At 34.1% G+C, this 144,179-nt stretch overlaps 4 protein-coding genes across 6 annotated transcripts; 2 read left to right on the top strand and 2 right to left on the bottom strand.

Moving 5' to 3' along the window:
- The first annotated feature begins 11,146 nt into the window (after positions 1–11,146).
- On the top strand, positions 11,147–13,907 carry LOC100854679 (putative F-box protein At4g10190). 2 transcript variants are annotated; one of them, XM_003634866.4, is made up of 4 exons: positions 11,149–11,530; positions 12,152–12,820; positions 13,109–13,340; positions 13,551–13,907. In XM_003634866.4, the coding sequence occupies exons 2-4, from the start codon at positions 12,293–12,295 to the stop codon at positions 13,571–13,573; spliced, it is 783 nt and encodes a 260-aa protein (XP_003634914.2). In that variant the 5' UTR covers positions 11,149–11,530; positions 12,152–12,292; the 3' UTR covers positions 13,574–13,907. The 2 variants fall into 2 exon arrangements, with proteins under 2 accessions (XP_010645770.1, XP_003634914.2); XM_010647468.3 differs by having other exon boundaries at positions 11,147–11,530; positions 12,152–13,340.
- Positions 13,908–34,347: 20,440 nt separating this feature from the next.
- On the top strand, positions 34,348–85,949 carry LOC100243690 (uncharacterized). 2 transcript variants are annotated; one of them, XM_002262987.5, is made up of 13 exons: positions 34,348–34,475; positions 34,547–34,631; positions 34,710–34,797; positions 35,452–35,601; positions 35,922–36,053; positions 59,161–59,311; positions 59,383–59,421; positions 59,501–59,575; positions 81,264–81,323; positions 81,886–81,950; positions 84,034–84,124; positions 84,694–84,795; positions 85,623–85,949. In XM_002262987.5, the coding sequence occupies exons 1-12, from the start codon at positions 34,407–34,409 to the stop codon at positions 84,751–84,753; spliced, it is 1,065 nt and encodes a 354-aa protein (XP_002263023.2). In that variant the 5' UTR covers positions 34,348–34,406; the 3' UTR covers positions 84,754–84,795; positions 85,623–85,949. The 2 variants fall into 2 exon arrangements, with proteins under 2 accessions (XP_002263023.2, XP_059590134.1); XM_059734151.1 differs by lacking the exon at positions 85,623–85,949 and adding an exon at positions 84,500–84,581.
- A 797-nt stretch (positions 85,950–86,746) lies between these two features.
- Positions 86,747–91,349, bottom strand: LOC100265999 (glutamate decarboxylase). The gene is made up of 5 exons (XM_002263045.5): positions 90,978–91,349; positions 90,697–90,901; positions 87,921–88,590; positions 87,475–87,527; positions 86,747–87,394 (listed from the first exon to the last, which is right to left on the bottom strand). Exons 1-5 carry the CDS (start codon positions 91,061–91,063, stop codon positions 86,891–86,893), a joined length of 1,518 nt encoding a protein of 505 aa, XP_002263081.1. The 5' UTR covers positions 91,064–91,349; the 3' UTR covers positions 86,747–86,890.
- A 6,878-nt stretch (positions 91,350–98,227) lies between these two features.
- On the bottom strand, positions 98,228–125,507 carry LOC100259161 (putative D-cysteine desulfhydrase 1, mitochondrial). Its single transcript, XM_002263322.4, has 10 exons — positions 125,206–125,507; positions 125,018–125,083; positions 122,146–122,340; positions 121,926–122,036; positions 121,142–121,233; positions 114,982–115,074; positions 111,390–111,447; positions 111,192–111,305; positions 109,878–109,975; positions 98,228–98,771 (listed from the first exon to the last, which is right to left on the bottom strand). Exons 1-10 carry the CDS (start codon positions 125,419–125,421, stop codon positions 98,567–98,569), a joined length of 1,248 nt encoding a protein of 415 aa, XP_002263358.2. The 5' UTR covers positions 125,422–125,507; the 3' UTR covers positions 98,228–98,566.
- Positions 125,508–144,179: the final 18,672 nt, after the last annotated feature.

The raw sequence follows: 144,179 nt of genomic DNA, 5'->3' as shown, positions 1-144,179 counted from the left end.
CTTGCTGGTCATTGATGCTCAGCTTTCACCTGTTGGCACACCAAACACTGAGCCACAAATCTTGCAATATCCCGCTTCATACCTGGCCACCAATAATTTTGCTTCAAATCTCTATACATCTTCGTTTTTCCTAGGTGGATCGCAAACTTAGAATAATAAGCTTCCTCCAATAGCTCTCTCCTTAAATCTCCATCATCTGGGACACAAAGTCTAGTCTCGAATCTCAAAATCCCATCATCTAATAAGACAAAGTCAGGCTTACTACCCCTCTTAACTTCCTCCATAAGCTACACTAATTGCATATGATTCTTTTGTAGGGTCTTAATTCTCCCAACCAAGTCTGGTTGCACTCTAAAGTTCGCCACAAGAACTCCCGAGTCCAAAACTCTTATATGGACTTGTAAACTCCTCACATATTCCAATAATTGCCTTTCACAACCTCTAATAGCTGCTAAGGAACCAATAGATTTACTGCTCAAGGCGTCAACCACAACATTCGCCTTCCTTGGGTGATACTGAATAATGCAGTCATAGTCTTTTAGTAGTTCAAACCACCTCCTCTGTCTCATGTTCAATTCCTTTTTGGGAAAATAAATACTTCAAACTCTTATGATCTGTGAATATCTCATAAGTTTCACCAAAAAGAAAATGTCTCCAGATCTTAAGTGCAAAAACCTCTATAGCTAACTCCAAATCATGAGTAGGATAATTTCATTCATAAGGCTTCAATTGTCTAGAAGCATAAGCTACAACTTTCCCATGTTGCATAAGAACACAAACCAAACCCTGAAGAGAGGCATCACTATACACCACAAACCCTCTTGAGCCTAAAGGGATAGTTAAAATAGGAGTTGTCACTAATTTGTTCTTTAACTCTTGAAAACTACGTTCACAATCATTAGACCACTCAAACTTAACCCCTTTCTAAGTCAACTTGGTTAGAGGTAGGGCGATCTTAGAGAACCCCTCAATAAACCGCCTATAATAACTAGCCAGTCCTAAGAAACTTCGAATCTCAGTCACAGTATTAGCTCTCCTCCAATTTGACACAACATCTACATTTCCAGGGTCAACAGAGATGTCATCCTTGGTCACCATATGCCCAAGGAAAGAGACTTTGTCTAACCAGAACTCACACTTCTTCAGTTTAGCATACAATTGCTTATCTTTGAGAGTATGCAATACAATACTCAAATGGCGCTCATGCTCTTCCCTACTCTTTGATTATACCAAAATATCATATATAAAAACCACCACAAACTGATCTAGATAGGGGTTGAATACCCTATTTATTAAGTTTATAAAAGCAGCAGGTGCATTAGTCAAACCAAAAGGCATAACCAAAAACTCATAATGCCCATATCTAGTTCGAAAAGCAGTCTTGGGTACATCTTCACTTCTAACCCTTAACTGATGATAACCAAACCGAAGATCAATCTTAGGGAACACACATGCACCCTGAAGTTGATCAAACAAATCATCAATCTGAGGAAGGGGATACTTATTCCTCACCCTCCTCTTATTCAACTCTCTATAATCAATGCAGAGTCTCATAGATCCATCATTCTTCTTTACAAATAAAATAGGAGCTCCCCAAGGTGAAACACTAGGCCAAATGAAGCCCTTATCTAACAACTCCTGAAGTTGAATCTTCAACTCCTTAAGCTCCATAGGTGCCATTTTGTAAGGGGCCTTAGAGATAGGAGCTATCCCTGGTGCCAAATCAATGGTGAACTCCACCTCTCTCTCTAGTGGCAAGCCACGTAGATCCTCTGGAAAGACATTAGGATAGTCCCTTACAATGGGTATCCAACTTTAAATCATTTTTCTCATTCACAACATAAGCCTAAAAGCCTTGACAACATTTCTTGAGCAAAGAACTAGCTCGCAAGGCTGAGATCATACATAGTGGTTTGTCCACATGCTTCCCCTCAAAACTAAAATCAGGTTGACTAGGAATGCTAAACGTCACTCTTTTCCTAAAACAATCAACAGATGCATGGTATGAAGCTAACCAATCCATCCTCAAAATCACATCAAAACCTAGAGGTCAAGAAGTACTAAGTTAACTGTCATCTCTCTATACCCAATCATCACACAACAATCTTTAAGTATTTTATTAACCACAACAAAATCTCCTAAAGGAGTAGCAATAAATAAATCAAAGTCCATGTTATCAATCGACATACCCAACAAACCAACAAAAGATACGAAAACAAAAAAGTGCGTTGAACTAGGATCAATTAAGGCTCTAGCAAATAAGGTGTGAATTCGAAGAGTACCTGTCACCACATCAGAAGTAGCCTGAGCATCTCTATGAGTCATAGCAAATACCCGCCCTTAAGCCCTGGGTTTTTGTCTATCCTCTTTATTCTCCTCTTTAGGCTTCCCAAATACAAACTTCTTATTCTCTGGACAATCTCGAACCATATGTTCCTATTTTCCACAACCAAAGCAAGCTCCTGTCTCTTTATAGCATGGCCTACCCCCATGCTTCTTGCCACAAGTAGGACAAATCCCATCTAAATTTTGTGTTGCTTTTCCTTTATTCTGATTTCTACTTGGACCAGACTTTTTCTGTGCTTGGTTACCATGAGCACCATCATTTCTATTCCTCTTCCTTTGTTTTTCCCTATACTAGTAAAACTTTTCATTATCCTTCTCTGCAATAAGGGCTCTGTCTACCACCTTTGAATAAACACTAAGCTTCAGAATTGATATCTTATTCTTCATATAAGGCTTCAATCCATCCTGAAACTTTAATGTTTTTTCCTTCTTTGTAGCAATCAACTGTGGGGCAAAATGTGATAGTTTGGTAAACTTAGCCTTATACTGGGCCATAGTCAAATTCCCTTGTTCCAAATGGACAAACTCTCCTATCTTTTGTCGTCGAACACTGTCAGGAAAGTACTTTTTATAAAAAGCCTCCTTAAACTAACTCTTTTATTGTTAAGAATTATATTCTAAGAACAACAGAAGCTTGTCAAAATCGAAGCATATTAACTTGAAGTTTCTAGTTGTTAAAGAGAGAGTTTAGAGTTTTCAGGTGTCTATTGAACATACTAGTACAAACTACATGATTACAGATCTACTTACCAAAGGTGTACCACCTAAAGTGTTTCATGAGCATGTGGCTCGTATGGGTGTGGTTCCTCTTGGTGATATGTTTGTGTAGTGAGAGTTTGTTCATTGATGTTCATTAGTTAATGACATGTTTTTATGATCAGACTTAAGTATTATTCTTGTTTTGCTTATTGAAAACTCTGAAATAAAGTTATATTCTTTCAATTGTAGTTTTGCATAAAGTTTGAAAGTGTGTTGAACTCTTTTGAGTTATAAAGTTAGACCAGTTGGAAATAGGCATGATATGGGATCACAATACATGAAATTTACATGCTACACATCCATACTTTATCTATGTCATTGATTGTATTAATGTGGTGATCAATGATGGATTTAGTTTTTCACTTTAATCAAAAGTGAGTCTTGTCGTTTTGTGTGGAAACGCATCGTGAAAAATGTGGGTCCACAATATGATATCCATTTATGCGAATATCTTTAAAACTGAGCAAATTTCTTTTAGATTTTCTAGAATATAAAGCATCATTTATATGGAATCTAGTTCCATTTAGTAGCATTATGTTTGCTCTTCTAAAGTCTTCAACTAAGTTTGTAGTACCAGATATGGTACTTACATTAGGTTTTATCAATGTCAATTCAAGGGAATATCTTTTATCTCAAAGAATTGTGTGCATGGTTGCACAGTCTACGAGACATACATCATTCTTGAGACCAAATAACACATGGATTTTGGATATAAATAATATTTAAAAAAACAAGGCCTAATGAAAATAACAATATAAAAGAAAATGTAATAATCAAATATAAATATAAGACATAATAATATATTATTTTATATATAAAGTAACATCAATCAATGTTAACATTCTCATCATTTATTAAATGGTCAATTTTTTCACTAGGACCTCCAAAGAAATCAATATCATAGTCAGTTAGGTCAAATTCATCACCATCGGTAAAGTTCATTTCTATTTCTTTTCGTTTTGTTGTTATTGATGTTTGGTAAAGGTTGACCAAATGTTTGGGCATACAACAGGTACGCAACCAATGCCCCTTCATACCACATTTGTAACAATTATTCTCATGGTTCTTGGGAGGTTTATCTTGTAAACACTTCCCATTTTCTTGTTTTGCCTCAATATTACTCCACTTCTGGTGGAGCATTGAGGCTTTCCTTTTCTGAGAATTTAATGAATTATTGCCATGATAAATGGTATCGGGTTCTTTCCACAACCATGTCACCGTCCAAGTCCACGAGTTTGGGACGATATTGCATTCACTTTAGAGAATGGTTAAAATCTAGTTGGACGAGACTGTTGATTTCTCATCAAAAGCTCATTATTTTGTTTAACAACAAAAAGACATGATATTAATTCAAAATATTTTGTAAATCTACGCTCTCGATATTGCTATTGTAGGAGCACATTTGAGGCATGAAACGTAGTAAAAGTTTTTTCTAACTTGTCTTCTTCTGTGATATTTTCTCCACACAGCTTTAATTGATCGTTGATTTTAAAAAGTGTGGAGTTACATTCATTAACAGTTTTAAAATCCTACAACCTCAAGTGCATCCAATCATATCAAGCTTTTGGGAGAATCACAAGTTTCTAGTGGTCATACATTTCCTTCAAATTACTCCATAGAGTAAAAGGGTCCTTTACCGTAAGATACTCATTTTTTAAACCTTCATGGAGATGATGAGAAAGGAAAATCAACGCTTTTGCACAATCCTGTAGGGATGATTGATTTCCTTCTTTGATCGTAACTCCAAGATTCATTACATCAAGATGTATTTCAACATCAAGGATCCAAGATAGATAGTTCTTTCCTGAAATGTTAAGTGCCAAAAATTTGAGTTTTGTGAGATTTGACATTGTCAAATAACTTCAGATATATGACAAAACAATATTATTAGAATCAGTTATAATAAATTGATAACATTGGTATAACTTTTTATTATAAACAAAATCAAATAATTTGGTTATAACTTTTAATAATATATAATAAAACAAAATCAACAATAATATAAATATGTAAAATTTTATCCTATATGACAATTTCAAGTTTAAGATATAAGAATTACCTTCAAAGCAATTCGTGTTGATAACGTGTTGTGAAACGGGGATAAATGCAACACAAATCAAAGTAGAGATAAAATATATATTACTTTAACAATATATAATGGGAGAAATGACTCAAAGAAGAGAGTTGAGAGAATGAAAAACAGAGAGAATGAGAGAAATGGAGAAATTTCTTTCTTGCTTGGGGATACGTATTATAGGGGATGGGAAGCCTTTTTATAGGCTTTCCAAATGGCTTCCATTAATGAATATTAATGGAAGTCATAAATAATAATTAATGGTTTCCATTAATGAGTATTAATGGAAATCATAAATAATAATTAATTAATATTTATTATAATTAATAATGTGGTGGCATTCATTACTTCAGTTATAACATAAATTTAATTTTAAGCATCTTCATAAAAGTTTTTTAAATTTAAAATAATAAAAATAAATGTTCATAATCATTAATTACCTTTTGAAGTATTATCTCTTCCAATCTAATAGACTTTACCTATGCGACCATTAAAATTCATATTAAAAAAAAAATTAATTCTTGGGAATGATAAAGAATAGGATATGATACACATCACTAGTAAATATTAAAAATTAATTTTACAATGTGAAGGGATATAATATAAATAATTTCTATTTACTAAATAATAATAACTAAAATTAATTTTTTAAAATTAAATTATTGATATTTTACATATCTAGAATTATCATAATAATTTTGGTTTAAATTCTTTAAATGAAATGGTGGGAACTAAAAGTTTTAGATGATTTAAAAAAATTACATGACCTATAAAATATGTATAAAAACTAAGTTAATCACTTAATTATAAAATATATATATATATATATAAGTATGTTATAAAATATGAGACTTTATCAGATTATGAGAACTTGTGGATGATCATCCATATTGATGTATATCTCTTTGTAACTCCCTACAAAAGGGAGATACCTCTAATGAAAATTCATCTCGTTATCTTCCTACATTCTATTATGCTTTTCTTTGAATATCTTTGTTTATTCTCTCATCTTTTCTTCTCCTTATTCTTTTATTTTACAACACATTATCAACACAAATAGTCTCTACAAAGGAAATAGAAAGAATTTTCTCTATTCAGAGAAATAGAAAGACATTCTTCTCTTCAAAGAAATAGAAAGACTCTTTGCTCTTCTTTCTCACAAAAAAGTATGTGATAAACTTATGTCATGATTTTCTACTTTATTATCCTTTGACTTTCTATTTTCACTTATTTTATTTGAATGCATAAATATGTATAATGTCGATAACCAGAAGTTATGGGAAAATTAAAAATACATGACCAGAAGTTATGTATATGATCCTTAATTATTTATTTTTAATTGTACGGTATAACTAGAAGTTACACCAAACAATATTATATAACCAAAAGTTATAAAATAAATAAATAAATAAATGTTTATAGCCTGAAGCTATGTACAAATATATATATATATATATATATATATATATATATATATATATATATATGTATGTATGTATGTATACATATTAGATTTTAATTCATATGTCATATTTATATATTTTTACCATATTTATAATTGATAAATTTTAGGTTATTATATTTTTAGATATTATTTACTTGAAATATTGTTAAAGCATTTTATTAACAGTTTATTATAATAATTGAAATTATTTTTTATTAATATTATTCTATATATATAGTTTTTAGATAATATCAAACCTTGCAAAGCTTGAATTTGTTGCTCTCATTGCTTTTACAAAACTTATTAAGTTAAGTCATCATTGATGACTAATATTTTTTTCATTGACTTTAACTCTTTCTCTATGATAATATTTCTTCAACTCTATAAAGGAAAGGTCTTTATGACAATGTTTTATGACTTGTTATTTTGATGAAACTATTGTCTCATTAATTGCACAACATTGATGACAGATAATGTTAATAACATATCAGGTGATAGAAATCTAATTAAAGGCTCCAGAAAAGCTTATACTATGTCACTAGTAGTATTTGATTCCATGTGAATGACACTTTATATGATGCTAGATCCAGAAGAATCTTGTAAGACCAACTTGGTCCCTCAAGGTAAAAGGTCGTATGGATATACATTATAAAACCAGAAGTTTTTATTTAGTGACTAGTCTACCTATACACTTAAAAGGTAGAATGACATGTTGTGCAAATTATCATTTTAATGAGAATTTTCTTGCCGTTTGAGGTAAAAGAGCCAGTTCTAAAAGAATGACGTGAAATTATTTGGAATGAATTGACTTTGACTTATCTTGATCCTCGTACTAATCAATCTTAACTGGAAGTTTAAAAGATTATTTATTTGCAAGAACTTGCAAATCAACTACCAAATGCTTTCATTGATGCAAAGAAAGTGACAAAATCATTTTCACTAACCTAGAATATTCCAATACAAATTGATGTCCCTGAAGGACAATTAAATAATGTGTTGATGTCCTTGAAGGACAATTAAATAATGAGTTAATGTCCCTGAAGGACAATTAAATAATGATTCTAAGGCACACTTGAAGCGTGGTAGATCCTGAAAAGGCAAACACATTCCTTAGAAGAGGAAAACACAAGGAAAAATATATGAAATGTGGCACTCTTGAAGAAGTTGCATATAAAGTGAATTATTAAAATGACTGATCAGTCTCAAGCAGCCCCTGAAGAGGCATAATTTAAACAAGTAGCCCTATGAGAGGCATATGTTTTACAATTAACTCCTGAAAAGGTACAAGTTTTTAATATTGGTGAGATCTCAATTATTTACTTATATATGGAGAAAAATGGGATTAAAATACTCTTTTCATTGACAATATATTTTCTTTCCAAATAGCTATTGACATCATAAGAAATGATGAGGATCCCAAAGTAGAAACTATGAATGAATGTCAACATAGAAAAGATTGGCCAAAATGGAAAGAATACATCCCGAAAAAATTAAACTCATTAGAAAAATGATAAGTATGGACCTATAGTCAAGATGCCTAAAGTTGTCAAACTTGTTGAATATAAATGAGTATTTATAAGAAGTGTAATGAGAAAAATGAAATCACGAGGTATAAAACGTGACTCATAGCTCAAGGTTTCCCGTAGAAACCTAGTATTGACTACAAGGAAACATATTCTCCCATGATGGACGCAACCATATTTAGATATCTAATTTTTTTAACAGTCTTAGAAGGATTGGATTTGCTTCTCATGGATGTCGTTATTGCATATTTACATGGATCTTTAGATAATGGCATACATATATGAAAATCCTTGAAGGATTTTAAATGCCTGAAGCAACTAATTCAAAACATTGTAGCATATACTCAATTAAGCTACAAAGATCCTTGTATCGATTAAGCAATCCAAATACATGTGGTACAATCACTTCAATGAATATTTGAAGTGAGAAGTATGTATGCATTATCTTATTTGTCTATGCATATTCATTATGTTGAATATTTGCAATTATTATAGTATATGTGGAACATTGAATTTTGTTGGAACTCCTAAAGAGCTTACAAAAATAGTTGACTATTTGAAAAGTATATTTGAAATGAAAGATCTTGTAAAACAATTTTTTTTCCTTGGCCTGCAGATCAAGTACTTTTCAAACAAAATATTAGTTTATTAGTCAACATATATAAAGAAAGTCTTAAAGAACTTTCATATGGATAAATCATATCCATTAAGTTCTTTGATGATAGTTCATTTACATGAAGTGAAAAATGACCTTTTTTGTCCTAAAGAAGATAATGTAGAACTACTTGGTCTAGAAGTATCATATTACAGTGTTAAGGGTGTGCTGATGAACTTGCAAATTATACATGACCAGATATTGAACTCCTTGTTAGTTTACTTGTGAGATATAACTCTACACCAACTCAGAGACATTGGAATAAAGTCAATCATGTACTACAATAACATGGGTCTATGTTATTCCAAAGGATCAGAATCTTAATTGCTTGAATATGTAGATGTTGACTATCTTTCAGACCCAAACAAAGCTCGATCTCAAATGAGGTATGTATTTATATATGGTGGTACAACAATATCGTGGAGATCAATCAAGAAAATAATGGAAACATGCAGACTACCCTCCATCAGAGGTAATGTTACCAAGTTAATAATGTTGCATGCATTGCACAGATTAAAGAATGATGCATTAAGGGTGATAGAATTAAGCATATATTGCCTAAGTCTTTTACTTTCATTAACTCCAGAAGAGTGATGAAACTGTTATTCGACGAATAAAATCAAGTAGCAATTTAGTAGATATATTCACAAAGACATTGTCAATTGCAATACTCAAGAAGCTCATTGGAATATGCCGACTCAAAGATCTCTATGTTGTGCTACTAGAGAAAATATAATCATGTCAAATTGAAGGGGAGCTAATTGATAAGAATATCACTACACTACACTCTTTTTTTCTTTGTCTAGGTTTTGTCCCATTGGGTTTTACTGGTAAGGTTTTTAACGAGCCAGTTATAGTAATCCAAAAGAATATTGTACTCTTTTTCCTTCACTAGGGTTTTTCCCATAGGGTTTTTCCTAATTAGGTTTTAATAAGGTATATTCTTATATCATCCAAAGGGGAGTGTTATAAAATATGAGAATTTATCGGATTATGGAAACTTATGGATGATCATTCATATTGATGTATATCTCTTTGTAACTCCCTATAAAAGGGAGATACCTTTTATGAAAATTCTTCTCATTCTCTTCCTACATTTTATTATATTTTTCTTTGAATATCTTTATTTATTCTCTTGTCTTTTCTTCTCCTTATTCTTTTATTTTACAACAAAGTATAAATAATTTAAAGAAACATAAAAGATAATTTTATATTATTATAATATATTATCTATTACTATAATATATTTGATTTATATATTTATAAATATTATTTATTAGTTAATATTGTATTTTTAATTTATCATTTTATATTTATTTTAATTAACTTTACGTGATTTATAAATTATTTAAAACAAATAGTTTATTGTTAAACTACTGTTTTTTTTTTTATTTTTAATAATGAATATATATATAGACAACTACTAAGTTTAATTTTAATTATTTCATTGATAAAAAATAATTCACTCATTAATTACCTTTAGAAATGCTTTTTTTTTTTTTCCAGTTGAGGGGTTTGCCTATACAACTTATAAATTGAAAAAAGTCATCATTAGGAATGATTAAGAAATATGATACTAATCATTATTAATTATTATAAATTAATTTTTAAATATTATTAATATTTAAAATTTTGATTTTTAGAATTACCATAATAAATTTGATTGATTAGTAAAAAGTTATAAGTAAGATAAGAATGAACAACAAATTCACATGTAAGATTTTATCAAACATAATGAAAATAAATATATATTATTCCAAAAAAAAATCTTTTTCAAATATTAAATGATATTTTATAAATTTATTAGAGTTAAAACAATTTATTTGAAATAATAATAGATAAAAAAAATTCTAGATCATTATAAAAAATAAAAATAATAAATTGAAATATGGTTTCAATTTTTTATCTAATATTATAAACTTAAAAGGAAAAAAAAGTTTTTTAAAATATTAAATTATTCAAATATTAAATCATTGATATTCTATGAATTCTCTAGGGTTATGATGAATAAGTGAAAACTAAAAAAGTTTTATATGATTATAAAAAAAAAATAGGGATAGCATTTCAATAAGATATTAAATTACGAAAGCAGCATTATCCAATACGTGTTCAACTACTTGTACTAATAATATAATAATTGAAACATGACTTAATAAACATTATGAATTTCAAAATGAATTTAATTTAATTTCACCAAAAATTCAAACATGAGCAAATGAATTAAAACATTTTAAGAAAAGAAAACTTAACTATTAAGACAACTTAAAGGTGGTCATCGAGACTACTTTCGTTTCCAACACATAGTCAACGCGTCTCCTCTTTACCTCAAAGGATTATATGAATTGATTTGTTTTATTTAGCCCGTTAATATCAAAGTCTTTGCTTGACTCGTCTATAGGTTGGAAGATCACACTGCGTGAGCAAAAAGGTGAGCCGCCATTTGTTCAAAACACGCCAATATGCAAGTCTTTGCTCGACTTTTTCTAAGTCCCGAATTATTTTTGGGAAGGAATAGCATCATAATAGCTGTTCCCGGTACAACTGTGCCATGATACAACCTTATTCTTAATCCACCTTTCATTTGTCGGTATGCTGTTCCCGATGGCTATAAAGACACAGGCTGCGGAAGAATCAATGTTGGCCTCCTTTTCATTCCCTCAAGAAACAATTTCCATCTGCTATTTTCCTGGCTTGGTCTGAGGGTGAGGGCAAGGTTGATGACATATTTGGTGAGTTCCGAAGCTCTGTTGTATCTATTCTTATTCTTCTGTGTACTGATCAAGATTTTGCTTTCAATTTACATTAATTTTGAATAAAGTGTGTCTTCCCTTTTGACTTTCATGTTTCGGTTTTAATCTTTTGTCTATTGGTAATTGACTGGGTAATTCTACCATACCCATGAACCCCGACCTTGATGAAGATGGTGGTTGTTTTCTAGAGGGTTTCAGGTTCGAGAGCTAGATTTTGGACCACCCAGAGTCAGTCTAGTAGAACCATAGTTTAGAAGTCTGTAATAAATTTCTACAAAAGTACTCTAAATGAGGCTTTGTAAAATGCATCGGACTTTCTAATGTTATCTGATTTGCATAACTTTATCAAAATTAATACCAGATTTGTGTCAAAGTTACCTCAAAATCTGGTTCTACTCTCCTTTGGACCTTAGGAGAATAGGGCGAGTATTCAGAGTCCTTTTGCTCTGGGCTATATATGAGTCATGCATACTGATACTCTGGCATAGCAAACCTACAATACAGTAACCAAAGAATATATCACTTCAGATGTTGATTTATGATAGCATACTATAAATGAAACAATTAAAGTATGCTTTATGAATATGTGTTTATTTACAGATATTGCACAAGAAGAAAGCATGAATGCAGGGTATTGTTACAGATTTTATTCTGCTTCATTGAAATTCAGAACAAAGATGTGACGCACTTCTATGCAGCAAATCCTCAGAGTGGTAATCCGGTGAATTGGAAACTGGAAAAATGGACAATGTACGCTGCACGTCGATCTGTACTTGGACTGAGAATTGGGTTGAAGAGGAAGACATCACTACCAATATTCTCTCAAGGCTTCCTGTTAAGTCCCTTTTGATGTGCAAGTCTGTCTCTAAACGCTGGCGGAGGTTGATATGCAGTCCTGATTTTGTTCTGTCTCAGTTAAGGTGGTCCAGAGAAAACCCCAGTTTGATATTCTTTCTTCGTTACGAGAACGAGTTGATAAAAATTAGTGGAGAAGTTTTTGAAAGGATCCCTCTTCCGTTTGGCCAAAGGCCAAACAATTGTGACATGATTTGTTCCTTCAATGGCTTTATCTGTTTGACTAACTATATTGGGCGGAACCACAATATCCTTATCTGGAATCCTGCTACTCAAGAAGTCCAGCTACTTCCCACAACCACTCTATCTAAAAAGCCACCCAAAATTGGAGTTGCTTATGGACCTGGAACATATAAACTATTTCGGATTTTCTATCCAGCAAGCAAATCTCAACCTGGATATTGTGAATGTGAGGTATATTCATCAATCACTAGGTCCTGGAAAGGCATAGGAAGTGTTACATATTGGCCCATGAGTTCAAAACATGTATCAATTAATGAAACAGTGTACTGGTTCATCAGTGCAGAAAAAGATAGAACAGTAGCTGGATCCATCCTTGCAGTTGATTTGGAGGAGAATTTTAGAAAAATTAGCCTTCCAGAGGAAGTCTCAAGAAACTTGTCTCTGGTTGATCTTGAAGGTTGCTTATCTCTGATATCTATACATGTTGAAGCTAATAGGTTTGATCTTTGGGTTTTACAGGACTACAAAAATGAGGCAATTTGGTTCAGGAAATGCAGTGAAGATATGCCCATCTTAGAAATTGGATATGTTTTCTCAGTAGTGGCACAAAAGAATGAAATCTTGTTCATGCTTGTGGAAAGGTATTTCCTCTATAATATCGGCAGCAGGACTTGGAGGGAACTTGACTGGGGTGATGTTTTGAGGAGGAAGTATCCCACTGCATTTGCATTCACAGAAAGCCTCCTCCCTTGTAAGTCCCAAAACTGGTTTTAAACCATGTAATTCAGCAAATTAAGCTGGTTCTACCTTCTCCTAGCAGTCCCTAATATTACATTTTTCAGTTTCAGTAATTTTAATCAAGCACATTTGTAAATGGTTAGATGCAATTAGGTTTATAGTTTGGACTTTTAAGTTAAGAAACGAAGAGTTTCTGACATTTCCCTTTAATGTCTTCTAACAGGTACAGGAACCATTGGTACATAGAGCTTTAGGAAGGCATGCAGGTCTCCATATGGTTGAGAACAGAGTAATTATTATTGGAGTTCTTGACAACTCAATGCCAACCCACCTTCTCTCTTGTTGGTATAAAAATAAGGCTGATGGAGAAATCAAAATTGATCACTTTCTTCCACCATTAAAGAGACAAATTGCACATGATGTTTTCTATGCTTGGCCCTATTAATATAATGGAGGACATGACAATCCCTAGCTGTGTTATAGCTGTTAAAAATTTCCTTTTCTTTTTGCACCCTTCACTAATCTTGGTTAATTAAAGATTGATTATACTTTATATATAAGGAATATTTTTGTTAGTTGATAATTTTGTTTCATTTATATATTGATTCCATCACTGCTTACTTCTTTTGGTCTTTACTGTCACCATCAAATTTAAGTTGTTCAAAAATTGATATCAATGTAATAAAGTACTTGTTTGGGGTGTTATAACCATTGTTTTAAAAATTAGACCGGACCGGCCGGTCCAACCGGTCGAACTATCAACCGGTGAACTTTAATTTTACATAATATATAAATTATATATTTATTACATCATCGGTTCAACCGTGATTCGACTGTTGATCCGACCAATGAACTGTGAATCAATAATTTTTTCGATTCAATGATCGGTCCGATTCTGAAAACATTGGTTATAATATTGCAATGAATAGTAAAAAAGAAAAGTAAATGAAAATTGAAGTAAAAATATATGAAAAATAACAAGATATGAGAAATCACTCAGAGGTAAAATTGAATCCCCTATTGAAGCCGTTCAAATATCCTTTAGGATTTGAACATTGCCCAAGAGAACATCCAAAATTCCACTAGCATTTAAACGCCCCATATGGGTGGTTCGAATGCCCGACAATCTTATGCGAAATTCACCTTTTTTTTTTTAATATTTTAAATTGTATATTTTGATGATTTTTTACTTTCAAAATCTATTTCGATTAAGAGTGTTTTTAACAATAATTATAGGAAGTGTTTCTAACATTTTTAATACTTAAAAGATGAAAATTTTCAAGTCTTATGAAAATTAGAAACACTTTTAAGAATCATTACCAAAACACACTCTAATTCTTCTAGGTTTTCCTATAAAATCCTAGGTTTTGAATTTATAATTGATGATGACTATGTTGAGGATATGGTCATTATTGTACCATAAATTCTATACGCCTAAACCTTTTAAGAATTCATCTTGGAAGTCCTTTTTTGGAAAGGCATAGTGGTACGTTAATATAACAAGTCTTAGCACAAAGTTGAGGTGATCAACTTAGGAACATGGGGTATTAGGTTGAGGATGTGAAAGAAATGTGTAGGTATTAATAAACGCAAAATATTTAAGAATAGGCATGTCTTAATCATGTACATGAATACAATTTTCACTTCATATTTATGTTTTTCCCTGCAAAATAAAAAGCAGTATGTTAATTTTTTTTAATGGATTTAAGAAGAAAAAAAAAGTCAATCTACTAAGAAATAAAAGGCTCTAAAAACAAAATCTTTTGGATCTCATTTGAAAAGTGTATTTTAATCTTTTAATATTTGGTTAGAGACAAATTCCCATGAGGCTAACTGTGTATTCCTAAACAGAGGAGTGATACGCATAATGAGATTTAACCTCGAGATAGTCCTAGAATTTTCTATTTCTTGTGTGGAAATTGGAATGAAATGGAAAAAAAAATAAAGGAAAAAAATATGGAAATTTAGGTGGTGTTTGGTTTTTTTTTTACTCAATTCTATATAGAACTTAAAATTAAATAATGCTTAATAATGTTAAGTATTAAATTATTTATTTTGTAATATTTTATTTTTATTAAGTATTAAAAAGTAAAAAAAAAAAAAACTAACATGTAACTTTTTCTATTCAATAAAAATATTATAATAAATCATAAAAAAAAAGTGGAAAAACAAACAATGTAAAATCCAAAAGCAAATTGTTTTCAGTAAAAAGATAAAAATAAATAAATAAATAAACACGTTCTTAGTTTTCTACAAAGTGATTCTATGATAAAATAATTTTTTATAGGATTTGGAAATGTATAAAGTGAAATAATAAGAAGTTGAATTAGTTTAAATTTATGAAACTTGAGAATTAAAGGCTTCAATCAATTTTGGTTTATGCATGAGATTTCATGACTAAAGATTTGGGGATTTATTTAAAGTTACTTTAAGGATTTGGAGCTTACCGAGGATAAAGACAAGAATTTAATTTAGGGTTTTAGAGGTTAAATTTAGCAGTTACCTCTCATTAATTAAAATCAATTGAAGGATTTGAAATATTTGTAAGATTTGATGATTGATTTGAGTTATGAAGATTCAAGGTTTTTTTAATTAATGAACACGAGAACGAAGATTAGGAATTTAATTTATAATTCCAACAATTAAATAAAATTAATTTTATAAACATTAAATAAGATTTAAAATAAAAACAAAAAAATTATAACATTTACTCAGTGTGGATATTTCTCACATAAAATCATTTTAAAATTTTGAGTGGACACTCTGTGGTGGCCCACCGACTATTATCTATATATATGGGCATAGATCACCTATATATATATATCCATCATTATGTAAGTCCTAAGTATGAAAATAAAATAAAATTGAAAAAATAAAATTGAAACCCATTATTTTGTATGTATCTCCTTTTAGTGGGGGTGCTGATAAGATGGTGAGTGGGTCTCGTGACAACGCATTGCATGGAGGTGTCTAAAGGGACAGAGCTATCAATGGTGGTGGTGGAGGATGAGGAAGAGAGATAGTAAGGATAGGAGGGACCTAGGTGGAAATAGTGTTAGGTTGAGAACAAGGTAAATGACTTTGAAGAAATGCGAAGGGAAACATAGACTCAACAAACTTGACATGTTGAGAGACAAAAATTTTGGAAGTGGAAAGATCAAGGCAAAGATAAGCACTTTGAGGAAGAGAGTGTCCTATGAAAACACATGGTTTAAAGCGAAAGACAAGCTTGTGGGCAGAATAGGGACGAAGCTAGGGATAGCAAAGACACAGTTTGGAGTAATTAGAAAAAGTGCCAAAGATTTTCTCAAAAGGAGAAGAGAGATTAAGGGTGGGAGTGGGCATGTGGTTTATAAGATAGGTAGTAGTGGCAAAAGCATGAGACAAAAAGTAAGGGGAAGAAAGGCCTGAGAAAGAAAGGAGAGGCTGGTTTCAATAATATGACAATGATGTCTTTCAGAATAGTCATTGTGTTCAAGGGTGTGGGGGAGAGTGGTGAGATGAGAGATACCTTGAGTTACAAGAAACTTTGCAAGATCTTAGTATTCATCTCCATTATCAGAGTAAAGGGTGATGATTTTGCGATCAAAGTATTTTTCCACAAGAGCCTTAAATCAAATAAATACATCATGAATTTGGGATTTTTGCTTAAGCGGATAAAACTAAACATACTTTGTAAAGTGATCAACAAAGATAACATAGTATTTCAAATCATTTTAAGAGATAACAAAAGAAGTCCACACATTAGAGAAAAGAATTTCAAGTGGTTGGGTAGAGATAAGAGGTGAAGTATTGAAAGATAATTTGTGGCTTTTATTGCAATTGCAAGCATGATATAACGAACTTGATGATATAGAAGATGACAAATCTAAATTGTAACTAGAAACAATGTGCTTCAAAATTGGAAAAGTTGGGTGGCCTAATCGATGATGCCACTTGGATAAGGTAATCTTGACACTAGAGAAAACAAGTAAAGGTGATGACTTAAGAGGGGAGACCGACCACTTGTACACTCCATCCTTAGTTTGACCCTTCAAAAAGGATTGCCCTCATGCAAAGTTCCTTCACAAGAAAAGAAGAATGTAATAATTCAATTGAATCATGATTTGATGTGCAAAATTGAGAGATTGAAATCAAATTCTTTTTCATGCTAGGTATGCAAAGAATGTTATTTAAAGAAAAGGTAGTACTGGGAATGGTAAGAGAGGTGAAACTAGTATGGGTGATAAGAAGCCCTATGACATTGCTAATCATGATATTGTTGGTGCTAGTGTACGGGGAATGGAGGGATAGATTGCTCAAGTTGGCGGTAGCATGATGTGAAGCACCACCATCAAAAGGCCATGATAAAGGGTTCAGAAGTGTTGACAGCAAGATGAGCACAAGATTGCCATGGTGTCTATAGATGCAATGCTTGAACTAGTATGAAGCGAAAGGAAGGACACCTTTTAGTAGTATGACCTTAGATGCCATAAATTTGAAAAAAACATTGGTAAAGGCATGGAGGTGGGCGTTCACCCAATGATGGTATTGAATTTAGCTCGATGTTGGAGGTTGCGAGGGAGTGATTGTTAGAGTGAGAATATGGATGTCAACCCCTGTTATGGCTAAGGGAGTGAGATGGGAGCCAATTTGTGTTTCAATGAGTTAGATTAGCATTAGCAAGTGATCCAAGACGGCTTGCTTGGTATGAAGAGAAGCTTCAAAATTTAGGAGCTTTTCACAAGGCTCATCAAATGTGATTAGGGTGTCATGTGCTTAAATGACATAAACTAGTTCTTTGCATTCGTCACTGAGACCATCAAGGATTTACTCCGTGAGATCCTCTTCAACCATTGGGGCACCAAGGAGAGTAAGTTCATCAACAAGAGCTTTGACGATTTGTAAAGAATAAATTTAGAAAGGAACTTTAGCTCTCGTATTCAAAATTCCTCATAAATTTAATTTCGTTATCCCTACAACTTTCTAATTTAATAAATATTCTTAAATATGAAATTTAATTTCCATATTTCCAATAAAACTACCAAAAATAAAATTTTTAGTGATTCCCTTAATAATAATTATTCATCTTGAAAATTTCCAAAAAAAAATATTTACTCTCCAAATTAAGGATTAGTGTAATAAGAAAGTTTCCAAAAACTTAAAAAATAAAAACTAGAGAGCACTTTATCTAAGAAAGTTTCCAAAAACTTAAAAAATAAAAACTAGAGAGCACTTTATCCAAAAGGTAAACTTTTACTCTATAAGGATTCTTATCAAAATAATTTTAAAGAAAATAATTTAGAATCCTTTGGAATAATTTAGAAAATAAAACTTTGCTCTATAATTTATTTTCACAAGTTCTATTTTCTTAATCTACACTATTCCAAACTTAAGTAAATAACATGATTTGGAATCTAATTTTCAAGAAAATATATATCCATTAAAACTACCAAGAGTTTCATACCTTTTTCATAAGAAACTTTCAATAATTTCAATGACCTTCTTAAAAAATATTATTTATCATGAGAATTTCCAAAAACTTTACTTATTCACTAAATTGGAATTCTTGTGCTTATAAGGGATATCCAATTTTATAAAGATTTTAGAATAAGAGAATCTCCCCTTAATATGGAAACTCAAGTCCTTGAAGATTTCAAAATTAGAAACTTTGAGAAAAGGGATCTCCTAAGGATTTTTAGAAAAGGAAACTAGATTCACTCATAATTTTTTTTAAAAAAAAAAAATCTTTCAATATAAAAATTCCTTAATAGTATCATCATTCCAATTTTGAATAAAACTTAATTTGGGAATAACTTTCTCATGAAAATTTATTTTCCATAAGAAAATCTAAAATTAGTAACTTTGAAAGCACTTCTCATCACATGCACTATAAACAATATGCATAAAAAAGGAAATATTCAAAAAGAGATCCTATGGCCAAGGGATAATTTTCACAACTTTCCAATTGTGAATCAAAGTCAATTGTCTTCAACTTGACACCAATATTTGGCATCAAAACTTGCCAAAAAAGCTCCTATATAGCAGCCACAATTTAGCAACTTTTAAGCCCAAAAGTGGCCCAAAAGATGAACCCAAACAAGCAAAAAGAATTGGACCTGTATGCAATCCCGTAACAGCATACCCTCTACGCAGCTTTACTTCAAATGACCATATCTCCTTCGTTTCAACTCCAAATTGCAAACCGTTTAAGGAGTTGGATTCCTGACTTCCTAAGATTCAAAATCATATGTAGCTTGCCCCAAAAAACTCATAGGAAGTAGCCTCGATTTTGAGTCAAAGAAAACATTTCTTCCTTTTTTTCTTATCAAACAAAGGAAGGATTTAACCTTTCTTCCACAACCATTAAAATCCTTGAATCTTCATAGATGATGCTCCAATAAAGATCCAATCTTTATTGAAATCAATTAGGAGATCTTCTCTTGTAGTCCTCCTTAAATGATAAAAAACAAAACTTTACATCATAAAATAAAATCCTATGCTCCTATAATGGAGCTTACAACCCAATCTATGGAAAAGATTAAAACTTTACAAGAGAAAAAGAAAACCTATGTTCCTTTAACGGAGCTTACAACTAAATCTATGAAGAAACAAAGAAAAAAAAAAACAAATTATCCCATTCAATCATCACAAGCAATAATAAAAAGGAACATACATGTGTCTCTTGGCCATGGGATAATATCAAGGCTACAAAAAAAAATCTTAGCACACCCTAAATAAAGATCTAAGCATGCATATAACTTTAAGATTTGATACCAGTTCTTGTCATCTTAGATCTAAGCCATGAAAGCAATACCAATTTTTTTTAAAATTGGTTTTTTAGGGTTAAAGTATTAACCTTTAAGTTTGGATGTTCCCAAACCTTAAATTCCAATTGTTGAAGATGGCCTTGAAGTTGTTGGAAGTCTCATAAGCCCATGATCTTTTTCCCGATGACTGGACCTTGTTCTTGGCACACTTCCGATGGGGAGGAAATAAGAGTGGAGGTTATGACTCTCTTTCTCTTTGGATGGTGGAAGACAAAGTTATGGAAACCCTAACTCCTAAGGGGTATTGATACGGTTCCCAATTGGGCTTAAGAGACTTAATCCCACATGAGCTTGAGTCACTTAATCTAGCACAAAATGGGTCCTAATTGATACCCAATAGGTGATTAAAGCCAAAATATATGCTCTAACGACACATATTTAATATGATTTGTGCACCAAAGGACACTCAAATCACATAACTTGACCTAAATCGATGCCAAGGCCTTCAACATGAGTTTAACTTGTATTTTGGAGATTTATCTCAGGTTTAAGGGAAGAAAGGGGGCAAGTTGAATCATTTTAGATTTTGAAAGATCAAGAAAGGCTTAAATGAGGAATAAGTGAGTCAAGACTCATAGATCATGAGGAAAGGAAACACGAGGATATCATGAGTTTGGGAGATGAGAAATGACCATTATGAAGTAAGAAATAAGGCAATAAAACATAGGAAATGAGGCATGAATCAAGATTCAACTGCATGAAAATTTAGAACTCAAAATCTGGTGGCAACATATACTTTGAATTTGAGGACAAATTTGGAGTAATTTCCAAATTCAATTTTAGTAATACTATATATCCTTTTGAAGCTCAATAATTCAGGAGTCCAATACTTTAAACGGTGTACAAATCGGATCCGAAATGAAGAAGTTATGATCATTTGAAGACAACTGCGCAAAGTTGAAGGACCATTTGAAATGATTTCAAAATCCAACTTATGAATTCTTAATCCAATTTGAAATTACCCCAATTTAGAATTCACCCATTGCCACTTTGATGTTTCGCCTCCTCTACCTTGAGAATTTCATCTAAGGCACTCCATTCACCCTAAGTGGGCCCCATATTACTAGAAATCACTATTTTATTTATTTTTAGTCATTTTGAGGTTATTATTTTGTAATAAGTGGCCAATGAGAGTGTGCTACATGTTAGTTAATTGATGATATTATATAAACCCTCTTAGTCCTAGGGTTTAAAAATCTTGGATCTTTTTTTGCAAAGTTGGACATTGGAGATGGAAGAAGACGAGAACTTTTGTTTGTTTTCTTTTTTTTTCTTTATTAAATATATTGTTTTTAGTTTCTTTTGATTCAAATTATAGATTTTTGTCCTATTATAGATTGTGAATGTGACATCACCCCCATTAGAGGTTAAAAATCCAACTTGGGGCTTGAATCCTGAAAACCTAAGGGCTAGAAACTAATAAGAATAATGGGTAAATTGTTGTAACAATGAGATTGATTATTGGTTGGATTATAATTTATCAATTTTTATCCTATCCTTGTGAGTTAGTTTAGGGAATGATACGCTAGGTTATTATTCGATACTAGTGATTCTTGGTAACTCTTGATCATTCGCTATCATGATCTTCTCTATTGTTATTTACTCCAAAACAAAGCTATAAGGAGTAAAAAGGGTTAAAAATCCAAATCTTAATCCAGTAATCAATCTCATTCATTTAATGGTTCTAGGAATTTGTTTTAAAAAGGAAACATTAGGCTTCAGTTGCAATTTTGAGTTATAGAATTCAAGTTGACCACGAGTGGCCAAGGATCTTGAAACCTTAATCATATTACTTAAAAGACTCTTGTTTTCTCTAATTTCTATACCTTAAGTTGGATTCTGGAAAGCCCCAAACTTGAATCAATAGAATTCAAAATCAATATTCATTTTGTTATTAATTTGATTTCTTTTACTTGATTTTACTTTATTCACATATCTTTTCCCACTTTAGGATTCAAATAAAAGCAATTCATTTACCTTAGTATTGACAAATCCCATAAGTCAATCCCTAAGGACGATACCCAGAATACAACCAAAGTCGTAGTAGTTTTTTCTCTGATTTTTCTTGGCCAGAGCTACTACGTATTAGGATTAAGTATTTTGGACAATGGAGAAGATCAATCAATATGGCCTACTAATTAATCAATTAACCCAATCTAGAGACCTTATTCACTTACCCTTGTGCAACCTTGTGTAATTATCAAAATACCCTCATGCACAAAAGTAAACCTAGAGTCAATCCAACCCTTATAATCCATGCCAACAAGGTATATGAGCTTAGAGCAAGGACCACTGGGAACCATAAGAGTACTGGCTCCCTCATAATCCAATTCTAAAGTTGATTCAATATCTCATCATAGAAAATCAACTAAACTCCAATATCCTATGTAAATAACAATAAGACACTACGTGCTTGGGTCCGTGACCTACTATCCATTGTGTTCAATCTCCCCATGGATTGGTGTCCATAGTCTAACAAGGTGAAAGCTATTAGCCTTTCAAGAATACCTCTACTATCCTTCCGTTACAAATCCTCCTATTGTGTATTCAACTGACATGTCTTAACTTTCAAAGAGCCTATGTCAAGTTCCACTTAAAGAACTACTATGACCATAGTTGCCATGAACACACCTCCTTAGGATTACCCAAGAAGACACATTGTTTCAATCCCATGAGATATCATGGTGCCTCTATTGGGAACACCTATTGCTATCGGCTTCCATCAACAATGACCCAATCCATAGGGAATATATGATCAACTTACGATCTTACCTGTAGGTCAGAGCCATTGCTAACTTTAGCAGAAGCTCAATATTCTCTCAAGGTTGAGACACAACACAATGAAGCAACTTGGTGAGGTCATGACTACTTGACAGCCTTAAGTCATGACTTACCGTAGGTCATGTCTAATATGTAACCATACACACTAGTACACTCACCATGGGAAACTCATCCCAATATCCAAGACCAATCATCCCTCTAACTAGGAGGTAGTGCATTACAACCTCTAACGGGTTGCCTAGACCCATGAATTGGTTGTGAACAAGTCATCTATTTATAAGGAACCCATGACTTAGATCTTTGGTACAACTCCTAATGCACCTAAGTCACGTACAATGCAAAAGGTGTAGATAAGAATGCTCACAAAGTATTGATTACTACTAAAAAAGAACATACTATAGATAATAATTCTCATTAGTTTCACATCTTTTGAGTAGTAATTATGCCTAAAACACTCAATTAACATGTTGTTGCCCTTGCAAGAGTTACTAACAAGTTTTATGAAGTTTTGGAGTCATTTTAAGGTATGATTTTGATAAATTGGTGACAAAAGAGATGAATCAAATTGAAGAAAACAAATAAAGTTGATGAAGATCCAAATGCATAATGAAAGAAGTAATGCAATTGGTTTGGACCGAGATTTGGAGTTGATTTGGAGGTGATTGAAGTGGATTCAAAAGAAAGAAATGAAAGAAATGACAAAAAAGAGTTGAAAAATTATGTATTTCCATTTCGCATATTCATGCGAAATGGACTAGAAGGCTTTTTTTTTGCTGCAACTCAAAGGAAAATCTCAAATTGATTTTGCATGACCATGAAAAAATTTCGAACAATCATGCGAAATGCTCCAGGAAGGCGAAATTGGTGCTAATGCATTTTTGACTTCACACAATCATGCGAAATTGTTGGAGCTCGTGTGAAATTTTTGGATCTCGTGCGAAATGGTCATTTAATTACTAAACTCCAGATTTCTTGGTGAAGAAGCCTCCGAAAGACGTCTTAGATGATGACAAGTGTCCACTTGACCTTGGCCTATAAATAGAAATTTGATTTTCTCATTTAAGACATGTAGTTTGAGAGCACTACATTTTTTGCTAAATTAATTACCAATTGCCTTGGATGTTCAATTATGTCTTATGCATGGTCATTTTCTTTGTTACAGATATCATGTCAAAAGGAAAAGTCTTCTCCTCCTTTTATAGTTACATAATTTTCAGAACAAAATCTTGTTTTAAATACTATGTCTTAATTAATCACTAATTACATAGAAATTAAGAATGATTTTATCAATCAAACCAATTCTTTAATGACTCAAAAAGATCCCAAAAAAAAAAAAAAAATTCTAAATTAAGTTGCTTTAAGTTAAAAAAAACTCTACCTTTTCTGTTTTTTCAATCATCAAATCATAAATTAAAAAAACCCCACAACATATTTGCTAAATAATTCAATAAAATCTCAATGATCTCAACTAAATACCAAGTACAGAAACAAACTCAAATCTCATAACCAAGTAAGTAAGCAAGCTTTACCTCCAATTATATCACTATCACAACCCACTATCAAGTGGGTTAGGTGTTTTCTAGAGCATAAAAGAACAAGAAAACATCTTAATTCTTATAACTAGAACAAGTCAACCCATCCAAGGAAATGTATAAATAAAAAATTTACACAAAACATGACCACATCATGTTAGCTCTTAGGGGGCCTATAAAGGAAGAATATATAGACTTCCATTAAGTTATCTTATACTTTTTTCATAACAACCTAGCTTGTATTGGAGTTAAATGTTATCTTTCCTATATTAAAAAATAATACTAAGTTAAAAATTACATTTTCCTTAGTAGGACTGTAGCCAACAAAATGTGCAAGTTTCACAAGTTTTATCATAATACAAACTACCAGTAATTCAAGTATCTTCTTTATAGGACCTTGAATTCATTTCTAATGATTGATAAGCAGCACTGCTAACTCCATAGTCTCCTTAAACCCACTTTTATGATGATACACCAACCTTGATGAGAAAGAAAGAGGTCTCACAAAACCTCATTTCCAACAATACTAGCATTGTTAGTCCATAGACATGTGGCTCTTTCCTGGATTCTAATCCACATACTCATAGAAAATACCAACATATCCAAAATCAAAACATTTAGACAAACCCTCTATCATGTACAGAACACTTAGACAGACCCACTATTATGTATTAATATGAAATAAAAATTTCTTTCAATTATCAACAAAAACACAAAATTTATGCCCAATCATAAACACAAGAAATAAATTCCCTTACATTAAAGACACTTACTTTGAGAAAGTTTGAGAGAGTCGGAAGCCTTCATGAACTTAATCTCCAGTTCACTCATGGTGGGAGCCTATCTGGACTGAATAACCAACACCAAACTGCGAATTATTGCCACTACCTTGGCCAAATTAGGCGGTTCTACCAACTATTGTACTCATAGATGAAGTTATAAGCTTTTCACAATCTTCCACCTTAGAGGGCTAGAAATCGTTGACATTGGAGTGACGACTGATAGTAGCCTAAGCTTGGGCAAGCCAATCGTTAATGACAATGTCGTGATGAGCCATTCTAGTCTAATAGTAGGTTGAAATCTTAAGGTTAGGGTTTTGGAGAGTGTCACCCATGGAGGCATTGGGGTTTGAGTGTGGGTATCAAGCAGTGAATGTGGAGTTTCTAAGGTCTAATTATGGGAGTATTGGTATTTTTTTAATAAGAAAATAAGGGACAATTATATAATAAACAGAATATGGAACTTTTAAAGAGTGCCAAGATTAAGTTGCTCGGTAATGACACTTGAAAAAACGCCATTATTTAACATTTAGGTACAATAATGCTTTTATAAGAGCCATTGTTTAAAAGTGTCATTGCTTCTCCTTATAAAACGCCAAGAATGTGCGATCACCAATAATTATTAATTTTAAGGATAAATAATGACGCTTTTAATGAGCGCCAAGAAATAAAACGTCATTAATTCAAATTTTTGTAGTAGTGTTCCCTCACCTCTCATGGTGCGTGTTTATGCTTCGAAGATCATTTAGATAGTTGCCCTCTTCATCCTACCTTGAATTCCTTCCCTCTCCATTATTATGCAAGTTGTGTACCTTTTCCAAAAAAATCTTGTTTTGTCTATTCTTCAGTTGGATCCCCTTTCTCTAGAAAACTCCTTACTCTCATAAAGGATCACCAACCTGTCTCTTCTCCATAAACGTGTTTTCCCTCACTTTTCTCTTCCTCAATTTAAAACTTAATTTCAAACTTATCCCATTCTTTTAGATAAACAATTTTAGTTTCTAATTAAAAAGAAAATCTAATTTTCCAATTTAAAAACTAATTCTTCTTTTTTTTTAAAAAAAAAAAAAAAAAAACTATTCTAGTTTTCAAATTAAAAAAAACTAATTCTCCTTTTAAAAAAAATTGATTTTCTGATTTAAAACTTAATTTATCCCTTTAAAAAAAACTAATTTTCCTATATATATATATATATAATTCTCTTTTTTTTTAAAAAAGATATATGTTTTTTCTGATTAAAAAAACTAATTCTCCTTTTCAAAGATATTCAAGTGTCAACCTTTCCTTTTCCATTGGTAAGTTTCCCCACAAAAGCATCAAATTATTAAATTAAATGATTGAATAAATAAAAAATTTAGAAAATGATAACAATAGTAAATAAATTAATTAATTAAAAAATAAAGATAAAAACCAAATAAAAAATAAAAATAAACAAGTGATTGATAATAATAAAAATAAATAAATAAATAATAATAATAATAATAAAGTGAGCCATGCAACCATGCAAGTCATACAAGTCAAGAAAAAAATGCCTAAAAAGTGATCTAAGTGGGTTGAGGTGTGCCTTAGTGAATCTAAGTGGGTCAAGATGTGCCTAGATAAATCTAAGTGGGCCTAGGTGAACCTAAGTGGACCAAGTATGCCTAGGTGAATCTAAGTGGGCCAATATGTGCCTAGATAGGCCTAAGGTGGTGCCTAAGAAGTGTCTAAGTGACCTATAGTGATAAAAAAGGTGCCTAAGTGACCTAAGGTGAGTGTGTGTAAGCTAGAAGGTGTCTCAGTGTGCTTGAGAAGTGTCTAAGTGAACCTAAGTGATGTAAGATGAATCTAAGTGACCTAAAAAGTGTGCTTAAACATGCCCAAGTATGTTATCCTAAAAGTGTACCTAAATGAGCTATTCTAAAAAAGGAAGGAAAATCCTAAGTCTAATTTGGGGTTGCCAAGGGTCACAATGGGGGGTCATATAAAACCCTCAACTAGAGTCTCCAAGGTGACTTAAAAAGATAAGTTGTGTGAGTAGCAATTCTTAACATCTTAGATCTAAGCAATGGAAGCAATATCAATTTTTTTTAAAAAAAAATTGATCTTTTAGGGTTAAAGTACTAACTTTTAGGTTTGGATGTTCCCAAACCTCAAAATCAAAGTGTTAAAGACAACCTTGAAGTTGTTGGAAGTCTCGTAAACCCACGATCTCTCACTCGATGACTCAATCTTGTTCTTGGAGCACTTCCGACGGGGAAGAAAGAAGGGTGGAGGTTATGACACTCTCTCTTTAGATGGTGGAAGACAAAAGCTATGGAAACCCTAACCTCTATGAGGTATTTATAGGGTTCCTAATTGGGCTTAAGTGACTTGAGTCCACATGGGCTTAGGTCACTTAATCTAACCCAAAATGAGTCATAATTGATTAATTAACAAATAGGGCCTACTATATAATCAATTAGCCCAATCTAGAAACTTTGTTCACTTATCCTTGTGCAACCTTGCATAATTACCAAAATATCCTTATGCACAAAAGTGAACCTATAGCTAACCCTCATAATCCATGCCAACAAGGTATATGAGCTCAAAACGGAGACCACTAAGACCCATAGGAGTATTGGCTCCCTCAGAATCCAATTCTGAAGTTGATTCAACATCCCACTATAGAGAATCAATTGAACTTCAGTAGCCTATGTAATAACAATGAGACACTACATGCTCAGGTCCATGATCTACTATCAATTGTGTTCAATCTCCTTAAGAACTGGTGTCCATAGTCTAACAAGGTGAAAGCTACCAACTTTTCAAGACTACCTTTACTATCCTTCAATTACAAATCCTTTTATTATTTATTCAATTGACATGTTTTAGCTCTCAAAAAGCCTATATCAAGTTCCACTTAAGGAACTACTATGGTCATAGGTTCCATGAACACACCTCCTTAGGATCACCTAAGAGAACACACTATCTTAATCCTATGAGATATCAAGGTGCCTCTATTGAGAATACCTATTGCTACCAGCTTCCATCAACAGTGACCCAATTCATTGGGAATATATGATCAACTTATGATCTCACCCGTAGGTTAAAACCATTACTAACTTTAGCACAAGCTCAATATTATCTCAAGGTTGAGAAACAACATAATGAAGCATATTGGTGAGGTCATGACTACTTGATAGCCTTAAGTCATGACTCACTGTAGGTCCTGTCCAATGTCTAACCATACGCACTAGTGCACTCATCATGGGAAACCCATCCCGATAGCCAAGATCAACCATCCCTCCAATTAGGAGCTGGTGCTCTACAACCTTTAATGGGTTTCTTAGAGTCATCTATTTGCAAGGAACCCATGACTTAAATCTTTTATGCAATTCCTAATACATCTAAGTCATGTGCAATGCAAAAAATGTAGATAAAAATGTTCATAAAGTATAATACATGGAATAAGGATAGATAAAAGTGAAACTGGAACATTATTAAATAAATAACGAATTCCAAATTTATTAAATCATGTTATGCTTTTAAGGGCTTTATCATAAGAGTAATGGCCACTAGGGAACTGCTATAAAGTACTGAAAGAACACCTAAGGCATGTGTTATGGGATAAAATAGGGGGTCTACAATATTGTTTTTGAATACCTAAATATTCGTTATGATAGATTTGCATGCACCTTACACAACCCAAGGCATTAGAACGGAGTAATCCAAGGTTCCCAAAAGCCTCTATTAAGAATACCTATTGCTACCGGCTTCCATTAACAGTGACCCAATCTATAGGAAATATATGATTAGCTTACAATCTCACCTATAGGTCAAAGGCACTGCTAACTTCAATAAAACTCAATATTTTCTCAAGGTTGAGAGATAACACAATGTAGCAGCTTGGTGAAGTCATGACTACTTGATAACCTTAAGTCAAAACTCATCATAAGTCTTGTCCAATATGTAACCATACACATGTACACTCATCATAGGAAACCTATCCCAATAGCCAAGACGAACCATCCCTCTAATTAGGAGGTGGTGCACTACAACCTATAATGGGTTGCCTTGACTCATGAACTGATTGTGAACAAGTTATTTATTTGCAAGAAACCCTTGACTTAGATCTTTCATGCAACTCCTAATGCACTCAAGTCACATGCAATGCAAAAGATGTAGGTCAAAGTGTTTACAAGATATAATGCATGAAAATATTATAGATAACAGTGAATTGAAAATTTATTAAATAAATAATCAAATCCAAGAGTTTATTACATCATATCATGCTTTTAAGGGCTCTATCCTAACATCTAATACCAGTTGAAGGGAAAATCCCGGACCTTTCCATTTTCGAAGTCAAGATCATGTTAGGAACATGCAAAACTATCTAAGGTTTTTCTAAATCCTATGCACAATGGAGAAAAAAAAACATTTTTAAACTTTATAAGGTTTAGAAAGTGTTAATGAAAAACATATCTTAAATTCAGATGTTCTCAAATCAAGTTCGTGTGATAAAGATGAAGAACAAAATCACAGAAGTCTCGTAAACTTGGAGTCTTCTACTTGATGATTCAAACCTTAATCTTGACACACTTCCGATGATGATGGAAGGGAGGGTGGAGGCTATGGGAGCTCTCTATCTGAAAGTGGAAAACATCTCTCTAGAAAAAGCTATGGAAGCCCTAACCCTTAAGGGGATATTTATAGGGTTCACCACTAAAATTAAGTGATTTGAGTCCACTAAGGGTTTGGGTCACTTAATTCAGCCCAAAATGAGTCCTAATTGATTAGTTAACCCAACATGTCCTACTAATTAATCAATTAACCTAATCCAGAGATCTTGTTCACTTATTCCTATGCAACCTTGTGTAATTACCAAAATGTCTTTATGCATAAAAGTGAACCTAGAGCTAATCCAACTCTCATAGCTCATGCTAGTAAGGTATATGAACTCATAGTGGGACCATTAGAACCCATAGGAGTACTAGCTCCCTCATAATCCAATTTTAAAGTTGATTCAACATTTCACCATAGAGAATCAACTAAACTCCAATATCCCATGTAAATAAAAATGAAACATTATGTGCTCAAGTCCATGCCCTGCTATCCATTGTGTTTAGTCTCCCCATGAACTGGTGTCTATAGTATAATAAAGTGGAAGTTATCAGCCTTTTAAGACTACCTCTACTATTCTTGAGTTAGAGATCCTCCTATTGTGTTCAATTGACATATTGTAACTCTCCAAGACCATAATATCAAGTTCCACTTAAGGAACTACTATGACCATAGTTTTCATGAACACACCTCCTTATGATCACCTATGAGGACACTGTCTTAATCCCATGAGATATCATGATGCCTCTATTGAGAATACTTATTATTCTCGACTTCCATTAACAATGACCCAATCCATAAGAAATATATGAACAACTTATGATCTCACCCGTAGTTCAAAGTCACTATGAACTTCAATATAAGCTCAATATCCTCTCAAAGTTGAGAAACAATACAATAAAGCAGCTTGGTGAAGTCATGACTACTTGATAACTTTAAATTATGACTTATCACTATAAGTGTTGTCCAATGTGTAACCATACACACTAGTGCACATGCCATAGGAAACCTATCTCGATAGCCAAAAGATGTCATTCCTTTAATTAGGAGGTGGTGCATTATAACCTCTAATGGGTTGCCTTGACCCATAAATTGGTTGTGAACAAGTCATCTATTTGTAAGGAACCAGTTATTTGAATCTTCCATGCAACTCCTAATGCACCCAAGTCACGTACAATGCAAAATATGCAAGTTAGAGTTCTTATAAGGTTTAATGCATGGAAATAGGATAAATAAAGTGAATTGAAACTTTATTAGTAAACAATTTCTTCTCTTCTCTACGCTTTCCTTTTTGTTCAAAATCAATGTAAAAAGCGGTGTTAGTGTAAAACAAGGAAGTCAAGTCCTTAAGCGAAGAGACTATGACTGCAATATCCAATAAGGATTTGAGTTCCAATCATTTTTTTCGTAGGGTTGGCAACTTACCAAGTCTGTATTTTTAATAGAAAGCCCAAAGTGTAAAGGATGGGAGATGGATTATGCTTTTTTATTGTATTAATAGTGGGTTTATTCATTGACTGAAAAATAAATAAGGCGTTTAAACATCCAAATAAAAAAATAATAACTCATAGCATTAAATAATCATTAACAATAAATAAACGCAAGTTGTAGAGGACATAATTAAAGGTTAGTATTACCTAGGTGAGTCTCCATGCATGTGATCCAGACCATATCTTGAATAGGCATTGCACCTACTAGTCCTCACTTCTCTAGTCGATCAAGGTTATGCTACAAGAGGCTCTATTCATGACTCACTCCATTGCTGATTCTCATTTGAGGTGTTTCAGGTAACAAGAAACCATGATGACACCATGCTAAGAATTAATCCTTGCCTCATCAACCTTGGTTTAACTAGAAGAGGGGAGCAAAATGAGTTCCTATACAAGCAGTGGTAAGGCAACCTCAATTCTTACCTTGGAACTTAAAAAGTATTTGAAGAACTAAAACTTAAAAGAAATCAATGGAAAAAACAAACTAACATTAAATTGAAATTGCATAGAAATGAAATTGAAACTTTTGAATTCAAACTTAGACTAAAAATAACAACTTGCAAAAAAAAAAAAAAAATTAGGTGGAAAACTTGATACATTAAACATGACTTAGAAACTGCACTAACTAAGCTAATCCTATTGAAAAGCTTTTGAAAAGCTTCCAAGATTTCTTCTCACTTGTCCATTGTTGTTTTTGAATTTCTATGGTAGAAGTCAACTCTCCTCTCATTAGTGGCATTGCTTCCAAACTCTTGTAATGTTTTGGTGGCATCTATGTAATCTTAATTGGTAGATCTTTGTAAAATCCAAAAAAAGGTGAATTGTTGGTGGATAATGGCTTGTGAAGGTAGCTTGACTGGCATGGGTAGAGCCTTTTGTGAGAGTTTGAATGCACTACCATGGAGGGAAGGATAGTTTTTCGCTTGTTGCTAAAGAACTAGCAACAAGCTATTGGAGGATTGTTATGAAAACTCAAACTCAATATTTACATGACTCTAAAGAGCCTATTTTAGTGTGTTTGAAGCACTCGTGACAACCTTAATGCTTTATTTTGATGCTAGTACCTTAGAAAAATTCTTTCAATGAGTTTAGTGATGTTTTTGTAGGTTTAAGGCATGTTAGGTATATCCCTAGCCTTCTTAACAATTCTAAACTCGTTTGAAATAATGGAGTCATTTTAAACCAATTTTTTATCCATAAATTTCTAACATAAATTGGATCATTATTTGAGTTTCAAGTTTTTTTTTTTAAAAAAAAAACTACTAAACTTGTTAATGAATCCAACGTCTTAAGTCTTGTTTGATTAGGAGTTTACTTGCCTAGTGGAATATATATATATAGAAACTAGTAAAATCATTCAAAATGAATTTTGATTTTTGATTTTCTAATGTTATTGAGTTTATGACTTTCTAGTACTTAAATCGGTTTTTGAGTTTCAAAAAAGTTTAAAAAATTAATACATTTTATGAGTCAAGTTTTTCATTACATATACACATCGTTTTTAACATGTAAATGAGTTAAGTTTTTTATTACATGCACATATTTAGTACTCAATTATAAATACAAGATTTTAGAATGATTTGATTTAATTTGCAATTAATTGGATCACTTTTTAATTCCAAATTATTCTTAGAAATTAAAAGATTAAGTAAAAAAAATTAAATTATTAATTATACCCCAATTTAAAAACTATTTACCGAGTGAAAAAATTCAAAAAATATAATTGTATATATATGAGAAACAATATAAGCTCATGACTTAGTTTATTGATTTTGGTCTATTATTTTTTGTAGTGATTAGATCTATTTTTTTTTTAGTTTCAAATTATTTTTAAAAATGATTAAACTCATTAATAAATTTAATTCAAAATGTCATTTGATTTTGAATTTTTTTTTTTGGTAATAAAAAACATATTAAAATATAATTATGTGCAACAAAGATATAATAGAGTCATTATGGACCAATTTTTATCCATAAGTTTTAAATCATTTTTAAAAATGACTAGACTTGTTAATAAATTTTATATATCAAGTCTTGTTTAATTTGAAGTTTATTTGTTTAGTGAAAAAATCTAAAAAATATGGTTCTATATAAAGGATAAAGAATAGATTCATTCTAAACTAATTTTTATCTATAATTTTCTAATATTAGTTGGTTCATCATTTGAGAAGTTATTTTTAAAAATCGCTAATTTCGTTAATGAATTCAATGTGTTAAGTCTTACTTGATTTTAAATTTATTTACCTAAAGAAAAAATTTATGAAAATAAAAGTATATGTAAAGAAGAAATTATCCAAGTCATTCAAAATAAATTTTGGTTTATTACTTTTTAATATTATTGAGTTTCATGACTTTCTAGTTAGTTAAATTAGTTTTTAAGTTTCAAATTATTTTTAAAGATTAGTCATTTTATATATCAAGTATAATTTGATGTGAAATTTATTTACTTAATGAAAAAATTTGGAAAAGTTAAAAGAAATTAAAAAAAAAACATGTAATTCAAAGGAGGATGATATTTGAATATTTTTTATATTAGTATTGGACTAGAGAGAAGAAAAATGACATTATAGTTGAATTTTATTTGATTATTAAAATGATATTATGATTCAATTTTATTTGATTTTTATGATTTTTTTTAAATTTTTTTCTTTTATTTTTAAAAATTAATGAAAATAACTCCTACATATTCTATATAAATTGTTTTCTATTTAATTTAATTTTTTAAAAATAGAAAACAAATAACAACTGTCAAACAATACAATGAATTTTTTAATATTTAAAAATAATTCTTTATATTTTCTTTTTCTTGTTTTTAAAAATTAGTTGTTCTTTATTTCATTTTATTTTCAAAAATTAAAAACAAGAAAGGATGCGTGGGTTTTTATTTTTTTTTAAAATAGATTTTTTGAAATTGTAAATACTTTAAATTTTATATTCTTTATTTTTTTAATTTTAAAAATAAAGAATATTTTTTATTTTTATTATTGGACATTAGAAAAAGAAAAATATTTATTTGGTAAATAATTTGAGGAGTGGAGAGAAAATATTTTAACTATAGAGAAAATAGTTGGAGTAGAAATCGCACACTTCAACTGGGAGCCGGGAAGATGTCAGCAGTGGCTGTCCACCTCTCCTTCACCCTCCTCCATCCGCATTCCACAAAACCCAATTATCCGGTAAGCTTCTCCTTCTCAATTCCAAAATCTTCATTCCCTTTTCTCTACTTATCGTTTTTTTCCCTGTACAGATTTTCAGGTCTCGTTCTCCTTCAACCAAAATCACTCTGGGCCTTGTGTTTTCCTCTCATTCTTCAATTTCAAGAAATGGACAAGGTTTGTGGTTCTCTTTCTCTCTTTTTCATCTGGGTTTTCTGTTTCATAGGTGTCTGCATCTTGAAATTTGATTGGCAGGTGCTTTTGATCCCGAGCTTAGGCCAGTGCTTGAACTGGCAACTGACTCTGAGTTGTTTGAACTTGAGAGGATCCTTTTTGGCCCCAGGTATAATTTCTTTTAATCAACCTGTTTTATTTGGTCTCTGAAAGGGAAAAAGGAGGGAAAAAAATTGAGTAAATTAAATGGTGTTAGGCATGGTGATTTTCCAAATTGCTTCGGTGAATGGGCATTGCAGTACCTGGAATCCAGGAGACTTAATGACTTGTGTTGTAATTTTTTTTTCTTATATATATTTGGAAAAATAAGGGCACTTATGCTTTCTTTCCATTAGGAGGGGCACTTTTTTGGAAAATGCATAAATTTTCTGAATGAGGGAAAGTGAAAATGGCCGAGGAAATATGTTTGGCAACATATTTTCAAAAGCTATTTTGAAACAATGTCCTGGAAATGGGTCATTTTCAAGAAATTTCAAAATATTATTTTTGGAGTTAAAAATAACAATGCAAGTAATTTAGAAGTAAAAATGACGTGAAAATGATTTCTGAATCTGTTCATTGTTTTCATTTAATAAAAAAGAAATTACATTTTACAAAAATCTCTTTTTCATTTCTGCTACCAAACTGGTACTTGCCAGTTGAAGTTCAATTTCTCTGCTTTCCATATCAAATGGTGGTGCAACAGTCTTGAACAGTAGTTCTAAGGTGATTTTGAAGTGTTATTTAATCTTTCAATGTGATGTTGAATTGTGCTCTTGTTCAGCTACTTCAGTCCTTTGTTAAAATCAATATCAAGGAGAGCTGATGTTGACTATGCCATGATTGAAGAAGACCTTGAAGAGCGAGAAGATTTTATTTCTAGTCTCGAGTCGAGGTTCTTATTCCTTGCAGCTGATGCTCGGTCTACATTAAGGTTGTTGAATTACTTAGCCAATGATTGGCAGTTTTATTTTTCTTGCTTCAGTCTTGGCTTTGACTAAGTCAATGAGTGGGTATTAAGTTTAGCATAAAATTTAGATGGGTAGAAGACTTTTGTTTTTTTTTTTCCTTAAGCAAATATTCCTATGTATTGTTAACATCTAAGTTCCAAGGCGAAAACTGATTCATGATTGTTTATTATGGTGCAAACTGGTAATCATATCTGTTTAAGTTTATTTTTTAAATGGATACTATGATCATAGTGTAAATTCATTTGACAACTTTCTGATTAGTTGCTTTCTACGTTCTCTGTAGGGGTTGGAGGCCTTCTTATAGAAATGTCCTGCTTGGTGTGCGAAAAAAATTAAATGTCCCTTGTTCAAGCAAATTGTCAACTGAAGACCTAGAAGTAGAGATTTTTCTTCATCTATTGCAGGACTACTCAAGGTACTTTTTATAATAAATTCTCTCAATTTTACAAGGTTCTTTGTATTATAATTGTTAAACTAGTGGTTTTAAAGGTGATAACATAACACAAGTTGATTGACCCTTGGTTAAGGCCATTTGCAAGGCTTAAGGGATGGGTGAAAGCCTTTCAATTATTTATTTTTATTAAAAGAGTTTTTAATTAGTTAAATATAGGATCTAAATTACAGTTATATCTAAGCAGCCTATTTATTGAAAGCTGAAAATAATAGGTCAACTATTCCAACACTCCTCTCAAAGTTGGTGCAAAGATATTTTGTGTACCAAACTTATAAATAATCTGAAGAAAAATTGTACTCTAAATCTTTTAGTGAGCATATTAGCTAGCTGTTTAGAGGATGAAATATATGGAGTGCAAACTTGTCTCAAGTCCAAGTTTTGCTTGATGAAATGTCTATCCACTTCCACATATTTGGTCCAGTCATGATATTCTAGATTATGGGCTATATTTATAGCTACTTTATTATTATACTATAACATCATTGGATTCTTCACTTCCACCTTCAAATCTGAGGGTGCTATTTCAGCCAAAGTAGGTCACCATTGATCCATGGCTTTGAATTTTGCCTTTGCATGAGAGCAAACAACCATTGGTTGTTTCTTACTTCTCTAGGTAACTAAATAGTAGTTGGCCACTTATCTACCATGGATCCAACTCAATTGACATTAGTATAAGCTTCCAACTTTAGCTCCTTGTCTTTATGAAATCAAAGTCCCATGCCTGGTGTCCCTTTCAAGTATTTGATGATTCTATAAAGTGCATCAAGGTATGATCGAAGTGGGGCATGCATGAACTGACTCACTACACTAACTGCATAGGCTATGTCTGGCCTTGCATGTGACAAGTAGATCAGTTTTCTGACCATTCATTGGTACATCACACAGTCAACCATTAGTTCTTCCCTTTTTTAATCCCAACTTGTAGTTGGGCTCTATTGGAGTATTAACGGGCTTGCAGTCAAGCATACCTGCCTGTTGGAGAAGATCTAGGGTTTATTTTTATTAAGAAATGAAGATCCTCAGCTTAGATCTAGTAACTTCAATTCCAAGAAAATCTTAAGTTCCCCAAGTTTTTGATTTCAAATTCTTTTGCTAATTAAATTTTTAATCCCATCATTTCTTCAATGTCATTTGCGTATACAATTAGGGCAGTGACTCTTCCAATAGAGGACCTTTTTATGAATAAGGTGTGATTTATGCTCATACACTGTTGGAACATCCATGTGGTATTCTTCAAAGTCTCCATGGAGGAAAGCATTCTTCACATCAAATTGATATAAAGACCAATCCTTATTTTCTGTCAAGGATAAAAGAATTCTGATCGTGTACATTTTAGCCATTGGTTCAAATGTTTCATATACGATTGAGTGTACCCATTTGCCCCTAGCAGGATTTGTCCAAAACGCCATCAGCTTTGTACTTGACTGTAAAAGTCTATTTGCAGTCCACAGTCCTTCCTTCAATAAATCAACAACTTCCTAAGTCTGATATTTTTCCAGCGCTCTGATCTCCTTGTTCATGGTCTGCCTCCATGGTTTTGAGGTTAAAGCTTCTTGGACTAGATTCTCAACACTTCTCCTCAAGTTGGTGCATGGATATCTATCATGCCCAAGTTGCTTGTTAGATGTTCAAAAACTAGTTTATGAAGTCCCTTGATTAGGATGTCAGCTAGTTGTTGGGTAGTTGGAACAAATGGCGTACATATGATATCAACTTCAAGTTTTTCCTTTAAGAAATGTTTATCAATCTCCACATGTTTAGTCCTATCATGCTGAACTAGATTATTTGTAATATTAATTGCAACTTTATTATCGCAATAAAGCTTCAAAGGGTCTAACAACAGGTTATCTCAGCTCTTTCAGGACTTGCTTTAGCTACAACACTTCATAAACCCCATGTGCCATCGCTCTAAATTCTACCTTTGCACTTATCCAGACCACCACACTATTTTTTACTCCTCCAAGTAACCAAATTTCCCCATATAAATGTGCAATACCCTGAGGTTGATCTCTTATTAGTTACTGAACAAGCCCAGTTTGCATTTGTGTATACTTCAACTCCTTGCTACTCATTCTTCTTAAAAAATAGTCTTTTTCCTAGTGTATTCTTCAAGTACCTTAAAATTCTATAAACTACTTCAAGATGTGCTTCAAAAGGTGAATGCATATATTGACTTACCATACTAACTGCAAAGAATATCCGGTCGAGTGTGAGATAGGTAAATCAACTTACCAACCAATTTTTGGTACCTTGTAGTCTCCACCGAAACCCTAATTTCTAGCTTTCCGAGCTTTTCATTAGGATTTATAGGGGTATCTAAAGGTCTACAACCACTCATTCCTATTTCCTATAGGAGATCAACTCAAGGCTCCAAGACCTTTAATTTCAAATTCAGTAGTTAGACACTTCTTCAAATGATTCATCCCAACCATATTATCTCTGCTTAGAATAATGTCATCCACATAGACTATTAAAATTGTAACTTTACCTCCTAGAGAGTATTTTAGAAATAGGGTATGATCTGTTTGTCTCTGATAAAAACCTATTTTATTCATAAAGTAGGTGAGTCTCTCAAACCAAGTCCAAGGAGATTGCTTAAGGTCATATAAAGACTTCTATAGTTTACAAACCTTTGGGCCAACCCTTTTATCAAAGCCAGGAGTAGATCCATATACACTTCCTCCTTTAGGTCTCTATTGAGGAAAACATTTTTAACATCCAGTTGTTGTAGTGGCTAATCCGGATTTGTAGCAATTGATAAAAGAACTCTGATTGTATTTAATTTTGCAATGAGAAAAAAGGTTTTTGAGTAGTCAATCCCATATGTATGTGTAAATCCCTTGGCAACAAGGTGCGCCTTGTTGTACCTTTGTAGAGAGCCATCAAAATTATATTTGATAGTGAACACCCACTTGGAGCAAACAATAGTCTTCCTTTTAGGTCGAGCTACCACCTCCCAAGTCTTATTCTTCTCAAGGGTCCTCATTTCCTAAAAAACAGCCTCCTTCCACTCTGGAATTTTTAGAGCATCCTTTACATTCTTTGGAATTTCTACACTAGAAAGTTGAGAGGTAAATGCGACCATGGAAGATGACAAATTCTTATAAGACACAAAATTGGACATAGGATGTTGACTAAGACTTAACACCTTTTTGAAATGCAATAGGGACATCCAGATCACTAAGAGACTCTTCATGTTTAATATTGGAAGAAGAACATGGTTTAGATGAAGCCTTACCTTTCTCAAGTGGTGAGATTGGATCTGTTCTCGAGACAGATTCATGGCCTTGTTGTAAAGTAGGTTCCACCATTTTTTGAATATGGTTTCTCCTTGAGTAGACACGAAGCTCTTGATTGTTTTTATTTGTATTTTCATTGAATTCAATAGTTTCATGATCTTGATCATGTGTTGGCATTAAGGTAGTTTGTCCAACATTTTCAATAGTTAAATCATTTGTTCCCAAAGTTTGTCTACTACCAATAAACTCATCAAGCACAGGTGGTTGTTTTTCTATTTTTTCTAGAGATTTTTCTAGAAATTTTCCTGGAGTTTCTCATCACTATTGAACTAAGGTGGGTTGGAATAGTGGTTGGTCTAACTCAGACACCTCACTAGGAATGAAATCTACACTTTTATTCTCCCCCTGAGGATGATCATTTAAAATAGGGTCTAGTTTAAAAGAAAGTGACGTTCATTGTTATAAACATTCTTTTGGTATGTGGATCAAAGCATTTCTATCCTTTTTGTGTTGAAGAATATCCAACAAATATGCATTTGGATGCTCTAGGATCAAATTTTCCACGATTATGATTATGGACATGAATAAATGTAGTGCAACAAAAATTTTCGAAGATAAATTCATTGAAATCTGTGAAGTAAGAAAACACATGTTGAAAAAACCAAGTGGAGTTTGATATTTTGAAACCCTAGTAGGCATCCTATTGATCAAATAGGTGGTGGTTAAAATAGCTTAACTCTAAAGATATTTGAGAACTTTTGTTGAAAAGATGAGTGATCTAGCAACTTCCAACAACTTCTAAAAGATGTCTATTCTTTCTTTCTGCCACTCCATTTTTTTTAGGTGTATCAACACAAAAACTTTGATGCATTATACCATTTTCTGGAAAGTTGTTTCCCAACAATTGATTAAAGTATTCTGTTTCATTACCAGTTCTGAAAATTTGAATATTTTTGTATGAAATTGTGTTTTGACCATTTTCTAAAAAATTTTAAACACTTGTACTACTTCTGATTTTTCTTTTAGCAAATACACCAAAGAAACCCTTATATGATCATTTATAAATGTGATAAACCACTTTTTTTTTTCCTGAAGAAGTGCTGACCCTAGAAGGTCCCTAAACATCATCATGTATTACAAAAAAGGGTTTAGACCCTTTATAGGGTTGTAAAGGAAAAAATGCACGATGATGCTTTGCAAGTTCACAAATTTCACAATGGAATGAAGATGGATCTTTATTAATAAACGCCTTTTGAAATAAATGTTTCAAATATTGAAAATTGGGATGTCCTAACTTAAAATTCCATAACAACATTTTATTCTCACTAGTTACTAAAATAGATTCAAACAAGTACTCTGAGCTTGTCTACCTAGTTTGATTCGATCTTCAAAGAAATAAAGTCCTCCACTTTGTCTAGCATCGCCAATCATCTTCCTCAAGTTTAAATCTTGGAATTCACATTGAGATGAGAAAAAATTAGCTTGACACTTTAAATGAGAGGTTAATTTACTGACAAACAATAAATTGCAAGACAAATTAAGAACATAAAGAACATTATGGAGTGTAAGAAGTAAGGAAAATTTGGTAGATCCTTTTCTAGCAATAGTCGAAAGAGATCCATCTACTATTTTTATCTTTTTGTTTCCTACACAGGGACTATAAGAAAACAAATTTGAAGATTTGGTCATATGATCGATTGCACTAGAATCTATGATTATGGGCAATTTGAATCAAGGTGAACAAGGGTTGTGAGAAGATGATTACATTTTTGGGATAAGGAACAAGAAGGGGATTGATTTAAAGAGACCTAACATTGAATAAGTTTGTACAGATGCTCTATTTGATCCTTAGTAAAAGGAGGTGTTTCTAAGGAAGGTTGCTGCCCATGTTCATTACTTCTGGCTTGGTAGGCACGACTCTCCCCGCTAGGTTTCTTCTTCTAGTTTGATGGCTTGTCATGAATCTTTTAGTGGGTGTCACAAGTATGCCAGGGTTTTGTATAGTGGTCATACCATGGTCTATCGCCCTTTTTAGAATTCCTTTTTTCTCTTTCTTGATCAAACCCCTTAGTAACAAGGGAAAAACTATCAAATTCTATTCTAGCCCTTGGTGACTCAAGGTTCATCATAATGGATCTTCTAGCATCATCTCTTCTAACTTTAGAAAAAACTTCTCGGAGAGATGGTAATGGTTTTTTCCATAGAATTCGACCTCTCACTTCATTAAGGTCTTTGTTCAGTCCCGACAAGAAAACAAAGACTGTCATTCTCTCCTCACTTCATGTACCTTGCACTATTCCTAGGGTTTTCCCCTACCTCTTCATAACACAAATCTAACTCATACCATAAAATCAACATCTCGTTATAATACTCAGTCACACCACGATCCCCTTGTTTGGATTGCCACAACTTTGATTTTAAATCAAATATCAAGCAGAATTTTCTAGATTTGAGTAGGTTTCTCGGATTGCCTCCCACACTTCCTTGGCAGTTTTTATGAAGAGATAGGGCTTCCCTATTTTTGGCTCCATCAAGTTGATAAGCCAAGTTGTTATCATGGAATTTTCTGATCTCCATGCTGCTAACTTTGGATCATTTGTGGCTGGTTTCTTTACCTTACCAGTTAGGTGTCCAAGCATTCCTTTATCATCATCGATTGCTGGTTTCATAGTCTGGGTCCATTTTAAATAATTCTTACTATTCAGTTTATGAACTGTTAATCGAATGGTAGAACTAAATGATGAGATATCGGGAGGCAACATGATTTGTCTGGTCATCCTCTGTTGTAACTGAGGAGGATGAATTTTCGCTAGCCCCAGTCATAGTTGTCTTCACCATGGGAATTTTTTGTTAAAGAGCCTATTGTCACGGACTTAGTCGTTCACTAAGCTCGTGCGGCACTTAGACAAGCTAAGACGCTTAATCTTGCTAAGTCAGCCTTGCTCCCCGATGCTTTAGCTCGCCCGGCTAAGACACTCGCGACTCGAAAGCTTAAGAAGCTTAGTAGGCAACCCCTTAAAGAATGGAAGCTCTTTCTTATTCAAAGAAGCCTTTACAAGTGCTTGGATGCTCACTTGCTTGGTGCCTTGGCCAAATGAGGCCCTCACCTATTTATAGACACCAATGGAACTCTCTGGAACCTTGGAGGGTTCCTTACAACTCAAGACCATTCTAGACTGTCCTACATCATTCTAGGTACAAGCCTATATACAAGTATATACAAGAGTCTTCTAGATTTCTCTAGAAAGCCCCGGACTCCTCTCATGCCTTCCACCATGGTGTAGAATTGTGTGGATTCCTCCAGGCTTCTCTAGAACCTTCCACACTCTTCCCACTCTAGGAGTCTCCAGAAGCTTCCTGACTCTATATAAGCCATGGGGAGTCTCATTTGGAATCAGCTTGTGACACTATGCTCTAATACCATATTGAGAAAGAATAATATAAAGAAAAATATGATATCTCATTCTCATTGATGATGATGAATATTTATATATAAACACATTTGAGTTCTACTATAATTCAAATTCTATCTCCCACTCTAATTCAAATTAATAATAGACCTCTACTCTAATTTAAACTCTATCTCCTACTCTAATTCAAAGTAATATTAAACTTCTACTTTCAACTTTATATTCTAGTCTAATTCAAACTAATAATAAATAGATAAATAGTAAACTTTAAATTAAGGAGAAACATTCAAATAATAATATTCCTAGATTCTCGATAGATTCTAACTAGAAAATCTTGTGATCATGCCAATGAAACCCTAAGCTTGCCAAAATTGACTTAAGTTACCAAAAAGAGTCATTGAAAGTTGGACTGAGAATCAAAACCTCTACTTGCCATTATCTTTGCTTTTCTTATCATTTTACCTTCGAGTTTGTTGGAAATTCTAAAGAATCGACTTACTCTTTCATTTTTATTTTTAGTTAATTTACATTGAACTAAGCAATTCGTAAGTGGATGCTTATGAAATGAAATGCAAATAGCTTATATGTCAACTAGTAGGCCCTCTCCTGTTTAAGATCTACATTCTTCCTCAAATTTCTGGTTTAATTTTAAGTGGCAAAAACATTTCATTTCAAAAAATGAGGTATAGTGGAGAAAGTGCTTTGGAGAGTTGTTGACATGGAGATAGGAAAATGTTTGGTTCCATGGAGGGGCCGGGTTGGTCAGTCTTTTGCATTGGTGGAAAAATTGGTCCTTTGTGGATGGTCTCCTGTGAGGAGGTGTTGGTGGATTTTTTGAAATAGTTTGACAAAATGGCTAGGGCTTAGGTCTGAGTTAAGAGTAGTGTGGAGATGGACTAAGGAAGCTATAATCTCGATTTCGTTATGTTAGGTGAGGAGGGCATCTTTGATTTGACCTTCATCATGTTGGATGCATTTAGTAGTTTTGTGGGTATGCCAATAGAGAGGCATGAAAAGGAAATTGCAACCGTGTTTAGAAAGTTGGAGGCTTTGAAAAAAGGCAAAGCTTAGAATTTAATGAAAAGAGGAGATCCTCCTCTATGTTTCATTTCAATAAGGAACTTTGGAAGCTTAAGGCTATGTTTGGTTCTCGGAAAGTACAAAGGAAAGAAAAAAAATGCTAAGGAAAATGATTTTCTCATGTTTGGTTGTCCTATGAAAAATATCAAAGAAAATCAAATATAATTAAAATTAATTAAAAACTTATGTATTTTTTAATTATTTAATCTTTATATTGATGAGTTAAAATAAATAAAATGAGTTTGAAGTAACAAAAAAAATAATTTATCAACTTTTAATCTATTTTTTTATTTTCCTTCACTTTTTCTTTCCTTCTACTTTTCCTTTGTATTTTCTTTCCCTCGCATTTTCCCTCAAATTTTCTGGAAACCAAACATAGCCTAAGTGTTTGATTAATTATTGCCCTTCAAATGGGATGGAGAGGAGTCAGAAGAGTTGCAGAGAAATCCTACTTGTTTCTCCATGAAATTAATTTTTTGATAAGTAAAAAGAAAGTATATTAATCAAAAAGAGGAAACACCAAAAAACCAGTGCCCTCGAAGTATACAGGGAGTATAGACACCACCTTCCCTAACTAGGAGCCTACCCAAAACTCCATGAAATTAATGATTTTGTTTTAGAATGTTAAAGGGGTTAATAAGAAAAGAAGCATAAGATAATCAAGTCCCTCATCAGTTGCTAGTTGAGTGCCTTGGATTATTTGTTGTTGGTTGGGGTGAGTGCTATTGGCACCTTGAGGTTTGGGTCCTCATGGAAAGTGTAAAGGACTTGACCATGGAAAGTTCCTCCGTTACAAAAACAAAAAGTCCCTCATCGGATCACGAAGGGTTGACTTAGTTTGCTTGCAAGAAACTAAGGTAAAGCTTATGGATGTTCTTCAGTTGGTGAGAAGTTTAGAGGTGGGTGGGTGGTAGAAGCAAGTGGTTCAGTGAGAGGCATTTTACTCTTTTGGGATAACAAAGTGTTTGATTTGATTGGGATGGAAGTGAGGGATTATGAAGGAACTATGAGGATGATTTTGCTTGGTGTTTCTTTGGGGTTAATAGTTTAGTCCAGAGGGTTAAGAGAGAGATTTTTAGTTAGAGTTGGGGGCTGTAAGGGGGTAGTGGGATGACCCGTGGTGTATAAGAGGAGACTTCAATTGTGTAAGGTTTCCGGGTGAAAGAAGAGATTGTTTTGGGTTCTCCTTTGATATGAGGTACTTCTCTAAGATTATTAAGGATTTGAATTTGTGGGATCTTCTAGTTGGCATGCCTTTTACATGGTGTGGGGGCCAATCTAGTCGATACACATTGAGGCTAGATCGTTTGTTGGTGTTAGAGGAGTGGGAGAATAATTTTTTTTGCCTCATCCAGAGAGTTTTACGAAGGTCAATTTCGGATCACTCCCCTATCATTTTAGATAGGGGTGTTGTGCAAAGGTGTTAAACGCCTTTTAGATTTGAAAATATGTCTTAAAATGGAAACCTTCAAAGATCTAGTGAGGGGCTGGTGGATGAGTTATAATTTCAGAGGGTTTTTTAGTTATATTCTGGCAACAAAGCTTAAGGCTCTAAAACTAGATCTTAAAAAATGGAACAAGGAGGTCTTTGGAAACGTCAACACTAGGAAGGAGGAGGCCTTATAATAAATTGGTTTTTAGGACTCTATGAAGAAGGAGGTTGTCCTCTTCGTTGAGGATTCAAAGGTTGGAAGAGTGATGGTGGATGGGTATAGCTAGTGGGTAGCTTTGGAAGAAACTATGTGGAGGAAAAAATTAAGGGAATTGTAGTTAAGGGAGGGGGATGGAAATGCTAGGTTCTTCCATAAAATGGTCATTGTGCATAGTAGAAGGAATTTTTTAGCTAAGGTAAGAATAAATGGAGAGTGGAATTCTAAGGAGGTAGATATTAAGTAGGCAGTGAACAGAGCTTTCCAAAGTCTTTTATCTGAAGCAAGGGAGTGGAAACCTAATATTAATGGTTTGAGGTTTGCTTCGTTGGAGAGTGTGGAGGCTAGGAGTTTGGAGTATCCGTTCTCAGAGGAAGGGGTTGCCTTGTCTAGCTTGAGTAGGGACAAAGCTCTACGACTAGATCACTTTACCATGGCTTTACGGTAATTTAGGTTAGGATTTTGTTAAACAAGAGGTGATGAGTTTTTTCATAATACCTTCTTCAAAAAAAGTTTTAATGCTACTTTTTTGGTTTGATCCCTAAGAAAGGTGGAGTAAAGGATTGGAAAGATTTTAGACCCATTAGTCTAGTGGGGGATTATGTAAGCTTTATCAATGGTCTTAGCAAACAAGATTAAAAAAGTAATGGGAAAAGTGATGTCTTAACTACCAACATGCTTTTGTGAAAGGTAGGTAAATTTTGGATGTGGTTCCCATTACAAATGAGGTCATTGAAGATGAAGAGTGGCATCAGTCGTATGATTTGTAAAATGGATATTGAGAAGATATATGATCACATTAATTAGGACTTTTAATGGTGATTTTAGAGAAGATGAGATTTAGTAGAGATGGATCAATTGCATTAGATGGTGTATCCTTACTGAAAATTTGGGAAAGAAGGCGGATGGTGCTTACGGTGAGTGAGAGATGGTTATGGGGTGGGTGTGTGGAAGGGTAAAGTTTGCTTCTCTATAGTCAATGGAAGGAAGAAGGGTCAAGTTTTGGAAAGATGAGAGGGAATGGTGACTCATCTTTGGAAGAATCTTTTCCATCTCTGTTCTCTATAGCCACAAACAAAGATGCATGGGTAGCGGATGTGTGGGAGCAATATGGGGAAAGGGGTTGATGGGGCCCTCATTTTTCTAGTCAATTCCATGATTAGGAGCTTGAATGATAGACTTTTTCTAGAAACTCCAAGCTAGCTCAGTCAGGAGAAAGGAGTATGACAATTTAGAGTGGAAGGAATCCAAGTGTGGCAAGTTCATTAAATCCTTCTACCCCTCTTTAGTTTAGAGAACAAGTGAGCCTTTCCTTGTAAATTGTGTTTGGAATCCCTGGGTTTAAGTGAAGCTATGTTCTTTTGTGTGGGAAGCATCATGGGGCAGAATTTTAACGATTGAGCACCTGAAAAGGAGGGGATGAAGTATGCTGAACAGGTGCTACATGTGTAAAAAGGTGGACTCGGTTAATCATCTGCATCTCCATTGTCCTATTGCTAGTGTCTTGTGGCAATTGATTTTTGTTCTATTTGGTGTGGTTTGGTGATTCATTCTTCAATGAGTGGAACTTTGTTAAGCTGGCATAGTTTTGTTGTGGGCAAGAAGTGGCAAAAAGATGGAGGGCAAATCCAGTGTGCTTGTTTTGGACGCTATGGATGAAAAAAAAACAAAAATGCCTTTGAAGGTTTGGAAAAAAACAAAGCAAACGATTAAACTTTTGTTTTTGAATTCTTTTTTGGAATGTGATAAATTGTATGTAGATGTTAACTTTATGTTTATTATACACTTTGTAGATTGGATTAATTTAGAGTAAGGAGAGGGGTTTGTTTTTTGTCCCTTTCCTCTTTCTTGTACTTACCTATTCTTTGGCATCAATTGTAAACTTCACATGTACTACTTTGTGCCTCTAGTTTAGGTGCTTCTCTTGGATTATTGAAGATGAAATGATTTTTTCTCGAGGAAAATGCATATGAATTACCTTCTTTAGCCTATATTTATGTTAGTATCTCTTTTGGATTTGATGTTAGAAATTAGTTAGTAAATGTGCAAAAATAAGACATTTTTTAGTCTTGACATCAATCCAAAGGAAGCAATGAAGATGACTTGAAGATCAGTGAACAACTAGTGATGAAATAAGGCATTTTGATACCTAATTTGACACAAACAACGAGGAATCGATACCTAGCGATAAAGGAGTGGATAAAGATGCAATGTCAAAATAAATTTCGATATAGGAGATGTTGTATTGGATTACTGAAGGTTGATGACAATTTGATATACCTTTCGGATATCGAGTTTCCATTGTGATACTTGTTGCTAGGTTCGACAATGGGTTAAATGTAGGGAATTAAACCGAATTCCTAACCTGTGAGAAACAAAAATAGAGAAAAACACACGCCAAAGAAAAACAATCACACGCACAAGACAGTATTTATGTGGTTCGACAATATGCCTACGTCCACGGAATTACAGAGATATCACTATTATCAGGAAAGAATACAGAGTACCACCTCAGCGGCTACAATATTTTCTCTCTATATATAACATGGCAACCACACCATACTAAAAAACCCTAATTACAAATGGTGGTTCCACAATGGGCTAAACGGGCCTAACAAGCCTTAGTAAATCTCCCATTAAAAAACCATGCAATATTATTTGGGTCGGGTCGCCAAACCGGATTAAACAAAACTAGGCTCCACAAAGCCCAATAAATCTCCCACTTGGAGACTAGTTCAATCACCAACTTTAAACCGCTATTATCCAAGAAACAATCCCTCATCCCTGCAACTCATCCTCCTGTCCTCAAGCTAGAAGACCAATTGAAGCTGCGCACAACTTCAACTTCTCAATAGTGACACCCTTAGTCAGCATGTCTGCCGGGTTCTTAGATCCACAAATCTTCTCAAGTATTACCAGTTTATCTTCAACAAGGTAACGGATAAAGTGGTATTTTGGTTGTATATGCTTTGACTTTGAATGAAAAGCCGAATTTTTGGCAAGAAAAATTGCACTCTGATTGTTACTGTGTAGAATGCCCATCTCCTGCTTCTTACCCAATTCATCTAAGAAACCATGTAGCCAAATCATTTCCTTTCTAGCTTCAGTTGCTGTAACATACTCAGCTTCTGTAGTAGACAAAGTAACAATCTTCTGTAGATTTGAAGCCCATGATATAGCTGTACCACTTAGAGTAAAAACAAACCCAGTAGTACTCTTTCTACCATCAATATCACCAGCAAAATCAGCATCTACATAACCCTGTAGTTTCAAACTTGCACCTGTGAAACAAAGACATATATCTAATGAACCCTTCAGATATCTTAGAATCCACTTGACTGCCTCCCAATGCTGCTTTCCAGGCCTACTCATGAATCTGCTCACAACTCTCACTGCATGTGCAATGTCTGGCCTTGTACACACCATAGCATACATCAAGCTGCCAATAGCTGAGGCATAGGGCACCTTGCTCATATGGTCCCTTTCTTCTTCTGTCTTCGGTGACTGTTCTTTGCTTAGTTTGAAATGACTCCCTAAGGGTGTGCTCACTGGTTTAGTTTCATTCATGTTGAACCTGCTAAGAACTTTCTTCACATACTTTGACTGTGAAAGCTTCAATGTACCATTAGCTTTGTCTCTAATGATTCTCATACCAAGGATTTGCTTTGCAACTCCCAAATCCTTCATTGCAAACTGTTTGGACAATTGCTTCTTCAGATTATTAATCTCCGCAATGTCAGACCCTACAATAAGCATATCATCCACATACAACAGTAATATGATGTAAGAATTGTCAAAAGACTTAACATAGCAACAGTGATCAGCTTCACATCTCTTGAATCCAATTCTATGCATAAAACTGTCAAACTTCTTGTACCACTGTCTAGGAGTTTGTTTAAGGCCATACAAGTTTTTTCTCAGTTTGCAGACTAGATTCTCTTGTTCCTGAGCAATGAACCCTTCTGGCTGAATCATGTAAAGGTCTTCCTCCAAGTCATCATGAAGAAATGCTGTCTTTACATCTAACTGCTCAAGATGTAAGTTTTCTGCAACTACCATTCCCAGTACAAGTTTGATTGTTGACATTTTCACAACTGGAGAAAATATCTCTGTATAGTCAATGCCCTCCTTCTGTTGGAACCCTTTAACAACTAATCTGGCCTTATAACGTTTGCTACCATCATGCTCATTCTTTATTCTGTATACCCACTTGTTGTGCAAAGCCTTCTTTCCTACTGGCAATTCAATCAGTGCCCATGTCTGATTCCCTAACAAGGAATTCAACTTATCCTTCATGGCTAACTCCCACTTGCTTGAATTCTCATCTTGCAAGGCTTCATCATAACACTCTAGCTCACCACCATCAGTCAACAGGAGATAATTTAAAACAGGTGAGTAACGTTGCGGAGGTCTAATGTTCCTGGAAGATCTGCGAACTTTAGCTACAGGTGTACTCAAATCTACTTGTGAATTTACATTCTCCTTATCTTCTTCACTCCATTTTTGGACAGTATTTTCAGTCAATTCATCTAAGTTGACAAACTCAGATTTCTTTTGATCTATCTCTGTAACGTCTGACACTACAGTTGACCTGTCCTTGTACATAACCTGTTCATTAAATATCACATTTCTACTTCTGATGATTTTCCTGTTTTGTTCATCCCAAAACCTATAGCCAAATTTCTCATCACCATATCCAATGAAAAAACATATTTTTGACTTTGCATCAAGTTTACTACGAGCATCAGAATCAATATGAACATAAGAAACACAACAAAAAACTTTTAAATGTGAAAACTTCACTTCTTTACCGCTCCAAACCTCCTTAGGAAGTCTGAACTCCATGGGAACTGATGGTCCTCAGTTTATCAGGTAAGCTGCAGTGCTAACAGCATCAACCCAAAAAGTTTATGGTAGTCCAGCATGCAACCTCATACTTCTAGCACGCTCATTGAGAGTTCTGTTCATGTGCTCAGCCACACCGTTCTGCTGTGGTGTCCCAGGAATGGTCTTCTCCATCCTAATTTCCTGTGCGGCACAATACTCACTGAACTCTCCATCTATGTACTCTCCTCCATCATTTGACCTCAAAAATTTTACTTTCAAACCTGTTTCTGTCTCAACCATGACCTTCCACTTCTTAAAAGTTTCAAATACATCAGATTTATTTTTCAGAAAATAAACCCATACCTTTCTGCTTGAGTCATCAATAAAAGTGATGTAGTACCTTGAACCACCAAGGGATGCAACTGGAGAAGGCCCCCACAAATCAGTGTGTACTAGTTCCAATTTTTCAGCCTTCGGTGTCCTGCCAGTTTTCAAGAAGCTCACATTTTTTTGCTTTCCTAAAATGCAACTTTCACACATGTCAAAATCAATGGACTTCAATTCTGGTAGTTTTCCTTTTGACAACAACATCTTCATCCCTTTCTCACTCATGTGACCAAGTCTACGGTGCCATAGGCTTGTATCAGTACTTGCATCAGCAACTGCAATTGTGTCTCTTGGACATGAGGTCATATACAGAGTACCGGTCTTCTTTCCACGAGCCAATACCCTAGCTCCCTTTGTAACCTTCCAAGTACCACCAACAAATAGTATTGCATGTCCTTCATCATCAAGTTGTCCAACAGAAATCAGATTTCTCCTCAGGTCAGGAATATGTTGAACCTTCTCCAGTAACCAAATAGACCCATTAGGCAACGATATCCGGACGTCTCCCAGACCCACAACATCCAAGGCTGAAACATCAGCCAAATACACCTTACCAAAATCACTTGCAGCATAATTCTGTATGATTTCTCGGTGTGGAGTGGTATGAAACGAAGCTCCTGAATCCAAAAACCCAATCATCAAGTGGACTGTCTACTGCAAGAAGTAATGCATCCTGTACCTCTTCTGTTACAACATTAGCAGAATCATCTTCATTCTTTTTCTTAGGGCTTTTGCATTGCCTTTTAAAGTGACCTGTTTTTCCACAGTTCCAGCATTGTACTTGTTGGCTTGATCTAGATTTGCTTCTGTTCCGATTAAAATTTTTGGATTTTGATCTACCCTGGTTTGAATTTCTGTCATTACCTCTGCCTCTTGTCTCAAGGTTTAGGGCAGAACCAGATCTTGAGGTTTCGCCTGCATCTCTTCGGCGAATTTCCTCAGCCAGAATTAAATCTCGTATATCATTGTACTTGAGCTTTTCCTTTCCCGTAGAATTGCTTACTGCCATCCTCATTGCCTCCCAACTATTTGGCAAAGAAGCCAAGACGATCAGAGCACGAATCTCATCATCAAAATCAATTTCTACAGACGACAATTGATTTGTGATTGTATTAAATTCATTCAGATGTTGTGCTACTGATGCATTCTTTGCCATCTTCAAATTGAACAATTTCTTCATCAGATGCACCTTATTGTTTGCGGACGACTTTACATACATACCGGACAAAGCCTTCATCAGATCTGCTGTGGTCTTCTCCTTTACAACATTGTGTGCAACAGACCTAGACAGAGTTAACCTAATAACTTCTAGAACCTGTCTGTCAAGAAGTGCTCATTCCTCAGCCTTCATACTCTCAGGTTTTGTCCCCAAAAGAGGCAGATGCAATTTCCTCCCATAGAGATAATCTTCAATCTGTATCCTCCAATACACAAAATCTGTGCCATCAAACTTTTCTATTCCAGACGCCTTTCCTGCTTCCTCTGCCATTGCTCCCACTCAAACCTAACCCTAGGCTCTGATACCAGTTGTAGGGAATTAAACCGAATTCCCAACTTGTGAGAAACAAAAATAGAGAAAAACACACGCCAAAGAAAAACAATCACACGCACAAGACAGTATTTACGTGGTTCGGCAATATGCCTACGTTCACGGAGTTACAGGGATATCACTATTATCAGGGAAGAATACAGGGTACCACCTCAGCGGCTACAATATTTTCTCTCTATATATAACATGACAACCACACCATACTAAAAAACCCTAATTACAAAAGGTGGTTTCACAATGGGCTAAATGAGCCCAACAAGCCTTAGTAAATCTCCCATTAAAAAGCTATGCAATATTATTCGGGTCGGGTCGCCAAACCGGATCAAACAAAACTAGGCTCCACAAAGCCCAACATTAAACTTACTAGTGATCTAGGAAGCAACAATGGCTTTATCAAATGTTTATTTTGATACTGGACGATTAGAGAATATGGTTTGAGATTTATCGGATGCTATCAAACTGTATTTTAATAAGAGCTCAAACTCATTGGAAGAGATCATGCACCATTTCGACATGTGGATTTGCATTTGAAAATGAAGATATACCAATTTTGGTATCAAGATATATCAAGAGGCATCAAATTTGCAATTTCGACATTGAAAGCTAAAGCAAAAAGAAGTTTCTTAATTGGATTGGTATTGAATTGTAATTATGGTATCAAAATGTTATGAGACTTGTAATAAATGTTGTTAGAACTGTTGTTTTCAGTTACTTAGATTCTCTTAGGATTAGTGTGGAGAAAATTATATTTCTCATTCATATCTTGAAAGTATACTACCCTAAAATTATATACAACAACAAAAAAGAAGAAATGAAAAGAATTGGAAACTATCTTATTAGAGATCCCTAGAAATTAGGGATTATATACACTAATAAATATTATAGTTGTAATATACAACTGTGTATATAGTTGTAATAATCTTCACATACAACTATGTATATGGCTGTAACAAATTGTAATAATCTTCAACATTCCCCCTCAAGTTGGTGAATATTTATTATCCATTCCCAATTTGATAATGATTTCTTAGAACTGGGCATTGACTAATCCTTTCATTAAGACGTCGACTAATTGACTTCCAATGGACACATGGTGTCCAAATTAAGCCACCATCCAACTTTTCCTTAATAAAATGTTTGTCTACTTCCACATGTTTGGTTCTATCATGTTGTACTGGGTTATGTGCAATGTTGATGTGTGTCTACTTCCATATGTTTGAGTATAATCTTTGCCCCAACAAGCCTAACTTTGTAACTCTCAAGAGAACCACCCGCTTTGTACTTTACTATGAACACCCACTTGCATCCTACTAGACTCTTCTCTTTTGGTAACTCAACCACATCCAAAGTCCCATTCTTTTCAAGTGCTTCCAACTTGGCTCACAGCTTGTTTCCACTCCTTAATATTTAGTGACTCGGACAAGGTCTTAGGTATAGATATGGTGTTTAGGTTGGTGAGAAAATTTCTATGAGATGACGACAATCTTTCATAGGACACAAAAAGGGAAAGTGGATATAAAGGGTGTTGAGTACATGTTCTTGTGCCTTTTCTAATTGCAATGGGCAAATTTAGATCACTAGGATCAACAAAATTGGGAGAAATCTTAGGAAAAGATGGATCATTTACCTCATAGGAAGTGGTGGGTTTTAACTCTTGGACTTGCATAGGTTCAGTGATGGTTGCTTTCTTCTTTGAGTAAACCACAACGCCTTATAGAACTAGGAACTTGTTTGCTTGAAGGTGGACTTGTTGGTTTAGGAATTTGTGAGTGCTTAAACACAGGCTCAGACATGGATGATTGTGATTGTGAGGGTTTAAACATAGATGGAGGCAAGTCAAGGAAGAACAAATCTCCTAAATCCGTATCTTCCATGAATGATATCTCCCCCTAAAGATAAGGATGATTGAAGTAGCTTTCGTGTTCAATAAAGGATATATCAGAAGAGACATAAAATTGTCGAGTGGGTGGATGATAACATTTGTAACCCTTTTTAGTAGATGAATGCCCCATTAAAATGCACTTAATTTCTCTTGGATTTAGTTTCCCTCTGTTATGAGTGTGGACATGGACAAAAGAAATACAACCAAAAACCTTTGGAACAAGACTGGTAGATGTTGTAAAGTTTGGGAAGTATTTTGCAAAAATTTCTATTGGAATTTTGAACCCCAAAACTCTAGATAGCAACCGATTTATACAACGAGCAATAGTAAGTATTGCTTCCCCCCAATATGATTTAGGAACATTTTTTTGGAACAAAAAAGCTCTTGTTACAGTAAGAAGATGACCATTTTTTCTTTTAGCAACCCCATTTTGTTGGGGAGTACTAGCGTAAGAGGATTCATGGATAATACCTTCTTTTTGAAAATAAGGAGATAAGACTTAATTGAAGTAATCCTTTACATTATTAAATCTAAACTTCTTGATTCCCACTCCAAATTGAGTTTTGACCATTTTGTGGAAATTGGGAAATACAATACTCACATCCAATTTTTGTTTGAGAAGAAAGATCCAAGTTACTCGAGTGCAATCATCTGTGAATGAGAAACCATTTAGAGCCTGAAGTATTAGGAATTGTGGCAGGACTCCGAATATCACTATGAACTAACACAAAAGGAATTGAAACTCTTTGGTTACTTATTGGGAGAGAAGCATGCTGATGCTTTGCAAGTTCACAAACATCACAATGTGATTTTTCTACATCAATTCCTTTAAACAATAAAGGAAGCATAATTTTAATAACGTTAAACAACGGATGTCCAAGCTGATTATGATGAAACCAAATCTTATCATTTATTGTAGATGAGATTTCAAAAAGGAATGATAAGGATACCTGGTTCTTTGTCCTATTTTGACCAAATAGTAACTCAAGATAGTAAAAACCATCCTTTTCTCTAGCATGTCCAATCGTCTTTCCTAGATGGATAGAAAATCATATGACAATTTTGTTCTTTGGTAAGTTGATGAATGGAAACAAGATTGGTGGAAAACTTAGGTACATGTAGCATATTCTTTAAAACCATGGATTTATTCAAGTGAACTTCCCCTTAACTAGCCACAGTAGCTAGAGAGCCATCACTAGTGGCTTTTTTATTACTAGGACATGAGCTATAGGTAAGGATGAAAATATCGGTAAACATGGATATATTAGTATTTGGATTTTACGGATATGTCGGAAATATCGGTAAAACATCGGTGGATATTTTGACAAAAATATTGATGGGGTGGAAATTGTTCAAAATTCAGGTAAATGCTTGGAAAAACTTCAAAAAATGATAAAATAAGTAATAATACACATTAAAGTTATTTTGTAAGTGTAATTGACATAAGTATGGTTAAAGATGATATTTATCAAATTTTTTAAGAAAAATTATCTGAAATTCCTTTGATAAATTTGTATTCCTTTATTTTAAAAATTAAAAACTACTTTTATTAAAACATGTTTTATTACATTTTAAATAAAAAATTAAATCGATTTATATAAAATATTTTATTTCTAAAATTTAATTATACATTTGTGGTGACAACTTTTTGCTATTAACATTAATTTATTTAAATAATTAAAATTATTAAAAATTAAATTAATAATTTATCTTATCAAATTAATTTTAGTTTATAAAATATTAGAACTTCATTAATTTTTTTTAATATTTTTTTAGCAATTTTTGAATAAATTTATATTTTTTAATATTTTAAAGTAAAAACATTTAAAATTAAATGAAATTAAAATGATGAAATATATATAAAAAAAAAAAGAATTTAAAAGTCAAGTGATAATATTTAAAAAAAATATAATTAATAAGATAAATATGAAAAATAATTAAAAATAAAAGGATAATATAAAATAAAAGGGTAATATAAATTTAAAATAAAAGATAAATTAAAAAAAACTCAGAAGACGATTTTTAAAAAACATGGATAAATATTTTTTTTTAAAAAAATAGCTTTTTTTAATTGCCAATAAAATGATGATATTTTCAAAAAAAATTATCGCTAATTTTTTCACCTTGCCAACGTGTGTTTTCTAATACTGATAAATTAGCAATTTATCGGTACAAATTTGATATTTCAGTGATTTTTCCGATTTTTCACCAAATTTTTTCTTCAATCGATTTTTGGTTGCCAATTTTGTTTCAACCTCTCCTGATATCCGATATTTTGGCAAAATGTCCCTACATTTTTGTCCATGGCTATAGGTACTAAACTTTTGTGAGGAATGAGTCATATGATCTATAGCATCCGAGTTGATGACCCAAGAGCCTAGGAAAGACATATTTGAGACACTAAGATTCTTCAAGGGGGAATACTTATCCGGCTGAGTGAGAGAGCAAGCACCACTAGGACTCTCAAGGGTTCCTAGGAGATTCTTCAATTTCTTAATCTCTTCCTTCTTAAGCTCAGTATGTTTATTGCCACCGGATTTTACCTTCTCTTGTAAAGGGTTTTCATTGATATGAGAGTTGGTGAAATATGCCCGAGTTCTTTGTTGTTCACCTTTGAAACCTCGTTTCCAGCACCAGTTCCTTGTGTGTCTCGACTTCTTGTAGTAGGTACACCAAATAGTGTTCTTGTTAATTATTCTGGACAAATTTTCCCATTGATGGAGGATTCATGTTGTTGGAGTTGTCAATAATTTTAGAGAAAAATATAACGAAGTGCCTTTGAAATGGCAATTAAGGCCATTAAACTAGGGTTAAAAAAAAGAGGAAAAATGGTGCTACAACTCAACAATGAAGGCTAAAAAGAAAAATCCCAAGGAACCTAATTTAGCTCTGATACCATATTGAACAACCAATTTTCCTAAAAACTTAAGCTTGTAAGATTTGGGCCCATAATGACTCTAACACCCTCCCTCACTTGTAGTCTCTATTTTTGGGCTTACACGCGGGTTTAAGAAATTGGGTAAATAAATATGTGATGGTGAGGTTCGAATACAGGACTTCCCACCAAACAAGTCGTTGATACCATGTGGTGAAAAATTGTATTTCTCATTTATATCTTAGAAGTATACAACACTACAATTATATACAACAGAAAAAAAAAAAAAAGAATTAAGGGAAGAATTGGAAACTGCCCTATTAAAGATCCCTACAAATTAGGGATTGTATACACATATATACTCAAATATATTACAGCTGTAATATACAGCTGTGGAAGATATTCAGCTGTAATATACAGCTGTGGAAGATACACAGCTGTAATAATCTTCACATACAGTTGTGTATACGGCTGTAACAAGCTGTAATAATCTTCAACAATTAGTTTAGATGATGTGGCAAGTTATTATTGGGTGAAAGTGAGTTGTCATTGCCTATAAATAGTTTGTTAGTTTAATTTTGGATATTATTAGTCCATGTATAGATTTGTTAGGTGTAGAGAGTAGTTTTATAGTTTTTCTCCAGAAATATTTTCTATGAAATTTTCTTGGCTTCCAAACATGGTTTTTGCATTTGAAAGAATGTGGAATGGAAGGCTAAAACTCTGTCAATATATGGGGAGTACATTATTTATACAAAAGTTTTGCTTCTTTAGGGTATGAGAATACATTATTTATATCAGTGGGAGATGGCAACTGAACTGAAATTGTTACCAATCTAGACTTTTTTCCTGCAATGCAAAAGACATCTAACTCCTAAAATACTAAGATATTAAGGATTCAACTAGCTCCTGATAATATTAAAATATTTTCTTAAATTACTGCTGCACTTTCCCAAATTGATTATTCCAAAATTCTGTAATATGGAAAATCTTTCTAAAGTCTTAAACGTTCTAAATTAGGATATACTGCCTTGTTATGAATGGCATACCTTGTGGCCGCAAGTGGGGGCCACCATAAGAGTTTTTTTGGACCCAATATTATGAACCAGGTAGCAGCAGAAGCCCTTATTTTGTGGAAACTTGTAATATCTTCTCTAAGATAGACTAATTGAACAACCTGTAGGTGGTTAAATTTGAGGCATAAAATTCTTTGATACTATCTTCTTATCTGACACCATGCTGTTAAGAAGAGGCAATAGTTTCAGACAAAAGGAATGAACCACACCCGTCAGCATCCCCCAAATGAAGGCGAAATATCCATACACCTTTGAGGTGGGTTTCTAAATTTACTAGCCATAAGTGCCTTAACTTATCTCCTTATCTCCTTATCAATCCAACCGGATGATAGATCTCCTTAAGTGGCTTTCCCCATAATGCCGAGGCACCCATTAGAGAAAGCAACTTCTATCTTAACGTTCTAGTTGACCATGCAACCATCGTTCCAAAATTTGGTATTGAACCATTATATACTTGTTAACGTTTGTAGGCATTGTTGGGTTGGAAAATTAGAAATAAACTAATATATGAAGTCATTTTTACTAATTAGATGTTTTTTTTTTTGTATAACTATAAAAAGTAATTGATTTTTGTAGGAAAAGTAATTTACATAGGTTATTGACCATGGAAACTCCAATTTAGCATATGTTTTTCTGGTCTTAACTCTTCGCCTTCTTCTTGGAGCAAGCAGGATTTTAAAAATTCCTTTTAAGTTGAGTTCTGTTGAGCTGAGTTTCACATAATGAATTATCTAGTGTCTTATTTTATACCATCTGATATCAAATAGGAATATGCCAGTAACTTTGAATTTTAATTCCTCAGGTATCATAATTAAGTCTTGGATTTGCTTCTACGACATGTTAGTGTTTATTAAGGCTGAAGCAATGCCTTGATGTGAATTACCAATTGGGGCTAGAAATGTGTGGTTTTTCTGTGTACCTCTTCTGTTGCTAATTCTTCTTCACTTAGACATATTTATTAGGTGATATTGTTAATTCGGGTCTGGTGTTATATTTTCATGTTTTCTGATATTTCATTTCCCAGGCATGCTTAACAAGATCTTTTTCCTTGTGAAATATTTTGATAACCCAAAACTTGTTTTTTGTATATGTAGTGAAGAATCAGGAGCTCTTTCTAAATCATGGGAAAACTCTAAGGCTTCTACTAGTCATGGTAATCTAGAATTTGGACTCAGTCAATGGAAGGTGCAGGCTGTTGCTGCTTTGGGAGCTGGAGCAAGTGAACTCCGGTCAATAATTTTGAAGGTGTGGTTACTTTTGCTACAATGTCAGCTTTTGTGACTACTTTGATGATTTGACTTGACTAATTTTTTCAGGGTGGCAGTATGCTTACACTGGGAAAGATATATCATTTAGTAAGACAATGATCCTTGTGATTTGATTTTATTTTGCTTTCTCATATTTATTTCTCAGCTAGTTTCTCTTCTGTGGTAGTTAGCAAGGAGATTATCTGGGAAGCTCTTCTTGGAAGCTGCCAACTATCAGATAAAAAATGAAGTTATCAAAAAGGTACACATGTTTGAACTTATGGCTGTCTAGTTAGGTTGATATGAACTACATTTTTGTCTTTCCTTATTTTGCTGGGGGTAGAACCATTGCTTCTTATTTATTATGATGTCCCTTTTTTTGTGGTTTTGATAAGGAGGAATATGTTGAAAAATAAGAAAATTATAGCTATAAGCTGTAAGGATAAGGGATCCCTAAAACAAAAAAAGGTGTTCTATATCTTAGGGTTAGGATCACCTCCTAATTGAACTCTATTAATCTCCCATTGCTGAAGCTGATAATGGGAGAGAAGGAGCTGCAAGATGAACGATCAAGGAGCTGGGACAAACTAACAGCCAACTTGCACACATTATGGCAATGTTAAGAGATAGTGAGACAAACTTTAGGTAAGACTGGCATCAGGAAGCATCTCACCATCATTTGGCCCAAGTTTTGGATGAAATTATGGAGGGAGATTGGTGGGAGAGAAGAGGTAGGGGCACAGGATAAGTATTTGGTAATCAAGCTCAAGCAATCAAACTGGCTGTATATTTTGAGCTTTGAGGGCTTTGGATATGCTACCCCAATACCCAAAAAGGAACATAAAGAAGCCAAAATCTTTCATCTGAAAAACTGGCCCGTTAGAATTCCTTGGCACATTGAATATGAGTGGGATGATCCTGAAAAGTGTCCATGCCACTGATTTAAACAAGTAGGATAGTATGCCAGTGAATCAAGTGGTGAGTGATCATGGAAAATATTGTTTTCACTAAGGCGAAAACTAGCAGATGGAACAGCTGGACAGAATTTCTCAAAACTGAGCATGAGGTACCTGTTTGAGACTATGAAGATCATAGTGAAGACTACTAGTACGGTTGGAGGTGAGAGATACCTGCAGGCAGTTTCATACAGACTTCCTTGTAAATATTACCATGAAATTTTTATTTTTTTGATCTTCGAAAAATAAAAAAATAAAAAAGAGAAAAACAAAAGATCACCATGGGGAACGCATTATCTTCATGGTAGAACTTATGTATTAAACTCTTATTTTGTTAAATTGAACTTTTCAAAACTTTTTAGTATTCAATGTTTTTATATGGTTTTATTTTAATCCTTTAAATCCTATTGTCTTTCATGAACTTAGTTATATTACTCTTCACTTCATGTTTGTAATACATATGCATTACATGCATGTACACATTTTTTTGTATTTATTTTCCATCATGTAAAAAAGCATACAACATATGATATGATACAATAAATGATGTGGAAAAATAGAAAAACAACACACCATATGATTTACAAGTTAGTAACTAAACCAATAAGCATACAAACCTATAATTTTGGCAATTTGAGTAAAGTTTCTTTTGGGAGCGCTTTTTAGAAAAACACTTCTAGCCTGTAGCATTTTTATTAGTAACACATAGCTGTGTGGATATAAACCAGGGAAGCACTTTTTGATATTGCTTAATGATGATTTTGGTAATGTATAAATTATTTGTTATATAACAAAAAAAGTACTTAGTTTTGATAAATTACAAAAAAGGACATTATAAATTTTATTTATCATTATCAAAATTCTTCATATGCATATATAACTGGATGTATTTGTGTATATAAAATTGAAAAAACAATTTTTTTTATGAATTTTTTTTTTTAAAAAAACACTTATAAGAAGATTTACAATTAGATCATGTTCCAAAAAAAGGGTGTAGAGGTGAAGGTTTGCATTTATAGTGGTGGCTATTGACATCACTAGCAGTCATAGAGAGATAAGGGTAGAAAAATAAAATTAATTAAAGCTGGTACAGGGGGAACTCAAATAGGGTAGAGAGAGAATTCTAGTAGAAAGAGAGATTTTTAGAGAGACAAAGATGTATTTTTGATACATGAACATTTTATTTGAAATCAAAGTCCTTCCCTTGTTTTTGATATATAGTGATTTTTGTAAAAAACACCCCTCAAAGTCCTTTCCCTATTTTTGAGAGATAAAGAGGTATTTTTCATACATGAACATTTTATTTTGTTGGTTAGATTTGTAGATGATTGTACTCATTCTACATGTGCTTAATTTTTGAAATCTAAATCAGAAGTCTCATCCATATCTTCTATCTTCCACAATCTTATTCAAAACTAATTTGGGACCAAAATAGATACCCTTTGAGCTAATAATGGGAGGGAGTACTTCAAACCAAAGTTTGATTGATCCGGACAATTAAGGAATTTTCCATCATTCTTCTTGTATAGACACTCCCCAACAAAATGGGGTTCTTGAAAGGAAAAATAGGCCCTTATTCGAAGTTCCCTGTGCCTTGCTATTCGAACAAAACATTATGTGGGGATGCTATTTTAATAGCCTCGTATTTAATAAATAGGATGCCTTCCAAGATTCTTGATTACAAAACCCTAATAGAAAAAATCAGTACTCTTTTTCCAAATTTTCATCGTATTGGGAAATTACCTCCAAATTTTTTGGATGTATATCTTATGTACATATCTAGAGCCACTTGAGCGGGAAACTTGATCCTAGAGCCCTTCACCGCATTTTTGTGGGGTATTCCTTCATAGCAACGGGATAAAAGTGTTATCATCAAGTCATCAACCAACTTGGAAGCAGTATGTTACAAGGGATGTAATCTTTGTGGAAAATCAACCATACAATGGGAACACCTATCTTGAAAGGGAGAAAAGTAATATGAAAAATAGGTGGTGGGATTCTTCAAGTTATTCTTACCATTCTGGTTGGAATAACTCCTCTGACCAGCAGTAAAATAATTCTTACCATACTAAATTTAATACTCTTCTAAATGTTGGGATTTTATTTCTCCTACATCTTCGGTAATAAACCGAAGACGTGATTGGAATGTGGTCCACATCATTCCATCAATTTAGGAATCAGGATTCATGCTCCAAACCACGTTCGCATCACTACCCCATGTTCTGTGCACGTTCCAGGTAGACTTAGTGATGGAGAGAGTCTTTTAAAATGAGGCAAAACACTAACGGGAGGGTACCCTAAGCCTGCAATCTCTTTTCAATTTTCAAAAATACCATCTAAGTGGAGATTGTGAAGGTTTAGAAGCACTTGAAATCCGAAATTAGCAAAACCCATTTTAACCTGTAGAATGGCAATGGCGGGAGGTATGTTTTCCGATCAGTTTATAATTCCGTTTATGATCTAATTGCTATTTAATGTTTTTTTATAGCATGTTTAGATATAAAGATTACAGTTGGTATCAGAGAATGTATACCTTTGCCTTGTTCATTTTACAATCTACATTTTTTAATCAAGCGAGTTATGGTATTTTGGAGGTTTTGGTTTTAGAAGTTTTTGATGAAAAATATTGTTAGAAATCATTAGGAGACGAGATTTCTAACATTTTGGTGTTTTAAATCATCAATTTGGTGTCTAGAATGCCTAGAAACCGTCAGGTTTCATTTCGGGTTGCAGATGGGGCAAACAAACCCGGCTGAAGGTAGGGGACGACTACAAGGGGTTATCGTTTTTACTATCAATAAGACTTAAATAAGTAAACAAGTGATCAGAAAATGGGCAGTAGCTCAGTTGGTCACAACCTTGTCTACATTCATTGATTGCACAGGTTCGAGTCCTCTTAGTAGCAACCTCTAAACTTATTTTATTTTATTAAAGGGGTTGACTGTCAATAACATTTAAATAGGTAAACAAGTAATCAGAAAAGGGGCAGTAGCCTAGTTGGTTATAGCCTTGTTCTCATTCATTCATTGCATAGGTTCGAGTCCACCTGGTAGCAACCTATTTTAATTTTAAAGGGGTTGATTTAGCTGGTATTTCTTTCCTTCAAAAAGCCTCTGCCTCAAGGCTTGTATGACACAGATTTCCATGTCCTGCATTTGGATTTAGTGAATGTAAAAAAAAAAAAAAATCATAAAATTTAATGTTTTTTAAAATATGTTAATTTATGGATATTTTATGTGATAGATTATTTATTTTTGTTAGTTGAATACATATTTTTATTTTTAATGGTTTATTGTGCATACAACATTAAATTAAATAATTTGCACATTAAATTTATTCTTAAAGGCTTTTATGGTTTTAATTTTAGATATTAATGTGCTTATAATTTATTCAATTTCAGAAATTTTGCACATTGATATTGAGTTTTGTGTAAAAATTGCTTATGGTTTCATGCAATTTATATAAGTTTTCTTGTGAATTAATTAAATGTCAAGTGATCCATATAATTTTAATTAATTAAGGAGTAGCCACAACATCTTTAATTATACAAAATTATATATTAATTGTTTTAGGATCACATATAGGAAAATGACATTATGGGTAATTAATTATATCTGATGTAATAAAATTTTATCCCAGATGAATTTTTTATTAAATTTGTATAATTAATTAGGGTGGAATATCAAATTATATTTCTTAATTACCCACAAGAATTAGGAAATGAAACATAATTTGATAGTTTTATCATAAGGTTTTACATGGATCTAATTGAATTAGAACTTTAGCCCACAGGCAAGTTTTATGTTACTAGATTCATAATTTTTGAACATGAGTTACATAGGTAAAACATGATATTTGTTTATTAGTCTCAAAATTGAATTATAAGCATGTATGTTTAATTTTTGTGCAGTCATGCAACCTGCGAATTTCTCTAATATAACATGTGACATTCCCGAATTGAAATGTGATAACTATAAGGTTTGGAAGGAGAGAATTCTCCTTCATTTGGGGTGTATGGACATTGATTATGCTATCAGGAAAGACAAACCAACCATTATTGACACCAGCACTACAGCAGAAAAGGCTCTTTATGAACAATGGGAGCGATCAAATCGCCTTAGTCTGATGTTCATAAAGACCAAAATCTCTGATGGTATTCGTGGTTCTGTGGATCAGCATGACAATGTCAAGGCATTACTGAAGGCCATTGATGAACAATTTGTGACTTCAGATAAGGCACTTGCCAGCACCCTGATAATGAAGTTTTCATCTTTAAGGCTCACCAATGTGAGTGGTGTGCGAGAGCACATAATGCAAATGAGGGATATTGCGGCGCAATTGAAAATACTTGAGGTTGAAATGTCTGACTCCTTCCTTGTGCACTTCATTTTAAACACTCTTCCACAACAATATGGACCCTTCAAAATCTCCTACAACACACACAAAGATAAGTGGTCAATTAATGAGCTTCTGACCATGTGTGTTCAAGAGGAGGGAAAGTTGAAAATGGAATTGGGTGAGAATGCATTAATGACAATGGAAGGAAAGGATCAGAATCAGGCCAAAAAGAAAGGGAAAGGTAAAATACCGTCCTAAGGTGGAATCAAGAAGGTCAATAAGTGCTTCTTCTGCAAGAAGAAGGGGCACATGAACAAGGGTTGCACCAAATTCCAGAAATGGCTTGAGAAGAAAGGTAAACCAATCTCATTTGTTTGTTATGAATCTAATATGGTTGATGTTATTTATAACACGTGGTGGATTGATTCTAGTTCTACAATCCATGTTTCGAATACCTTGCAGGGTATGCGAAACCTAAGGAAGCCAATGCCAAGTGAGCAATGCATTTATTCAGGAAACAAGATGCGTTCACATGTGGAGGCTGTTGGAACATGCAGTTTATTTTTAAGTAGTGGTTTTATTTTAAATTTAGAAAAGACATTTTATGTTCCAAGTTTCTCTAGGAATTTGATTTCAGTTTCAAGAATTGTACCTTTGGGTTATTCCTTTAGTTTTTATGAGACATCTTTCAGTTTGTTTTATAAATCTAATCTTGTTGGAAATGGTACATTGTCTAATGGTCTTTTCTTTATCAATTTGAAAAATGATACCACTAATAATACTATGCATGTTCACATTGGTACAAAACGATGTGTTATGAATGAAGATTCCTCTATGTTGTGGCATCGGAGATTGGGACATATCTCTATACAGAGAATTAAGAGATTAGTAAATGATGGAGTACTTAGTACTTTAGATTTTACTGATTTTCACACTTGTGTGGACTGCATTAAGGGAAAGCAGACCAACAAGTCTAAGAAGGGTGCCAAGAGGAGCACAGACATATTAGAGATCATACATTCAGATATTTGTTGTCCAGACATGGACGCATATGGTTCGAAATACTTCATCTCTTTCATAGACGATTACTCACGATACATGTATATCTACTTGCTTCATAACAAGAATGAAGCATTGGGTGCCTTTAAAGTTTTTAAGGCTAAAGTAGAAAAACAATGCGGAAAACAAATAAAGATTGTGAGAACGGATAGAGGTGGAGAATATTATGGTAGATACACCGAGGATGGACAAGCACCTGGTCCTTTTGCGAAGTTTCTTCAAGAGCATGGGATAGTTGCTCAATACACCATGCCTGGTTCCCCAGACCAGAACGGTGTGGCTGAAAGAAGAAACCGAACATTAATGGACATGGTTAGGAGTATGCGTAGCAAGTCCAAGCTTCCTGAATCCTTGTGGACTGAAGCTCTTAAAACGACAGTGTATATATTGAACCGAGTTCCAACAAAGGTTGTCCCCAAGACGCCATTTGAATTATGGAAAGGTTGGAAACCGAGTTTGCGACATATACGCGTTTGGGGATGCCCGTATGAAGTAAGAGTTTACAACTCACAAGAGAAGAAACTAAACCCAAGGACCATTAGTGCGTATTTCATTGGATATGCCGAAATGTTTAAAGGGTATAGATTTTACTGTCCATCTCACAACACTAGAATTGTGGTGTCAAGAAATGCTAAGTTTCTTGAGAATGACTTGATTAGTGGGAGCGATCGATTTCTGGACATTGTTTCTGAAAAAGATCATATAGATGCTCAACCATCTACTTCAAGTGATAGATTGATTGTCATTCAGAATGCCCCTCAAGTTCAAACGGGTGATAGGCAACCAATCATTGAAGCTCCACAAATTGCTAATGACAATCTGATCAAGTTGTTCAAGATTCGCCAGAAATTGTTGAACAACCCGTTGAGCAACATGATCCTCAGGAAAATGTTGATTAAATATTAAGAAGATCTACAAGAGTGAGAAAACTAGCAATACCTAGTGATTATGTTGTGTATCTGCAAGAATTGGACTATGACATTGGAGCCGAAAATGATCCTAAAACGTTTTGACAAGCCATAAGTTGCGAAGAGTCTAATTTATGGTATGATGCTATGAAAGATGAGATGAATTCTATGGCATCTAATGGAGTCTGGAATCTTGTTGAGTTGCCTGATGGTGCAAAAGCCATTGGATGTAAATGGGTCTTCAAGACAAAGAAAGATTCATTGGGCAACATTGAAAGATATAAAGCGAGACTCGTTGCTAAAGGATTCACTCAAAATGAAGGAATTGACTACAAGGAGACTTTTTCTCCTGTATCTAAGAAAGATTCTCTTCGTGTCATTATTTGCACATTTTGACTTAGAGTTGCAACAAATGGATGTGAAAACGGCATTTCTCAATGGAAATCTAGAGGAAGAGGTTTACATGAAACAACCAGAAGGATTTTCCTCTAGTGGTGGTGAGCATTTGGTATGCAAGCTTAAGAAATCCATATATGAATTGAAACAAGCATCTCGTCAGTGGTATTTGAAGTTTCATGATGTTATCTCTTCATTTGGTTTCGTGGAGAACATTATGGATCAATGTATATATCAGAAAGTCAGTGGGAGTAAGATATGTTTCCTTGTTCTGTATGTGGATGACATTTTACTTGCAACCAATAATAAGGGTTTGCTACATGAGGTGAAACAGTTTCTATCTAAAAACTTTGATATGAAGGATATGGGTGATGCTACTTATGTCATTGGCATTAAGATACAGAGAGACAGATTTCGAGGCCTTTTAGGTTTGTCTTAAGAGACCTATATCAACAAGGTTTTAGAAAGATTTCGGATGAAAGATTGTTCACCAAGTATAGCTCCCATTGTGAAGGGCGATAGGTTCAATTTGGACTAGTGCCCGAAGAATGATCTTGAGCGGGAACAAATGAAGAACATTCCTTATGCTTCTGCTGTTGGAAGCTTGATGTATGTTCAGGTCTGCACAAGACCTGACATTGCATTTACTGTTGGGATGTTAGGGAGATATCAGAGTAATCCAGGTATGGACCACTGGAAAGCTGCAAAGAAGGTGATGAGATACCTTCAAGGGACCAAAGACTACATGCTTATGTATAGACGGACTGATAATTTGGAAGTGATTGGCTACTCTGATTCGGACTACGCTGGCTGTATTGATTTGCAAAAATCAACTCTAGGATATGTCTTTATGCTAGCCGGTGGAGCTATTTCTTGGAGAAGTGCAAAGCAAACTTTGATTGCAACTTCCACTATGGAGGCTGAGTTCGTGTCTTGTTTTGAGGCTTCCTCGCATGGTGTATGGTTAAAGAGTTTCATTTCTGGGCTTAGAGTTGTGGATTCAATTTCTAGGCCATTGAAGATATATTGTGACAATTCAGCTGCAGTTTTTATGGCTAAGAACAATAAAAGTAGTAGTCGAAACAAGCACATCGACATCAAGTATTTAGCCCTAAGAGAACGTGTTAAAGAGAAAACAGTGGTTATTGAACACGTTAGCACTGAATTGATGATTGCTAATCCTTTGACTAAAGGCATGCCACCGTTGAAATTTAAGGATCATGTAAATAGATTGGGACTTGGTTCCTTTATGTGATTTTCGTTGTAAGAATGAATGTTATTTTCAATGAAACTCTATTTGTGATGTTTTCTCATATTTGATTTTCTTTGTGTACACTTTTATTCATTTATTGAGAAATATCATTAATATTTGGACCTAGAATAAACATAAGGTTTATTCATTAAGCCATATCGGCTAGTGTTTAAGAAACATGATGCATTGTGATACATGGAAGATAATACTCGATATTAGAGGACCTATCACCATGATTCATGTATTTTGTTTCTTGCTATGATGAATGATGGAATATATGAACCAAGTGGGAGAATGGTATCAAACTGTAATCTTTATATCTAAACATGCTATAAAAAAACATTAAATAGCAATTAGATCATAAACGGAATTATAAACTGATCGGAAAACATACCTCCCGCCATTGCCATTCTACAGGTTAAAATGGGTTTTGCTAATTTCGGGTTTCAGGTGCTTCTAAACCTTCACAATCTCCACTTAGATGGTGTTTTTGAAAACTGAAAAGAGATTGCAGGCTTAGGGTACCCTCCCGTTAGTGTTCTGCCTCGTTTTAAAAGACTCTCTCCATCACTGAGTCTACCTGGAACGTGCACAGAACATGGGGTAGTGATGCGAACATGGTTTGGAGCATGAATCCTCATTCCTAAATTGATGTAATGATGTGGACCACATTCCAATCACGTCTTCGGTTTATTACCGAAGATGTAGGAGAAATAAAATCCCAACACTAAAAACATTCCTCTCTATTTCTATCCCTACCCCTATTGCTTAGTTGAATCATTATTGTGAAAAAATGTCTAAAATTTATTTCAACACTGAAATTCCTACAAAAATCAAGAGTTCTAAGCCACCTATCCTCAATGTGTATTCCAAAGAAAGGCGGCCTGCTGTTGCTTTAAATGATCCAATCTTTGACTTTGAAACAGGTTTTGAAGGAGATAACCAGATTTTGATGACTTAGATTTGCCTATTGCACTTAGAAAAGGGACTCGGTCTTGCATTGCTCACCCTCTTTCTTAGTTTATGTCTTTACAAAAACTTTCACCCCAATTCCATGCCTTCATCACTGAATTAGCTATTGACTGATCAGCCTTTATGACCGTTATTTAGTAGGGAAATAATGGCTGGTATTTGGCCTCTTAATAGGAAAGTCAATAGTTGTATATAGCAATTTAAATTAGGAAGTTAGAATTAAAATTCCCATGATTTTTGGGATAGACTTCTAGGAGTTAATTTGTTTCCATTTTTTACTTCATAGCCGTCTATAAGATATACAAATTTTCCTCAAATCAATATACGATTATTCTCACATATGCCTACATGGTATCAAAGCTTTAGGTGTTTTTCGGAATAATCGTTCGGATTAAAGAAGTTCTGCAACTGCTGGTATTTTTCTGTTAGTGACAACGAAACACCCCGATTTGAAAAACAACCCTAAATTCTTTTGTATCCAACCTTGTTAGAAAGCTTTAAGATGAGTAACGAGCAGGTATGTGAAGCATTAATGGCTGATTTTGAGGTGAAAAATAATTTCAGCAAGTATGTGACAACTTGAGAATAGGTAGTGAGGCAGATAGACATATGTTGCTCACTTTGAAGAAATCAGCCCAAAGAAGAAAGGATCAAACAACTCCAAGATTGGCCAATTCAAAAAAGATGAGATAAATCAGCTTAGAAGCTTTCTTGCATCTTTCTTGCATCATTTGATAATCCTAGTGCCTCGTGCTCCCTTGCACGCTCAGAAAATTGTTTTCCAAGTGCTTGGGTCATTGACTCAAGTGCTACTTACCCTATGAAAAACTCTTTCCACTCTCTTCATCCATGTTTTGGAAATAGGAAGATTAAAGTTGCTAATGGTACATTGGCCACAATGGCTAGTTAAGGCAAAATATATTTGTCACCCACTCTATCATTAAAATCAATATTACATGTCCCAAGATTATCTGCTAACCTTCTATGGGTCCATCAAATTACCAAAGATTTAAAATGTGAAGTAACATTCTTCCTGACTCATTGTGTATTTTAGGGTCAAGCTATGGGTAAAGATGATTAGGCCTGCTAAAGAACAGGAGGAACTCTACCTTCTTGAAGCTTGTTGTGGAAATAGTAATAGGTTGCCATTCTCCGACCTCTCTGAATTTCATCAAATAAGGAATAGATTTGGCCATGCATCCACCCTTTTTTTTTCCTGAAAAAAATGTTTCCTCCCCTGTTTGAAAACTTAAATGTTAGTGCATTCCATTGTGAAGTCTGTGAGTTGGCTAAACACCATCAAACCTCATTTCCATTGAATATCAAAAAAGTCTTTTTATCCATTTACTTTGATTTCCATACTGATGTATGAAGTCCTTCAAGAATTCCAAATATTTCGGGTACTAGATGGTTTGTATCATTCATAGATGCTTGCGCTAGGGTCACTTGGCTTTATCTTGACTTACCCATGACCTCTTCTATGCCCTTCACCCACTTGGTATCTTTGAGCCACCATTGGAAGAAAAAATACCTGACAATACTATCACTGCACCATTGCAAGTCTATTCAAGGAAGTCATCTCACTCTAAGCACCAATAGGTCTAATCAGTGGATCCCATAATAGGTACTGAATTCTTTCCCTCTTCTAATCCTTCACCACACATTGACCAGCTTGTGGAAGAGCATGTGGATGAACTTGTTTGTAACAATCTAAATTTGCCTATTGCCATTAGAGAAGGCACCCAAACATGAGCCCAATACCCTATGTCTAATTTTGTCTCCTTTGATAAACTGTCACCCTCGCATAAAGCCTTACTTAGTCACCTATGTCCCTTAGAAATCCTAAAAACAGTTCAAGAGGCACTTAGGGATGAGAAATGGAGAAATACCATGAGTGAGGATATGAGAGCACTTGAGAAAAATCAAACATGGGAGGTTGTAAGACTTCCTAAAGGGAAAAGACTAGTTCGATGTAAGTGGGTATTCATTGAGAAGTACAAAGCTGATGGGACTCTGAAAAGATACAAAGCTAGATTAGTAGCTAAAGGGTATACTTAAGACTTATGAAGTGGGATCACCAAGAAACCTTTGTACCAGTGGCAAAGATGAACATTGTTCGAGTCTTATTATCTTTGGCTACTAACTTTGGTTGGTCTTTGCAGCAATTTGATGTTAAAAATGTCTTCTTACATGGTGATTTAGAAGAGGAAGTTTACATGGAGGCTCTCCACTAGGATTTGATGGCAACTTCAGCGGTGATTCTATGTGTAGACCAAAGAAGGTGCTATATGGGCATAAGCAATCTTATAGGGGATGGTGTGAGAGATTTGCTAAAGTTATGCGGAGAATGAAGTACCGACAAAGTCAATGAGATCATACTCTCTTTATCAAGCACTCAACATCTGGAAAGGTCAGGTTTTAATCATTTATGTGGATGATATGGTTGTGACTAGGGATGATTTAGAAGAAATTAAATGGCTTAACAAATATCATGTAGCAGAAATTGATATTAAAGATCTAGGGAGGCTGAGGTACTTCTTGGGTATTGAGGTCACTCATTTGAATAAGGGCATCTTTATTTCACAACAAAAAAATGTCCTAGATCTCCTAAAGGAAACCAGGATGTTGGGGTGTAAGCCAGCCAATGCTCCCATTGAACAGAATCATAGGCTTGTGGATGACAAGGATGAGGCAACAGTTGATTGAGGTATGTACCAAAGACTAGTGGGAACATTGATTTACTTGTCACACACTAGGCTTGATATAGCCTATGCTGTGAGTGTGATCATCCAGTTCACGCATTCACCAAAAAATAGCCATCTAGAGGCAATCTACAGGATTCTCAAATATTTGACACTCACTTTTGGAGAAGGCATTCTATTTAAGAGGAATATGGAACCTAAATTTGGAAGAATATATTGATGCATTTTAGGCGTAATCAATTGTAAAACAAAGATCTACCTTAGGTTATTGCACATGGCTAGGAGGAAACCTAGTTACTTGGAAAAGCAAAAGGCAAGGTGTTGTGGCCAAGTCAAGTGTAAAGGTAGAATTCAAGGCTATGGCACAAGGAATATGTGGACTTTGATTAAAATCATTCTTGATGATCTCAAGATTAAATGGGAAGGAACAATGAAGTTTTACTATGATAACAAGTTGGCTTTTGACATTGCCCCTAATTCCATCTAACATGATCGAACAAAGCATGTAGAGATTGATAGACACTTCATTAAAGAGAAGCTAGATAATGACCTGATTTGTACTCTTTATGTTTCAATAGAAAGATAGTTGGTGGATATTTTGACTAGGGGACTCTTAAGTCAGATTTTTCAGATGATTACTACCAAGCTAGGAATAGAAAACATCTATTCACCATCTTGAGGAGGGAGCTTGACTAGTTAGCCTTTATGACCCTTATTTAATAGGGAATAATGGCTGATATTTAGCCTCTTAATAGGAAAGTCAATAATTGTATATAAAAATTGAAATTAGGAAAGTTAGAATTAGAATTCCCATGATTTTTGGGACAAATTTCTAGGAGTTAATTTGTTTCCTTTTTTCATTGTGTAGCTGTCTATAAGATGTACAAGTTTTCCTCAAATCAATGTACAATTATTCTCACATATGCCTATATTAGCCAACCATGAAATTCCAAAAATGTTCAAGCAGCCATGAGCATAGAACCATGGAAGGAAGCTATGAAAAACAAAATGAGGACCTTGGAAAAAAACAATGTGTGGGAGATGGTGAGTCTACCAAAGGGGAAAAGAACAGTTGGGTGCAAATGGATTTTCATTATTAAATGTAGAATTGATGGTACATTGGAGAAGTACAAGGCAAGATTTGTAACAAAGGGAAACACTCAAACATACGGGCTTGACTACTTAGATATAAATTGAAATTTTTAAAGAAAAAAATTGTTCCTCTATATCTTTGAAGTTTAGGATTACAACATATATATAGGACTACTCTTGAGTATATGCAAAAGGAAGAAAATAAAAGATGCAATTGTGCAAATAATTAATACCTCAAATCAGAAAAAATAAAATAAAACTAAATTAGAAACATTGACACAGCTGATTCTATCCCCTAATTTACCCCACTAAATAAAATCTCACATATTTTATGATTTTCCACACCCCACCCCCCTCCTCAAGGTGGTTTGAAGATGTTTAATAGTCCCATCTTGTTTACTAGAACTTCAAGAGGCTGCTTTTAAAGGCCTTTAGTTAGGATATTTGCTAGCTATTTTTCTGTAGGAACATATGGCATAAAGACTAGTACCCCCTCAAGTTTTTCCTTAATGAAATGATGATCTACTTCAACATGCTTAGTTCTATGATATTGAATTGGATTGTGGCCTATGTTCCTCATTGCCTTATTGTCACAGTATAATTTCATAGGTTTCTCATAAGGAATCCTCAATTCCTCTAATATCCTCCTCAACCAAATGAGTTCACAAATTCCACGAGCAATGACCCGAAACTTAGCTTCTACACTACTTCAAGCAACAACATTTTGTTTCTTGCTTCTCCAAGTTACGAAGTTCCTTCCAACAAAGGTATAATAACCTAAAGTTTATCTTCTATTCTTGTTATCTCCTGCCTAATCAACATCAATATATGCCTCAATCTGCATATGCCCCTTTTTCTCGAACAACAATCCTTTCCTTGGGCTTCCTTTAAGATACTTCAGAATTTGATATACGACTTCAAAACATTCTTCAATACAAGTTTCTAAACTGGATGACCATACTAACTGCAAACACTATATCAGGACATGTATGTGATAAATATATCAGTTTGCCCACCAAATGTTGATAGTGTCCTTTATCCACTCTTGAGTTTAACTCTATTTGCCCCAATTTCCTATTAGGATCAATTGGTGTATTAGCTAGTTTACAACCCAACATTCCCATTTTTTTGTTTTTTTATTTTTTTTATAGGTAAATTTTGTCTCCATTGGGACTTGAACTTGAAACGCACATATCCTCCCCATCCCTTTACCACTTGTGCCAGGCCTTCAGGGCAACCCAACATTTCTATATCTTTAAATAAGTCTAGAGTATATTTTCATTGGGAAACAAATATACCACCTCAAAACCTTGCAACTTCCATACCAAGAAAATATCCCAATTGACCAAGATCTTTAATTTGAAATTCTTTAGCAAGTAACCCCTTTAATTTCTCCAATTCCATAATGTTATCACCTGTCAAGATGACATCATCTGCATATACTATCAAGATGACAATCTTATTGTCACTAGAATGTTTGTAGAACATAGTGTGATTAGCCTAACTTTACATATACCTAAGATTCCGAATGGACTTTGTGAAACGATCAAACCATGCTCTTGGGGATTGCTTCAGCCCATAGAGAGATCTCTTCAATTTACAAACTTTTTTCAGTTTCAAATGATTGCTCAAAACTAGGGGGCAAATCCATATACATTTCCTCCTCCAATTCTCCATTTACACAATCTGAGTCTCATTGTCGCTTGCAATCAATCTAAATTAGCCATTACAACAACTAGATGTAAAGAATGGAATCATGTAAATGTCTCTTGATAGTCAATACCGCAGGTTTGTGTAAAGCCCTTGGCTACCAATCTACTTTATACCTTTCCATTGAACCATCGGGCTTATACTTGACAGTAAATACCCATGTGCATCCTATTGTTGTCTTCCCTCTTGGCAAACTTATTAAATCCCAAGTTCCATTCATTTCAAGAGCCCTCATTTCTTCCATGATTGCTTCTCTCTACTTAAGAACAACTAGAGCATCCTATGTAGATTTTGGAATTGCCACTGAAGACATGTTAGTAGTAAAGGCTCTAAAGGAATTAGACAACCTATGGTATGACACATATTTAAAAATAGGATGTATGGTGCAAGATCTGGTTCCTTTCCTAAGGGCAACGGGAATATCAAGGTCATTAGAAGTATTAGAATCTGAAATTGAAGAGAAAATAGGTAAAATTGTACCTTCTTGGGTCCCTATGACCAGTTTTGACTCTTGGATAGTGGCAAAAGTATGACTTTTTGGATTACCTTGTTAATTTCTCCTTCTTGTGTAGACACGAAGCTCAATTTGAGATTTTATTTGTAGTGATTCTCCCCTTTTTAACAATTCTTCATTGTTTTCTTCATTGTTTGACACAATAGAACTCGATTGAAGAGTTGAACTTGAACCTAAGTTTTTTTACCCCATAGACCAGAAGAATGTGAAAGACTTAAGACTCACATTGTCATCAAATGTTGGCAAAGGTAAAGACATTTCCCAAAAGCAATCTTCCTTGACCATACTCTTCACCTGAAGAGTGTTTTTAGTAAAGTAGGGTTGATTTTCAAAGAAGGTTACATCCATGCTAACAAAAAATTTCCTAAAGATAGGATTATAACACTTATACCCCTTTTCTATAGGTGAATATCCCACAAAAACATACTTTAGTGCACGAGAATCAAGCTTAGTTCTATGTTCTTTATGAATATAACAAATTTTGTACATCCAAAAATTTTCAAAGGAATTGAGGAAAATATTTTTGTACGAGGATAAATCTTAGAAAGATGATTAAGAGGAGTTTCAAAACCAAAAATTTTAGTTGGCATTTTGTTAATTAGATAAGAGGCCATGAGTACAGATTCTCCCTAAAAACTTTTAGGTACCCCCGATGTAAACATGATGGCTCTAGCAACCTCCATTAAGTGATGGTTTTTCCTCTTTGCAATCCCATTTTGTTGTGGGGTATCAAAACAACTAAACTGATGTATGAACTCATTTTCAAGTAGATAATCTCCAAGAATAAAGTTAAAATATTCCTTTCTATTATCAATCCAAAGTACTTGAATTTGAGTTTGAAATTGTGTTTTTATCATAGCATGGAACATTCTAAAAACCTTTTTTGCCTCTGATTTTTCCTTCAACAAATAAATCCAACAAGCTCTAGTGTGGTCATCTATGAAAGTGATAAACCACCTAGTTCCGGTTAAGGTCACCACACATGAGGGTCCCCAAATGTCACTATGTCTCAATGGAAAAGGTCTAGATTCTTTATAAGGTCGTGCAAGAAAGTAGACACAATGATGTTTAGATAGGTGACATGCCTCACATTAAAACATTAAAGGATTTTATTCTTAAAGAAAGATGGAGACAATTGTTTTAAATATGAAAAACTAGGATGACCTAACCTACGGCGTCATAACATTATTTGATGTTCAATAGAGAAAGAAAAAACATCATTACTTGCAACTTGAGCTTGTATACTCTTGATAGGATCCTCAACAAGGTAATAGAGTCCATCAATCTCCTTAGCACTGCCAATCGTCCTCCTCGAGCATAGGTCTTGAAATTCATAATTAGATGGAAAAATTTTAGCAACACAATTCATGTCCCTTGCTAGTTTACTAATAGAAAGAAAATTGCATGAAAGATTAGGGACATGAAGAATGGATTCTAAAGTCAAAATTTTTTAAATAGGGACTGAACCCTTCCTTGCAACGGATGAAATGATCCATCTGCAATTTTAATTTTGTGGTTATTGGACAAGGAGAATATGTCAAAAACAAATTTGACAAGCTCGTCATATGACCAGAAGCACCATAATCTATGATCCATGGTGTAAAATTTTTAGAATGAACACTTAAAGCACTAAGAGATTTACCTGTTTGTGTTAGAGAACAAGATGGTAAAGACTGATTGAATAACCTATACAGGTGCTCTAGTTTCTCTTTGCCGAATGGAGATGCTTCAGTTATGATTTTTGGACTCAGTTGCAGCCTACATGCCTTGGCCATTTCTCTCATGAAATCTGCCACTATTTTTCAAATTTTGTGTCTTCCCATGCAACTTCCAACAGGTGTGCCATTGATTGTTACAATGATCACACCCTATCTTCCCTTTACCCCCTGCTTTCTTTGAGATCCCTTGACCACCAGCATTGGCAGCAGCACTGGCAGCAGAATTGATTGCAACAAGTGCTGAGTTCTCATAAATGGTTGAAGAAGAGCCTCCCATCATGACTGATCTGTGGCTTTCTTCCCTTCGAACCTCAGCAAACACTTTTCAAATAGAGGGTAACTTAGGCTCTTTACCAAGGATTCGTCCATGGACTTCATCTAATTCTTTATTCAGCCCAACAAGGAACTCAAACACTCGCTCCTTCTCCATCATCTTCTTAAAACAGGCACTATCTGTAGCACATACCTATTCAAATCCATAAAATAGGTCTAATTCTTGCCAAAGACCTTTCAAGATGTTGTAATATTTAGTCACACCTTCATCTCCTTACTTTATCTCACGGATCTTTGATTTCAACTCAAAGATTTGTGCTAAATTCCCAAGGTCAAATTAAGTTTCTATAACCGCTTCCTAGAGCTCTTTTGCTGTTGGTAAAAACATGTAAGTTTGACCTATCTCCAGCTGCATAGAATTCGCTAACCAAACCATGATCTTGGAGTTTTCTGAGTCCCATGTTTGTTGCACCGGTTAGATATCCTAGTTTCCCTTTCCCACGAATAAACAATTTAACGGACTGAGACCATCTAAGAAAATTCAGTCCACTTAGTTTATGAGTGGTGATGTGCAGTGAAGGACTATCATTGGTGCCATGAGATGAAACTTGAAATGGAGGCATTGATACCTATTGCGAGGAATCTCCAAAATTCTCCTCGTTGATTCCCAACATCAAATCCTCCTACCAGTAGCCTAATAGTTCTAGAAAAAAAAAATCCAGTACTTGAAACTCCTACCAGCAATAAATGTATCACTTACAGTAGAAAATTGGCTCTAATACCATGAAAGTTTGAGAGAAAAAAACTTGTTCCTCTATATCTTTGAAGTTTAGCATTACAACATATATATAAGACTACTCTCGAGTCCATGCAAAAGGAAGAAAATAATAGATATAGTTGTACAAATAATTACTACCTTGAAATCAGAAAATAATAATAATAATAATAAAATTAGAAACATTGACTCAGTTGATTCTATCCCCTAATTTACTCCAGTAAATCAAATCACAACATCCAATTTAAAGCACTAAATCAAATCTCCCACATATTTTATGATTTTCCACACATTTACATTAGTAGACAAAATGAATATAGTGAGGGTGTTATTATCCCTAGTAGTTAGCTTAAATTGGCTTTTACAACAATTTGATGTAAAAAAAGTCTTCTTGCATGGAGACTTAGAAAAGGAGGTACATATAGATGTTTCACCTGGATTTACACACAAGACAGGGTCAAATAAGGTGTGCTAGCTCAAAAGTCCCTATATGGACTGAAGCAATCTCCGCGGACAATGGTTTGATAGATTTACCTAGTCAATGATCAAGAGGGGATATCAACAAAGCCAAGGGGATCACACTCTATTAATCAACCATTTCACTCAAAGCAAGGTAATAGTTCTAATAGTTTATGTTGATGATATTGTGGTAATCGGAGATGATTTAGAAGAGATTGGTAAACTGAGAGAGTACCTTGCAAATGAATTTGAAGTTAAAGACCATGGAAGTCTTAAAAACTTCCTAGAAATTGAGGTTACAAGGTCAAAATAGGGGATGTTTATTTCTCGGCAAAAATATGTACTTGATTTACTTAAGGAGAAGGTTCACATGGTTGTAAGCTTGCTCAAACATCAATTGAAGTCAACCATAAACTAGGGGAGAAGAAGGAAGAAGTGGCTAATAGAGGGACATATCAAAGGATGGTAAGGAAACTAATTTATCTATTTCACACAAGACCGACATTATGTACACAATGTTGTGAGTCAATTGATACACTCTCCATTACAATCCCACGTAGGCATTGTATACAAAATACCTACCTTAAAGCATCCCCTGGCAAAGGTGGCAAAGTAGTAAAGTACCACAACACTTGTAATCTACAGCTAGAGGCTACAAAGATGTGGATTGGGTAGGTTACCTTGTTGATAGGAGGTCTACACTAAGGTATTGGAAGGAAATTTAGTCACTTGAAGGAGCAAGAAGCAATCAATGTCAAATTCAGGGCCATGACACTTGTGGTTTACAAGCTACTGTGGTTAAAGTCAATGCTTATAGATCTGAAAGTGAAAGTTCAAGATCATATGAGGCTTTTTTGTGATTATAAGGCAACCATAAACATAGCTCACAACCCCATTCAACATGATAGAACTAAACATGTGGAAATAGACAAACACTTTATTAAGAAAAAATTATATGGTGGACTAATTTGCATGCCCTACGTTTCAACAACCAAACAACCAGTTGATGTGTTTACCAAAGGATTAGTAGGGACCCTTTTTCATAAGTTCTTAGATAAGTTGGTACTGCAAAACATTTTGCATCCACTTGAGGGGAAGTGTTGAAATATTCTGGTGATAATCTTGGGATTGTGGCTGAGTTGTGTTTGAATATTTTGTATTTATTTTCTTCCTAAAATAGAATTGTATAGTTGGGTGTTTGACTAAGAATTATTCTGTATCCCTTGGATTCTGCTGTAAATAGGTAGTAATGTTTCCCTTTTTTGATCCTAGAAGGTCAACCTTGATTATATCATTATGTACATTCCTTCGAGTAATAGAAGTGAAAATTGTGATCTTCGAACAAGTTGGAAATGTCCTATGAAACTATACTGTGACAACAGTTAACTATCAGAATAGCCCACAATCCAATTCAACATGACAAAACTAAGTGCATTGAAATTGATCATCATTTCATCAAGAAGAAATTGTATAGTGGGTTGGTATGCACCCCCCATATATCCTCAGAAAGATAGTTGGCAGACATATTGACCAAGGTACTTGCAGCTCAATCATTCTAATCTGTCACAAACAAGCCAGGAATGGAGAATATTTACTCATAGCTTGAGGAGATGTGTTGAAGAATCGGTGTAGTAATTGTCAGATTGTACAGCCTAAATAGGTTGAGATTTTGAATGGAATTTATTTCTTTTTCTGTACTGTTGACTTGATTTACTTCTCAATTTAATTCCTATAACTAGGGACTAATTAAGTAACTTATTTATTTCATGTAATTCGTGGCTATTTTAGTGGAGTAATAATTTTAGACCTAGAATAGAGTAATTTCCTTTTCCTTTTCCCATTGTAAACATCATAAATAGGGTGAAAATATACCCAGTGAATATACAAGCATTATCCAAAAATCATTCTCTTTTGTCATAGGTTTCAATGGGGAAGTTATAGGCACCTTTGCATACTTTGTATCTAGCCTACTTCACTTAATTTTCTCTACAATATTGGCATTAGAAGTATTTATCATGCACTTTTGGACTATTGAAGATTCTTTTCCATTTTTTGGATATAAAAAAATATCCTAGGAACACTAAAGAGTTAGCCATTTAGCTGAGGTCCCAAATATTGTCTAGAAGAGTGATATCTAGTTAATATAGTAAAGGGTAGGATAGAGTCATCATGAGGCCGTCATATATTGGCACATCTGAGGCTCCCTAGATAGAAAAATGCATCATTGATGCTCTTCACAAGGTTGTATCCTTGAAATACCTTGGACAGAGGATCATTGTCTAGGCACCCCATGCATGGGGCACATCTCAATTCTTCTTGTCAAATTTTCTCTACTGATTTACTTTTTATGCCACATGCTACTTAGTGAGAGTCACATGTTGTGAATTGACAAATTATTTTGCCGTGTATCAACTTATTTTAGGTCTACTAATAAAATATGCAGATTTTCTAATATTTCTTTCTGCTTAATACAAATGTGCTTGTGGCTCATTAAACTAGATCATAACCAAGCTGCTAAATAATGTTCACTTGCTTAACCATATGTTATCTTTTCTAAAACTTTACTGGGGTAGATTTTCTTTAGATGTCAATTACTGCACCATAGATTTGGTCATCTTCTGCTTGGCTTTATTTGTTGATCACTATTTAGGTTTGCTGGAACATTAAATTTTACCCTCTTCTTTTAATTGAAAATATGAGAGACAGCTACCCTGGCTGATATACCATAATATGATTGATACCAGCTCAGCAATCTTCTGGTTGTGACAACTAACCTGCCTCCTGTACTGTGACAACTAACCTGCCTCCTGTACTATATGGTTTCAGGGAGGACAATTAGCAGCTATTAACCTGGAGTCCCGTGCAGCCTTGCTTGCAGCAAAACAGGTGTGTCTTTTTGATGATTTACATTGCCATAAACGCATTTTCACATCTTCAACATATGTTGCCACTAAATAATGTATTACTATATTATAGAATGTCTTGAAAATGGGTGATTATTAATAGGAGCATCAACAGACAATCTTATATATGGGGTAGTATGGAATGTACAGCTGCTGCTACATGTATACATACAAAAAGATGCTGGTATATTTGAGGCAATGTATCTTGTAAATCATAACAGTATATTAATTACCTCAGAATTATATCTATTGCCAAAATTCACTGTTTTCTTGATAAACTTCTTCTAGTATTTGAGATATTTGATCCTGTAACGTTTGAATCAATTCAGCAGAGTATCAATAGTAAGAAATCATATTTTATTGTTTTAATATTAGAAAAAATAAAATGCCAGGAAAGAGGAAAGATAATTGCTTAAGTTGTGGTAATATAATTATTGTAAAATATTAATACTCCTATTTATATTGATCTAGTAGGACAGTAAATATTTGCTTGACATTTCTTACTGTTTCAGTGTCAGTTCTCTCACTGTCAATTATTGGACCAGGGTTTTGCAGGTGCTGCATCCAGATACCTAGGATTGAGGAGCACAATCGCATTATTTGGCCCAGTGTAATTTCTCTTATGCCTTGTGCTCCTTTTCTTGTTAAGAACAATGGCATTATATTTAAAGTGGAAGAATGTGGTATAAGCAGTTGTGGTTGCTGACTCGGCAATGGGGACACACATTATGCTAGTTATTTTGAAAAGCTCAAAAATTAGAAAAAAATAATCACAAGAAAATGAACTTAACAAACTATTAAGAAAACATCTATCGCATTTGATATTGTTTAAATAGATGTAAAACCATGTGTTTGATTTGATTTATAGTAGTATTAAGAATTAGAAACTCTTAAAACACTACAATTTCCATTTTTATGTACAATTCCAATTTTTGATAATTGGTGTATTTATTGGAATTGTAGCCTTCTAAATAAGAACGAATTTTTAAAAAATAAAAAATGAAAATAATAAGAAGAAATGTGATTGATAAAAAGTGCAATAATTGTTTGAAAAGAAGTCATCGTAAATTTTTTATTCCTAGTCATGGATTGAGACATTTTTTCTTGATTGATATGAAGAGTCTGAAAATTGTAGACATTCTCTGTTTTTTGCCTCCTGTTTTTGTCATATTTGAGTCGTAGTTTTGTGAACCCAAGAAAGACCTACCAAGTAGAAGAATCACTGCCACAACCCCAAGACAACAACATGGTTGAGGGAAAGATGGTCCAGGGTGAGGGGTGGTGGGGTGTTTGATTGGGGGTGAGGGTGGATGCTGAATCCAAGAAATACTTATCAAGTAGGAAAACCACTGCCACAACCCCAAGATAACAACACAATGGACAAAGAACTCTCAAGGCACAAGGCACGGCAGGCTGATGGTTTGTTTAGGTCTCTTAGCCTACAGCAAGTTGTTAATATTAACCTACTTTATTAACCACTAACCATGCACTGACTTTGACTTTGTAGGAGTTTTAGATGTTTCAATAATCTAACCATGCGGAGACTATGACCCTTGTATGAGTTATAGATGTCTCAATAATCCTGATTTAAGAAATGGGTGCTGAAGTGAGACGCGTGCGCACGTCTGCGCTTGTGTTTGTGTGCCTACTTCTTGGTTCTCTAAGTTTTTTTCTTTGCTGTGTGGGCACTTCTTCCACAAACCAGCCACTTTTTTCTTTATATTTCTAACCTAAACCTATTTTTTTCCCTTTTTTTCCTTTGTCTGGTAAGTAACTTGTTTCTAGTTTCTATCTAGAGGCCACCATTCATATACCCAAAACCTTGATTTAATGCTGTCCAGAAATTTCAGAATTTTTTTTCTGAAATTTCTACATATATTTACATGCAAAACTTGCTTCAGTCCATACAATTCTAAAACCACAAAACTTGAGGTGAGCTTCTCAACCTCCTTTACTACCCCTATGTTAATAAGCTCGCTCATTTCCATATTTACTTTTAAACCTGAAACAACTTCCAAATACAACCTGCTCAATCTCCATTACCTCTTCTTGCACTGAAACCCACAGGAGTAGGATTAAACACGTGAAGCACTTCGAGTAAATCTCAAATTAAAAAAATTAATCTATATTATTATGCAGATAGTGGTGGAGCAACCTGATTCCATACATTGATCAACTTTGGCTCACCTTTTAGGTGTTAAATGCAGCATCTTTGACTAAAATTAAGCTCAAAAACTTGATTAGTAATGCTTGATAGAAAAGGGAACACCCTGAGTTAAAAGAGCTGATTAGCATTCAAATAAGATGATAAAATTCTCTACTTGACCTATAGAAAATTGCATATTTGAGTGTTAATCAAAAACTCATAATCTATGAGCTTCAAATAATGGTAGTGGGCTATGAGAACACAATAGTCCATATTTGGGGTTCATGTGCTCCTAAAGAACAGGGTTCCAATTGGAGATTTTGACCCTAATGATTCTTTTGATTCAATGGTTAAGCTAATCAATCTGAAAAAAATATCTTCTAATAATGAGTTTTTTCAAATGGAGTGTCCTTTTGAAAAACGCTTCCTGATATCAGCTTTGTTACTTCAAAAGTCAGATCAGCTTCCTCACACAGGTTTGTAAATTTTGTTTGCATTTTCTGGTTTCACTGTTTGACCAGTTTGTATCCATTGGTGTCTCATGCAGGCTGTGGGGAACATTTTTGGCAGATGTTGTCATTCAAATGCTTGGAACTGATTATGCTAGAATCCTTCGTGCAATTTATGCATTTGCTCAGGTGATATATGATCTTGTGTGCATGATTTTGTGAAGTTGGTGTTGCAAGCATGCAGGTTTTATGCAGATAAAATATAACACAGTGGAACTTATGCTAGTAACATTAGTTGAATTTTTGGTCATAGATTTGGCTGTAACAATCTAAGTGGTCAAACTATAATTGGTAATAAAATGTACTCCAATCCTTAAGTAACACCGTTGAGCCTATGATGGTCAAAATTAAGGCCATAGATTTGGTTGTCAGAACTTGCGCTCTCTCTCTCTCTCTTATGTAGTTGTGTATTTTTCATGTCTTGTCATCTTGAGTCTATGATAATATATCATGGATCATGTTTAGATCATTGATATGAGCTTCCATGATTATTTCTCGTCTCAGGTGTTTCAGCAGTCAGTCTGGTATCATGACATCTAAGCACAATCTCTATATTTTGGGAAAATGGACCCAATTTTACATTTCAGTTAATACAAACAAGCCATTTTCTATTGGATGTCTACCATGCATATTGATATATTCTTTTCAGTTCACTAAAGTTAGCTTTATTTATTTATTATTTTAATTTTTTGCTTCAGATCCGTATTACCCGCACATATAGGTTGCCATCAGATGGTGATCGAGAATTTTATTGCTGATCAAGAGCTTCACTTGGTTCTTAAATTTTAATGACACTTAAGGTATTTTCTAATTATTTACTCTTTTAAGTGGCCATCTTAACTTAATAGGCATCATCCTTCATATTTTGATACTGTTGTATATATTTTCCAGTATTAGAACTGCAGTCTTTACCCTTTCGTTTCAATGTCCTAATGATTTAACATAATGGAAATCAAAGAATTAACTAATTACATCGTGGAAATCAAAGAATTAACCAATCTTGTGGTCTCAAAACATTGGTGTAAAAATTATAGGGATTGTTGTTCTCTCTTTTTTCCTATGGAATATATGTCTTTTTATTAGGAAAGGTGGACTAGGTGAGTTAAAAGAAAAGCATGCAACTCTTCTCCATTATGTGTAACTTTATGATAATGGAATGTGGCCTTTTTAGATCTTTAGAGAAAATGAGAAAAGTGATTATTTCCTAAAACTGGCTTCAATTTCAATAAATCATACCAGAGAGTTTGTTCTTAGAATGGTTGAAAGAATATGGTCCTTACAAATGGAATTGGGGTATCCTCATGAACCGCGGTTTCCTTTAAGACAATTCTAAAGGATTTTTAGACATTTATATCTTTAAAAAGAAACCTTTCCATATCTACTGAATATCTTTTGCCTCCAAAACCTCCTAAATGCAATATCTAAGCGTGAACTATCAAATTTGAGATTAAAAAAAAAAGTTGTGCAGTTGTGCTCAAATCAGATACCAAACACTTTGGAGATCTGAAGCCACAATGTTGTGGCTTGGGGTTAAAACCTGATTTTATTTGAATTGTTCTCTTGCATTTTAATATTGAGGTTAGATACTTCAATATTATTCTAACATATATATCTCTTATATTCGAAGGTTTGAAAATGAGATATGTGGGTCAGACCTAGGTTTGTGTCTCTTGCATCGACAAATATCCCAAAGCTTCGATGAAGGTAAAAGTCCCGTCTACATCTGTGGTTTTCTTTTAGGGCTTTTAGTTTTTTTAAAGCTTATAGCAGTTAGCTATCCCTGCCAGAACCATCTTTGGCTTGTGTTGATATTGTAGAATGAGACACTTAGATAATATTTGTTTAGACTCTAGTTTTTTACTCTTTTGTTTTATATGTTAATTTGTATATTTTTGTCTCTTAGATGTTACATAAAAAAAATCATTGAATTATTAGAAGAAATTTTTCTTTCAAATGATGCCTGGAAGGTTCACACCTCTTCTCTGATTATTGTTACTCCTTATTGTGAGACAATCATACTTGAGCAAAATTCACAACCATACAAAATCAAAGGGAAGACAAACTAAGAAGAAGCAACTAAACAACTATGCATGATAGACCACATGTATATGCTTTCAAGGCAGCTTTAGAATGTTAAGTTTCATCCTTTCACTGTCTCTGTATTAGATAATCAAATAAATATAAGGCTTGATGAATATAATTCAATTTGAAGGTGGTTTTGGAGAGCTCAACTGATTCAAGTAGAGTTTTTTTGACCAATTGAAGCTTATAAATCATTGAATTTTGTTTTTTTGTTTTCTAGTATTTTTTTATTTTTTTATTTTTTATAACTGAAGAACCTTCTATGACCAAGCCCCTTCATGGAGATCCAAACCTTGGGGTGCTAACAACCAGTATTGGGTAAATCAGGGTATTTTAGAAAGACTTCATCTGCAATCTTCAATTTATTTGTATGTAATCAGTGTTCAAGAACGATATCAGTTCATTTACAAACAACTTAGGATGAAATTTGCCAATTAGAAATCCTGAGAACATGTTTTCTTTTCTTTGGCTCAATCAAAGTTAGTGGTCTTAAAATGTTTTACTTGGTTTATAAGTTTTTCAACTGCTAGTTAATGTCTTATGATGTTTATTACGGTAGTTTATTGGGCTTAGAGGATGATTATATAGAGTCTACACATCTCGAGGATTGTCGAAAGCTCTATCTCCAACTTTCATCTTTCACTAGTGGATCACTTGAAAAAACGTGAATAACACAAAATGGTTTTAGATAAGCACAAGTTAAGATGAGAAAGATTCCACAATAAGCTCACTAAAAAGAGAGAGAGAGAGATCCCCATTTCTGACACTCCAGATACAAACAAGGAACATTTAGAAGACGCATTTGGAGGTGGTCTAGCAGACTCCGCTGGTCTTTTTCCTATCCACTACCCTCTTCCAATACATGGCAATCTCCTCACGATTCTCCATCACAGTCTTCTTATTCAACTTCTCACTTCCCTCACCCTCACCCTCCCGTGTTTCATCCACAGTAGCTATCACATGGGTAGCTCTAGTGGTGGCCCGACTCTGCACTGCATCCATTTCCCTCATTACTTTCTCAATGTCTGAAAGCAGTCTCTCTGCCAGGCTTCGGCTGAAGTCCTCCCTTACCACCACCCTCAGGACAGCAATATGTTCGGCATCGGGTGGCATGGTGTATGCTGGAATGATCCACCCATACCTTCTCAGATTATTGGATATATCAAACACAGTGTAGTTGCTTGTGTCTTTAAGAGAGAAGGCCACCAGGGGCACCCCAATATCCTTGGAGACAATTTCAAACCGTCCTGTCTCCACTAGTCCTTGTTTCAGCACATTTGCGTTGTCCATGCAGTTTGTCATGATGTTCTTGTAACCCTACATAACCAAAACTCAATCATACAAGATTGCAAACAGACCCAAAACTTACAAGGAATAATTATAGTCATAAAGATTACCTCAAACCCCAGTCTTATAAACTGATAATATTGAGCAATTATTTGGCTAGAACCTGCCATCAGACACAATGGTCATTTGAATGCTGTAGAAAACACAATGTAACTATTTGGCTCAAACTAACTCAAAACTTTTAACCCAATAATCAACTCAACAGGTTTGGTTTTTCATTGAATTGAACCAATAATTTAAAAGTTGAAAGACTGACTTAAATTGGTTGAGTTTGATTCATCTCCGCTAGGATGATCATTTTGTGTTTTTTGCCACCCCTGACTTGTTAGGGGTTTTTGACATTAGACTGAAGCATCCTGAAGATACTTTGTTATCTTAATTTTTGGGAGATAATAACAATCACCAACTGGCTCTCTGAATGTTTACTGGGCTTGACGAAGGCAATCAACTTGTTAGAAAAAACACCCTAAGAGCATGGATTTGAGGATATATTTACCTTTGGAGAAGTTGAGGGTGAAAGTAGGTTGATCAGATCCCAGGTAGTTTATGTGAAATATAAGCTCCTCTGGCAAGTCATCTTTGGTCCTCCACACCACCCACCCCACACCTGCATACACCAGGCCATACTTGTGACCACTCACATTGATACTCTTGACTAGTGGCAGACGGAAATCCCATTCCAGATCCGGGTGCAGGAATGGAGCTATGAACCCTCCACTGGCAGCATCAACATGAATCGGGGTGCCCCATCCTGTTTCCGTATTCTTTTTGGTAAGAAGCTCGTTCAGGAGCTTCACATCCTCAAACTCTCCGGTGAGTGTTGAGCCCAGAATGGCTGCAACACAAATGGTGTTCTCATCCACCATCTCTACTGCTTTCACAGGGTCCATCACATAGTACCCCTCTCTCAGCTTCACCTCCTTCAGCTCAACCTCAAAGTACCTTGCAAACTTCTCCCAGCAAACCTGGACGTTTGCTCCGGTCACAATGTTGGGTTTGTCATAGGGTTTGCCCTCTGATTTTCTCTTCTGCTGCCACTTCCTTTTGAAAGCTAATCCTGCCAGCATGATCGCCTCCGATGAGCCCACAGTCCCCACACCAATTGCTGTTTCATTCTCACCCACTGGAGCATTGAAGAGGTGGGCTATCATGTTCACGCACCGGTTCTGAAGAATTCAAATTCTTAATTAATTCACTTCTAACAATCAAACCACAAATGTAAAGGTATATTCGGAATATTCTGCAAGAAGGAATGAGATTGAAAATGAGAAATTTATTCCGTTTCTGGTTCATTACTATGTGTTTGGCTTACTAATAGAAATTGAAAAAAAAAAATCATTATTAAGATCTCTTTTACATGATATTACGACTCATTCTTAGTTTTATCTCCTATTCATGCATAGTAGAGGGATGGTAAGGAATGAAAATAAGAGAGGAAATAAAAGTTAATTACAATATCAAATTAAAATCCCTACAAAAATAAGTGGTTAATTAATGAATTTTTTATTTGTGATTCATGGAATCCAAATACAACAAAAATGGGAAATGGAATGGAGTTCCCGTTCCCTTCCCTTGTTCTAAAGTTCCAAGCATGCTCTTAATGTGAATATTACTATTACGTGGGTGTTTGGTAAGCCAACTTAAAAACTTAAATAGTATAATAATTTAATTTAAGTTATTAAGTAAATTAAGTATATTTAATAAAATAACTTAATAACATGACTTAAAAGTAAAAAAAATAACTTCAAGTAATAAATAAAAATAATTAACTTATTCGTATATACACATCCTTATTTTATTCTTTTTATGACAATTTACATTAGTTATCTTCATAATCTCTTTCACCATTTCATGACCTTTATTATTACTTGACATTTTTTGCGCTAATTATAATTTATGAACATAAATATATTAATTTGATAATTTAGAATAAATTTTAAGGTAATTTTATCAAATAACCTTAATACTTAAAATAAAAATTAAGTAATAAGTTGTAAATCAATAACTTAGATATAATTTAACTTAAACTTAAGTCATTATCTTACTAAGCACCTCATAAATATTCTATCTTGTTTTTCTATGTAAGTCATGACTATTATTGAAGATTTTTCCAAAGATAGAAAGGAAGTTCTTTTCAACTATTTTAGAATGAAAGGAAAATATAAAAATATTTAAAAAAAAAAAAAAGAAAAAGAAAAGAAAAAACACAATAAAAAAACGATTTCCTTATTGTTTGATTCTCTCTCCACCATGCCTAAAATCTTTCAAATATACTTTCTTATATGTTTCTTTACATTTTCTCTTATTGGCTTAGGTAAACAGATTTATTAATTTTTTTTAAATAATTTGAAACTCAAAAACCAATTTAATTAATATTAAAAAGTTACAAACCAATTTGAATGACTTTTCACCGGATATATAAAGATTATAAATTAAGTAAAACATAATTTGAATGATTAACAAGTTTAGCACTTTTAAAAAAAAATCTAAAAACTCAAATACCAATTCAACTAATACCAAACATTTATAAAACTTAGGAGAGGACTCATTATGATTGTTTTTCAATAATTATTAAGAGTGACTATTTAATGTTTAATAATTTAAAGTGATTTTAACTTAAATTATATTTAAGTTATTTAATTTAATGATTTAATGACTTCTATATAATTTAAGTCAAAATCAATTTGTATTAAGTTTTATGAAATGTCCTCTAATAGTTGGAATTTTTATAATGACCTCGGTCTTCTTAATTGGGAGTTAACGGAGTGGGGTTAGACTATTTTTGCAGAAGAAATTTGGAATTTAAAAATCTCTTCACACCAAAACATTTTAAAAAGAAAAAAACCCTACCAAGCCTTGGATTTTGCCTTTTAGTTAGGCCTTAAATGAAATAAATAAATAAAATAAAATAAAAATAAAAATAAAAACAACAACAACATGATGTGGACCAACAAGCTGATTATGTTCAATTTCAATTCATCCTTGTTTTATATTTTATAGTAGGGCCTAAATCAATAGTTATATTTGCATTTTCTTTACTTGGTATAAGTTTCAATCTATTATTATTCCTCAGTCAAAATCCAAGTTGAACGTGGTCTTTTTAGGACTAGATAAATACTAAATTTATTTATTTTTCAGGAAAAAAAAAAAAAAAATCAACCACCTCCACCTCTATGGCGAAATCTTACTAAATTAGTTTCATCATTTGCCAACCCTAGATCCAAGGAAGAAGAACAGTTATTAATAGATAGAAAGAGGAGGGAGAGAAATGCCTGAAGTTCAGTGGTGACTGGATACTCATCCATGTCCACATAGTTCTTGTTAACGGAAGCCATGATCAGCTTATCACACTCCTCCTCCATCCAAGTCGTCACGAAAGACGCCAAGTTCAGTCTTGGGTTACCATCCAGCATCAGCTCATCGCTTATTATCTGAAACGCCGCCTCCTTCGGTATCGATCTCTCCGGCATCTTAAATCTACCAATTCAATAATTAACAATTATATTTCCTAAGCACCCGTGCGATACTTAAATTGAGAATCTTAATATCTTACTTTGGTAGAGGATCTCTGACATATCTGGAAGCGAAGGTGGCGTGTAAATGCTCTGAGGAGTCGGAGATGGTGGTACTGATCACCATTTTTCCTTTTTCTTCTTTCGGATTTTGGAGAGAGGAATGGATTCGAGATGGTTGGTGGTGCTGTCCTTTCTAGTTTTTAGCGAGAAGATGTAGTTCTTCTTTCGGATTTTGGAGAGAGGAATGGATTCGCGATGGTTAGTGGTGCTGTCCTTTCTAGTTTTTAGAGAGAAGATGGAGAGCGTGAGTGGAGAGGTTGTTGAGACTCTCAAGGTCCCAAAATTTAATTCGTAGCATTGAGATTAGAAAACTGTTTCCATTTTGAGTTGGCTTGAAGTGATGGAGGGTGCTACGAATGCCTTCGCACTTGTCCACGTGTGCCTTTTTCTTTAGGTTTTGACGGACGGTTTTGAATAAGTAGTTGAGTGCTCATCATTCAACGTGTCCGTAGGTGGTTCTGCCGTTAATCTAACGGATGGAATTTTGGATACGTTTCATCTCCGATTTAATGCCGCGGTCCCACGCTTCATCCTTTGGGCACATAGGACAACAGGAGGAAGGAGGAGAGGAGTGCCGACATGAAAGAAACCAAAGGTCACCTGTCGTGGTGGAGTTCATGATAAATTACTTATATTATTTAAAAAAAAAGGATGAAAATGGGTAAGATAAGGGATAAAAATCTAACTGGCAATTGCAGTTTTGTTTGATACGTTAAAACCAACATAAACCAATGGTGATTTTAATATTCTGTCTTTATTAATATACTATAAAATTTATATTTATAAGGTTGGTTTTAAGCTTCATTAATTTTCACAGTAAAAACTAAAACCAATAATTCTAATTATTATTGGATGATAAAAATAAAATAAAGCAGGAATCATTACTTTGTCAAATCAAATATAAAGCAGTGACAAGCCATAAAGAAATATAAAGAAGTGACAAGCCATAAAAAAAAAAAAAAGATAAAAGAAAAGATGCTGGTCCTCTCCTTCAATTTTATAATGCTGGAAGCCTTTATGTGCTCAAAATCTTAATCAGATTTATTGTTGGATTTGAGAACATCAAAATCAGTTGCAATTTCAACGAGTATGGGAGGCTGATTAAAAGAAGGATTTTTAGGTTATGTTTGGTTCGGACAATTACTAAAGAAATATTTTTTTTAATATATATATATATATATATATAATTAAAACCAATTAAAAACTTATATAATTTAAAATTATTGAATCTTTATGTCGATGAATTAAAATAAATAAAATGAGTTTGAAGTAACAAATAAAAATAATTTATTAATTTTTAATCTTATTTTATTTTTCTGTAATTTTTTTTCTTTCTATTTTTTTTTTTTTTTGTATTTTCTCGAAAACAAACATAGCATTTTCACATTTGTTCAAAATTTTCTCTTTCTACTTCGTTTTTATTTTCATTTTCTAAAAATAGGTTATATTTCTATGCTCTCTTTTCTTTCTTTCTTTTTTTTTTTTTTTTTTTTTTGAAAATGAGTCTGAGGTTATATTTATTGTGTTTTTTTAAAAATGTGTTTGATTAAGAAATGTGAAAAAACTATTTAAAAAAAATGAAAACTAAAAAATTCTAGTTTGGTATCGAATTTTTTATACATAATTTGACCAATTATTATTATTTCATCAAATTATTATTATTTTTATTTTCTTCATTAATTATTTAATAATTTGACCAATTATTTTCTTTTGTTTGATACAATTTTTTTTTTTACATGAGTAATTAAATCACTGAATTATATTTAGTAATTGTTTTTTAATACTATTTGCTCTATTACTTATTTAAATAATGTAACAAATAATATATTTATAATAAACAAAGGAATTGATCGATTATACATACTTTAATCTATTAAAATGAATTGCTTTCCAATGCAAAAATTATTCATTTTATGATAATTCATAGTTTAATAATTTATATAACCCAAAATGACAATGGTATTTCTTATATAACATTTAATTTCAAATATAAATGAAATCATCATACATTACAATGATAATCTTAGACACTTCAAAAGATCATTCTATTATACTATGTAATGATGAGTACCTATAATTGAACCATTCACATTGGCTACGTGATCGTCCTTGCTCATGATAATCATACAAATGATACCTTTGATTTTAATATGGCTAGATCGAATATTTTGGTTACCCAATGAACAAAACAACCCTTTTAAGCCACTTACTCATGGGTTTTGTAGAATGTTAAAAATGTTTGATACTCTACATTATAGACTATGACAAATTACAATCAAGAGCGTTAATACTCATTCTACATGCACTTTTTTTTATCATCTTTTAATAGGTTTATATTCCTCAAATTGCCACAAAGGTTTAAAAGAACATGTTTTTTTTATACGAAAATTTTCGTAACATCAATCATCATGACTAGCTAAAATCTCAAGTGTGTACATCTTTCCACTTAGTAGTGATGTTCTACAAATAAATAAATAAATTTAAATACTCTTTTATTTTTCTTAAGTATTTGGATTATAATAAAATCGTCATTCTCATCATTCATGTCTAAAGAGTTATTGCGGGTTGATCCACCACTAAGAAAATAATGAATTAGATTTGAGCTATTAGATTCACAATATGACATTTTATTTTGCATTTAACGGTAAGTGCTAAACTATTATATTATATAAATAAAAATTGTTATTTGAAAAAACAAAAAGAATGCACATTAAAATAAACTAATCACAATAGTCAAACACAACCATATAGTCTAATTGAATATAATAACAAAATAGCATTAAACATTAACTTATTTGTTCTTAAAAGTTTATAAATAAAATTCTAGTAGCATAGTGTTACACATGTTTCAAGTAAGACTCTCTAGCCAATCTCTTCTTCTAAACTCCACCATCTATAGAACATTCACTTCTAATCTCTATGTTTGAATTTTTCTCATGTTTTATTATAAACAACACTAGAAATATTTTTTATGTTGTCCAACATATCCATACATACATCAATGGATTAAAGATCGGAAGCTTGACCAGATTGTGTTTGTATTTCTCTAATTTTGCAATCAAACCTTGAGTCCTTGCGCTCATGGAAGCTGGCAAAATCTCTAAACATTCTTCTAGTTTTCCCAATTTTGAGATCTTTGTTCTTTTCTATGTCAATAATCACTAGAGTTAATATCACGATGATGCTTACCACCCTCTTTTGAATTGTTACCTTCATTTTACTACATTTGTGTTTGTTGGGAATCCTTGGATTACTCCATTCTTAATCTTGGATTGATTAGGGTCAATGCAAACTATCCTAAAGGCTCTTTGGATCTACACAACAAACGTAAAAAGCATTTAAAAACATTTAAATCTAGATAAACCCTCATTTAAATTGTTACCTTAATTTTTCTACATTTGTGTTTGTTAGGAATCCCTGGATTACTCCATTCCTAGCCTTGGATTAATTAGGGTCAATGCAAACTATCCTAAAGGCTCTCTAGATCTACACAACAAAAGTAAAAAGCATTTAAAAACATTTAAATCTAAAGAATAATGTTTTACCTTAGATTTGGATATTCTCTTATCAAATCTTATTAGTGAAGATGCATTGTATAAGTTGTAGATCTCGCAAACCAAGAAACTTTTGCTTATTGACTTTCTTTCTAGATCTTGACATGTGAGGGAAAGTCCTCTTAAAGGGTTGGTAGCTAGGTCTCTCCTCTCTTTGAAGATATGGAAGACGGAATGTGAGTAGTTAAGGTTTATGTAGGATTCCTACTGTTGAGATTGAGCTTTAGAAAACATGACATGATGTAACAGAAAGAAATTCATTTATAAATTTATTTGTTTATATTTCTTGATTTCCTATTTATTACCTCTTTTGCATTAATCAATTATTTGAGCATACATTCCCAACATCACTTGCATTTGAACATGACTTGGGTGCATTAGGAGTTGCACAAAAAATTTAAGTTATGAATTCCTTACAGAGTTATAAGAAATAAATTTAAAAATACAGATATGCTAAAATTATTTTTAACTTCTTGAAAATAACTATTGTTTTATTGTTCCATGTTTCTAAAGAATTGTAATACGGTTCTTCTAAGGGTACTTTTACAAAATTCATAAATTTCTTGTTGATTTACAAATGATACTACTACATTGGTTGAATTTAAGGATTGTTCCCAATTTTCTATGATTTTTTTAAGGTTTTGTGTACTATCTATATCTAATATTGTTCCATATTCATATATTGGTTGTAAAGAACTAAATGAAGGTTTTGTTTTGGTTTTCCATTGAGGTCCTTTTGGCTTACTATAGGGCTTATTATACCTTACTATTTCAGTTTTTATATTTACGAATTCCTTTTCTACATTTATTGTATTTACGAACTCATTTGAGATTGTTTCTATGTTTTCTTTAGCTTTTGGTTGAATAATAAATTGATTTATTATTTTTATATCTATGAGTTTTTTTTATCAAATTGGTTTTACAAAGTTGTTCTATTATTTGATCGTATAATTTTTACACATGATATCAACAAAGTTTTCTTGATCTACCTGTTCTTCTAGTATCGTTAGGGTTACTAAATTCTTTTAACATTATATTAACTAGTTTTGAATTTTTGTATAGGTTTTCTACTGTTTCGATGTTTAATAAAATATCTTCTTGTATGACATTTACATATTCTATCTCACTATCTGACTCTACCTCTACCTCCACATTTACAGTTTTATAGTTTCCAAAGGTTATACTTACATTTTTCATCTTGATTATCATATAAACTACTAGATGTTGAATATTTTATTACTGGTTTATTTATTTGGGGTACTTCCCATTCTCATCCTAACAAATAGTCTATATTTACAAAGTTTTGCTTCTATCATTTTTATAACCTTACTTCCAAAGGTCTTTACTATATCATCAAATTTCATCATACATTAAAAATAATTACAATATATATATATTATTAAATGGATTTCATAAATTCATTATTAGTTTTATAAATATAACTATTAAAAAAATATTATAATTAAAATTTATTTTTATAATTGTTAAAAATCAAAATTAAGGCATATAGTAATATATGTTACTTCTAGTGTATTTATATTATAAGTTCAATACATAAATATCATACCTACATTTTGTACTAAATTAAGTCATGTAAAAAAATATTGTACTTTTAGTGTATTTATGTTGTAAGTTCAATATATAAATATTGTACATACATTTTGTAACAAATCTAATAGTATTAGAAATGTTGTTTTATTATACTATATTATTAAGATCAATACATTTTTGTCATACCTATAATTTTGATATAATATTAATTTATTAAAAATATTAATAATATAAAAATTCTATCATAAATATTAATGAGGTGTTAATAATAATAATTTAATTAGTGTTAATGTAGCATATAAAGCAAAAGACAAACAAGAATAATTTCTTAATAAAGTTTACAAGTCTAAAGAATTAAAAAAACGAAAATTATCTTCTAAGATTTCTTTGTAGTAGTAATAATAATAAAAAATACTAATATTATTTTTAATATAATATTAAAAATATAAATAATAAGTTGAATAATACTCATAAAATAATAAATAATGTTAATAAGAATGATATTAATAATAATATGAAAATATAAAATTCTAATATCATAAATAATAATATTAAGAGTAATATTAATATTTTAAAATAATATTAATAATGCCTAAAATCGTACAAAGAGAAAAAAAATTAAAAAAGTAAAATTAAGTGAGAAATAAGAGGAAAAGACAAAAAAAAAAAATGGTGGAATTGGGATTTTGAAAGTGTCAACTTTTTCAATCATTATGCAAAGACTAAGCAAGAATTTATAAACATGGCGATCCTTAAAGGGAATTATCATCACTCCTGCCCACGATTTTTGATAACTTTCCCTTGAATTTAAAAATAAAAATGATAATCACTTTAAAATAGAATCATCTGACGAAGAATTGAGACACATCCTTGCATGCATAGATTTATTTTTTATTTTTTTATTTTTTATAAACCTCATTTTGTAACCTTAGATATAATTTCCCATAAAATTTTGTAAAATTTTAGAATAATTCTACATAATTTTATTTTAGGGACAATTATTCTTTAGAGCTTCCAATATCATATAATGGGATTAATGGATAAGAAAGATGTACGGTAACACCCAAAAATTGGTATATAATTTATCTTAAAGATGTTAAATGAATAACTTAATATCACCCAAAATATCCTTAATGAATAGAAGATAACTTTTCTAAAAAAAATTATATATCTAAAAAAAAAAAAAAATTCCCAAATTCATTTTGATCAACCCTAACCGAAAAACCACCTTTGCTATGTTTTCCCTTTTAATTGGTTATAAAGGACGATATTACTCTCCCTTATAATTAGCACTGTAAGAGCGAAATCTAAACTCTCTCTTGTAATTGGTAGTGTAAGATCAAAGTCTAACATAGATGACTGCTTTGGGACCCTCATATGTACTGAGTTATTATTACGATTTTTTTTTGTTCATTTTGAATTCACTTTCAATTTAATTTATTTGCATTAAAGAAAGAGAGAGACATGGGCAACAAGAGGGTTCTAGGTTTTCATTGGAAAGTATTTTCAAAAACAGCTCTAAAAAATAATTTTTCATAACAAATTGTTTTAACTATTTTATGATGTTTTGTAAAATAAATACTTGCTCCAAAACTTAACACATTATTAACTTGTTTTCTATGTTTTAAAACATGTTTTAAAAATAACTTTTAGATGCAGTGTTTTGTTTTTAATTATTTTTTAAAACAACCCTAAAAAAAATTGAAAACAACTCTATGTTTATTTTTAGAAATAAAAAAACTATTTTAGATTTTTTAGTTGTCAAACATGTTTGTTTTATTTTTTTATTTTGAAGAATGAAAAACTACTTTAAAAAATGGTTATCAACAAGACCTTTGTTTCTTTAATTTTTGTTTTTTTTTAAACATCAAGTGCATCTTTTTTCTAGGTTTTTTTCTAATAAATATTTTATGAGCTTTATAATCTTAATGAGTTAGTTCAACCATCTAAGACAATACCCACATTCCCAGAAGAAAAAAAAATGAAAGGCAAAAAAATAGAGAAATTTATTAGATGCCCTAAAACATAATCCCTTTACATAGTAAATGCAAACCATGTGTTAGCCAAAAAGAAAACAAAAGCCAGTCCTCCTGCCTATCACAATGGAATGAAGGGGAAAGACGAAAAGCACAACCTATCTTATTTTTCATTCCAATCAACAACAGATATTGTTATTCTTTTTTCATATTTCATCAATTTTCAAGAAGGAAAAACACTTAAAATGAACCTACAAATAGGAAGCATGGGCTGAATAAGAACAATAGAAAAGAGAGAGAGAGAGAGAGAGAGAGAGACAGACAGACAGACGAGATAAACCAGAACAGCATATAGCAATATCTCAATGGTTACAATTCTAAAAGTGAGTTTATGACCATATTTCAACACACTACGAGAGAATGAGACGCATACCTAATCTAGAATTTGAGGTGGAGATTGAAGAGATGCAAGCATGAATTATTTTACTAGAACATTTTTCCAATACCATCTTTCCTTGGGATAGAATCATCGATGTTCATTTTGCACCATTTCCCCACCAATGATCCCATCTGTTCAACCTTGTCATAAAGCCCAAGGAGTCCGCCTGTGTGTATGAAGAGGATATTTCTCCCTTCCCACTTTGAGGGATTCTCAGCCATGTCCTTAATCATTCCATAAGCAGCTTTTCCACTAAAATGAAAGCAGAACCAAAACAAAATATCATGTGAACTAAGTTTCCACTCATCAAACTATAGCTTCATTATATGTATGCAAATCTAGGTTGAAACTTTGTCTTCACTAGATATATTGTTGTCTCAACCCCACGATCCACCAATAATAACAACTAAGATTTTTAGACAACGGACAAAGTGAAAAGGAAGGCCTAAATAATTTAACAAAGGATATCACTCCAGAGAGCCAACATGTTAAAAAGGATGAACAAAAATATGTAGGTATAGCTCTGTTGCGTGACAGGAATGTTATGTCATTATGTCAATTGCATGAGTTTCAGTCACTCAATATCCAGAATAAAAGGCAAGCATACTGAAGTTTTGGGAAGGAGGTTGACGACTCCCTCTGCAGCATGTAACTACTGGATGAGAGATGCAAATCTCTCCATAGTATTCATCAATTTTACAGCCTTACACCCCCACCCCAAACTCAAAATAGTGAGCTTCCTCTTCCCAATTGGAACCACCAAATTAGGTTTTTCTGCCAATAAGATTTTCCTTTCCTAAGTCAAATGATTGATTCCATTTTATCTTTGTTGAGTACTTTTCCCCCTTTCTCCATCAAATCAAATAACTGCAGGGAACAAGAACTCCCTTGAAGATAATAACTACTTGTGTCAGAGATCTTACTGTGGTTGAAACTTGGGGGAAGTAAGATCATTAAATTGACTGGAGTAAAAAAATGTGAGAAGGTTTTGGGTTGGATAGAGGAGTCTATAACAAATAATGTTTTTGTCAGTAAGTAGTCACAGTTGAGTGTGTTTGATTATGGTATAGTGTCACTATGAGCATTTATGGATTGCACAATACTGGGTGGAATGCTAGCTTTGTGGTTTAGGAAGTAGTACCATTGTCCTTGGAAAGCCATCTCTTAGGAGAATCAAAATTTCATTAGAGCGTATTTAAATCATTGTTGAAGAAGCATGCAAGGTTCCTTGCATATTCTCATCTCTATCTAAAAGCAACCTAAGCTTTTATATAGGTTAACACTCTTGATTCAATGAGGAGAATTTTTAACAATTTGCAGGATGATATTCATTATTTCACCTTTTCTTGGGATCTCTTATCTTATTAGAGGAGAGATCTCATCAGGGCTGATTGGTTTCCCTTGGTATAAGATTCCGTAATTTCAATTTTTTGGGATACTCATTGGTTAAGCAGACGGGGATTGGTAGTTTATTTAGAGACCCTGGTTATGAACTTTTTATGGTGTTCCCTAAGGTAGTCGGTATACAATTCGCCACTGAAGGAGATATTAGCTGGAAGGGCCAAAACAAGGCAGCTTCGATGGATTTCAAAACCTTATAGTAGAGTGGCATTTGATTATAGCTTTATCTTGGCAGTCTTAGATAGGAAAGGGCCTTGGAGGTTGGATCCATGGATTTTCTAGATTGTTCAGCTATCTAAAAGCTTAGGTAGCTTGTCAACATGAATATCTTGGTGTTCTCCTAAAAGGGAAGCTGATAGACTGGCTGAGAGAGGAGCCTCCTCTCCAAAGGAACAAGGTAACAAAGAGTTTGTGGCATTAGGTTGAAAGGTTGCAGCACTTGGGTGAGTGTATGGAGCTGTGCACACAGGCTGCACGCAGGCCACGTGCACAGGTAGTGCACGGGACATGCACAAGCCGCACACACAAGTCGCGCACATAAGATGACTTAGATGGGTGGTTCCAAAAAGAGAGCTTGGATGATACACAAGCTATATATATGCATGGGCTGGAGCATGAGGAGGGAGACTCTTGATGCACGAGACTCCTAGCCAGAGTAGGAGATTGAGTCCTAATGTCTAAAGGAAGAGACTCCTAATGCACGAGACTCCTAATTTGGATGGGAAGTAGAGTCTTGATGCACGAGGAGATAAAGTCCTAAAGCACAAGAACTCGAGATTGAGTAGGAGTCTTTATTCCTAATTGTAGTCTGAGTAGGACTCAGAGTCCTAGTGGGAATGGCCGGTGCCATGGCCTATAAGGAAGAGTCCTAGTTGAACTAGGATGAGAAGTTCTAGTTCAACAAGGAGTGGGTGGCAGTCCCTCTATTTAAGGGGGATGGGAGAACCTCCTTGAACACTTGTACATTCACACAATCATACAAACGGATCTAGAGAGAGAGATCTTGAGAGAGCATGAGCTCGCCAATGCTATTGTAGGAGCCTTACTAATCTGTGTCTTATATTCTTATTCGGGATAGTAATAAAATACAAGTTGGGGGTGGTGCCCTGTAAACTCGTGTATGCTTGTGTGGGTTCTTTGATTTAATCTTGTGTGGGCCATGGGAAGGCTGGCTTAGAGGGGTCGCTAAGCACCACACATATATAAAAATTTGGTGCTAGATTTTGTGTGTGTGACAGTTGGTATTAGAGCTTGATGGCTGCAAGGAGCAGTTCCATAGAGGCAATTCATGAACAGACCGCACACCTGGAGGCATACATGGGGGATTCTCTTGATGGAGACACCACTCTATCCGCAAGAGTGGCTGATGCTTTCAATGAACTTAGTGTTCAACAGGGTATGCTTGAGAGCCAGAATAAGTTGTTGGAGGAACAAGTGGCGACCCTAACAACTATATTAGAGGGGTTCAAGGGCAAGATCGAGTCTCTTGAAGGGGAAATTGTGGTTATGAAACGAGCTGTTGTTCAGGGAGCATTTGCAGCTTCGGAACCAGCCCCACCTAAAGTGCGAGTTCCTGAACCCAAACCCTTCAGCGGGGTGCGAAATGCTAAGGATTTGGAGAACTTTCTTTGGGAAATGGAACAGTATTTTGATGCTGTCCATATTCCTCTAAGAGAGCAAGTGACCCTCACCACTATGTATCTCTTTGGAGATGCGAAGCTATAGTGGCGCATGAGATTGAATGATGATGCTGAATTAGGAAGGCTGAGGATCAGCATGTAAGAGACACTTAAAAAGGAGCTGAAAGATCAATTTCTTTCCTCTAATAGGGCTTGGATGGCTCGGGAGTCCCTTAAAAGGCTAAAACAGACGAGAACTGTTAGGGACTATGTCAAAGAGTTTAGCTCTTTGATTCTTGATATCAAGGACATGTCGGAAGTTGATAAGTTGTTCAACTTCATGTCTGGGCTGCAAGGGTGGGCACAAACAAAGTTGAGAAGCCAAGGAATGTGGGACCTACCCTCGGCCATAATGGCAGTAGATTGCCTAGTCGATTATCAATTGGATGCTTCGTCTTTTGCAAGTCAAAAAGGGAAAGGACAGCAGCAGCAAAGACAAAGCAAGAAGGTGAATCCAAAAACTCTAAGAAGAATGGAGATAAGAAAGGAAACAAGGGTGAGACAACTCCAACCCACAGGCAAAGAAGTCCAACATGGGACAAACAACCAAGGTATTGGATTGTTTCACTTGTAATAGTCCGCATCAGGCTAAGGATTGTCCCAAGAAGGAAAGATTGAATGCCTTGGCAGCAGAAGAGGAGAGTGATGGCAGTGAGTCAGAAGTCACTTCAAGGATGAATCCTCTTCAATTGTTGAATACAATCCAAGCACAACTAACTCATAAAGGGTTGATACTTGTGGAGATTGAGTTGGGTGGTTAGAAAGTGGTAGCTTTAGTGGATAGTGAGGTAACCCACAACTTGGTTTCAACTGGGGTAGCAACAAGATTGGATCTAAAGCTATGCAAGGATGCAAGCAAGCTAAAGGTCGTGAATAGTGAGGCATTGGAAACACAAGGTTTGGCTAAGGATGTGGCGATCCAGATAAGTGAATGGAAAGGTACAGTTAATATGCTCAGTACCCCTTTAGATGACTTTGACTTAATCTTGGGGAATGAGTTCTTCGTGAAGGCAAAAGTGATGGTGCTGCCACACTTGAATGGATTGCTTTTCATGAATGAAACTCAACCTTGCTTTGTGCGAGGATTAAGCAAGGTGCCAAAGATAGGTAAATCATTCAGAGAGAACAGGTTCTTTGTCATTCAAGTGGAAAAAGGATTGGAAGTGAGTCAGAAAACCTAGGCCAAAACATTGATGGGAACCAAGTCTGACTATGATGAGGGAATTCCTTATGCTAACCTGCGAGGTGCAGGAGTCCACTAATGAAGGATACCGTGACCAAGAAGATGAGATAGTGCAAGCTGCACAAGAGTCCCAAATGGATTCGGGACTTCAGATAGTTGTCCAAGAGATTGAAGGTAGCTTAAGTTGATGAGGGCATTGACTCCTTCAGGTGGGGGTGGGTTTGTTAGACCCTTGACACGGACCATGAGACACAAAGGGGCCTCATGGGTAACCTTGTGCCTATGAGGGAAGCCCCAAGAGAAGGAACAAGGTAACAAAGGGTTTGTGGCATTAGATTGAAGGGTTGCAACACTTAGGTGAGTACATGGAGTCGCACACATAGGCTGCACTTAGGCCGCGTGCACGGGACACGCACACGGGTAGCGCACATGAGATGACTTAGATGGGTGGTCCCAAAAAGAGAGTTTGGACGACACACAAGCTATATATATGCGTGGGCTGTAGCATGAGGAGAGAGATTTTTGATGCACAAGACTCCTAGTCAGAAGGAGACTGAGCCCTAATGCTTGAAGGAAGAGACTTCTAATGCACAAGACTCTTAGTTCGAATGGGAAGCAGAATCTTGATGCACGAGGAGATAGAGTCTTGAAGCATGAGAACTCGAGATTGAGTAGGAATCCTTATTCTTAATTGTAGTTTGAGTAGGACTCAGAGTCCTAGTGGGAATGGCCGATGCCATGGCCTATGAGGAAGAGTCCTAGTTGAACTAGGATGAGGAGTTCTAGTCCAACAAGGAGTGGGTGGCAAACGCTCTATAAAAGGGGACGGGAGAACCTCCTTGAGCACTTGTACATTCACACAATCATACAAAGGGATCTAAAGAGAGAGATCTTGAGAGAGCATGAGCTCGTTGATGCTATTGTGGGAGTCTTGCTAATCTGTGTCTTGTATTCTTATTCGGGATAATAATAAAATACAAGTTGAGATAGTGCCTTGTAAATTTGTGTGTGCTTGTGTGGGTTCTTTGATTTAATCTTGTGTGAGTTGTTGGAAGGCTGACTTAGAGGGGTGGCTAAGCGCTGCACATATGCAAAAATTTGGTGCTAGATTTTGTGTGTGTGACACCTTCTTATATAGGAAATAGATGGAGAGGAGACTTCCAAGCAATTAAGGGGAAACTTTTTGCAATTTGTGAAGGTACATCCTTGATAGAGAAAAGGAGTCATGCCTTTGTAATTTGGAGATTGATTACAAAGTGAAGATGAGAAGCCCAAAAACAAAAGCCTGTCAGAGAAATGGAGTCATGCATTTGGCATAGCAGTTGCACAAGATTTCCAACCTTGGATGCAAGGGGGTTTTACAAGGAACATGAGAGGTGATTTAAGAATCCATGTGTTTGAACTGCCCATCAATCAAGGAATATGCTTTGTTGGTCAATGACATTTCATTTTAGGGAAAAGACTAAAATACCTGCTTTGCTAAGCAAGAGCTATTTGCTCTTCGCATCACTCTCCAAGACTAAGAAAATCTTAGTGAAGTTGGGGCTCGAAGAGGCAAAGTGGAGCATTTGAAATCTACTCTAATAGGATGTTCTACACCTTTTTTTTACCTTTTGTTTTTTCTATCACATGAATTGAACCTAGAACCTCCCTTATACTCCCCAAAACAGCTTGCCACATGAGCTAGGGCTCCAAGATGAACCCTTACCTCCTGATGACAAAGGTTTTGTTACCATATTGAGCTACCAGTTTGACCTAAAAACTTCAGCTATTAGGTAATAGGCCAACAACATGATCAAGCTGATGTTGAGGCCATGGGAGTGAAGGGATTTGTACCATTTACTCTTTTTCACTGGTGGAGGTGATATAAATCATACAAACATGGCTCCAAAATTAACAAATATAGGGGAATTTGAGAATCACAAGGCTAAGAAATTTGCCCTCAAGCAAGGACTCTAACATTGAACACAACCCACAATGAAGAAGTTTGAAGGGTCGTAAAGCCTTTCATTTCCACCTGTGAAGACCTAAGTTTCTGAAGCAATTCAAGCAGGACCTTTGCCAGATATAGTATTCTTTGAGCTTCCTACACTTGGCTTTGTTCTATCCCAAGATGTAGAAACTCCTATAATCCATCTCATATTTATTGTTTAATTAGATCATGGACTTCTGACTTACATAGAGATCTCAATGACTGAAATTGATGACCTTGCATCTAAGGATAAGAGATCCGTCCTTAAATAGGACAGGTTTATTTTCCCTAAATCCTTATATTTTTCCACTTGAGAAATAGAATAAACTCTTTCTTTATTAACTATGGTTCCATTAATTAAGGTTCTCAAGGTTCTCATAAAATTTGGAAAGGTTCATGTCCTTGCAATGTATTTATTTCTGCAAATAGTCACCTCTATAGTAATGTGATTCACTAGTTACCTGTAGGTAAAAATTGTGCTTCTATACCATTCGACTACAATTAGGGCATATATGTGGAACTAGAGATAAATTGTAATGCCTAGTATCTTTTAAAATTACAAACTAGAACAGCATATTGGTACCTAACATTAAACATGATTAGTTATAGGGGGTAAAATTAATTTAACGGTAATCAAACTTAATTGTAACACCCTAAGGGTGTGCCTTGTGGTCTATGGTGCATTTAGAAAAAATAAGGGTGTTGAAATTAACAAGTGATTTTACACCTTGAGGGAATTTTAGTATTTTTCCCTCAAGGTTGATCTCTACATAAAGCACCTTAATGCTTTAGGGTTGTAGAGAGAGAATTTTCAAATATGTTCTAAAAATTCAGCACCTTTCTTCTTTTCCTTCTTGTCAGATTCTATAGATTGCTGTCACAATCAAGCTTAAGACATTGGTAGAATCATGGTGGAAGGTTAAAAGGTGCTGAAGCATTCGCATTCAAAAATAATCTAGAGGGATGTAAAAATTGAGTCTCTTTCTATACATGTAATAAATCTTTTAAAAGCTTCTATTGAATCCTTGTTTAAGGAAAACCAACACAATGGAGGCCCTTAGCTGCCTTCTCAAGAGGGCTAGGAAGGGTGGATACCTTATGAGTTAGGGTGAAGGGGAAAAGGTGGTGAGAGGGAGGTGTCCTACTTCTTGTTTACAGATGACACTCTTGTTTTCCATAAGAATTTCCAAGACCAAACGGTCCATTTAAGCTAGTTGCTCATGTGGTTTGAAGCTTTATCAGGGCTAAAAATTAACTTAGATAAGAGTGAACCGACTCCTATTGTAAGGGTGGAGCATATTGACGAGTTGGTCTCTAAGCTAGGATGCAAACAAGGAAACCTTTTGTCTACTTACTTGGGTCTTCCTTTGGGTGCTCCTTTTAGATCAATAGTGGTTTGGGATGGGGTGGAAGAGAGGTTTTCTAAATGGCTCTCGATGAGGGAAAGACAAGATATCTCTAAAGGGGATAGAATCACATTGATCAATAGTTACATTATCTAGTCTTCTCATATACTTTTGTCTTAATTCAATATTCCAACGATGGTTAGATTGAGGTAGGAGAAAATTCAAAGGGATTACCTTTAGGGAGGTGGAGCATTGAAGAAAATAATGCATCTTGTGAATTGATTGATAGTGTACATGGAGAAGAGTAACGGTGTTGGGCATTAGGTACCTCTCTTCACTAAATAAAGTGTTTTTGCGCAAATGGAATTGGTGATGTGCAACCAAAAGAGGAGGATTTTGGAATCAAGTCATCAATGAAAAATATGGAAAGGAAGAAGGTTGGCGGTCCTATGAAGCAAGAGAAAAGTATGTGGTCGGGCCATGAAAATTTACCATAAAGGAGTGAGACACAATAGTAGATCTTCCTCTATGGTGGGTGATGGGAGGAAGGTGAAGTTTTTGAAAGGGTAAATGTTGTGGGAATGAATTTTTGTGTGTTTTTTTCCTTTCTTTATATGCCTTAGTCATTTCAAAAGAGGTTTGGGTTGTAGATTTATGGGATCAAGTGAGAGGGGTCATTAGAACCCTTGTTTCTCTTGACTTTTAAATGATTGGGAATTGGATAATGTAGAGGAATAATTTCAAGGTTACAAGGAGTGAGAGTAGATAGTGAGGGGGAAGATAAGGTGGTGTAGATGAACCTAAGAAATAATTAATATAAGTCTTTATATGCCACCTTGGAACCGGGGAAAGCAATTTCCTTTCCAACAAGTGTAATTTGGAATTCATAGGTACCTTCTAAAGTAAGTTTTTTCACTTTGGAGGCTAGTTGAGGAAAGGTGTTAGACCCTAGATTAGCTTCAAAGAAGAAGGTGGTTTTTGGTCGGTAGATGTTTTCTTTGTACAGACGAGGAAGAGTCTATAGATCACATTCTACTAAACTGTACCAAGGCAAGGTCCTCTAGCAATTGCTTTCACTTTGTCTAGTATTCATTAGGTGCAAGTTGCTATCGTTTATCTCTTAAGGTGGCATGGATCCTTTGTGGGTAAAAGACATAAGGAGAGCGGATCTTTCGTACATTTTTTGAACCATATAGAAAGAAATGAATCTAAGACCTTTTGACAATGAGAAGCAATCAGATCAAGTCTTAAAAAATTCTTTTCTTAGAAATTTGATTTGGTGGGTGAAGATGTACATAGATATAAGTTTTATGTTTTTAAATGATTGTGTAGATTGATTGGGTTCTTGCTAAGAAAGAGAGTTGTTTTCTATGTTCTTTCTTTTAGTTGCTCTTTTTGGCACTCATTGTATACATCCTATGTACTATAGTGTGCTGTCTCTTTAGCGCATATTTATAAAATCGTATTATTTGCTTATTAGAGAAACAAAATCTTTCATATAATATTGTGAAGTATTTCAATGTCCCATGGTGTCCTAGTTGTATATCCACCATTGTTGTATGATGATGGTTGTTGTTTGGAGATGGTATAACGCATTATGGCTTCAATTCTATGAAGTAGGTCCATAGTATGTCTACATGGCAGGTATGGTATGGTATCTAATCCAGGCATATAATACCCAGATAATGATCAACATGTGGGGAGTATCTAAGAGATGTTGTATACATTATATTTGGTTATATTGGTTATATGGGACTAGGGCTCCTTAGATGAAAATGCCTAAGGCTCTCAAGGAAGACACATTGATGTGGGTCTATGAGCTAGTCCCGCTCCTAGGTTTTAATCTTTAAAGACACACAATTGGTCTTGCCCTTGGATTGTAGTCTTAAAAGACATAGAACTGGTCTTACCGTTAGATATGAGTCTTAAAAGACATAGGCTATAACTTGTCCTTAGGTGATAGTCTAGAATAGTCATTCTTTGTGTTAGAGCATCTTCTTGGAGCATTGCGATTGTATTCATGTTCGTGGGGATTCTCAAGTTATTAGAAGTGAGAGAATAGATGAGATAAAATGGAGATTGAACCCCCTATTATTTTTATTCATATTTGAGATTATTGCATATTTGTTAATGATTACAAAAAGTAAAAAATATTTTGATAGGTTATTACAAAAATCAAAATGCGCATTGCTATATGTTTGCAATAATTTGTTTCACTATCGTGCGACCTTTGTCATTCAATGAGTTACCTATCAAAAAAAAAAAAAATTCTTTTACTATCTTGAGGGTATACATGGAATGAGCATAAACTTTCCTACTTTGTTGTGAATTCACCTTATCCTTTCCACTCTTACATGCAAGTCAGGAGACGCTTGCTTAGAGTGATGCTTGAGTTTTACATGTGGCACTTATCAAATGTTGTCTTGTACATGTTGAGATTCTTTTTTAGGATTTTGCCTTTGTACCATAGGATGACCGAATCATTTTGGAGATATGAGGTAGTTTATGTTTTTTTTTTTTTTTTTTCAATACTTGTAATATGACCCTTTGTGGACCATTGGGTTTTGGTATATACAAATTACAAAGTAATGTTGTACAGATATTGGTTATATCAAATGCAGTATACTTTGTTGATTATCTATTCAAAAGGGTTTTATCTTAGTATATGTATTTCTTCGTACAGGTCTCCAAATTTTATTTTACATAAAAAGTTTTACATAAAACTAGGGTTGCAACTTGGGTGGGTTAAATCGGGTTGATGGCTAACTTAAGCTCAAACCGAATTAAGAAACAATCAACCCATGCCCAACCCAACCTAACATCTAATTCTAGGTACTAAGCCTAGGTCCAACCTAACCTCATTTTTCTAACTTGGGTTGAATTCGAGTTGGTTAGTTTTGACCCCAGTAGGTTATATTAGATTCAGGTTGCATGATTCAAAATACATCCACAATATTTATAAAAAAATAAAAAAATCTATATATTTATATCAAAATTTAAATAGTAAATGCGACAAAATTTCAAGATTAAAATATATATATATATAAATTGCATCTTTCTAGGAAAATGAAAAAAGTATATGATATAATATAATTTAGTATTTTTCCTTAAACATCTTAAAAGAAAATGACCATTCTAATACATAGGATATACATTATAAATATAATATTGAATCGAGTTTGGGCTTGGCTTGGGTTATCTGAACCTTGGTCTAGTAACCTAAATTGAGTTCGGTTTTAAAAACTTAACTCAAACCTAATCCGAGTATTAAAAATGATTGCTTAAGCCCACACAAACATTGGGTCGAGTTTGAGTTAGGTCAAGCCAACCTATCCAAGTTGCACATACATGAAACTCACCATCTCTTCATCTCAAGTTCAGAAGCAGAGATTGTGGCATGACATAAAGTAGAACAACATGAAGCTTGATTGGTAGAAAGAAAGGGAAGGGAAGGGAATGAAAGGGATTTTTTTTTTCCTTTGCTTTAGTTGTTTGCTTCAAGAGCAACAAAAGAAAAGACGAGAACATGGAGCTTTTAAATATATTCTTCCTTGGCCCACCATGTTCTTTTGATATAGCCTGATCAAGTTAGGTAAAAAATTTCACAAGGAACAGATAGTCAACAAAGTCATAATAGTTTTTGTCCTAAGATTTTATAAACAAACAAAAAGAGATGAAATTTCTTTTATTTTCTTTTTCCTCACGTTTTCCCTCATTTTCTTTTAGGTAAGGAATTAAAGCTTTAAGAATTATGGATTGAAGAATGTGATATCCAACCTGTAAACTGGGTCGAGGACAACGCCAGTGGAAACAGCCACTTCTTTAAGAAAATTAAGCTCTTCAGTGGTATTTATTGCATAACCCAATCCTTTGGCCTACAATAGAATAATAATAATAATAATGATAAAAGAAAAGGGAATAAAATCACTTGCCTTAAAACCAGATTATAAAAGATATATAATCAAGGACTTCTTATGAAAATAATGTTGAACAGGTTTTCCCAAATTATCACATGATGAAGATGGCATTATGGAAAAATTATGCAACCCATGCATCTTAAATTTTCTTCTTTTAAAGATCATTGATTATGCTTATATCTGCTATTGTACAAGGTAGAGTCGTAAAAGATGATATGATTGTTCAAATGAATACAAACTCTGCTGATTTTGTTCATGAATAGTACTGCTCCCGGGTGGCCTTTATGCATCTCCTTTTCTTCTTTATTTCATTTTGTTGTAATGGAATGTATATTTTTTATGCATAACCACCCACTTAGCTTTATCATCAATTTTAACCTAAAACTTTTGGTCGGAAATCCTAACCCACTTTGACTTCCACCTTCTTAACACCAAAATGCTACCTTTTCCATGCTATCCAGATTTTCAAGCAACCATTTTCACCTGAATTCCTGCACTGCTTTAAGTATTTTTACAAATAACTATCAGATCCACAAAAGCCAAAAAGGAACATTATACACAGAAATGGCCCTTCGTCAACCCTATCTTCATCCTATAAACCCAACCTTTTTTTTTTAATAACAAATCCTAACCCCACATTAAATCCATTTCTCCAACACCAGAATCCTACCCTTTGCTTTGCTTTTCAGAATATCCAGCAAGCATTTAGCCTATAAACCACCTGAAACATAGTTGTTTTAATTGTATCCATAAGCTTAAATGCTTCCATCATCTCCATAACCCTAAAATCTTTTCCTGTTTGATCATTGTTCGCCAGAAAAAATGCATCCCTATAATAGAGATTCCAGTTTTCTTCCTCTGAAGTTTCTTTGGATAAAAAAGTTAGAGCCAAAGAACTCAACATGCAACCATATTCTATTTATTTAGCAGAAGAGTAAAATTGCAAAACTTGTTTAAGACATGATGAGGAAAATGTAAGGTGCAGGAGCACCAGTGCATTTACTATACAAGTACTAAAGAAACATAGACACGTTTCACAGAACAAGATGACAAAATGATAATGATATGTACTATGATCAGAATAACACAAAAGGAAAATAAAAATTTAAAAAATTGAAATAACAAAATAATGTATGTTTTTGAAACTGATCTCTGCCAAACTAGTAATACCCACATTTTGAATGTCAACTATATCATGTGAGCGAACACCAGCTTGGAGTCCATCAAGCAAGCCTTGAACATAGTCATAGAAGTAATCTGGGTCATCACAAACAGAAAATGCAAGCACCTGTAGAACCCAGAAAACTTATTAATTAAAATTACTATCATATTAAGGAGAAAAAGATTAGAGATTGAATAAAAGAATACATACTTTTGTGTTCAATTTACTGAGTGAAGATCCCAATGATAGACCAGCAATTGTAGCCCCACTAGGCATTGCAAAAGTTTAACAAAATATTTCAAATCATTATCAGTTTCAGCACTAAGTATAGTTTACACATATCACAGTAATTTTGCATACTGTATGTAAGATAAATATAATTGTAAATGTCATGATCTAAGTATCAGGTGAGTATAGGAAGTTCTCTAGGTATTTGCTTCAAGGAGTGCCCAAATAAAATTCCACGTCAGAAAATTAGTCTCAAAAAGTGAGGCAAATACAAAACCTTGGTAGCTGACTCATTGTTCTTGCAACTAAATCAATACAAGAAATACATCAAGGAGAATGACATGGTTGTCCGTCAAATACAGATAAAGGTGTCTGAAGCAGGATCTCAGAACAAAATGAATTGCAGTGCTAGTTTGGAAGACAAAAACACATTTGATTGTTTTCACTTATCCCCATCGGTTTCAGATGCGAGATCTTGATCTTTATCTTCTTCAGGGTTATTTACAGTCAAGTCTTTTTCTAGCCTTGTCCCATCTTTCTGATTTATCTCTAGTTTTCCCTACTAATTTTGTTTGGAATTCTCAAGTCTCTTTTAAGGTCAAGTCCTTTGTCTAGTTAGTGGCACACAAGAAGGTAAAAACTAATAACTTGCTACAATTGAGAAGACCCTACAAAGCTCTTAGTCCTAAGATTTGTAAGTTGTGTATGAAGCATGGAGAATCAATAGATCATCTTTTCTTACACTGTTCTTTGACGATGGGATTGTGGCATAAATTATTTCAGATAGCTAAGATGGATTGGGTCCCCCTAAGGAGTACTTCTGACATGATAACAATCAAGTATCAGGGTTTTGGAAAATCCAAGAGAGGCATAGTTTTGTGGCAAATTGTGTGTATTGCTTTAATTTGGGTTGTGTGGTGGGAAAGAAATGCTAGGATATTTGAGGATAAAGTTAGGAATTCAGGGAATCTGTGGACACTATTCACTTCCTTGCTTCTTTTTGGGCTTCTTGCTCCATGGTTTTTAAGGGCATTCCCCTTAATGTGTTGCAACTAGATTGGCTAGCAATGTGTAGCTCCAATGGGGCGGTCTAGCAAAGAGAGTTTGTTTTTTGTTTTTACCATTTAGCTTATTTTTTTGTATTCTTGTTGTTTAGTTTTCTTTTATGAGAGGATTCCTCATCCTTCTTTTTTTATTCTTAATTCTATCAATATATTTCTTTGTTGTTTCCTATCAAAAAAAAAAAAAAATTAAAGAAGAAACAAACTTTACAGTGGGCACACAACAAAGTTCACAACAGATATGCCACCATGCTAAATGAAGTGTTGAAAATTTAGTATGACACTTAAACTCTTCATTTGTGGGAGCAGAATGGAAACAAACCCAAAAAATAACTACAATACCTGCCCAAGAATTAGTAGATTTAACAACAGAAAATCAATAGAAATTGAGGAGTTCAACTCAGTAGTATGTGTACATGGCAAGAATGGTATAATATTAAATCATAATGGATAATATCCAAAGGAGGAATTCGTACATGAAAAGTTATCTGTGAGCAGTTGCAAACATTATATTCAGTTATATTGGTTATAAGGGACCATGGGTCCTTGGGTGAGAACCCTAAAGCCATCAACAAAGACACACCCAATGTGGGTGTATGGGGGTTGGTCCTACCCTTAGGCTTTAGTCCCTAAAGATATAGAGTTAGTCTTGCCCTTGGGTTTTAGTCCCAAAAGACATAGGATCGGTCTTGCCCTTGAGTATGAGTCCTTAAAAACACACGATATGACTTGTCCTTGGGTGGTAGTTGCAGAATAGTCATTCTTTGTGATAGAGTTCTATCTTGGAGCTTTGGCGGATGGTATTTATGGCAATAGGGATTCTTAGTGTGGGTGTACAAAGGAGGCAAAACAAGGATCGATCCACATACTACATTTTTGAGGTTATTGTATGCCTGCTATAATTAAAAATTAAAATGCATATTGCTTCATGCAGGTCATAGTTTGATTTGCTTCCTTGTTTTGATATACATGGAGCGAACATCGAATTGCTATTGAGCTATGAACTCACCCTATTCTTTCCACTTTTAAATGCAAGTCAAGAGACACTAGTTGGAGTAATACTTGAGCATTACATGCGTTGTTGACTAGATGTTGTTTTGTTCCTACTGAGATTCTTTGTAAGACTTTTGCCTTTGTATTGGAAGGTGATTGAAGTTTTTTGGGGAGATGATGTAGTCCATGTATTTGTATACTTGTAATATGGGTTACCCTTTCTGGACTATGGGCTTACGATGAGTATATATCACCACAAAACATATTTGGGACATGTGAGATATGAAATATTGTTTTTATAGTGTACTCAACATGTTATAATTTTGGAGAAGGATTCGTATTCATAGGTTTCAATAATCTTAAATTTAGCACAATTTAAGATAAGACTCATTATCCTCTCCATCTCAGATTTTGGGCACACTAGTTGAATCTATTATTTTAGGGGATTCACTAGTGAGTTCAATGTTTTGAATACAAAATACCAAAAGCAGGGAAACATTGGAAGTTTTGGGAGTGATATCTATTTTCTTTTTCCTTAGTAACTTCTTTATGGTATAGTGAAATGATTACCTTTCATTCATAGATGTAGGTTTTGTTAGCCCTGTGTATCATTGTATATGAGTTTGTTTTAACTTGATATTATTCTGCTGGCAGATTCTAAATAATTTTGTATTTATTTCTTTCCTTTTCTTTCTTTGGTAAAATATAATTTATGTGAGAGATTATAGGATAATAGATGGTAGATGAATAAGATCCCTGATTTATGGGAGAGATTTTAGGGGAATCTAATCCCTAATTGTGTATAAATAGGATGTACATATTGTATTCTAATACAATTTTGAAGGAGAGCAGAATTTATTTCATATTCCATCAATACCTGGCACTAAAGCGTCCACTACCATAGCACTCACTCTTGTCATGTTAAGTTGACACAAGTACTTTAGTTGAAGTTAAAAAGAGAAAATGAGTATCACAGGTTCAATGTTTCATTTGGTGCAACGTAGTATAACTCTTTAAATCCTATTATCTGTCATAAAATTGGTTATAATACTATACTTCATGCCTTCCAATATATATATATATATATATATATATATATATATATATATATATATGCAATTATTTCTAAAAAAAATTGACCCTATGATTTACTAGTTAACAAATGTGTTCATATCTGCAAATACTCATTAGGAGCACAGCATTGGGAAAGGAACAACCCAACAAACCATTAAATCCACAAAGAGCCTTGATTAGACTATTTGAGTGGTTATCATCCTAAATAATCCTCAATTTTAATACCATGACCCACAGATTGAATCAATAATCTGCACCATTTCCTGCCATATGACACAGTAGTTCATATGCATCGTTTTCCTTTTAAGAGAAATTTCTATTCAAAACATCAAATAATTACAATACTGAATTATCAGACATAAGTAGGTAATTAGTTAATACAGATAAAAACTTTTGATGAGAGCATAAAGTTGAAATTAAACTTAACGAATGGGGTAAGGCAGAACCTGCCACATGCGACAACAATATCATCAAATCCTACTTCATCAGTCCCAGTTGGAAGCTGCTGCTCAATCTCCCTAATTGCTTCAATATAGCCCCTGAAAATAGTATAAAACTTTTATCAATGTCACAATGTAGACAAGATGGAGCAGTTAAAAACTTAAAATAAAGTCTTATCAGGAAATCGAGAAACCTGCATAGAAAGACAACAGCTCGAATATAAAAATGGGAGTTTGGAAAGTTACCAAAACATTAAAAAAACTAAAAAAGAAAAAGAAGAAGAGAAAGAAAAAGAAAAAAAAGAAAGTAAAGAGGCCAATTTAATTCAAATATGAAGTTACATTTTAAGGACGAATAAATTGGGGGGAAAAAGGATCATATCACTCCTTCATACTCACAGATTTTATAAACTAAATTATAAATCAATACATTTAAATCTTTGGACAAAGACCTAATGTGAGTTTCTCTAAACCCAGAGCTGGATGCACACATTGGGAGAGAAACGTTTCAACCTTCTACTACCCTCTAAAAGCTGAATGACGAACAGTCCCAAATGCATGCTGTTTCCTTCAGAATCACCCAAAGCATAGAACAGATAGATTTGACATGAAAAAACATAGAAGATATTCTTTGAGACCAACAGCTTTATTCATAAATTCTTCCATGGAAACACAAAACTACCTATGCACCAGTTCCATAATCCACCTTTCTGAATGATGAGAGGAGGGAGACAAATGGTCTAGGATGTGGCCATGAATAAAATTTATGTGGCAGTAGCAAAGTAATTCATGGCATTAAGAAAAACAACACATCACATGAAAGTAAGTGTGCAGTTCAAATTCCACAAGCAAGAATAACTGAGGTGTGCACCCCCCCACATGCATCATTCAAGAGGGCAAATCTGGACAACTCAAGGAAAGTGTTTTATTTCCTTCAGAACACAATTTTGTGGGACCTGACCCTGTGAGACTTCTTACCTCTAGAACTAAAAAAAAAAAAGATCAGATGATTCTTCTAATGTTTTTTCCTCTTGCATTAAATTGGGAAAAAAACTGTGGAGAATTTTGAGAGTCATACCTTTGTGAAATTATTTTCAATTGATTTTGAATACATAAAACCCCCCATAACCCTTTTACCCTTTTTCATAAATTGGGAGTGACTGTTAAGTGTTGCAAAATCTAGTAGACTTGTGGATTGCTTTCTAGGTGGAAGGATTCACAAAGATCAGTTTTCATGGACCTAGATTTGATGTGCAGGAAAGCCTTTCTGTATTCCTTTACTTGCTTCTGATTCCTAGTGGATTATATTCAAATAGTATCTGTATTATGGTTTTCCCAGCAATAACATGTTATTTTAAGTTTTCATGGAAATCACTTATTTTGTCCATTAATTACAAGCCCTCACCAAAAGTGGGGAAAAACACCAATAACAACAATAAAAAGGATCTATTCAGCTCTTAGGAAAATTCCCATTTTCTCAATGAAGTTTGTAGGTGTTAAAGCCTTTATAACATTATGCCTAAGGCTTTTTGATGTGGTGGACATCTAAAAAGCTTATATTAGTAACCAGTCCATTCATATCACACAGAAAGCAGACAATTCTTTATATGCAAGTCAATCTGGTTATGAACAGAACTAACTTAGTTCCATGTGGTCTGTACGAACAGAACCTACCACATCCAACTAGAGAATCCACGGAAACAAATTCATATGGTTCTGTTTGCCACCTACCACCAATGCCTCCAAGCACTGTGGACTGAAAAGAAAAATCGCATCCCCACTTCCAAATCATCCTTCAAACACATTGAGGTATGCATGATTGAGCTCATATTCTTTGAAGAGTTTTCTAAGGAAAGGAAGCACTCCCTTAAAGCCCCAATGCTACCAGTACCAAAATGGGAAAACTTGACAGAGGGATCTACTAAAAAATGCTCCAGGCAAGAGGAGCAAGTGAACTACTTCTAGTAAAAATCCCCAGTGAGAAAAAAAACCCATCAACAGTAGACTGTTATACATACAAGATTGGCTTCGGATGACCAGCCTAGAAAATGTTTGGGGTGTTTACTTGATGGGAAAGCTAAAATTGCCTATCAATTTTGCGGTTTAATGTCAATAAGATGGCGAATAAGCATTGCAATGATGACATAACCTTTTACCAGTGAGGTGGCAAGGTATGTGGATGTTTATCTTAAGGAAATAGTAAGGCAACTTGGAGGAGAATAATATAGGATGTCAGTAGCAGCAGGATCATAAGGAGCTTTGAACCTTACTCCAACTTCATCAGTTTGGAAAGAGCTTTAAACTGTCTTTTAGGTCTCTAGCTTATTTATTTTAGAGGGTTTCAGAGTCAAAATGTTTCAGTAAGGTTCAATGTGAAAAGCTCTGGAGCCCTTTCTCCAAGAATTTTAGTAATCTAGAGAAATCCTCTCTATTTTAACTGTGTACCAATTTACAGGGAGAATGGATGCCCATCATCTCATGCAGGAATACTCCTTAGGATATTCCTTTATAGCGAGCTAAGCCAATAAATACCATAGATGCGTTATGACTGTTATGAGTAAGATTAGAAACATGTCACAATGAGATGAACTCCTCAATACCCTAAGGAGAAGAACCAGAGTGTGGTGGAGCACACAAGGACACTCTATGGGCCCTCATTCTAACCGTGCTTCAGGCACAAGCAACCTTACTCATATACTAGTGACCAAGACTAATAATTATCTCATGGGATCATATTACACGAAACATTCATAAGTTATGTAAACCCTAATAGCATTGTCTCCAGTTAAAAATTCAAAGCATCTGCCAAACCCCAAGCTTTGTGGTTCAAGTGATGCATAAAGAGTACGAGTGAGGAACACAAGAGTGACTTCCTTTATGACATAGGTGGTCTTCACCAAATATATGTCTCTGATACTAACAAGAACCATAAAACTGTAGAAGGTGACCCCACAGTATAACGCTCCCAAGGTGCACAACCATAAAAGTGCAAATCTTAGTTCAACTAATATACACATGAAATCTTGAAGCATCAGAGTATTAAAAGAGCCAAGATGCATTCCATGCCTTGGTGCATTTGAGGGTGGTAAGGTTCCATGGCCATGTAAACAAAGTCCCAAACATATTGCAATAAAGATTATATCCAGTTAGTATGATATAGGAGTGCCTGCAGGATAGTCTCTCTTCAGGAAGTTCTACAATCTCCCACATAATAGTTGGATGAGGAGCCTTGGATAGGAAGGCCATCATGTGCACTCTTAATAAGGCAGCCTCCTTGGGGCATTTTGGATGGTGGGGCAAGTATCTTGACTATTTTTCATGCATGGAACCAAGAATGTCTGAGTTAGTTACTCACCCCAAATTTGCAGTGCAGGCTTATTTTCATGCCCCATGCTTTTATATTACATTTAAAGTTACTTTGCCACTGGTAGATGTAACCTAGCAATTGTTATGTGCTATTGTAAATTGGCAAATTCCTAGGCCAAATATCCCTCTTTTATTAGCCAATCAGCACTTCAATTGGTCTCATGATAATCCAGTCTACAGTTCTATTCAAACAAAGAGATATGTTAGAAGGAACAGGTAGTCCAATACTTTTCACACTAAGAGCCTGCCTCTTTCAGCCTAACCAAAATTCCTTCTACAGCCCTAATCCCTCTTGATAAGCAGCCTAAATTTTTACCAAAACTGTCCACCTTGTTAGGACCAAATTCACTGCCTTTAAATAACCTAACATGCCATAATTTTCAGCCCTCAGTCCAACCTTAATCTTAATCAGAAGTACTTCTGATGCTAATCCTTCATTAATTATCAGTCACTGCTTCTTATCATATAATCAGGTGTCAAGCTTGTATCAAAAACTACAATTGTAACACCATGAAATAGGCTGATCCCAGGAAGACCTTATATTGCCAGCACAGACCGAGAAATGAAGAAAATAGAGACAAAGGAAATTCAGCAATAATGATGGAAAAGTGAGAGTGGAAAACAGAAATTTTAGGAATGAAACTTGTTTGGATTGAGATGAAAATTAACAGTGAAGAAAATTTAATCTTTGGTAGAAAAAACAGATATCAATAGGCTGTTGGAATAAAGATTTTAGCTGGAGAATAATTTATCTACAGTTGATTGATTTGGTTTAAAAGCTTTTACAGTCTTTTCATTAATCAGAAAATGAAACTCTCTTAATTCACTCAAGTTAACACAGTCCATTTTCTATGGAAGGATTCAATTGATGTCAAAGTTAACATCAAACTCAGAAAATTGTAAATAAAAAATGAGATTAAGGATTCCAAATATCTCAGTAAGGATCACACAATCCTGAATCAGAGAAAAGCATAGGAGAATATTTAAAAATCAACTAAATTACAGAGAATGAAATCCTACCAGTTTAAAACATCAATCACAATCAATCAACTGCAAGATTAGTTTTGGAACCAACATTCATCTTTGCTCCAACAAATGAAAGATTTAAGTCATTCATGATTATGGATATAACATCCATTATCTTTTTTGGTACATAAGAAAATATAAGGAATTGAGAGAAAATTACTGAGTAGAGAGAATGAGAAAATAAGAAGGCCTTCCAATTAAATTAGCAACTATTTATATGAAAATTTGTCTAAGGGGAGTGAATACATGGCAGGCCTTGAATTGCCATTCTCCATCTGCTTCCTTGAAGAACAAGTCTCTTAGTTTCAGAACATCAGGTTCACATGAAAATTCAAAAATAACAATTGGTGGAACAAAGGTGCTCACTGATGGGAAAATCCCATGTGATTGGAAAAATGCTTAACCCTATTGTATCATATGTGCCTAGCACTTTGAGTAGCATCAAAAAAGCTCTCATGCATCAATGCCTGGCACACTTTTACAGTGTTGAATCATACACTCAGCAGCTGCACTCCCTGTGCTCAGCACTTATGGCAGATGCATGCCCAGAGAAAAAGGTATTTGCCCTTGCATAGTGCATACATGCCCCTTGCACATATATTACATGGAGAAGGATGAGATTTGCGCACATGAATGGAACATCTTCATGTGACTGGTGAAATCAGCACTTGAAAAGGCAGTTTGGATGAAGGAATGTGCTCACATATGGCGCGTCATATGTGCCAGGTGCATTTGCCAACCAATGGATTCCTTGGATTCACCTGGTGTAAATTCTCCTCTTGCACTTCTTTATTTATTTATTTACTTTGAATGCTTTCCAGTCATTAGTCTGCAATCTTTGGTATTACTCTGGACTCTCTTCCATAAAAAACACAATGACTTGATTGAGATAAGCCAAATGACATCCAAGAGCAGTGCCAGCATGCCATTCACTCCTTTGCAGAAAAATCACCAAATGATACACTGAATCTACAGAAATCTACTCATAAACTAAAGTACTAACCTACTAGGAGCTTAGCATCAAATCACTGTTAGAATGAATGATTACAACTCAGCGGTGCATTACAAAAAACCAATTAAGCTTACAATAAGCATAGGTATTGAGATAATACCATGTAATCCAAAACTCCTCTCTACTTCTGCCCTCACAGAAATTACTATAGGAACAAAAGACAAGCAATAAAATTCTCAAGATCATATTAAATACCCCAACCCACCAATAAGACCATAAGCTACTTATATTGCCAACAGAAAGCATGAGAATTACATTAGGCTTCAATACTGCATTTTCTCATCAGGTCAGACAAAGACTCACAAACTGAACTATTCTAGACTAGTAAATCCTAAGCTTCCTTTACAGTTTTTTTTTTGGATAATACATTCAAAAGTTGTGCAATTACTTACAAGTCCAAGAGGAGTAGAGAAAATATCAACAAGAAGTAACAGATAGAACTCCAATGTGCTGAGCGATGAAAATACTTAGATTCACAAGTTAACTCAAGTTGTCCACAGAAATTCAAAGCATATCATTCATGAGAAGATGGCAAGAGACCAAATTATAGATCTTTTTTGATAGGGAAAAAAAATCTATAAGTTGGTCTCTTGCCATCTTCTCATTATAGATATAAGATAAAGTTTAAGATGCCATAGCCAATCCTTTAATATGGCAAAAAAATTACAATTTAGAATTCTAAAGATTGTGTGGAGGCCAAACAAAAAAATTTGGATATAGTAGCATGAAGAAAAGATGAATGCATTAACAACCCAATCTCACCAGGTTCCTAGGGAGTTTGATCCACCAACAGGAATGACATATGGCCTTCTCCCTTCCTTCAGTAACCTTTCTTTTAGCAGATTGGTAAGAGTCTGCAATAAATTGAAAGCAGAAAAAACAAAAAGTTAAGATTATTACTCAGTTCTAATTAAAAGTGGGAATTGATCAGTTTGGTAACATCAGAAATTGATCAGTCAGCTAACTATCAATTGATGAATGAAAAAACGCTAATATGGCATGTCAGCTCCAAAATTCTGGACCGTATACATTGCATATTGATTTCTAGTGTTGATACATTTTGTACCCTATCACATGTTCTTTTATTTTAAATTACAATTGGATTTGTTAATTAGATAAATAGCACGAACTATACAATACATTTGAAAAAAAAAATTAGAAAAGGATTTTAGGATGAAATTAAAGGTTTACTTCTGATTGAGGTATCTTACATGTACTTTAGATCAAAATCAGAAAACAAGTATTTATTATCAAAGAGATTTATGAGAAAAACAAAAGAAACTTAAGCAACCGCACTTAGAAAGAAGGTAGCACACCCTCTAAACAAGGACCTTTGAAGCAGCAAATTCTTACTGATCATTCATTAACATAAAAATAGAAAATATTATTCCTTTTACAGACAGTAAGGCCCAAAATAATTGAAACCACAAAATACAGAGCACACCAATAAGCTATTCATAGATGCATGTCGTAATATTAATATTTTAGAAGTCTTTTTACGTGCATCAAGAAGTGCATAATAGGCAACAAAGGAACAACTACAAACCACACTCCCAAGTTTTGCATATTCTTCTTTTGAAACAAGTTCAATTTGAGCTCCAATTAAACGTTCAACCAAGAGATTGCCCGTCAATCCGGGATCTTTGTCTACAAGAACCTGCAACAAATTAAAAAAAAAAAAATGATGTTGCAAACAACTGCCTGCAAAAAGAAGCAAAATCTAACCCGAAACAATGATTGAGAAAAGAAGATAAAAAACAGTTAACCTTAGAGGTACGAAGTATAAGATAACAGTCAAGGTTCAGATACTTTGCAGCTACAGCAGTTGCTCGGCAGTGGTTGCTTTGGATGCCTCCTATCGTTATAATACAGTCTGAGCCCTGGGCTACAGCATCTGCCATCAAGAATTCCAGTTTTCTGACTTTGTTACCACTCATTTGCATTCCAGAAAGGTCATCACGCTATATAATTGCAAATTTTTTTCTGTCAGCATAAACAGTAAGGAAAATGAAGCAGCAATCCATTATACATGTCCAGTTAAACAAATGAAACAGAATATCAAAATATAATGCATCACATACTTTTCTAGACCATATAAAACTTCCCATGTGGTCTAGGAACCTTATGAATGGTCATAAAGCACAAAAGTGCTCCAAACATCCAGCAATACTCCGCAGATCAAAAGGAAGATGAACAAAAATAATAATAAAAAAAATAAAATATAAAATATTGGACAAAGACATAAGAACACTCAATAGAAAGATCTAACTAAACTGTAATCTAATCAATCAATTCAGTTATAATTGTTAACATTCTTATATGCAATAACAACAAGGAAAGATAGTAAAAACCATACTTCAACCCATCAAATTCAAAGTGTGCCATTAACAATAGTTATAACACAACAGAAACCTAGGTCCTGCAACATATCATTTTTCATGAAAATTGCTATATTTATACATCCCAAAAACACATAGGGAAATGCCTTTAACTTGGAAGTACAGTACACATACACTTCCTTGCAACAGCATGTGGTTGGAAAACTTACTCAGAGGAAATATAATTGCTTTAATTTCATTCCAGAGACACAAGAGAATCACATATTGGGAACATAAAAAATAAGAAGAGCCCATTTGATAACAAAGAAAGGATATTTCTGTTTTTGAAAACAAAAGGAAAATGACATAACAAAGGGAACATGTTCAGTGTCCGTTCACATACACTTCCTAATTTTTGTTTTTGAAATAAAAAAATAGCAATAACTTTATATAAGAGACTTATATTGAAAAAGTAATAATTTTACAAATTATTTAAAAAAAAAAAAATTAAGGTGTCAAAAAAATTTTACTATCTCAAATTTCAAAAATTATAAAAGTGATTTTAGGTAAAAATTATTCTTTTTATACCGGATGTTCTACTTTTATATAAAAAAATCTAATTTTAAAAATAAAAAACAAGAAGTGTATCCAAACGGGACATCAACATGTTTTCAAGAAATATTTTTGAAAACATTTTCTGAAAATAAGTCACTTTTAGAAAAGACTGAAGGAAGAAAATTTTTTTTCACATTTTAAAAAATAAAATCTGAAAACAAACATGTTCACTACTTTCATTTTCAAAAATTTGTAAACCAATTTTCATTTCCACTACCTAATTTTTATTTTTTTGATAACCAAGGAACCTTCCATGGCAAGCCCTTAGGACTCCACATGGAGAGCCAAACCTCGGGGTGTGGATCGCCTCGCAACAACTAGCATCTAGTAAATTCAAGGTATCATCAATAGTAGAATACGAACCCAAGACCATGTACCACTTATCGGGACCACACTTCCTAATCCTTGCCCTAATCAACTAGACTACCCTAGCGGATTTCCACTCCCTAAAATGCCTATAGAGATGTTTTCCCTAAATAGTTCTCCCATCAAATGACATATACTATAAACTTTTACATATGGTATCTATGCATTAAATCTTGTAGGAACATGTAGAAGCATCTTTGAAAGACAGCACGGTACAAAAACCAAGTAGTTGACCCATTTCCTTCCCAAAGAGATCCATGGCATGAATACCCTTGGGTTCATAAAAAGCTAAACCATGTGCTGACTACTGGGTGGGTTGGAGAAGCAAACCAATAAATAAATCAGCTAAGCAATCATTTTTCAGCAAAAAATCAATTTGTCGGTCAAGAAACAACTATAACATGAAAAGGATAAACCACACAAAACAACTTTATGTTTGATCTAATATTTGGGAAAAACAGAGGGTAATCATTTGTGTTTTGTTCGGTGATTTGGCATTATCTTAGACCATGTTTGGTACTTGAGAATGAGGAGTGGGAATGAACATCTCGTTCCGTTTGTCATTCATTCCCATGTTTGGATAACTTAAATGAAGATAGGATTAGAATAAAAAATGATTCCAGCATAAATGAAATCCTCCTCATAAGTGGGATTTCAATTGATCTCCAATATGGAATATTTTGATTCTCTCCATGTAGAAAATGATATAAAACATGTTAAAATGACAATTTCATCTCTTCATTTCCATTAGGTTTATATAAATTTTATGGTTAATTTTTATTTATAGAGTAAATATTATTTTTCTTAGTCTTATTAATTAGCCAGAAAAGAAATCTGGATAGATGTTCTTTTAAAATTAATTTAAACTATGTGTAACATCATCATTGTCAACTTATTTCATTTTCCATTCCCATTATTGTTGTTACTAAATATTAAAATGAAAACAAATAATTATTCCAATCTTACATTCTTAGTTACTTTTAAACGCAAGAATTGGTACACTTAAACACAAGAATTGGAATCCCCAAATTCATTCCTAACCAAGGAGAAATAGGACTGGAAAAAAATAATATTCAATTCCCATTCCCCATTCCCCCGGACCAAACATAGCCTTATAACATTACAACACAAAAGGATGATAAAGGTAAATAAGCGATGCTATTTCATCCGGACAACCTCACCTCGTCTAAGCGTTTGTTCTAAAAAAGACAGAGATAGTGTTTGGTATATCAAATACGTAGATATAATAAGTCAAAATCAATACTGAAGATAAAATGAATGGACTTGATTGTATAAAAATCATATTGGAAGATAAAATAGAGAAAGAAAGGGAAAATACCTTAATCCAGAGTTGAGTGTTTTTGGGTAAATTAGGAAGATTCCACTTATGAATAGGAGTAGGCACCTGTTTAACAATCAAAACCACTCAATTTTGAGTAACAGAGTTGAAGAGAACAAAACCCAAAAACAAAAACCTGTTGAATTCGAGATTGAAAACAAAAGAGAGGGAATTGTGGGGGGGCATACATGAGCGAGGGAGAAGACGTGAGAGGGAATAGGGGAGAGATGGGAGGCCCAGGAAGGAGGAGCATAGGGCTTCTTCGTCAGAAAATCGAAGCTCAGTTGCTTGGTTGCCTCCATTTCACACACTGCTTTCCAAGGTTTTGTTGATAGCTTTGGGAGAGAAGGCGATCGCTTCAGACTCCGACTCAGACCCAGCGGCGATAACAAGGTAGACAACATTCACATCGATTTTACGTCCAATAACCCCTCTTTCGCAGATTTTTCAAAACCAACGTGTTCTCGGTTTTTTTCGTTTTTATTTTTATTTATTATTATTATTTTGTTGTCTTTTTCTCTTTACACCTAAGGGTCTCCAACGGGCGGGCCGGGCCGTAAATAGGAGGCCCGCAGCCCAGCTCGGGCCGGGCCTATGGGCCCGTTGACTGTCAACGGGCCAGGCCAGGCCGGGCCATGGAAAAATGTTAGGCCCGCGACCCGGCCAATGAGCCCGCGGGCTAGCGAGCTGGGCGGGCCGTGGGCTTTTTTAAATAAGTCAAAATGGCTTTTAAAGAAAGGAAGGGAGAGGGAGGATTCGAACCCCTCCCCTCATGTTTTCATATCAAGGCTCTAACCAACTAAGCTACATTCCTTTTGTGCTTAATAATTGAGTTAATTATATATATATAAAAATAAAGTATATTATTTTTTTAAAAAAAATTAAAGGCTCCAACGGTCATGTGACCGTTGGAGCTCCAGCCAGCTGCCCATGTGAGTCATGTGACCGTTGGGGCTAAGCCTCCAACGATCACATGGCCAATTTTTTTTTTTTTTTTAAAAAAATCTTCCTATAAATACATGTTCTTCCTTTTCATTTTTTCATCAAATTCTCTCTATTTCTCTCACATTCTACAATTTTTCAAATTCTTTTATTTTTCCCTCAAATTATACAATATTGTTGGTGGTGCAAAACAAGCATTGGTGGCTCCAAGAGTTCAAATTTGCTAGGAATTTCTACATCGGTTCTCTAATTGAGTAACATACTTCACCCCTATTACTTTATTTTTTTGTTATATTTTTTTTATATTTATTACTTTATTATTTTTGGCATAATATTTTATCAATAATTATAATATGACAAGTGCTTCTTCATCTAGTCCATGTGATGAAATATCATCAAACAAAAAATTTACTTCAAATATATGGAATTTTTTTGATAGAATAGAAATAATTTTAGAAAATAATAAAAAAGAAATAAAAGCAAAATGTAAAATTTGTAATAAATTTCTTACTGGTGGCTCAAATGCAGGCACAAGTCATTTAAAAAGACATCACGAAAATTGTAAAACTAAAAATAATGTAGATATTAGAAATTATATGCAATTAGGTAAAAATGAAAGTGGAAATTTAAAAACATTTTCTTATGATGAATCTAACTGTAGTGAAGAAATGATTGATTATATAATAAGAGCAGAACAACCTTTCAACATGATGGAAACTCATGATTTTGTAGGAACAATTCAACGAGGTATTAATCCTCAATTTAAAGGTTGGTCTGGAAATACAGTTAAAAGAGATATTATGAAAAAAAATTTATACACAAAAAGAAATTTTAAAAAATTTTTTTGCAAATTTTGAAGGAAATATTTGTTTAACATTTGATATTTGGACATCTTTAACTCACACTGGTTTTTTATGTATAACTGCTCACTACATTGATAATGAATGGAAATTAAATAAAAGAATAATTTCATTTAAATTAATAAATGCTCCACATAGTGGTAAAAATATAGCATCTTTAATAAATGATGAAATTATAGATTTAGGCATTCGTGATAAAATATTGACAATAACATTAGATAATGCTGCTAATAATGATACAACAATACATAGACTAAAACGATATTGGCAAGTAAAAGAAGATCATGCTAAAATATTTCATGTGCGTTGTTGTGCACATATTTTAAATTTAATTGTAAAGGATGGATTAAAAAATGTTGATGATACATTGGAAAAAATTAGAGGCATTGCATATAGTATTAATAGTTCTCAAGCAAAACATGAATTATTTTTTTATTGTTGCAAAATGTTAAATATGAAAAGAAAAAATATAAATTTGGATATGGCCATTAGATGGAATTCCACATATAAACTTTTACAAAATATTACAAAATATAGAAAAGTAGTCGAATTATATAAAATACAATTACTTAACAATGATTGTGAAGCAGATATTTATGCATTAAGTGATTATGATTGGCATATTGCAGATCTTTTAAGAGATCTTTTTGAAATTTTTTATACTTCAACTAACATTTTTTGTGGTGTATATTATCCAACTTCAAATCGAGTTATTATGCAAATAACTAATATTTTTATTGTACTTCAAAAATATTTAAGTTTTGAAATATTTAATGATACAATATTTGCAATGATAGAAAAATTTAGAAAATATTGGGGGGAAATACCTTTAATTTTTTATATTGCTTTAATTGTGGACCCTAGATTGAAATTTGAAGCTTTGGATGAATGGTTAACAATTATTTATTTTAATGACCAAATAAAAATTGAAGAAATTAAAAATGAAATAAATTCATTATTACATAATTTATATAACTATTATAAAGAAAAATATGGTAATAATATTAATAGTATTAAATTACCACCTACATCTACAAACTCCTCATCTTTTTATAAAGGAGCTCTAGAAATGTTGAAAAGTCGAAAAAAGACAACAAATAGTTCTCCAAATAATACATCTGATTTAGATAAATATCTTAATACTGATATAATTTCATTTGAAGATCAAGAAGATTTTGATATTTTAATATGGTAGAAATCACATCAACACAAATATCCTGTGCTTTCTATAATTGCTCGTGATGTACTAACAGTTCCTGTGAGTACAGTTGCATCAGAAGCTGCTTTTAGTGCATGTGGAAGAGTAGTTAGTAAAAAACGATGCAACTTAGCGCCAAATGTTATTGAAGCAGGGATATGTGTGAAAGATTGGGAAATAGCAGATAAAAGGATGTACGATTCCATTCGAGAAACAGAGATGCTTGCCGATATGGAATCTTTAAAATTATCAAGATATTCATGGATGCATGATAGTTCGCCATCACCGCCAGAAAATGATGACTAAATGTATATTATATTTTTATTTTTATTTTTTGTGGTTGAAAAATACAGATGATTGACAAATAAATAGGTGCCAACCTAGTTGGGATGTATTTATTTTGTAGTGATGTAAACTTTTCCCACATTTTTAAATGTAATTATACATTCAATGAATAAAATTTTGAAATGAATATTTTTTTTTAATACTTTTTATTTTTGTAGTTTTTTTTTAAAGGGGCGGGCCTAAGGGCGGGCCTACGGGCCAGGCCTAAAGCGGGCCGCGGGCTTTTTGGAGACCATCATTTACACCTTTCCTTAGATGCCATTTGTCCGGCACTTACGATATATATATATATATATATATATATATATATATAATAATACATTAAAAAAATCCATCAATTATCTGCCCTAATAAAATAAAGGATAATGAATTCCTTAAACAATAATATTTTTTAAAAGATTGAGTTTTGAGCAATTTAGGTAAACTTGTGTTTTTAGTCCGCTATTTGAAAGTAATATGAAATTCAAACCTCAATGAGCTAAAATATGAGATTTGACCATTAGAAGGGAAAATATTATCGTTTTGTGCACTCTTTACTGACTCAATTTTATGTTCCTAGATTGCCCCTCCATACCTCCATGTCAGTTGTAACCTTGTCTCCATATTAGCAGCAAGGCCTCCATGTCATAGGAGAGATTGAAAATTCAGAAAATACAAAAATCTGAATTTGAAACCTATGAAAAATCACCCGACCCGACAATCAACTCTAATTTCCCTAATTTGAAACTTTTTTTCTCTCTAATTTGGGAACATTTTTTTTCTCTCTCTCTTGACTTCATCACCCACTCGATCCTGAGACCCATTTAAAATTTCCCAAAAATTGTTTCATTTGAGAAAAAAAAAAAACCTTAATCCAAAACTCCAACCTGCATTTTCTCTCTTGTCCACATAAAACTGTAACAAAATGGAGCATTCCATCCTAAGAATATCCAGTTAAAAGACAGTGTCAAAAGGCGCAGTTGTGATTGTGAATTACTACAATAGCACGTACTCGAACGGAAAGTTGAAATCCAAAATATTGGCTTCGTCAACAAGATATCTCTTTCTGTCATTAAGTTGCATTTTGCCCTAACCCCAAACCGAAATCTGAAGGTAATTAATTTTTATTTATTGTTTTTTAGTTCCTTTGTTTGAAATGGAGCACATCAATGATTTTGGAGTCGTTGTTGGACTTCAAATTTTGCGTTCGGTTGTGGAAACCATATTATTCCCAAACAACCATATGACCTACAAGTAGCATTGAATCTAGATGGAACTTATAGCATATTCGGTTACATATACAACTGAGCTTGGCAGTATGCATTTTAATAGGGTGGTGAGTTGGATCATAGATCACCTATGGTATGGTGGCAACTGTACCTTAAGTATAACCTTAGCAAGCCTTAGGAACTACCTTAAACGACCTTAGGTACTACCTTAAGTGACCTTAGATACTACCGTAGTTAAACTTGGGTACTACTTGTGTGAAGCCTTGAAACTTGATTTTTGGACATTACTTCATTTGTGACCCTTAGAGCATGCCATTATGTGTTTAATTAGTGTGGTCAATTGGATCACCTTTGGTATTTTGGTGACTGTACCTTATGTACTACCTTAATAACCCTTAGGTACCACCTTAATCTATTTTAGGTACTACCTTAACCTACTTTAGGTACTACCTTAACTGACCTTAGGTACTACCTTAATTAAACTTTGGTACTATCTGTGTGAAGCCTCGAAACATAATTTGTGGGCATTACTTACTTCATTTGTGACCTTTAGAGCATGTCATTATGTGTTTAATTATTGTGATCAATTGGTTCAACTTTGATATATTGGTGACTATACCTTAGGTTACTACCTTACTAGCCTTTAGAAATTACCTTAATCTACATTAGGTACTACCTTAACCAACCTTAGGTACTACCTTAGTTAAACTTGGGTACTGCTTGTGTGAAGCCTTGGAACATCATTTGTGGACATTACTTACTTCATTTGTAACCCTTAGAGCATGTCATTATGTGATAATTAGTGTGGTCAATTGATTCACTTTTGGTATTTTCGGGACTGTACCTAAGGTACCACCTTAATCTACCTTCGGTACATTAACCAAGCTTAGGTACTATCTTAGTTAAACTTGGGTACTACTTGTCTGAAGCCTTGAAACATCATTGTGGACATTACGTACTTTATTTGTGACCCTTAGAGCATTTCATTATGTGATTAATTAGTATGGTCAATTGGTTCACCTTTTGTATTTTTAGGATTGTACCTAAGATACTACCTTAATAGCCTTTAAGACCTTAATCTACCTTAGGTACTACCTAAACCAAGCTTAGGTACTATCTTAATTAAACTTGGGTACTACTTGTCTGAAGCCTCAAAACTTCATTTGTGGACATTACTTACTTCATTTGTGACCCTTAGAGCATGTTACTATGTGTTTAATTACTATGGTAAATTGGTTCACCTTTGGTATATTGGTGATTGTACCTTAGGTACTACCTTCTAGCCTTTAGGTAGACCTTAATCTATATTAGGTACTACCTTAACTGACCTTAGGTACTACCTTAATTAAACTTGAGTACTACCTATGTGAAGCCTCAGAACTTCATTTATGGACATTACTTACTGTGGACCCGCATTTTTCACGTGCGTCCCCACTCGATCGGCGAGACTCACTTTTTTTTTGAAAAGAAAGAAAATGAAAAAAAAAATTGGTGTTTCCTAGTTTTGAAAAACCCGCCCCCCGGTGAGGAACGGTGTTGTTTGGAGTCGCCACTTACTTTTTATTTTTGTTTTTAAAATAGGGAAAATTAAGTAAGAACAAAAACCCCTAGTGACCCCAGTATAGAAAAAGCGGTCTACGAAAACTAGATTCTGGGCCCGGGGATCAGGTTACCCATTGGGAAGGTACCTCATAAGAGGTAGCACCCCTCTAGGCCCGAAACTCGGTCTCTACTAATGAATTGGGTATGTGGGAGCATATGGGTCAAAGGTCAAATGAAACCCTAGGTTAAATAGATGTCATGGATCACACAATCCTAATTGGTATTTGGCATGCATATGAATTCAACCAAGCAAAACAATGGGTGCTTACATGTGGTCCCTAGCCAAGCGTTGCATAAAAGGTCAGCCAAACACAAGCAAACACATAACAAACATTCAAGATTAAGCACCATGCAAGCATATGAATTCAACAACCAAAGCCAACGATGCGTACCTGTGGTCCCTAACCAAGCGCTGCAGCAGAAGGTGAGTCAGTCATGCAACATGTATTCAAAATCAAGCATCAAAGATTGTGCCAAAAAGGAAGATAGCTGGTTGAAATGAGGTAAGGGACTCCCCAAATGCCATACAAATCGAACTAGACTCATCTAGACCACACCACCCATAACTTCAAAATTGCCCATACTAACTGAAATCAAACACTGACTTAAACCTTCAAGATGGCTCACAAGTGCCCTATAGCAAATGGGTTTGAGCCCCTATGGATAAGGGCTCGAAAAATGCCAAAATCGAGGGCTACCTAAAGTCCTCCAGCAAAACAGGTTTAACTAGTTCTCAACTGGTACAACCTATTGAGAAGAATTCCAAAATTTTTCTAGAAAACTCCTAAATGAGTGAGGATTCAAACAAAAGAAACGACACTCAATCCCGAGCCCGGATGAGTGAGAACCAGACAAAGAAAGGCAGGTGTTCCTTATGGCTGAAAGAGGCAGCCAGCTATGGTGTTGAACCGATTGAACACCAGTTCATCCGGTTGATAAAAAACCCCAAATTCAGTCAGAGTGTTCCTAAGTGATTAAGGAAGCAAACAAAAGAAACGGTTCTTAATTCTGAGCCCGGATGAGTGAGAACAAGACAAAGAAAGGCAGGTGTTCCTTATGGCTGAAAGAGGCAGCCAGCTATGGTGCCGAACCGGTTGAACCGGTTCCAAACTGGTTCAGCCGGTTGGTAAAAAATCCCTAATTTGGTCATGAAGTTCCTAAGTGATTAAGGAAGAAAACAAAAGAAGCGGTTCTCAATTCCGAGCTCGGATGAGTGAGAACCGGACAAAGGAAGGCAGGTGTTCCTCATGGCTGACAGAGGCAGCCAGCTATGGTGCTGAACCGGTTGAACCGGTTCCAAACTGGTTCAGCCTATTGGTAAAAAATCCTTAATTTGGTCAGAAAGTTCCTAAGTGATTAAGGAAGACAAAAAAAGAAGCGGTTCTCAATTCCAAGCTCGGATGAGTGAGAACCGGACAAAGGAAGGCAGGTGTTCCTCATGGCTGACAGAGGCAGCCAGTTATGGTGCTGAACCGGTTCAGCCGGTTGGTAAAAAATCCCTAATTTGGTCAAAAAGTTCCTAAGTGATTAAGGAAGACAACAAAAGAAGCGGTTCTCAATTCCGAGCTCGGATGAGTGAGAACCGGACAAAGGAAGGCAGGTGTTCCTCATGGCTGACAGAGGCAGCCAGCTATGGTGCTGAACCGGTTGAACCGGTTCCAAACCGGTCCATCCGGTTGGTAAAAAATCCCTAATTTGGTCAGAAAGTTCCTAAGTGATTAAGGAAGACAACAAAAGAAGCAGTTCTCAATTCCAAGCTCGGATGAGTGAGAACCGGACAAAGGAAGGCAGGTGTTCCTCATGGCTGATAGAGGCAGCCAGTTATGGTGCTGAACCTGTTGAACCGGTTCCAAACCGGTTCATCTGGTTGGTAAAAAATCCCTAATTTGGTCAGAAAGTTTCTAAGTGATTAAGGAAGAAAACAAAAGAAGCGGTTCTCAATTCCGAGCTCGGATGAGTGAGAACCGGACAAAGGAAGGCAGGTGTTCCTCATGGCTGACAGAGGCAGCCAGCTATGGTGCTGAACCGGTTGAACCGGTTCCAAACCGGTTCAGCCGGTTGGTAAAAAATCCCTAATTCGGTCAGAAGGTTCCTAAGTGATCAAGGAAGCAAAAAACAACAATCATGTGTGGCCTTTATTATCCACACCCAAGCAATACAATCTTCATATCAAAGGGAAGAAAAGATGATGAGGAAGGAGAAAAAAGCATATGAAGACGAGGAAGATAAACTATAAGTAAAGAAAATTCATCGTGCTTACCTCAGAATCTCCACCAAATATGATCCGTGCATGCCGATGATGACTTCCAAAACTGAGAGGCTAGCACTCTCCTCTTCAAAAAAAAACCACAGTGCTGAAGCTTGTCCCACACTTTCAACTCAGGAGATGTTACTGACCTTTTGTTCTTCTCACCAGCAGGATTTCCCCTCTCCAAAATGTCCAAGGTCCTTTGCTCTCCTATCCTCTCACCTTTTATACTCATACCCCTCTTAGCATTTGAGCCTCCTGGGTTCCTTCCCCTTCAGCACCGAAATTCCCTTCATCAGCATGGGAACCACACCCCTCATTACTTCTCTTAGACTTACAAGGCTAGCTCACTCCCTTCAGTTTTTTCAGCTTGCTTCACCACCAAGAATCCATATGGATTCGTGGTGGGCTGCAAGGAACCCAAACCAAGGCCTAAAATGGACCCACAACATTGCCCAAAACCAATCTGGAGCTTATGGGCCTGAGCCATGTAGGATTTGGGCCTCAAAATTACTAGAATTAGTGTTTTACCTCAGCTGACTCAATGAACCGGCTGAACCAGCCGAACCGGATGGAAACTGGTCGACCCTATGGAGAAAAATTCTGAAAATTTGACAGAATGTTCCTAGTAGAGTAAGGAATCCATTAAAAAAAAATGGTGCATGATTCAAAGTTCGGAAGAGGGAGATATGATCAAAACAATTACCAAAAATCAGTGTTCTACACCGGCTGACCTAATGAACCGGCTAAACCGGCTGAACCGGCTGCCAACTAGCCGACCGGTTGCAAAAAATTTTGAAAATTTTGCAGAATGTTCCTGGAAGAATAAGGAATCCATAAAAAGAAACGGTTCTTGATTCTGAGTTTGGATGAGGGAGATACGATCAAAACAAGCCCGAGTGCTCCGAACCTCAACATGCCCCTATAAACCCCAACTAAGTTAAAACATCGGGATGACCCCACTTCCTTCCTATAGCGTGATGTGAACGACTAGGAAAATGGCCATGGTGACCCTCCTAAATGAACCACATATGCACCACAATGGACCACACACAAACCCACACGAGGCTCGGACACCGACTAAGCCCAAAAGGGGCCCTAGTGGTGTCATATGCGAACGATGGGTGGATGTGACACCAGAAGGATAAATGCCAGTGTCGAGGGACAAAATTGAGGGTCTACACTTACTTTATTTGTAACCCTTATAATGTGTCATTATGTGATTAATTAGTGTGGTCAATTGGTTCACTTTTGGTATTTTAGTGATTGTACCTAAGATATTACCTTAATATCCCTTAGGTATCCACCTTAATCTACCTTAAGTACTACCTTAACTGACCTTAGGCACTACCTTAGTTAAACTTGAGTACTACTTGTGTGAAGTCTCAGAACTTCTTTTGTGGACATTACTTATTTCATTTGTGACCTTTATGGCATGCCATTATGTGTGTAATTACTATGGTCAATTGATTCACCTTTGGTATATTGGTGATTGTACCTTAGGTACTACCTTAATAGCCTTTAGGTATTACCTTAATCTACATTAGGTACTACCTTAACCAACCTTATGTACTACCTTAGTTAAACTTTAATACTATCTGTGTGAAGCCTCAGAACTTCATTTGTGAGATGTAGTCACTGCATTTGTGAACATTAGGTAGTCCATTTGCCAACCTTGGGCAGTTGGTTTGTGGAACCATAAGACCCACATGTTGCATTCAATCTGAGGGGAACTTTCAATGTATTCAATGTCACATAGAATTGAGCATGACATTATGTGCTTAATTAGTGTGGTCAGTTGGTTTAACTTTGGTAGAGTGGTGATGGTACCTTAAGTTTTACCTTAGGTACTACCTTAAGCGACCTTAGGTACTACTTTAGTTAAACTTAGGTACTACTTATTTGAAGCCTCGAAAGCTTCATTCCCAACATTGGCTTGTTATATTTTTTTTAATTTTTTAGTTAATCATCACAATTATTATCCTAAAATGTGGTATACATGTGTGAATTATATATGTTTTTCTACTATCTTTTGCAATAGTCATTACTTGATTGATTATAAAAAAAACTAACCAACAACAATTATGTCATCAAATGACGAACATGCAAACATACCATGTAGTGTTTGTGGGTTACAGACATGGGTTGGATGTCAAAAGAATGTGTTCCTTGATAAGGGGAGTGTTTACAAAGCATATACTTTTAGGGAAGAAGTTGTTGGATCTTAGGTGCTCTATGAACCAAGATGGAAGAGAAGTGATGAATGTTCATTAGTTGGCAAACCAAAGTTTGAACAAGCAGTTGATGTTCACCATTTCTTGCAAAATATTTCATATTCATATGTAATTAGTTTCTTTGTTGCCCTTTTTATAGCATGTGTTTTGCTTATTGTAATATCTAGTTTAACATAGGTTGTGGAAATGTGTTATGAATATGAATGTCTAGTAATCTGGTTTTCGTGGTGTACATAGGTACTATGTGATTATTATTATCAACTTTGTTAAACTGAAAATGATGAGTCAAACGTTTGGAGCATAAGACAATTTGTTTGTTAACACTCACAACAATGGAATTGAATATCCTAAATCTCTAATGACATTCTTCATCCATCACAACTTTTAAGTGTTTTCAAGGAAGTTTCAGTTGACTATATGTATGGACTAACATGTTATGTACTATTATTAACTCTACACACACTCATAATTACTATTTTGTTTTTGTATTACTTGTCTCAATGAACTATAATGTTGTTGGACATCATTATAGTGTTTTCAAACTGATTTTTTTATATTTAACCTTATCTCTAGTCTTCTCATGCAAGTAGTATTGCCAATTATAAATTGTTATGTCTCTTTGTCATTTTTAACCATATAGAACAAGTCTTCAGCTATTTCCATTCACTTAGCTACATGCTACTCACTACACATAATTATTGTTGAAAAGACTACACATGATTTTCAATAATATCCTATGCAGGAAGGTCTTGTTTAAACTGCATTTATGTCATGTTGAAAATACCCATAAAGTGTTGTACACTCTACAAAAACACAGTATCCATGGGTTGTGAATTATTGTGACACTTATTATTGAGAAGACTACTCACTATTTATGTGAGGTATCATTGCAGGACTTTATTCTATGTCTTGAAATTCTACAGTTTATGTACATAAGTGGTGACCTGGAACTAGAGTACCATATCACACTCATGTGCAAGAATTTATTGAAAACACTCATCACATTTTCGTTGAAATCTTCATTGCAGGAAGTTATTATGTTTACCAAGATTGAGCTATGAAAACTACATAAAGTAGTATTCAACCATTTGAATACTAAATATTACAACAAGGCCTCTTCATTTGCAATGAAAATATACATTCCAAGTTTGTCATTTTCAATTACCTTCATGATCGTCAATATTATCATCATGCATTTTAGTATCCAATTTGTACTATGGTGCCATGAGTAATTCAACAACTTCAATTAGGTTCACATTTTGTCCACATTTTGTTGCAATATGAAACAACTTTTTCAACATTAAATGTCTATTTCTTTGAATAGTCATTATGTTGTTCTCTTCCCGAATGCAATTCAATGCCTTATGTAATTGAATCATTCCGTTCCTATTGATCATTCTCGTATGACGATATGGTACAGGTGCACAAGGACTCAGAGATAATCAACAAGCATTCATGCTTTGTTAACACGATACTCCTAGTCTTTGATCATTGTTTGCAACATGCAATCATTGTAATGATTACACGACGTCATTGCGTAGTAGAATTCATCTTCCAAAGCCCAATAACGCCATGTACTCTCAAAAACATTTCTTGAACTATAATATTTACCAAATGGCTATTGCAGGTTTCGACACATGGCTTTCGCTTGTCCCGTGTTTACCATTGTTAATGAATGATATATATAACCACCTGTATAAAATCACTTCACATAATTTACTCGTTTGCACATTATAATTTCAATTGAAATGACAATACATTTAGACTCATTTAATTATGGTCTCATGTATGGTACCCTTCCACTTGACCCCTTCTAATTTGTATGTTACAATAGGTTTTCTTACACTTTGGAATTTTACTAACCATTATTGCATATTGACTTCCACTTTATTTGACAATTCCTTACAATAGGTGATTTCATAACTCACTATGTACATGACGTACTCCGTTTTCCTATTGTCTGAATTGATAGGTCACATCACCATAACTTGTACACATTGTAAGTCATAAATGGAGGTCTTGCTGTAAGGTTATGCGTAATGTACATGTATTGTATAGTTCAACATCTATTGCTTTATAATGTATTCATTCCCTTAGAGTTACAATTACTTTTCCCTTTGAAAATAAATTTCATCCCTTATAAATTAAGATTATGCATGCCCCTTTTAATCGACTTGATGGTTGGAAACCATGAGAGACCTAATTCAATAAAGAATTTTAGCTCATCGGCGCAATAATCGACATTGGGTAATACTTGGTCCATATTGTTACGGTGACTTATGAACATCAAATAGAAGAGAGTATTATGAAATGATGCATAATGAACGGGTTAAACGGGTGAATGAGTCAAACATACTCATCGAAGAGTTGTGTGCACTGCATGCTCCACTTTCACATCGTTATTCCTTTTGAATGCCACGAAATAACCTCAACGAGTACAGTGTAGCACTTTTGCAAATACGAGAGGAAAACAATAGAATGGTAATTCGCAAAGCACCGTTTTTCTTATTGTCTATTGCCTAAGAAAATGCAAACAATAATGGTAGAGAGTTATCCTCCATGGAGTGTGATGCTTTATTACAGAATCCTAATTATGCCTCTAATTATTCTATGTCTGATGAGAATTAAAAGTAGACCTTTGAAACTCATTTTGTCGTCACATGTTTTGTATGACATTTGAAACTCAACCTAGGTTTATATTTCATTAGAAATGTTTATTGTTAGTTGCCTTATGTGTACTATATCTATTTGTATTTTGTTTTATTCAATTTTTCTTACTTCTATTCTCTAACTTTTAGTATTCTCAAAAACTAATTAAGGTAGTGATTTTATACATCCACAACATACTCCTATTGTGTTTTTCTTAGTGATTCCTTCATTTCATGCTGGAGTTAGGACTATCATATATGCATTTCCCTTCTACTACAGATGCAGTTGATGTTTTAGCTTTTGTGATATCTTCAAAAAACATAAAACATCCATTTTGCAGACTTCCAATTGACTTTTGTGGATTGAATATGAACCATTATTATAGTGTAATACCATTCATTCTTTTGTTACATTAGGGCGTAAATTGTTGGGTTTTAATGTGGTAGAGCCCCATACCAAAGGATTTTTGCAAGAAGTTGTTGCTCCATCCATTTTCACCACAATCTTTGTCCTCCAACTTGTGGCTTTTGTATTGAGAAATTTTGAAGTAAATAATGCTACTGTTGCATTCAATTTCTGTTCAGTTTTGAGTGTTTAATACTTCTTCAATAATTTAATTTGTATTTAGGTTGTCCTCAATTCTTACTATGAAACGCAAGACAATGGTTTCTTATGTTTGTTTGGAACTATATTAAATTCTTTTTGAAAATGGGGTATTGGGGTAGTTCTATAAGATATTTCAGCCTAGTCCCTTAGGATAATGATTTTCCAACTGTTTCCCATGCACCAAAGAGAAGCTTATGTGAATCCCATGAATTACTCAAATGGTGCATGGATGGAGAAAAAAACCTATATGCATAATTAACAGTTCAAATGATCATCAGAGGGGAGAATTAGACACAGTTATCTTAATTTGTCTATCAATTTACAATGCCTATGCATGAGAAAATATAGTTGTTTGGTTCTTAAGAATAAGAATGACAGGAAAAGAACACAAAGGGAACTCTTTCGTAATCCCCATCATTTACATAATTTGGTCATTTTGCCTTAAGGTTGTTTTCAAAGATCTCCTTCAATAGTTCCACTTTCTTCTCATGTCTCCAATTGCTTCATCACATGGTCTTTCTTCTCAAACACATCTTTGAGTTTTGCAAGATCATAGGGAGGGGCCATGGTACATGGACCCCTACGTAAATGACTTCTCACCATGCTTTCGTTATCTCTGTGGATATTATTTGCTTGATAATATCTTCCTAACAAAAATTAATGTGGTAGAAACACTAAGCTCATACTATGAAATGTTATATCTAACATGTGATAAAGACAAGTAATCTTATATTTTTAATCTATTGCAATTTCAATGTGACTTTTTCACCATATCTAAAACAGTTTGCACCAAATCCAAGCAAAAACAACAATAGGGAATGAATATAAGTCTATACTACATGCACATCAAGAGTAATTGAGAAAGGCTAAAATACCATTGAAGCATATAAATACGTACCACTGACACAATTAAAGGTGTGCAAAGTTTGTCTTCATTCTCCTTCTGAGTCCCCATCAAAGAAAGTTGCAACCTCTCCAGACTCCTAGTACCATGCTTGACAAGAGAGCTAAAGGAGTAACACCATCTCCCAATCCTATGATGAAAAGATGACCTGAATATTTTTCCAAAATGCTATTGATATGAAAATATGACATTTTTCAAGCTGTAGGAACAAAGAATTCTAGGCACCTATTATATGTGAGATGTTGTCCTCAAGAAAATAAAATATTTCAATTTAGGTAGAATACACAACATATACAGAGGTCTAGAACAACAATTCCTATCACAACACGTGCATAAAAAAAGGGTTGTATAGCAAAAGCATCTAAAGATGCTGTGATTTTGGTTTTGTTTAGGAATGACCATGATTCACATTGCTCAACAAATAAAAAAGTGAAAAAAAAATGAAAAGTCATAAACGTTGATCGCATTGACCAGGCGATCGATTGGTTGAGGGTCGTTCAACTAGTTCGTTGGGTTAAGATTTTAATGCCATTCTTGCACTTCAATTTTTGCACCATCTTTTTCGTTCTTTAAGGGTTTTTACCAATTTTGGGTTCTGAGACTGATTTTGGTGTGTTTCGGACTGATTGAACTGATTTTGGGAGAGATTTGAGGACTTTGAAGGCTAGGGTTTTGGATTTGGGCCGTTTTCTCCTCCTTCCATGCGTCACAGCCAGCTCCGCCACTGATCCCTCTCAATTTCTGTTCGTTAAGGCTTTAGGTGTGAGTTGCTACCAAATCCTCATCTTTTCGTTGCTTTAACTTTGTCTTCTATGACTCCCAGACGAGAGCCTATAGTTTCCAAGGCATAGGGTAAGTGCCTAACTAAGCTGTCTCAAGCCAATGACGAAGTAAAGGTCACAAGTTGTTTCTATGTTTGGATAACAAGTGCTTCAACGACCTAAAAGATAGGATGAGAACATAAATGTAGTTACAATATCAAGTAATTAGTTCAACAAAAATAATCATGCTACTCTTGTTTGTGTGTGCACTAAAACTGTTCTAGGAACATAGTGTACCTCTAATGGGTTATCAAAATGTGAGCATGTTGGTTCGTGTGGAGGTACAACCATATGTGCAGTTATTCTTTTTTGTTGTAGAACCTACACATACATCGAACAAGGATTGATGGTCAAGTTCCATAGGAAAAGTAATGAAGAAACCAATCTAAAATGCATGTTAATGTTTGGTACAATAATGAAGGAGTTGCGGAATGGAAGCATACCTCCACATGACCATATTTCCCATAAGTGTGAATCTCAACTGCTAACTGGTGTTTTATTTGGTCATCAGTCCATGGAGCACAAAGTGGGTTTTTGACTTCAACATTCACAGACGACATGTAGAAGAGTGTGATATAAAAAAATTGTGCAAGTTCATTTCTATTTTAAGTGCATAATAGGAGAGACTTAAATGGATTTGGATGGTGCATAGTCAATTGAAAACAAAAGGGGTGTGACTTATGTAAAATAAAAACTCTTGGATTGTGTCAAAGGACAAGGTATTGGATTGGGTAAATTGTTCACCTAATGTCACTACATATTAGAGTTGGCCTCAATTAGTAATATAAATAATTGAGAACCTCAAGTTGCTATAGATGTCACGAATGTAATAATGTTAGATTTTGGATGTAATAAACCATTCCATTTGGTTGACTCAAATTGTGTGAAATGGTAGGAGGCGAGGTACCTGAAGGAACAACATGCAACCCCGAATGTATGTTAGGTGACTATTATGATACTCCCTCATTCCATCCTCAACAAATTGTAGGACAAACTTTGCCCAATTTTTTCTTACAGCCACATCGGTATCTCAAATTGTGTCCCTCAAGTCATGCATCCCTTCAAGTTTTGAGTTGGGTGCAAGGATAGTGGCATAAGCAAAAATGAGAAAGGATTTCTTGAAGTTGTCACCAATCAATAGATTATGAAGTTTGTCTTCCAAAATCTACAAGTTGTATGTGCGGTTTGTCATGGATATTCTATTATAAACAACAATGTCTACACCATTGTCGGGAATGCCTATCACCTCACTAACATATTTTGGAGTGACTAAAACAACAATTTTGGTTGCCATATGTAAGTGGTAGTAGCCGAGATCGTAATTGGCAATGATCTAGGTGATCGGTTCATATTGCAGCTCTTTACATGCCAATTGGAACAGACCCCTGAATCCTAAATTAGCGATGTCATTTTTCTTCTCCATTGGTAGTGCCTCAATCACTGTTAGAATTTTTTTCCCAAAGCAATGGGATTTTGACAACTTAACCTACAACATAATATAACAAAAAAAAAATGTTACAAACATGTGAATTGTATTAAATGATGGCTAAATTTCAAGTTCAATAACAGTTGTGAACCAAGTGTAGGAAATTTTACCAAAAACATATTTTGTGGAACATGGTTTTTTTTTTTCGTCGTGTGTTGTCCATGGTTTCTTCTAATTGGGATTTTTTCTTTTCTTACTATACTGTGGACGACCGAAGAGTGGAAATGTAGGTAAAAAACCTATAGGATGGCATGAAATGGAATAAGAATCAGCTTATGTCCCTTACAAAAGTAATAACTATTATACAAGCAGATTATAATGTAGTTAAAAATAGGGCCCTATATTATAGTCTCACAAGAAACATTTAAACGGTTTGCCTTTTAAAGGGAGTATGAATGGTTTAATTTGATTTATTTTAATATTAAAATTATCTTAGACATAACAGATAGAAGAGCAAAAGCATTTAGAAGAAAAAAAACCTGAATTACCTTTGATATTTAGGAAAATCCATTTAAGAAACTTAATTGAAATTCAAATAGAGCATTTGCCATTGCAATCAGAACTTCGATTTGTCATGGAAATATTATGTTGAATGAAACTCCTCTGCTTGTATTTTATGTTACATCAAAGAAGAGGAAACAGATTTGGGGATCATGTTTGGTCATATTTCATGTGGTGAATGATCATTAAAATGCATAATGCGAACTTTTCTTTGCATTACCTCTATAATAAATGTTTAGGAGGTGGCAAGGCTAGAAGATGGAACCTTGTTTTTTTTTTAATAATTTGAAGACTTAGAGTTGGGGATGTGCAGTGGATCCTTAACTTAAACCTTTCAGTTGGCTGTGAAAGGCTAGGAGAAAGATTATGAAGGGCTCTATCAAATTGTTATACAATTCATTAAGTCCAATTATCTCTTATTGTCTTTGGTTAAGAGGTTTTCTCTAAAGACTTATGCTAAAGTTAGTTTCTTTCCTTTCCCAGGGTAGTAGTGTGACATAAAATGTGTATGAAGTGGAGCTAGCCTTTCTCTAGTTGGTGTATTTTGTACATGCATAGTGAAGAGATAGTTAAGCATATTCCTGTTTGTTTTGGGATATTGAAAGCTTTTAGACTTGATTTCTATTTATTTGGGACTTATTGGATGCTTCATTGTTATTGAAACAGTACTAGTTAGTACGTTGGGATGGGAGTGCCATGAAGAGAAGTTGTAAGATGATATGGAGACTACCGTTGATTACTTGTTTTAAGAATTTGGAAAGAACAAAATTTTATAACTTTGAAGGCTGTAGGAAGCTTGAAAAACATGAGGACCAATCACAAGTAAATTAAATTTATGTTCTCTTGGTATCTTTATTGTATGCGAATTAATATTGGTTCCCAAGTGCAGGTTTGACTGATTATTTGGGTAGAGGTCAATATCAAGTGAATGGTTTAATTTGATTTATTTAAAGATTAAAATTATCTTAAACATAACATATAGCATAGCAAAAGCATTTACAAGCAAAAAAATGAGAAAGATGAATCAAAGAATTATTTAAGAAAATCCATTTAACAACCTAAATTGAAAAATCAAATAGAGCGTTTATCTACTACTTATACTTCACACTCTATGTTTTAAGCCTTATTTGTTAAAGTAAATGTTGAATGTTTGTATTTTAAATTGTATTTGTTTTGTGTTTTAGATAGAATGTGAGAAACACTATTATGTTTGAGTTTTATAGCATGTCGGATGAAGGGTTAGACCCTCTAAGCCTACAAATCTGGAAGGTAAAAAAACCCACAAAAAACTATTTCAATTGCTTCAATTAGATCATAGAATTTGAGTTTATAAATTAGACAAAGAATTCTAGCCAATTTTAAATGACCAATTTCTCAACATAAAATAATTAATGCCATTTAGTTGTACTAAAATTCAGTGAACCACTATCTCAACCTCACACTAATTTACACAAATTCAGTGAACCACTGTCTCAACCTTACAACAAGGCCCTTGGGCCATCAATTTTAAGCACATTAAAACACCATAGAATGGAACAATAGCATTTGATGAAACACC

Source organism: Vitis vinifera, chromosome 17 (genome assembly GCF_030704535.1).
Source record: "Vitis vinifera cultivar Pinot Noir 40024 chromosome 17, ASM3070453v1".
Taxonomy (NCBI): domain Eukaryota; kingdom Viridiplantae; phylum Streptophyta; class Magnoliopsida; order Vitales; family Vitaceae; genus Vitis; species Vitis vinifera.
Note: the sequence above shows the minus strand (reverse complement) of the source record. Positions and strands in the feature narration are given on the sequence as shown.

Excerpts from the sequence above, each read along its gene's own strand:
- LOC100265999 (XM_002263045.5), bottom strand. The coding sequence starts at position 91,063 with ATGGTGATCAGTACCACCATCTCCGACTCCTCAGAGCATTTACACGCC. Across the intron at positions 88,591-90,696 it reads CAGTCACCACTGAACTTCAG|AACCGGTGCGTGAACATGAT; the intron begins GCATTTCTCTCC and ends TGAATTCTTCAG. Across the intron at positions 87,528-87,920 it reads CACCCTCAACTTCTCCAAAG|GTTCTAGCCAAATAATTGCT; the intron begins GTAAATATATCC and ends GTCTGATGGCAG.
- LOC100243690 (XM_002262987.5), top strand. The coding sequence starts at position 34,407 with ATGTCAGCAGTGGCTGTCCACCTCTCCTTCACCCTCCTCCATCCGCAT. Across the intron at positions 34,476-34,546 it reads CCACAAAACCCAATTATCCG|ATTTTCAGGTCTCGTTCTCC; the intron begins GTAAGCTTCTCC and ends TTCCCTGTACAG. Across the intron at positions 35,602-35,921 it reads GATGCTCGGTCTACATTAAG|GGGTTGGAGGCCTTCTTATA; the intron begins GTTGTTGAATTA and ends CGTTCTCTGTAG.
- LOC100854679 (XM_010647468.3), top strand. The coding sequence starts at position 12,293 with ATGGACAATGTACGCTGCACGTCGATCTGTACTTGGACTGAGAATTGG. Across the intron at positions 13,341-13,550 it reads CACAGAAAGCCTCCTCCCTT|GTACAGGAACCATTGGTACA; the intron begins GTAAGTCCCAAA and ends GTCTTCTAACAG.
- LOC100259161 (XM_002263322.4), bottom strand. The coding sequence starts at position 125,421 with ATGTTGTCTACCTTGTTATCGCCGCTGGGTCTGAGTCGGAGTCTGAAG. Across the intron at positions 115,075-121,141 it reads TCAAACTCCCTAGGAACCTG|GGGCTATATTGAAGCAATTA; the intron begins GTGAGATTGGGT and ends TACTATTTTCAG. Across the intron at positions 111,306-111,389 it reads TCAGTAAATTGAACACAAAA|GTGCTTGCATTTTCTGTTTG; the intron begins GTATGTATTCTT and ends TGGGTTCTACAG.